The following is a 121896-nucleotide window of genomic DNA, read 5'->3' on the forward strand; positions in this document are numbered from 1 at the left end:
GGTGTAAAATATATATATGCAAAGGCTGTACACTGGCATTCTGCCCTACATGCGGTAATCGGTGAAGTCCTCGGGACGGCTTCAGCCACAGGACATGGGATTTATACGGACGGACTGAGGGCAACGGAAGGGTTAAATAACATGTTGAAGGCACTATGCCAGTTTAACTAGCACACTAGCCTTTTCTTACTGTAGTTATGATAACTGTTGACAGGACTATTATTTGGTCGAGCACCAAGATGATGTAGCCCTTAATTGGACACATTTTCAAAGCATCATAACAGGCTTAAAGGAATATTTCAACATTCTGGGAAATATGCCATGGGTTTAACAATCAACAGTTGAGTTCAGCCCACGCTTTTTCAGCCACAGTTTGGTTCATATCACTGTTTAAGTTTTCACTAAAGGTGCTACATTTGATATTCAGATCATTAATAAAGCAGCAAACAACTATTTGCTATAAAGGTGTGTGAGTGTGCCCCACTGGTTAGCTTATGGATGCCTTTCTGCACTGCTCTCATTACGGCGGTTACAGCTGAAACACCGATGACCCACCCTGTGCAGTGTGATGTGACAAGACAAAAGGAGACAGGAATATTTCATTCTAACGTCGCCTTTAGAAAGAAAAAGATGTCAGAAAAGGTTTGCAGCAGTTAGGAGTGCAGAGTGGACTCCAACAGTCAAAGGAAGGCCGTCGTCTCAGCTGGTCGGATTTTGTCTCATGGCCCCAACGGAATATAATGTAATGTAGTGAGCTAACTTTAACTAAACTAAGTGTTGGCTACCAGTGTACCAGACTTTGCAATCACTAAACTGTTCAGAGTCAGAGTGATCCACATTCATTGGATACGGTTTATAATTATGGCTACTAAAGCCACCGCGTTATTAAATTAAACCCGAGCGCTCCCGGTACGGGGGGCAGTTGTCAATCTCGCAACAAACCCCATGATAAGGACATGTAGCAACATATTCATCCTGCCCACCCACAAAACGGGAAGAAGCTTGGCTAAAACCTCACGGTAACCATTTTTAAACGAAAGTCAACACCAAGCAACTAAATGAGTACACAGCAGAAATACAGATTCAAACGGTATAAGTCTTATCGACGACCAACTCTCACTTTAACAGCAGCCGAAGAAGAGAAAAACTTCAATCCAAATTAAATGGCTGCCCCAATATCTCTGGATCGTTTGAGTCGATTCCAGCCGCCTGTATCCCTTCACGTGGCAAGGAGGAGCATTTGCACTCAGCCTTCCTCCAACATCGACCAGCATTTCCTCAGCCTGCCGGGAGAAAACACGCTCTATGTAACCATCTGTTTGATGAATCATACTGCACTCATCCTCATGCCTAATTTATACTTCTGCAGAAAAAGGTGGCGTAGACTAGAGCTTCCGCTGAGCTTTAGGATCAGTTGCATCACTACCTGGTATTGATCTTCAAATCTAACTCTCAGAAAGAAAGTGACAGATCCAGGGCAGAGTCGTAGGGCCACAGCTCTTCCTTGCGCTTTAGTCAACTCAACTAGTGTTTGTTTACACATTTGACGTGCCAACTTCACAGCCACAGGTCTTTCCTTGTTTATTGCACCACATGAGGATGAAACGTGCAGAAGATGCATTGATGGAGAACATAGTATATGTGGATCTTTAAAGGAAACACAAGGCAGTGGTTTTTACTCCACATGAAATGGTACACCAAAAGGAAACAATTATTTTCTGTACTGCTTTTGTTCAACCATCAGTCAGTTTTCACACAGACTATGCCATGTGTTAAACATTTCATTTTAAAATGCATAAAAGCCCAGACAGACCATTCTCCTGTGCAAACATGTTTGGCTGTCTATTAAACAATCACACTACTCTTCCCTTCTCACGTTGTAAAAATGTGTCCCACAATAACAACATACGGAGAAGGAGATGGAGAGAAGATAAAAGGGATAACGCTTGTTCAGATGGAGATTACGTCAGAGGAAAGATGCAGAGGCAGGAAGAGGCCCGCATTAAGGCCATACAGTCTTTCACACATGTTTTCATTTAACCCTTTACAATATGTACTGTTGTTGCAGAGGAATGGAGAGAGTTAGAGCAACCCTTGCTACAAAACGTTTGCCAAGTGGGCTGAAGAGGGTTTGGATATATTATTTTGTTATTATCAGTCACTCTAATTAATGTTTGAAAGCTAAGAAACTATTTTCTTTGCATAGTATTATTCTGATTGTAGTAGTTTTGTATTGTGTAGTATATTACTATATCCCCTTTAACCATGACATGGCCCTTTACAGACACTTTTCACACTGTCAGGCATGTTGGCATGGGAATAGATTGACTATTATTCATCAAAAATGCATAATGCACAGTAACATGTGTAAAACCAAATTACACATGCACACACACACACACACACTCATCTGTAACAAGAATAGACGGGGTTGCAAAGGTGCAAATGTTAACTATTGAAGAAATGGTGGGGTTCAGCTGAAAGAGACTGAATGTGCTCACATTAGTGGAGAAAGAGGCTCCAGAAAGGGGTGTGGGGTGTGTTGGGTCATGACTGAGCTAACAAAATGGGGTGCAGGCGGGTGGATGGGTGGGTGGAAGGAACCAGTAAAGGAACAGAGAGAGAGGGCTGGAGAGGGGGGCAGAACATAAAGGAGAGCAGGGAGGGGAGGAAAGTTTTTTTTTTTTACAAAGTGTTTGTCAGAGTCCCCTTCAGTCCTGAGCACACTGTGAGAGAGAGGGACAACGAGGGCGACCCTGTGTGATCAGGTAGGTGTGTGTGTGTTTGTTTGCCTTCGTGCATGTGTTTGAACATGTGTCTGTCTGTCTGGCTCTGTGGTATTTGCCTATGAAACCTTATAGGAGATGAATAAACATGTGATGATCGAGTAACATTTTAGTTTGAGCTGTTTTTAATTATCTGTAAATCAGAGGGTAATTATTGGATATTTTCCCACAATTTGGGGGCAGCAGTGAGAACCTTTAACAAAGCTGGCATTCATGGCTAGTTCTTTTTCTTTTTTTAATGCTTCCTCTCTGGATTCCCTGTGGATTAAGACCACCAGGAATGTACCTCTCTACAGCAGTTATATTTCTAAAACAAGTCTGCACGGTGCCTTTGGCTGGTCATCGAGCATCTTTATCTATAAAGTTATGATTTTAAACAACATTTTATTCATCTATTTATGCAAATCCACCTCTAGCCCATATTGTATAAGAGAGAAACTTTCCCTAAGAGGATACAAAGAGTTGGCAAAAGAACACAGTCAGTTTACTCTCAGCTGAGTCAACACTCTGAATCAATACAGCCCAATTAACAAAGTGTGAATAAATTTATTTCTATTTTGAATTGTGTTGCTTTGTCTCTCCGTCTTTGTCTCTGTTAGATTACAGTGAAAGTTTGTGTGACTGTGACCATGCGTGTGGTGGTTGTCTTCCTCTTGTCTGCCCTGCTGCCACTCTCTTGCTCCCATGGACGGGACCCATTCGCCTGGCTTTACGGCGCGCAGAGCCAAAGATATGGCTCCCTGCATGCAGACAGCACAGGAGGGGATTGTCCAGATGAGTGTGACTGCCCCCCCTCCTTCCCAGTCGCCATGTACTGTGATGGGCGGGGCCTGACAGCCATGCCAACCGTCCCCTCCCGCGTGAAATACCTGTACCTCCAAAACAATGCCATCACTGCTATACCCGACTCAGCTCTAGTAAATGCAATCAATCTGGTGTGGCTCATGATGCACTACAACCAGCTGACATCTGACGCCATTGGCGAGAAGGTAAACTTACATCTGGTCTCAGTCCAGCCTCACATGTAAGCTCACAGCATGAAACGGTAATGCTGGTCTAAATGGTTGTCAGATGGCTAATTAAGTGTAATGTTACAAAAGGTTTATGTGATGTAGCATAAGGTGGGCCTTTTCTGCATTTGGACATGTGGTTCTTAGTTTAAAGTCCATCTGAAATTAATTCAAATTGTATTTTTTTTCTCTGCTCAGCATACATATGTGTTGAGTAAATCACATTGCAAAAAAAAAACAGGAGACATTTTTGTTTCGGTTTTATGATGCCTTTGTATTAATCCATCATGATACCTTTAGTTTTCGTCCTCCATACAGCCAATCACATTTTTGAATTAAGCAAAACCACTCCCTATTACTTTATAATGCACTACATTTACTGTACGCCATTTTATTTGAGTGTCCGAATGTGTAAATTGATCCGCCATATAGTGCGAGGGCTCAACTCTTGGTCTTTGGTTACACTCAGTGGTAACCACTTTTTAACATATACAAATAGGGACAGCAAACCGCAAAAACCCCAAAATAAATACTACTTTAATATTTGCTGCATTAATTCTTTTTTAAATATTGCAGTTACAGTCAGAACTCGAACCAGACAACGCTGCATATGCATTGGTGAATTTACTCACAAGCGCACAGGCATCTGTTTTAGAGAATGGGGAAGCAAGTTTTTTGACTGTGGCCTGAAAAGTTCGACAAACCCGTCAACATCTCAAACAAACGTGAAAACTGATTATACTGACAAAGACCCGAACAAAAAACTTCAAAAAAATTTGTGAATTCTGTGAATGGAAAATCATACTGCAAAGAGTGCACAACACCTTGATAAGTGATACATCAAAATTCACTAGTTCAATGTAGCACATCCCACAGAACCACAGGGCGAGACGAGCACTGGAGCTCGAGGCAACAAGAGTGATCAGCTCAACGACATAATGAGGAAAAGGCTGCAAGAACTGGCACACAGGCCAATGAACACTTGCCAATCGCAATATTTTCATTAATAAGCTGAGGTATAACTGCACAGTATCTTGATTACTCAAAATGTAAGGTGTCTAAAAATAGCAACTATATTTTCAGTTTCAGCAACCAAAAGCTGCCGCCTGGTTCCACCCTGGCGACCTCTTTTGAGAGTTGGTGTTGAGCCCCGAGTGTCCTCAAAATTCCACAATGCAATGAAAAAAGTAGTGTCCATTGCATGTGAACTACTTTTTGCAGCAGCTAGCAGGCTGAGCAATCAAACACTGATTCTGATATTTCCACAAAGACCTTTTTTAAAAATATATCTTTTAATAATGAATACTACGTGGATGAGCTGTGCTCCCAGTAGACCACCAAACACAAAATAATCTGTGCACTATAAATACACCGTACAATACAACAATTATTCATCTGTATATATAATATGTTTAGTTTTTAGTTATAGTTATATTTGAGTTATTGTGGATTTTTACTTTTTTTACTTAGTTAATATTCTTTACTGTTTATTACATATTTATAACACTTGTTTTGATACATTTGTCTCTTGTTTGCACTATGCACTATGCTGCTGTAATCCTCTAATAAAAGATTATCTTATTTTATCTTCTGCTGGTGTTCATTCTCCAAATCCTTTTGTAGGCATTTCTACAGCTGAAGGGACTCGAGCGTTTATATCTGCAGCACAACAACTTGACCTCCTTTCCTTCAAACCTCCCTCGCACCCTGCAAGACCTGAGAATCGACCACAACAAGATTGAAAAGGTAATGTTTGGCATAGTTTGATATTGATGCGTCTCTGTTCTCTTCTGATGTTTTGGACGTACACGTCACAGACATTAGACTTCAGTGTTATTTCTACTGTTGCCTAGGTAACACCTGCAGACCTGGAGGGAATGGATAACCTCACCATCCTGTATCTCCACGACAACGCGGTCACAGACATGGGCACGTCACTGACGGCACTCAAATCCCTCACACTGCTGGAGATCAGTGGCAACAAGTTGACGAAGGTAATTGTGTGTATCTGTGTGTTTGCGAGTGTCCCATGAAGTGAATCTGCAATCCTATCACAGTGTTCCTATCCCAGGTCCCAGAGGCACTCCCCGAACATCTGCACCAGCTCTACCTGGAGTTCAACTCCATTGATTCTCTACCTGAGGGTTTCATGGGCCGGTTCACTCAGCTGCAGTACGTCAGGATGGCTCACAATCAGCTAACAGACAAGGGTATCCCTGCCAACACCTTCAATGTGACTGGGCTGGTGGAGCTGGACCTGAGTTACAATAAACTGGAGAGAATCCCTCCAGTGAGCACCACACTACAGCATCTCTATCTGCAAGCCAACCAGATCAAAGGTAAAGTGAATACAGGTGTTTTCTTAATCAGCTTCTATGAGCAATCGAGTTCTGCATAAAACTCACACTGGAATGTGGACGGGGCTCTTTTGTAAAATGCTTCTATGCACCAATAAGGATTTAGCAACAGTTGTAAATAAAAAACAAGACAGTTTAATGATTTTTCCAGGCCACTGTCAATCAAATCTGATCGAACCACACACACACACACACACACACACACACACACACACACACACACACACACACACGCACACACACACACACACACACAGTCCTGATGAAGCAGATTGTCAAAACATTCACTAAGGATGTTTTTTACGAAAACTCTATACAATTTTTGCATATTTATTCATGAATACTTAATATTATAGCAAAATAAGTTGGACCACTTGTAGCAGCAGTTTCATTTCTTACTGATATATTGTGGAGGTGCTGAGTTGTTGGATGTTTAGAATATTTTGGGAAGACTCAAATGCGTTCTTTACCACCTCCCCATCTGCCCCATTAGAGTTCACTCTGGGTAGTTTCTGCAGCGTTGTGGATGTGACCAACTTCTCCAAGCTCCGGACGCTGCGACTGGATGGGAATGAGATCAGTCGCCAGGACATCCCTACAGAGTCAACCCTCTGCTTGCGCCTGACTTCCAGCATTGAGATCTAACTGTGCTCACAAACGCAGCTATCTAATAATATATATAGCCAATATCAACAGCGGGTGGCAGCAATTCTTACAGCAAGATTTACTATTCACATCACAGTGAAGGCAAAGGTTGTCATGTGTGGTTGTTTACATGTTTTACAGCAATTGGAGAAGCTGTATAGCAGATATTTCACATTTCCCAGTTCAAACAAACAAGTTCAACTTTAAATGAGTTTCCTTCACACATCTGGACAAATGGCCAAGTCTTGTTTTACTTGATTAAAGCTACGACAATGACGTTTCATTTTGTGCTGATTTTGGCAGTCCTGTGGACTTAAGTTTCAGAGCACTTGAGTCCATTTAGAAAAAAATCTAATTTTACTGCAGCAGGGTCTGACAGTCTGCACCCCTCAAGAATCTGACCCGGGAGCACCGATGACACGCATTATATCTGCAAAATCTGAGACTGGGGACATTTCGATTGCCTCTCGACAGCTCTCAACATGCTGACGGCCAGCTAACGGTGCTAACAGAGCTAACAGTGCAAACTACGGCAAAATTGCTGACATAGCTAAAAGTGTTTATTTGAGGGAGAACCGGAGGGTAGGTGCTGTGCTTCTACGTTGACCGCTGTCGGTCAGGACGGCATTATCATAATAATACATAATACAGTGCATAATACGATAGCCGTAGAAGCCACATATGTTTCTTCTCTGCGTATTGAAAATGATCTGACCCTGATCCTCCTTATATGTTGCTGTGAGGATCAATTATCTTTTTAATCAATGTTTTTTGCTGTTTTTAATCTCTCTTCCTACAAAGCATGCCTTCCATTGTTTTGTTTGATAAGCTGAACATTATGTATCATGTATAATGTGAATTGTTTTATTTCAAATCATTAGCTGTCCTAGAAGCGTGACGATATCTTCACTTCTCCGACGACCATTTCCCAAATTGATACCTTATTGCAGTTGTGTACATTGTTTTTTCTTTGTGACAAAAATGCTGTGAGTGTTTGTTTCTGTAGAGGATCCTCTTGTTTCACAGAGAAATCAACTTTCCTTAGAAACATAGATTGGTATCTCTGTGCAAAATATACCCATACTGTAGTGAATCACACATACAGCACGATGGGCATCGGGTGAATGAATTAGGATTCTTGAGTTACTGTATGATTTACTTAGATGTTTATTATGCTGACAAATATTTTAGGTTTACAAGCCTATTGCAGAGTAAATAAAAGCTGTGATTAAAAACACAAAAACACACTGTACTTTGTCTTTTAACAGTACATCCGGTATTTGTAGTGCGCTGTGTTTTACTGTCTTTGTGTGTATGTGTGTGATGTGGGTTTGATTGAGTGATTTTATGGACTAAGGGTTGATTCAAGAAGAAGAAACAGAGGAGCACTGTAATATAGTTTGTTTCGGACAGAGTCAGCTTTTGTTCATACTGAACTGATGCAGCCATCTGTTGAATTAAGACTCATAGACGCTGTTAAATACACACAGGCACTTGTTATCTCAAAGTTTAATGTGAAGGATATGAGGAATTTTATACAACGTAACTTTAGAATACATTAACATGCCTACACTATGAGAATGTTCAAAGACTACAGGTCTTCTGCTCACTGGAGATGGTGACTTCCTGCTCCACATCTAAGTTGTTTGTGAGGTGGAATGTCAGGAAAGTAATTTTGGACTCTATAGAAGATTTAGAGGGTCAGTCCTCTCTAACCAAATTGATCTTTATGCACCAGCGGTGCAAATAAAGGCCAGTGCATCGGAAAAGAAAAAACCTTAAGGAGTCCAAACATTGTTTGGACTCTTATATCACAGTTGCAGGCAGAGCAGTTGGTTATCCCTAACTATGCATAACTTAAACTCAGATGTTTCAAATTTGAAGATTTAGTAAACATCAAGCTTGCCCAATTAATCTATGCAGACTGTGTGTCTATACACATGTTGTGTATATGTATCGTGAGTCAGTAAGATGAGTTGTGTATGGCTACAGAATAAGATAAGAAAAAATGCAAACAAACAGTTAAGAAAGTCAATTTGTGTATGGTTTACAAATACATTGAGTTTGTTACTCTGAGGTAGATTAAAAATATGAAATACAAAGAATTACTAAGACTATAGCATATCAAGTAAACATTTCTTTAAGTTGTTTATTACAATCAGATGCGTCTCTGCGTCCTCAGGAATGTGGATGTTCGTAAACCTGGAAAAATGGGGTCATAAACATGGAAGACTCAGCGTTAATGATTTGAGTGTCGAGTGTTATCAGTCTGTTCATACACATGGTAAATTGAGGGTTCAACCATTAATTGACCTATAGGTTACTGAGAGCCGTTCCTGAAATAAGTGTATTAGTTCAGATTGTAAAGACATTTCAGTTTTATCAAGAGAATTCTGTGGATGTCCGCTACAATCTGCTCTTAAGAGGATGTCGGCACAAATAGGATAATATAGGCAATGAACTGAAGAGAAAATGAAAAGCTTTTCAAACAATTCCACAAAAGCAAATCGTAATATTTGAAATGATTGCAAACTATGACTCTGTGGGGGGTCGATGCAGAAATGTTTCTAAAGGACAAGAATCTTTGTAGAGATCTAAATATATTTCAGTAACACCAAAAAAAAACACCTACAATCATGGCATGATATCTGTGAGAAGACTTATTTTATTTTGATTGTGAGGTGATTGCATGGTAATACATGAATCATCAGGTTGACCTGCAGGCCAGCTGCAGGAGGCAGAGTTGTCCTGTTCATCAGTGCTGCACCCTCTGTGTGTCAGCTGGTCAGAGGTGGGATCGTCACAGGACACAGGATGTCTATAATGTTTTCCTCCATCACTATGTTTTGTAATCTGTGGCCACATGCCACTAGATACCGTCATTAAAACTGACGTATATTACAGGTTTCCAGTGGTTTGTCTATGACTATTACCATAAGTCTAATAGGTGTTGTAATCCATTGATTATTGTGTGAAGCAGGACTTTTTCAGTCATGTGATCTGACATGGTTGTGGTCATTATCAGGTGGTGATTACGAGTGACACAGATGTGCTTATGGTAACAGCGCAGTGATTATGTATAGATGTCACCAACCAAAATGAGATCTATCCATCATCAGTCATAAGGCTTTAGGGAGCAGCTGTTAAGATGTGGTTAGAATCCCTCACCTGAGTCACACACACACACACACACACACACACACACACACACACACACACACACACACACACACACACACTCTTTTGTCTATTTATCAATTCAGAGGATATAATGTTTTTATCACTCCTAACACAATCTGAGGTGAGCAGTCACATTCAGATAGTTCTATTTTTGCAGAATGATAATAGAGCGTCATAGGATATATCAGGGTCAGAAATACTGACATAATGCAGAAAGCCACACTCACCAGCTCTATATCACATTGAATGGGGATAGTTTAGTCGCTAATGTCATCCAGAGGAGAACTTCATTTACTAATGTGCATTAATCAATGATTCCAGTTTAAAAAGACTATTTGCACAAACACAACCAGCTCAGCAGTGTTGTGGGGGGAGTATACGGGTCAGGTGATTGGTTAAAAACATCACTCCACTGTCTGTCAGGGGGGCTTTAAACCAGCGCAACCCGACTGATTTGAATTACTTAACAGACGACAAGCAGGTGAAAGGACATGAGGAAATACAGCTGGAACAGTTTCAAGGATTTATTTTTCAGAAATCCTGCTGCCGTCGACCAGGTAGGATTGCAAACCTGTTTGACCAGACTTTCAGTTACATTGAACAAGACTGAGGAATTTGGAAATTGTTTGTATTTCTGATTAATAAGACAAATGTCAGTCAACTCAGGAACACAAAAATATTTTTCACTTAATTTGGTATTTAGAAAAATACCATGTTTTCTGTTTTAGTTTAGAAAATGCCTCATAATGGGGGGTGATAGAGCCAATTTCACTTTTTGACTGAACTGCAGGTTTTTCGTGCTGAAACCACAACAATCCAATCTTAACATTTCACAATGAAAACAGATTATATATGACAAGCCAAGATGATCAACAGTGAAATGGGTTTCAGCACACAGCTGAGACACACTGTCCTATGATATCTGTATTGTTGTCAAACATTATCATATCGCATTGCAGAAATTTGTATTGCGTCATTCTAAAATGTACTTTTCTCACTGCAGGTGTTTTTCTTAAGATTTGGTACAACATACAATATCTGAGCCATTTTACAACTTTTACCGCTTTAATAACTTATTTAACTTTTCAATAGGATCCACATGTGGATGATGGCGATGAGAATACTGAGCGTGGGAACTGGGCCAGCAAGAAGGAGTATATCCTCTCTACGATCGGGTATGCTGTTGGACTTGGAAATATCTGGAGATTTCCATATTTGGCCTACAAGAATGGAGGGGGTAAGTATTTCTTGTCTAATGCATTAGTGTTGGAAATCCTGTTTGATAGAATTACTGTTGATATTGTTTTTAATGCGTCTCTTTGAGCAGGAGCCTTTCTTATCCCCTACTTTGTGATGTTGGTGGTTGCTGGAATTCCCCTTTTCTTCCTGGAAAGCGCCTTTGGACAGTTTTGCAGCCAAGGTCCAATTAATATATGGAGATCAGTGCCAATCCTGCAGGGTAAGACTAACATTCACATTTTGTGAAAGATCACTCGGGTACATCTGAGAACAAAGATGTCAAACATGAGGAATTTAATGAGGCTGTTGGTTAATGATTGACTGTGGAAGCAAAAATGTGTCTTTTTTATGACTCTTGACTTCAGAGAAGCTTTTGGTTGTTTGATTTTAAGGCTTTGACCCTTTAAGGCCAACGCATAATCATCCAACCTAAAGGAAAAATATTAATTACAGCTTTAAACGAGCTATGGACACAACAGCGCTTGAAACTGTCCACCTGCAGCTTCTTCTCTGATGCAGCTTGATTTATCTCACATCTTCTGTTCAGTTCAGTTCATCAGGACTCTTTATGTGACTTTTGTTTTTAATCTATAATGGATGCAACTTAAAATGTAGTGAAGTACAAAACGAAAAAGAAAAATCCCCAATTTTTGTTACAGTAACGAGAGTACATTTTATTTGTTATTTATAATCCCCCTTTCTTCCTCTCCAGGTGTTGGCGTTGCCATGGTCATGGTGACGATAATAGTCTCAATTTATTACAACGTCATCATCGCTTACAGCCTGTACTACATGTTCGCCTCCTTCCAGTCTCCTCTGCCGTGGTCCAGCTGCCTCAGTTGGGCTGACAGCAACTGTAGCAACACTCCTATAGGTTTCTTTTTCATCTCCAATTCTTTGGTTGTATTGTGTGGCTCAAATCTGCCGTTTGTTGGAAGCTGATGTGTCATTCTCCTGAGGTAGCGGTGACATAAAAAGAATAATGACAAGATGACATATTGTGACATAAATGAAAGATTTAAAAGCATGCTAAAATAGAAACTGTAGTTTGAGCACTAGGGCTCTATGCGCTACTTCAGGTCAAAGCAAAAATATAAAATCATTTATTCATTCTAGAAAATGAATGCATGGAAATACTCACTACATAGACCTTTTCTGGTTTTCTTTTCTAGTGTACTGCAATGTAAGTGGTGTTTTAGTGGCCAACTTGACTCAGGAAAACAGCACTTGTCCTTCATCCAATATGATCACAGTTCCAGTGCAGAGTCCGAGTGAGCAGTACTGGGAGTAAGAATCACACACTCGAGCAACCAAAGCACAAATACACACACTTGTCATACTGCTGTGGCTGTAAAGTGAGACGTCTCTCCTCCTCAGTCACGTGGCTCTGCAGAGATCCAGTGGTCTGGATGAAACAGGACCAGTAGTTTGGCACTTGGCCCTCTGTCTGCTGCTGAGCTCCATGATTGTTGCAGCAGCGCTCATCAGAGGCATCAAGTCATCAGGCAAAGTAAGACAACATCCACCTCATAGCAAGTCCTTATCCGCAGTTCAACAGAAGGGCCAATGCATAGAGCCAATCAACCCACTGCAAAACTCAACCCAAATGTCCTTTATATATTTATCATTTGGGTTTCCTGCTATACAAAGCAAGGAAGCCTCTCACTCAGCTACATGCCAAAAAAAAGACTTGATCCATGCTCAGCTGTCATGTAGGCCTACATGAAGTATATTGTTTCAACCACTATCTGAATTTCCTATGTTGATGGACCAGTACCATATTTTAGGATATGTGCTTACTAGCTTTCATGTTGAGAGTTAAAGAATAAGATTGATACCACTTTCACGTCTGTGCGGTAACAATACATCAGTCAACCACCCGGCTAGCAGCTCTGTGGGGCTGTATAGACAAAGCAGTGCTTTGAGCTAAATGTTGGCATCAGCATGCTAATATGTTCACAATGCTAACATGCAGATGTTTGCAGGAATAATGTTTGCTATGTTTACAGTTCTAGTTTAGTGTGTTAGCATGCTAACATCTTCCAATCCACACTGAACACAAAGTACAGCTGAGGCTGATGGGAATGTTGTTGGATTTGTCATAAACCAACACGTGTTGGGCAAACTGAAATTTTGACTTGCTGGTGGCATTAGAGGAAATGATACACCGTTAGATCATTTAAAACAGGTACTGATAGCCAAGCTAGCTGTATCCTCCTTTAAGCCAGTCTTTATGCTAAGCTAAGCAGCTGCTGGTTGCAGCTATTCTTCATACAAACATGAGTTGATCCAATCCTCTCATCTTTACTTTCAACTACAAAGTGTTTTGCCCAAAATGTCAATCTATTCTGTAAACATGTACACATTTGTATGCAGGCTTTCGATAAAACTTGCTTGAGATAACAAGTGTAAGTGAAAGCTAGATGCAGAGAAGAAAAGACACAACATGGCAAACACCTTTACAATTTTAAGCCCTTATAAGTTTTACACTTTATCATTGAAACTCCCAGCAACAATGCAAGACAATATAAATTAATTATTTACTTTTTTGCAATTTTAACTGTTGGCTTTTGTCTCACCAGGTTGTGTATTTCACTGCTACTTTTCCTTATGTGGTGATACTGATCCTACTGATCAGAGGTGTGACACTAGAGGGAGCCAGAGATGGGATTGAGTTCTACATTGGTTCCCAATCCAATTTGACTAAACTGACAGAAGCACAGGTAGGGACGTAGGGACCCAACTATCCATACTTATCTGCAACGCAGTAGAGCAATCTAAGTATATTGATTTAAAGCATGACTGTGTGTTTTTAGGTCTGGAAAGATGCAGCAACTCAGACCTTCTACTCCCTCTCGATTGGCTGGGGTGGAGTCATGACTCTTGCTTCTTATAACAACTTCCACAATAATGTCTTCAAGGACGCATTTGTTGTAACCCTTACTAATGCTGGTAGGAGCACAGCTACTGTAACTACATTATTTAAGTTAAATTTATATAATTTCTATATTTATCTCATCTATTTAGCTATTTTCATGTTTTCCTAGGTACCAGTGTGCTTGCAGGCTTTGCCATATTTTCAATCTTGGGTCACATGGCTCACATCTACAAAATGCCTGTTGGAGAAGTGGTGAAGGAAGGTCAGACAGACACAAAATGTGGGCATCAGTTAATATAAAATTTGCAAGACTTTCAGGCAGCCTGTGATGTTATGTTTCTTTGTCTTTGTGCAGGATTTGGTCTGGCATTCATTGCATATCCAGATGCTCTGTCTAAGCTTCCTATTTCCCCTCTGTGGTCCATTTTGTTCTTCTTCATGCTTTTGACGGTGGGTCTGGACTCCCAGTTTGCAGGAATAGGTGAGATATTCAGTTGTCATTCACACTTAACATTAAGACCTTTGCTGTTGAATTAATACCATTGATAGAATGCTGGATCCTGAAATCTCTCTGTCATTTATTAGAGGTGATCACCACCTGCCTACTCGATTCCTTCCCTAAAATATTCAAATCCAAACGAGCTTTATTGACTATTACGACGTCTTCCATCCTCTACCTGCTGGGACTGCCATGTGTCACAAGGGTAAGTCTGCCTTAGTGTAACTTAATGTAACTGTTGTCTGACATAGGCCTAGTTAACTCAGCTTGTGTGTGTGTGTGCGTGTGCGTGTGTGTCTGAGACAGGCTGGAATATACTGGGTGACTCTAATCGACCAGTTTGCTGCCAGCTGGGTGCTGCTATGTTTGGTTCTCTTGGAGATCATTGGTGTCTGCTACATATATGGTAAATATGATAACTGAAGATATGTGCACATAAAACTGACAGAGAGCCTTAAAGTCCAGCTGTGTACATTCAGGCCAATGTATTCTTCCGATGCATTACAGGAGGGAACCGTTTTATCAAAGACATTGAGATGATGATTGGAAAAAAGAGCTTCACTTTCTGGCTATGGTGGAGAGCATGTTGGTTCTTCATCTGTCCCTGCGTCATAGTGGTGAGTCACACAATGCCCCTGATGCAGAAGATGGCGATCAATCACACGTTTGCTTCAATCCTCATCATATGTTTAAGGAATGTCATCAAATCGAGAATTATTATTGCTTCAACAGCTACTTAAAGATATTTTTTTTAAAAGGTGGTATAATTACGGCCAGCAGCCACTAAACTTGTGTTTCAAGATCTGAATTTCAGTTCATTTCAATTCATTTTAGATTTCATCTTTTTGTGTAAAAGAGTGAATAAATAAAACTGACCCTTGTCTAAAGTGGTTCCATAAATTCACATTCAAAGTTAGTTTTGATGAATGAAATCGTCTGCCTTTGTTGTGTAGGTGATCCTGATCTGGTCTCTGATGACCTTTACGCCACCGTCCTATGGAGGAGTCCCTTTCCCAGTCTGGGGTTTGGTTCTGGGCTGGTGCATTGCTGTATTTATGCTCCTCTGGGTCCCCGTCATCGCTGTGTATAAGTTCATAAGAGCCGAGGGAAGCCCCTGGAAGGTGCGTGTGTGTGTGTTACGATGTGATTTTTCTATGTTTTTCAAAGCATTGCATGTTGCACAGCTTGAAATTCTTTCCACGAATTCAAAGATATTATGCCAATCCCTCACTTTCCACAGCGTCTGAAGTCGTTGTGCTCCCCAGCTGAAGAATGGCATCCCTATCTGGACATCCATCGAGGAGAACGCTACTCACAAGACCGCTGCCGCCTGAGGATGAGCCTTAGAACCAAACCAGAAGTAAATGTGAATATAATCTCGAGCTCATGGCTCTGATGTGTGTTTTTATGTGTTTATGTTTTCTTCTCTTCAGTAAAGCAGTTTAATATGTGTATTGATGACATTCAGCTGCTAGATGTCGCACTCTAGCAGCCTCCCCCATTCCAGTGAATTCACTTCGCAACAAGTGGTTTCCAGTTCTGTCAATTTATATTGAAAGTTACATTAATTGATTGAGGCAGAGAGTGACTCAAATACAGAAAATTCGGTATATACAAACAAAATCAACAACTACAACCAACAGCCATAGTCCTTATAGCTTGTGTCCAGTTACCTAGCGTTACAGTTCCCTCAAACAATGTAGGCTACAACGAAGATCCGCATCAGAATGGAAAATAAGTAGAAATAAGCAAAACAACACCGCTTAGATGACATGCTAAACTTTACTAAGATTACCATTACGTTACATGAATGTTAAAACACCACCACACAAAGTAACTTAAATCTATATCTACTGAATCTCTGCAAATCATGTCAAACCCCAAATACACAACATATCTGTACTATAAGTAAAGATGCACACATTGACAGAACTGGAAACCACTTGTTGTGAAGTGAATTCACTGGAGCGGGGGAGGGAGAGTGCGACATCTAGCGGCTGAATGTTATCAATGTTATCAATAGCACATTTCATTGTATGCATCTATCAACAATATCGCTTACAGCGGCTTTGAAATCAGCCAATTGTTTTATTTAGTCAATGATCCATTCATTTGTATTCATCCCACTTTCTTTCATACAAAATGTTTAATGTTCTGTCAGTAGTGACTGTCTATGTCATGTACAGTTTCTTGTCAGTTAACTACGTATTTTTTGCTCCTCACCTGTGATATTCAACAATAAACAACTTCTCTTTCCATCTCTGATGTCAAGCTGTTTTAAAGGGACAAGAAAACATAATTTAACTAATTTCATAAATAAGATCTGTTATAAAAATAATTCAAGGTTTAGTCTCTTGGATTTTGCTAGATGGTCACCAGATGGCGCTCTTGACAGAATAACAAGAGGAGTCCTCTGGCACACAAAGGTTTGTACTATCAGCAGAAGAGTTTAAAAGGAAACGACAATGAACAATGTTAACTTACAGTCTACAAACAATGAAAGATATTTGATGAAGGTACATTGTCCAAATATATTTAACAGCATTCAGGTCTACGTGGCTGACTTTTAAGCTTTAATCTTCAAGCCACAAACAGTTAGTGCCTAAAAGCTGAAATTAGCCATTAGGTATGATAATGATGAGGTAGATGCCCTGAAACCCATCGAAAAATAAACACAAGAAACTTAACACAAACCTACACAGCAGTGGTTAAAAATAGTAAGTGAACCTTAAATTCACTGATGGCAGCAAAACTGTGAGGAGGCAGCTCCAAATTAAAGTAATGTGTCAGTCTGTCTACTTTTTCATGTGCACATGATTGAACTGTATGTGGGAGCTAAGCTTTGACTTAAGATGACTGGTTGAACAGACATACGTGTGAGCACATTCAAAGCACATGTAAGCCAGAAGCTGTATGTGTTCCCTCTAAATCACTGACATAATGGGTGTCGCGTATGTAACGTATCAGTATATCCATCAGAACTGAATACACATTTACATTTGCTTATCGTTTGTTGACACTGCTCTTACTCTGTCACAGCGTTCTTGTGAGTAGCGTTCACCTCCATGGATGTCCAGGTAGGGATGCCATTCCTCAGAGGGAGAACACAATGACTTCAGACGCTGTAGAAAGTATATTGTACTATTAGGAATAATGGGTGCACACTACTGCCTGAAATGTACAGAAGAAAATCTCAGCCTGCCTTAAATGCTTCCTGTATTATACAAGACAACATGCACACCGTCCAGGGGCTTTCCTGTGTCATTTTATACACAGCGACGACAGGGATCCAGATTAGGATGAACCCAATCATACACCAGTCCAGAGCCAAGCCCCAGTCTGGGTACTGGATCATTCCATAGGTGGGGGGCATTAAGGTTATGATAGACCAAACCAGGATCACCTCACAGCAGAGGTCTTCAACAGGGGTTCCGCGACCCCTAGGGGGTCCGCGGAGGTACTGCAGGGGGGCCGCGAAATTTGTGGTTGATTAGACAATTACATTTCTTTTTTTTTTTTTCTAAACATGAATCTGCCCATTATTTTAATAGATCAGTATTGTATGCAAGATAACAGGTATGTTTATGCATGGCAGTGGCACTAATAGGCCATCACTCATTTTCGTTTCCACATTTATGTTTAAAATGAAAACATAAATTTGAATAGCTTGTTTGCATGATTATCATGCAATTGACAGACAATGTTGATATTGGCATTGGTATCAGTTGACAAGGTATGTTTATGAATGGCAGTGGCACGGCCTCCCTACTCACTGTACCTTGCACATGTTTAAAGTAAAAACATGAATATATGAACCTGTGTATTATTTGAATAGCTTAGTATTGAATGCACAATAAAGAGATATTCATGGTACTAGGCCCAGTTTAATATAAAACACAATGTTATGCAATATATACTGTATAGTGGGGGGTTTGGGGGTCCTTGGCCTGAAAAAACGTTGAAGACCAAAAGAAGAAACAAAGAACAAAAGAGAGGTTGTACTCATAGGATGCAGGGGATGATCAAGAGCCAACATGCTCTCCACCACAGCCAGAAGTACAAGCTCTTCTTTCCACTCATCATCTCAATGTCTTTAATGAAACGGTTCCCTCCTGTAATGCATGAAAATAAAATGTCCAGACGGAAATAGCTCAACAACTCCTGGAAGGATTGCCAATAAATGTTGTGCAGACATTCATGCTATATGTTCTTGGTTCTTAGATGATGAATTTTATTGATTTTGATGATACTTCGTTAGGCACCAGCAGCAAGTCAAGGTTTGCACTTATTCAATGAAATATATCAACATCTACTTGAAGGATTGGCAGATAACTTTGTAGAGACATTCATGGTTTCATTCATCATTATCCAACACTTTGGTTTATGACCAAATTCCTTCAAAACTACTGACCTCAGCCTCAGTTGTACTATGTGTTTAGTGCTAATTAGCTAATGTTAGCACACTAGCATGCTAAACTAAATTGGTGAACATGGAAAGCATTATCTTTGTGACCATGTTAGCGTGCTGATGTGAGCATGTCTAAAGCTGATACGGCATGTAGCAAAGTACTTAAGGACAACTGAGTAAACATCAGTATCAAACAATTTATGTAAACGGAAAATGGAACACAAGTTATGCTGTCTAGTGTCTAATAACTATTTTGGTCATTTATAGATACTAGAAATACTCATAAACCATTGATGTATTCACAATACTGAAAAGCTTGGAGGAAATATGAAGCAAAGTGTAAACTTAAAAAACTGAAATTAAAATGCTTTTGGAGTGTCTTGCGCTTTTTGGCCAACAAAAATAACCTTGAACATGTTTAATTTAGTCGCATCATATCATTATCAAAAGGCACTTGAAGGTTATCAGTGCTTTCCACTCTGCTCTTGGCCGAAACGAATGAATGGGTTTGACTTTTGTATTTTGGTTAATAGGCAAACCATATCAAACAAATGTTACAGATAATGCTGATATGTGGAGGAACCCAGGAGTATAAAAGAGTCTGCTGGTCCTCAGTTCGTTGTACAGAAGCAACATGGGCAAGCTACTCATCTGCGTCGGTAAGCTGAGCTTCTTGCTCATAGAAACTTTGAAAACTTTCCACATTTTAACTTAGTTTCATCTTGTGCATAATGCAGATTGTTTCTCATTAATACTGAACCTGCCTCCTCCTTAACTTCTCTAATTCTGTCTCCTCGCTCTGCAGGACTGGCTCTCCTGCTGCATGTGCAGCTAGGTAACTATATCCTTCATGCATTCAGTGTTGGTGTGATATGTGTAGACGTATCTAAGTTTGTGACATAACGTAAGAGCAATTGTTCTATATGTTGCAGGATCATCCTACATCCTCTCCTGTTATTTCACTAACTGGGCACAGTACCGTCCTGGAGCAGGCAAGTATTTCCCCACCGACGTTGACCCATGTCTCTGTGACCACCTCATCTATGCCTTTGCTGGAATGGATGGCAACATGATCAAGACCTACGAGTGGAACGATGAGAAACACTACGGACAGTTCCAGGCCCTGAAGAACCAGTCAGTACACACATATTCATAGTGTGACTCCGGCACACATGAAAACACACATTAATACATCATTTATGCACACACACAGATTAAGTGTGAGAGGTTAAAGTAGATGTTGTTGCTGCTTGCAGGAACAGCAACCTGAAGACTCTGCTGGCCATCGGGGGATGGAACTTTGGTACTCAGAAGTAAGTCGTAATGACATGAGGATCAATACTCTCACCAACAGGAACTCGTTGCACACATAGAAGCTCTCTGACTGTCTTCCTGTATCCAGGTTCACAACTATGGTTTCCTCTGCTGCCAACCGTCAGACCTTCATCACCAGCGTGATCACGTTCCTGCGTCAGTACCAGTTTGATGGTCTGGATCTCGACTGGGAGTACCCTAGCACTCGTGGCTCCCCACCTCAGGATAAGGAGCGCTTCACCGTCTTGGTCCAGGTCGGTCATATTGCTATTCAATTTCTGGCTATAGACAAAGTCATGTTGTAGGTGGTCGTATATAAGCCAGCATTACTGTGGTTAAACACTGTATATAGGTTTCAACTTGTTAGGGGTTTGGCCACAAAATCTATCCAGAAGATTTCATCACTTTCTATTCAGTTATATGTTGAAAATATAGTAATCAAATGCAATTGAAATGTAAGTGAAATCTACAAAACCTTCTCAGTTTTAGAAAAAATGCAATCGTACAGCAACTGTAACTGTTTCTCTCCTTGTAGGAGTTGATGAGCGCCTTTGAGGCTGAGGGCAAGAAGACCGGCCGTCCCCGTCTGATGCTGACTGCTGCAGTCGCTGCTGGAAAGGGAACCATCGACTCTGGATACCAGATTGCCCAGATTGGAGCGTAAGTACATGAGCAGACACGTTGTGTAGAAGACAGCCATGACTAAACATTCAACCCTCATCATGTCTTGTTCACCAGTGTGCTTGACTACATCCACGTCATGTCCTACGACTTCCACGGTTCTTCGGAGCACAATGTCGGACAGAACAGCCCTCTGTACAAGAGCCCCGCTGACCAGGGCTCCATGATCTACTTCAATGTGGTGAGTGAGGGCTCCTGCTGTAAATGAATAACGATTAAACAACGTAACCGATGCTCACACTGGCCTGTACTCTCTCATATGTAGGACTATGCTATGAACTACTGGAAGAGCAATGGTGCCCCAGCTGAGAAACTGCTGGTTGGTTTCGCCACCTACGGCCACACCTTCCTCCTGGCTTCCTCTAACACTGCTGTGGGAGCTCCTGCTAGTGGACCCGGAGCTGCTGGACCTTTCACCCGTCAGACTGGCTTCTGGGCCTACTATGAGGTTTGTCCTTTTTTTCTGAATCAGTGTGTGCATGCATACATTATAAAACAGTATAACATATTATGTATGAATGTATTGTGTAGATCTCTAACTTTAAATCCCCCCCCCTCTATCAGATCTGCACTTTCCTGAAGCAAGGAGCCACTCAGGCTTGGGACGCTGCACAGTATGTGCCATATGCCTACAATCAGGGAACCTGGGTCGGATATGACAATGTTAAGAGCTTCCAGGCTAAGGTATGAAGTTGTATACAGTATTATTATTCCTGTCAAAAACAATTATGTGTTAAGGTTATTTAACACTCGATTTCACCTCTTTTTCGCTCTACAGATTCAGTGGTTGAAGCAGAGCGGTTTCGGTGGAGCCATGGTGTGGACTTTGGATCTGGACGACTTCAGTGGCACTTTCTGTGGCCAGGGAAAATACCCCCTGATCAACACCATCAAGAGCGGACTGGGAACTGGAGCTTGTACGCATAACACACATAACCTCTGGTAATAAACAGAAATAATGCTGTTTCTATCTTTTAAATGATTTAATGTCTCTCCCCAGCCTGCACTTCTCGTTCAGTCATACCCTCTGCGCCCTAGCCTGACGGTGGCGGCGGCAGCGGCGGTGGCAGCACAGGATCTGACTTCTGCGCTGGCAAGTCTAACGGACTCTTCCCTGATCCAACCAACAAGAACAACTTCTATGAGTGCAACCAGGGAGAAACCTACATCAAGCACTGTGCTGTCTCTGTTCCTACCTAAATAAATATCACATTTAAAGCAATTTCAGATCTCCAATGGTTTTGTGTCTTGTGCATGTTTCTCAACAGTAAAATCATAAAACCTCAAAACCTTTTGAGGCAGAATGAAGTTATTCAATGTAGAACAACTTTGATCATCAAATGAAATATGTTAATTCATCTATTCACTCCTTAATAGCACAGAGCACTACAGAAAAGAAGTGGACTGTGTATATAACAAGTAAAGGCAAACATTAATTGTCGCTGCAGATAAAACCAGACAGTTCAGCATAAAAGCAGTAAAAAATATAGCAGAAAGACAAAGCCAACAACAGAGGTTAGAACAAGTGCAGATTCCCTTTAAAACACACACACACACCAATAAGTTTGCTATAATTTGTAAACAGAAATACTGTCTCAATATATCGTCCTTACTTTATTACCCTGTGGAATTAATAGAAATAACATCAATTAAAATGGAAGAAAAATAAAAAATAAAAAACAACAGGAAATAGCACCTTCTTTTAAAACTCAAAAACCCTGGGTCGTATGAATACATACTTGCAACTAATGTCTGTAATATATTCTTAATTCCTACCAACCATATCAGTTTTCACCATAGAAATGGAATAGGAGTTTATCTCCAGCCATACACTCATATAGAGATATATGCTCAGTATTTTGTAAAGCACTTTGTAAACTCTGTTTTTAAAGGTGTTATATAAATAAAGTTATTGTTATTATTATTAGCTCAAATGCTAAAGGGTAGCATGTTTGTGCTAGTCAACAAAAAGTGACTATATACACGCGAGGCCACGTGGACAGGTTGTACTGGGACAGAGAGGCTGAGTGGACCAGTTATGTAATGCTTTAAGAGTAAAGTTGAACCTGAACCAGGATGTGGAGGACTTCGCCATGCCGTTCAGATAGGTGAGTACAACAACCGACAACAACACGCTGCTGAAGCCTCTAGATGAGAACATCAACAACCACTTAGTTGCTCAGTAACTTACTTGCGTGTGCAAGAACTGTGCAGTCTCTACTTTTCTGTAATATGTGTGCTAAGTGTCTGCAGCCGCCCTGGAGTTTCTATTGTGCACATGTCCACGTTGTCTGCTTTGGTGATGTTTTATTTTAAATAATTTCCAGCCAGCAGTGATCACAGCTCCTTTTATTTGCTATCGATGATTTTTGTTTAATTGTCCGAGTTTTGTCTCTTTCTTCGTTAATCCTCGTGAAGCTACACTGCAGTAGTTGTATATTTTTAATTGATAATCAGTTGTTTGCACAAACTGCAGAGCGCCCGTTTGGACATAAGGGGTCTTTGTTGCTGATGCTGTTCCTCCTATAAGTTGACATTCAATGCAAACAGTTATCAGTTCACAAACTGCAGATAAGGACTTGCTATGAGGTGGATGTTGTCTTACTTTGCCTGATGACTTGATGCCTCTGATGAGCTCAGCAGCAACAATCATGGAGCTCAGCAGCAGACAGAGGGCCAAGTGCCAAACTACATGGTCCTATTTCATCCAGACCACTGGATCTCTGCAGAGCCACGTGAGCCACTGAAAAGTGAAGCCAATGTGTAAGTGTCTTAAACTTGCATTCTTGCCAAGAATGGCAAACAGGGGGCAACTCCTCTGGTTGCAAAAGAAGACGGTACAGAAGTCCTTGAGGAAATGACCCTGATTCTTACTTTATTCATTACATCAGTAAACATTGTAAACATGAGTTTATGGCCTCAGTTGCTAGTTTCAAGTCTTCAATACAGCATCGTGTTCATTTAGTAAGTTATGGTCCCATTTAGATTGAAATAGGTGATAAAGCAGTGTATGATTTCGGGCGTGGCTATCATGTGATTGACATGTTGCGACCACGGCATTGTCTGGGTGTGATGTGACTACGTCTACTTCTTATAGTCTATGGGCAGACGTTCATAATAGCTAAGTTGTAATGCTAGAGCGATGTGAGAACAGCTTTACCACATTTAGCTATATCTGATCGATATGGCATTTAAATATACATTTCTTATTCCCTAGCTTATTATGTTTATCTCTGAAACTCTGAAACTAATTTGGCTTTGCCTTGTAAAACATGATGGCAATTTAATGCCCCTAAAAATCTGATGTATTACTGTTTTATCCCTGCAAACAAAAACAGATACATCTTGCATCACTAAGAAAATCATAATTTAGCAGAAGTTCTGCAAAAAAATGTAAACTCTTAAAATTCTAGAAGACCAAAATGTCCCTGTGTCTGCAGAATTCCTTCATTTGTGATCAAGATAGAAAATCAAGCAAGTGAATTATATCATTTCCCAAACAAATAATCTACATCATTGATGACCTATTCCTTATTGCATGCTGCTTGCATAATTGTAAACCTGGTTTTGTGTCCTTTGTTTTGGAATAAGTTACAGAAAGCTGAATGAAGCTGCTGGTGCTTACACTGTTTTGATAACGGTCACTGTGATAATGACCTCCAGTATGTGAGAGTATGAAAAAACATTCCTCCTACTTTTAAACTGTAATCATCTGCTAACGTGTAACAAACTCATCAACAGTTGTTTTTGTTTTTTACTTCTACAATACCAACTCAGAATTATTCAGAGTAAAGTAAATGCATGTGTTACTGAAATGCCAGTTATCATATCTGTGTAATTTGAGTTTGATAGAAGTAAAACCAGAATCTAAAATATTTCTAAATGTTGCTCAAAAAATAGCTTATTTGATTATCTATGAGTGTATGGATGGAGATAAATTCATTGTTTTTCACATTTTTTAGGTTTACTTATGTGTTGACATATGTGAAAAAAATAGAATAGAAGTAGAACAGACATTCCCATTCAAATGAACACAGCAGGATGTTCAGAGCGGCGGCCATTTTATGTGTACCATTGCCATTTCAACCGTTGCAAGCCAACTTCCATACAAACTGACTTACAGCAAGTCACAGACCCACTGAAGACACAAAACCATTGGAGATCTGAAATTGCTTTAAATGTGATATTTATTTAGGTAGGAACAGAGACAGGTGTTACAGAGCTGTTCTTGAATGGGCCTTAGTTGGATGGTCTTATGTTACATGATAGTTGACCCAGCTCCGAACTTAAGAACTTGTTTAAGGCCAGTTGCAGCACTTGCAGCTATCATCGAACACCAGGCCGACAGCACAGTGCTTGATGTAGGTTTTTCCCTGGTTGCACTCATAGAAGTTGTTCTTGTTGGTTGGATCAGGGAAGAGTCCGTCAGACTTGTCAGCGCAGAAGCCAGATCCTGTGCTGCCACCGCCGCTGCCGCCACCGTCAGGCTGGGGCACAGAGGGTATGACTGGAGGCAGGGGGCCAGGACCAGAAGTGCAGCCTGGGGAGAGACATTGAATCATTTAAAAGATAGAAACAGCATTATTTCTGTTTATTACCAGAGGTTATGTGTGTTATGCGTACAACCTCCAGTTCCCAGTCCGCTCTTGATGGTGTTGATCAGGGGGTATTTTCCCTGGCCACAGAAAGTGCCACTGAAGTCGTCCAGATCCAAAGTCCACACCATGGCTCCACCGAAACCGCTCTGCTTCAACCACTGAATCTGTAGAGCGAAAAAGAGGTGAAATCGAGTGTTAAATAACCTTAACACATAATTGTTTTTTGACAGGAATAATAATACTGTATACAACTTCATACCTTAGCCTGGAAGCTCTTAACATTGTCATATCCGACCCAGGTTCCCTGATTGTAGGCATATGGCACATACTGTGCGGCGTCCCAAGCCTGAGTGGCTCCTTGCTTCAGGAAAGTGCAGATCTGATAGAGGGGGGGGATTTAAAGTTAGAGATCTACACAATACATTCATACATAATATGTTATATTGTTTTATAATGTATGCATGCACACACTGATTCAGAAAAAAAGGACAAACCTCATAGTAGGCCCAGAAGCCAGTCTGACGGGTGAAAGGTCCAGCAGCTCCGGGTCCACTAGCAGGAGCTCCCACAGCAGTGTTAGAGGAAGCCAGGAGGAAGGTGTGGCCGTAGGTGGCGAAACCAACCAGCAGTTTCTCAGCTGGGGCACCATTGCTCTTCCAGTAGTTCATAGCATAGTCCTACATATGAGAGAGTACAGGCCAGTGTGAGCATCGGTTACGTTGTTTAATCGTTATTCATTTACAGCAGGAGCCCTCACTCACCACATTGAAGTAGATCATGGAGCCCTGGTCAGCGGGGCTCTTGTACAGAGGGCTGTTCTGTCCGACATTGTGCTCCCAAGAACCGTGGAAGTCGTAGGACATGACGTGGATGTAGTCAAGCACACTGGTGAACAAGACATGATGAGGGTTGAATGTTTAGTCATGGCTGTCTTCTACACAACGTGTCTGCTCATGTACTTACGCTCCAATCTGGGCAATCTGGTATCCAGAGTCGATGGTTCCCTTTCCAGCAGCGACTGCAGCAGTCAGCATCAGACGGGGACGGCCGGTCTTCTTGCCCTCAGCCTCAAAGGCGCTCATCAACTCCTACAAGGAGAGAAACAGTTACAGTTGCTGTACGATTGCATTTTTTCGAAAACTGAGAAGGTTTTGTAGATTTCACTTACATTTCAATTGCATCTGATTACTATATTTTCAACATATAACTTAATAGAAAGTGATGAAATCTTCTGGATAGATTTTGTGGCCAAACCCCTAACAAGTTGAAACCTATATACAGTGTTTAACCACAGTAATGCTGGCTTATATACGACCACCTACAACATGACTTTGTCTATAGCCAGAAATTGAATAGCAATATGACCGACCTGGACCAAGACGGTGAAGCGCTCCTTATCCTGAGGTGGGGAGCCACGAGTGCTAGGGTACTCCCAGTCGAGATCCAGACCATCAAACTGGTACTGACGCAGGAACGTGATCACGCTGGTGATGAAGGTCCGACGGTTGGCAGCAGAGGAAACCATAGTTGTGAACCTGGAGACAGGAAGACAGTCAGAGAGCTTCTATGTGTGCAACGAGTTCCTGTTGGTGAGAGTATTGATCCTCATGTCATTACGACTTACTTCTGAGTACCAAAGTTCCATCCCCCGATGGCCAGCAGAGTCTTCAGGTTGCTGTTCCTGCAAGCAGCAACAACATCTACTTTAACCTCTCACACTTAATCTGTGTGTGTGCATAAATGATGTATTAATGTGTGTTTTCATGTGTGCCGGAGTCACACTATGAATATGTGTGTACTGACTGGTTCTTCAGGGCCTGGAACTGTCCGTAGTGTTTCTCATCGTTCCACTCGTAGGTCTTGATCATGTTGCCATCCATTCCAGAAAAGGCATAGATGAGGTGGTCACAGAGACATGGGTCAACGTCGGTGGGGAAATACTTGCCTGCTCCAGGACGGTACTGTGCCCAGTTAGTGAAATAACAGGAGAGGATGTAGGATGATCCTGCAACATATAGAACAATTGCTCTTACGTTATGTCACAAACTTAGATACGTCTACACATATCACACCAACACTGAATGCATGAAGGATATAGTTACCTAGCTGCACATGCAGCAGGAGAGCCAGTCCTGCAGAGCGAGGAGACAGAATTAGAGAAGTTAAGGAGGAGGCAGGTTCAGTATTAATGAGAAACAATCTGCATTATGCACAAGATGAAACTAACTTAAAATGTGCAAAGTTTTCAAAGTTTCTATGAGCAAGAAGCTCAGCTTACCGACGCAGATGAGTAGCTTGCCCATGTTGCTTCTGTACAACGAACTGAGGACCAGCAGACTCTTTTATACTCCTGGGTTCCTCCACATATCAGCATTATCTGTAACATTTGTTTGATATGGTTTGCCTATTAACCAAAATACAAAAGTCAAACCCATTCATTCGTTTCGGCCAAGAGCAGAGTGGAAAGCACTGATAACCTTCAAGTGCCTTTTGATAATGATATGATGCGACTAAATTAAACATGTTCAAGGTTATTTTTGTTGGCCAAAAAGCGCAGGACACTCCAAAAGCATTTTAATTTAAGTTTTTTAAGTTTACACTTTGCTTCATATTTCCTCCAAGCTTTTCAGTATTGTGAATACATCAATGGTTTATGAGTAGTTATAGTATCTATAAATGACCAAAATAGTTATTAGACACTAGACAGCATAACTTGTGTTCCATTTTCCGTTTACATAAATTGTTTGATACTGATGTTTACTCAGTTGTCCTTAAGTACTTTGCTACATGCCGTATCAGCTTTAGACATGCTCACATCAGCACGCTAACATGGTCAAAAAGACGACGCTTTCCATGTTCACCAATTTAGTTTAGCATGCTCGTGTGCTAACATTTGCTAATTAGCACTAAACACATAGTACAACTGAGGCTGAGGTCAGTAGTTTTGAAGGAATTTGGTCATAAACCAAAGTGTTGGATAATGATGAATGAAACCATGAATGTCTCTACAAAGTGATCTGCCAATCCTTCAAGTAGATGTTGATATATTTCATTGAATAAGTGCAAACCTTGACTTGCTGCTGGTGCCTAACGAAAAGTTAGAGTATCATCAAAATCAATACAATTCATCATCTAAGAACCAAGAACATATAGCATGAATGTCTGCACAACATTTATTGGCAATCCTTCCAGGAGTTGTTGAGCTATTTCCGTCTGGACATTTTATTTTCATGCATTACAGGAGGGAACCGTTTCATTAAAGACATTGAGATGATGAGTGGAAAGAAGAGCTTGTACTTCTGGCTGTGGTGGAGAGCATGTTGGCTCTTGATCATCCCCTGCATCCTATGAGTACAACCTCTCTTTTGTTCTTTATCCTTTATATTGTACTTTAGACTTTAACAGACACCTATTGTTACTTTAAACTCCCACATCACAAGGTACCTTTTGTAGGATCTACTGTATACCGATGTAGGCCTGTATGTTTTAGTTTGTTTTGTAGTACCGGTAATCTGGAACTTTATTTTAAGTAGAAGTACAAGATTTACTTTGAAAATGTAGTGTAATACAATAACTGCCATTGCTGCAGTGGGAATAACAGAGGAAGACAGAACAGCGCACTCTAGAATCCTGTCGTGGAACTGGTGACATGCTTCACATGCATCTTTAAATAGACTATCTGGTTTATACTGTAACGGTCTGTGCTATCGTTTTTTCTCTCTTTTGTCTCTCTTTGTAAAACAAGTTGTAACTATTGTTTTGCAAAGTGCTCCATAAAATGATTTTATTTACTTAATAACGTCTGTCGTCAATTGGAGAAATATGCTGTAATCAGAGACATGGGCAGAGATTCAGATGCTCATCACTAACATTACACACATGGGATCTTAGCAAATTCAGCAAAACCAATTGCTGAATGCAAATTACATGGACTATTTTGTAATTAGTAACGTAATCCAGTTGATTACAAATTTCTTTGTCTAACCTGAATACTTTTGGCTTCAAAAACAAACAGTGAAAATATTGCAACTGATACTAAAGACAATAGACGCAGCCACAACAAATTGAGTTCTACACATTTTCTCTTTAAATATCTCAAAACATTTTCAATGCAAATAAAATACATTTTGCATATTCAGTATTTACAATTGGTCAAATCAAATTACCCTTATAACAACAACACTGGCACAAACTACAGGTATACTGTGTAATGTAGTCTATGTTGCTGTTGTCTTTTAATCAATGTCCACATTGAGGACTTTGCTCTTGTAACACTTACTCAAAATGTTCATCTTCCATTTTCAATGTAAATAAAAAGGAATAAAACTCCATTATCCATAAATCATCATTAAAAAGCTAATAAGTCACCATTAACAAAACTGGCAACCTGAGAGGAGTAACTTACTTTGATGTGCAGTAAAATATATTTGCTTTAGAATTGGTCAAATCAAACTACCCTTACAAAAACATGCTGACAGAAACGTATATTTTAAAGATGAAAGGAAAATGTAATAAATGAATCCTTGACAGTGTAATTATGAATCGATTGCACATTTTTTCAAATGTAATCTGGGCTGATTACAGTTACTTATTCTTTTGTAATCTGATTAAGTAATCTTGATTACATGTAATCTGTTACTATCCAACCCTGAATAGATGTTATGTTCACCAATACTATGATATAATATGTTCTTTGATGTTAAGGTGATGCTGGTTTGGTCTTTCATAACCTTAATGCCCCCCACCTATGGAATGATCCAGTACCCAGACTGGGGCTTGGCTCTGGACTGGTGTATGATTGGGTTCATCCTAATCTGGATCCCTGTCGTCGCTGTGTATAAAATGACACAGGAAAGCCCCTGGACGGTGTGCATGTTGTCTTGTATAATACAGGAAGCATTTAAGGCAGGCTGAGATTTTCTTCTGTTCATTTCAGGCAGTAGTGTGCACCCATTATTCCTAATAGTACAATATACTTTCTACAGCGTCTGAAGTCATTGTGTTCTCCCTCTGAGGAATGGCATCCCTACCTGGACATCCATGGAGGTGAACGCTACTCACAAGAACGCTGTGACAGAGTAAGAGCAGTGTCAACAAACGATAAGCAAATGTAAATGTGTATTCAGTTCTGAAGGATATACTGATACGTTACATACGCGACACCCATTATGTCAGTGATTTAGAGGGAACACATACAGCTTCTGGCTTACATGTGCTTTGAATGTGCTCACACGTATGTCTGTTCAACCAGTCATCTTAAGTCAAAGCTTAGCTCCCACATACAGTTCAATCATGTGCACATGAAAAAACAGACAGACTGACACATTACTTTAATTTGGAGCTGCCTCCTCACAGTTTTGCTGCCATCGGTGAATTTAAGGTTCACTTACTATTTTTAACCACTGCTGTGTAGGTTTGTGTTTAGTTTCTTGTCTTTCTTTTTCTATGGGTTTCAGGGCATCTACCTCATCATTATCATACCTAATGGCTAATTTCAGCTTTTAGGCACTAACTGTTTATGGCTTGAAGATTGAAATGCTTAAAAGTCAGCCACGTAGACCTGAATGCTGTTAAATATATTTCAATCAGGAGAGACTTGTTTTATAATTTAACAATGATTTATTATACAAGCGTCAAATATGAAAAGTGCAAAGTCTTTGGCGATTGGACTCCATCCTGAAGTATTATCACCGAGGGTAGGGATACTGAGGTCCAACAGGCCTAATCCCCCCTGGAGTCCAGACACTGGTGGTGGTGGTGAAAGGAGTTGTTGCCATCTGATGATGAATCAGGAGCCTGACTGTGATGCTGACTGGAGGCGACTGGGGTGGAGGCGGGTCGCATCTGCTTAATGCTGAAATGATAACTGGCAGCAGCAGAGAGGAGAACGCTTTAATGTTTGACAGCAACGATCTGATTGGCTGAAGGAAACTGTGTGACGAATCTGGTTGGTTACTTAAAAGTGCACACCCCCAATCAGCTGATAGAGTAATTACAAGGAGAGGAGAGACAGAGATTACGAGTGAATGTCTTCCTGACTGAACTTGCGCTTGAGCTACATTTGGCCAATGTACCTTCATCAAATGTCTTTCATTGTTTGTAGACTGTAAGTTAACATTGTTCATTGTCGTTTGCTTTTAAACTCTTCTGCTGATAGTACAAACCTTTGTGTGCCAAAGGACTCCTCTTGTTATTCTGTCAAGAGCGCCATCTGGTGACCATCTAGCAAAATTCAAGAGCCTAAACCTTGAATTATTTTCATAACAGATCTTATTCATGAAATTAGTTTAATTATGTTTCCTTGTCCCTTTAAATATACATTTCTTATTCCTTAGCTTATCATGTTTATCTGTGAATCTCTGAAACTAATTTGGCTTTGCCTTGTAAAACATGATGGCAATTTCATGCCCCTAAAAATCAGATGTATTACTGTTTTAACCCTGCAAACAAAAACAGATACATCTTGCATCACTAAGAAAATCATAATTTAGCAGAAGTTCTGTAAAAAAAAATGTAAACTCTTACAATTCTAGAAGACCAAAATGTCCCTGTGTCTGCAGAATTCCTTCATTTGTGATCAAGATAGAAAATCAAGCAAGTGAATTATATCATTTCCCAAACAAATAATCTACATCATTGATGACCTATTCCTTATTGCATGCTGCTTGCATAATTGTAAACCTGGTTTTGTGTCCTTTGTTTTGGAATAAGTTACAGAAAGCTGAATGAAGCTGCTGGTGCTTACACTGTTTTGATAACTGTCACTGTGATAATGACCTCCAGTATGTGAGAGTATGAAAAAACATTCCTCCTACTTTTAAACTGTAATCATCTGCTAACGTGTAACAAACTCATCAACAGTTGTTTTTGTTTTTTACTTCTATGAAACAATACCAACTCAGAATTATTCAGAGTAAAGTAAATGCATGTGTTACTGAAATGCCAGTTATCATATCTGTGTAATTTGAGTTTGATAGAAGTAAAACCAGAATCTAAAATATTTCTAAATGTTGCTCAAAAAATAGCTTATTTGATTATCTATGAGTGTATGGATGGAGATAAATTCATTGTTTTTCACATTTTTTATGTTTAGTTATGTGTTGACATATGTGAAAAAAATAGAATAGAAGTAGAACAGACATTCCCATTCAAATGAACACAGCAGGATGTTCAGAGCGGCGGCCATTTTATGTGTACCATTGCCATTTCAACCGTTGCAAGCCAACTTCCATACAAACTGACTTACAGCAAGTCACAGACCCACTGAAGACACAAAACCATTGGAGATCTGAAATTGCTTTAAATGTGATATTTATTTAGGTAGGAACAGAGACAGGTGTTACAGAGCTGTTCTTGAATGGGCCTTAGTTGGATGGTCTTATGTTACATGATAGTTGACCCAGCTCCGAACTTAAGAACTTGTTTAAGGCCAGTTGCAGCACTTGCAGCTATCATCGAACACCAGGCCGACAGCACAGTGCTTGATGTAGGTTTTTCCCTGGTTGCACTCATAGAAGTTGTTCTTGTTGGTTGGATCAGGGAAGAGTCCGTCAGACTTGTCAGCGCAGAAGCCAGATCCTGTGCTGCCACCGCCGCTGCCGCCACCGTCAGGCTGGGGCACAGAGGGTATGACTGGAGGCAGGGGGCCAGGACCAGAAGTGCAGGCTGGGGAGAGACATTGAATCATTTAATAGATAGAAACAGCATTATTTCTGTTTATTACCAGAGGTTATGTGTGTTATGCGTACAACCTCCAGTTCCCAGTCCGCTCTTGATGGTGTTGATCAGGGGGTATTTTCCCTGGCCACAGAAAGTGCCACTGAAGTCGTCCAGATCCAAAGTCCACACCATGGCTCCACCGAAACCGCTCTGCTTCAACCACTGAATCTGTAGAGCGAAAAAGAGGTGAAATCGAGTGTTAAATAACCTTAACACATAATTGTTTTTTGACAGGAATAATAATACTGTATACAACTTCATACCTTAGCCTGGAAGCTCTTAACATTGTCATATCCGACCCAGGTTCCCTGATTGTAGGCATATGGCACATACTGTGCAGCGTCCCAAGCCTGAGTGGCTCCTTGCTTCAGGAAAGTGCAGATCTGATAGAGGGGGGGGATTTAAAGTTAGAGATCTACACAATACATTCATACATAATATGTTATACTGTTTTATAATGTATGCATGCACACACTGATTCAGAAAAAAAGGACAAACCTCATAGTAGGCCCAGAAGCCAGTCTGACGGGTGATAGGTCCAGCAGCTCCGGGTCCACTAGCAGGAGCTCCCACAGCAGTGTTAGAGGAAGCCAAGAGGAAGGTGTGGCCGTAGGTGGCGAAACCAACCAGCAGTTTCTCAGCTGGGGCACCATTGCTCTTCCAGTAGTTCATAGCATAGTCCTACATATGAGAGAGTACAGGCCAGTGTGAGCATCGGTTACGTTGTTTAATCGTTATTCATTTACAGCAGGAGCCCTCACTCACCACATTGAAGTAGATCATGGAGCCCTGGTCAGCGGGGCTCTTGTACAGAGGGCTGTTCTGTCCGACATTGTGCTCCCAAGAACCGTGGAAGTCGTAGGACATGACGTGGATGTAGTCAAGCACACTGGTGAACAAGACATGATGAGGGTTGAATGTTTAGTCATGGCTGTCTTCTACACAACGTGTCTGCTCATGTACTTACGCTCCAATCTGGGCAATCTGGTATCCAGAGTCGATGGTTCCCTTTCCAGCAGCGACTGCAGCAGTCAGCATCAGACGGGGACGGCCGGTCTTCTTGCCCTCAGCCTCAAAGGCGCTCATCAACTCCTACAAGGAGAGAAACAGTTACAGTTGCTGTACGATTGCATTTTTTCGAAAACTGAGAAGGTTTTGTAGATTTCACTTACATTTCAATTGCATCTGATTACTATATTTTCAACATATAACTTAATAGAAAGTGATGAAATCTTCTGGATAGATTTTGTGGCCAAACCCCTAACAAGTTGAAACCTATATACAGTGTTTAACCACAGTAATGCTGGCTTATATACGACCACCTACAACATGACTTTGTCTATAGCCAGAAATTGAATAGCAATATGACCGACCTGGACCAAGACGGTGAAGCGCTCCTTATCCTGAGGTGGGGAGCCACGAGTGCTAGGGTACTCCCAGTCGAGATCCAGACCATCAAACTGGTACTGACGCAGGAACGTGATCACGCTGGTGATGAAGGTCCGACGGTTGGCAGCAGAGGAAACCATAGTTGTGAACCTGGAGACAGGAAGACAGTCAGAGAGCTTCTATGTGTGCAACGAGTTCCTGTTGGTGAGAGTATTGATCCTCATGTCATTACGACTTACTTCTGAGTACCAAAGTTCCATCCCCCGATGGCCAGCAGAGTCTTCAGGTTGCTGTTCCTGCAAGCAGCAACAACATCTACTTTAACCTCTCACACTTAATCTGTGTGTGTGCATAAATGATGTATTAATGTGTGTTTTCATGTGTGCCGGAGTCACACTATGAATATGTGTGTACTGACTGGTTCTTCAGGGCCTGGAACTGTCCGTAGTGTTTCTCATCGTTCCACTCGTAGGTCTTGATCATGTTGCCATCCATTCCAGCAAAGGCATAGATGAGGTGGTCACAGAGACATGGGTCAACGTCGGTGGGGAAATACTTGCCTGCTCCAGGACGGTACTGTGCCCAGTTAGTGAAATAACAGGAGAGGATGTAGGATGATCCTGCAACATATAGAACAATTGCTCTTACGTTATGTCACAAACTTAGATACGTCTACACATATCACACCAACACTGAATGCATGAAGGATATAGTTACCTAGCTGCACATGCAGCAGGAGAGCCAGTCCTGCAGAGCGAGGAGACAGAATTAGAGAAGTTAAGGAGGAGGCAGGTTCAGTATTAATGAGAAACAATCTGCATTATGCACAAGATGAAACTAACTTAAAATGTGCAAAGTTTTCAAAGTTTCTATGAGCAAGAAGCTCAGCTTACCGACGCAGATGAGTAGCTTGCCCATGTTGCTTCTGTACAACGAACTGAGGACCAGCAGACTCTTTTATACTCCTGGGTTCCTCCACATATCAGCATTATCTGTAACATTTGTTTGATATGGTTTGCCTATTAACCAAAATACAAAAGTCAAACCCATTCATTCGTTTCGGCCAAGAGCAGAGTGGAAAGCACTGATAACCTTCAAGTGCCTTTTGATAATGATATGATGCGACTAAATTAAACATGTTCAAGGTTATTTTTGTTGGCCAAAAAGCGCAGGACACTCCAAAAGCATTTTAATTTAAGTTTTTTAAGTTTACACTTTGCTTCATATTTCCTCCAAGCTTTTCAGTATTGTGAATACATCAATGGTTTATGAGTAGTTATAGTATCTATAAATGACCAAAATAGTTATTAGACACTAGACAGCATAACTTGTGTTCCATTTTCCGTTTACATAAATTGTTTGATACTGATGTTTACTCAGTTGTCCTTAAGTACTTTGCTACATGCCGTATCAGCTTTAGACATGCTCACATCAGCACGCTAACATGGTCAAAAAGACGACGCTTTCCATGTTCACCAATTTAGTTTAGCATGCTCGTGTGCTAACATTTGCTAATTAGCACTAAACACATAGTACAACTGAGGCTGAGGTCAGTAGTTTTGAAGGAATTTGGTCATAAACCAAAGTGTTGGATAATGATGAATGAAACCATGAATGTCTCTACAAAGTGATCTGCCAATCCTTCAAGTAGATGTTGATATATTTCATTGAATAAGTGCAAACCTTGACTTGCTGCTGGTGCCTAACGAAAAGTTAGAGTATCATCAAAATCAATACAATTCATCATCTAAGAACCAAGAACATATAGCATGAATGTCTGCACAACATTTATTGGCAATCCTTCCAGGAGTTGTTAAGCTATTTCCGTCTGGACATTTTATTTTCATGCATTACAGGAGGGAACCGTTTCATTAAAGACATTGAGATGATGAGTGGAAAGAAGAGCTTGTACTTCTGGCTGTGGTGGAGAGCATGTTGGCTCTTGATCATCCCCTGCATCCTATGAGTACAACCTCTCTTTTGTTCTTTATCCTTTATATTGTACTTTAGACTTTAACAGACACCTATTGTTACTTTAAACTCCCACATCACAAGGTACCTTTTGTAGGATCTACTGTATACCGATGTAGGCCTGTATGTTTTAGTTTGTTTTGTAGTACCGGTAATCTGGAACTTTATTTTAAGTAGAAGTACAAGATTTACTTTGAAAATGTAGTGTAATACAATAACTGCCATTGCTGCAGTGGGAATAACAGAGGAAGACAGAACAGCGCACTCTAGAATCCTGTAGTGGAACTGGTGACATGCTTCACATGCATCTTTAAATAGACTATCTGGTTTATACTGTAACGGTCTGTGCTATCGTTTTTTCTCTCTTTTGTCTCTCTTTGTAAAACAAGTTGTAACTATTGTTTTGCAAAGTGCTCCATAAAATGATTTTATTTACTTAATAACGTCTGTCGTCAATTGGAGAAATATGCTGTAATCAGAGACATGGGCAGAGATTCAGATGCTCATCACTAACATAACACACATGGGATCTTAGCAAATTCAGCAAAACCAATTGCTGAATGCAAATTACATGGACTATTTTGTAATTAGTAACGTAATCCAGTTGATTACAAATTTCTTTGTCTAACCTGAATACTTTTGGCTTCAAAAACAAACAGTGAAAATATTGCAACTGATACTAAAGACAATAGACGCAGCCACAACAAATTGAGTTCTACACATTTTCTCTTTAAATATCTCAAAACATTTTCAATGCAAATAAAATACATTTTGCATATTCAGTATTTACAATTGGTCAAATCAAATTACCCTTATAACAACAACACTGGCACAAACTACAGGTATACTGTGTAATGTAGTCTATGTTGCTGTTGTCTTTTAATCAATGTCCACATTGAGGACTTTGCTCTTGTAACACTTACTCAAAATGTTCATCTTCCATTTTCAATGTAAATAAAAAGGAATAAAACTCCATTATCCATAAATCATCATTAAAAAGCTAATAAGTCACCATTAACAAAACTGGCAACCTGAGAGGAGTAACTTACTTTGATGTGCAGTAAAATATATTTGCTTTAGAATTGGTCAAATCAAACTACCCTTACAAAAACATGCTGACAGAAACGTATATTTTAAAGATGAAAGGAAAATGTAATAAATGAATCCTTGACAGTGTAATTATGAATCGATTGCACATTTTTTCAAATGTAATCTGGGCTGATTACAGTTACTTATTCTTTTGTAATCTGATTAAGTAATCTTGATTACATGTAATCTGTTACTATCCAACCCTGAATAGATGTTATGTTCACCAATACTATGATATAATATGTTCTTTGATGTTAAGGTGATGCTGGTTTGGTCTTTCATAACCTTAATGCCCCCCACCTATGGAATGATCCAGTACCCAGACTGGGGCTTGGCTCTGGACTGGTGTATGATTGGGTTCATCCTAATCTGGATCCCTGTCGTCGCTGTGTATAAAATGACACAGGAAAGCCCCTGGACGGTGTGCATGTTGTCTTGTATAATACAGGAAGCATTTAAGGCAGGCTGAGATTTTCTTCTGTTCATTTCAGGCAGTAGTGTGCACCCATTATTCCTAATAGTACAATATACTTTCTACAGCGTCTGAAGTCATTGTGTTCTCCCTCTGAGGAATGGCATCCCTACCTGGACATCCATGGAGGTGAACGCTACTCACAAGAACGCTGTGACAGAGTAAGAGCAGTGTCAACAAACGATAAGCAAATGTAAATGTGTATTCAGTTCTGAAGGATATACTGATACGTTACATACGCGACACCCATTATGTCAGTGATTTAGAGGGAACACATACAGCTTCTGGCTTACATGTGCTTTGAATGTGCTCACACGTATGTCTGTTCAACCAGTCATCTTAAGTCAAAGCTTAGCTCCCACATACAGTTCAATCATGTGCACATGAAAAAACAGACAGACTGACACATTACTTTAATTTGGAGCTGCCTCCTCACAGTTTTGCTGCCATCGGTGAATTTAAGGTTCACTTACTATTTTTAACCACTGCTGTGTAGGTTTGTGTTTAGTTTCTTGTCTTTCTTTTTCTATGGGTTTCAGGGCATCTACCTCATCATTATCATACCTAATGGCTAATTTCAGCTTTTAGGCACTAACTGTTTATGGCTTGAAGATTGAAATGCTTAAAAGTCAGCCACGTAGACCTGAATGCTGTTAAATATATTTCAATCAGGAGAGACTTGTTTTATAATTTAACAATGATTTATTATACAAGCGTCAAATATGAAAAGTGCAAAGTCTTTGGCGATTGGACTCCATCCTGAAGTACTATCACCGAGGGTAGGGATACTGAGGTCCAACAGGCCTAATCCCCCCTGGAGTCCAGACACTGGTGGTGGTGGTGAAAGGAGTTGTTGCCATCTGATGATGAATCAGGAGCCTGACTGTGATGCTGACTGGAGGCGACTGGGGTGGAGGCGGGTCGCATCTGCTTAATGCTGAAATGATAACTGGCAGCAGCAGAGAGGAGAACGCTTTAATGTTTGACAGCAACGATCTGATTGGCTGAAGGAAACTGTGTGACGAATCTGGTTGGTTACTTAAAAGTGCACACCCCCAATCAGCTGATAGAGTAATTACAAGGAGAGGAGAGACAGAGATTACGAGTGAATGTCTTCCTGACTGAACTTGCGCTTGAGCTACATTTGGCCAATGTACCTTCATCAAATGTCTTTCATTGTTTGTAGACTGTAAGTTAACATTGTTCATTGTCGTTTGCTTTTAAACTCTTCTGCTGATAGTACAAACCTTTGTGTGCCAAAGGACTCCTCTTGTTATTCTGTCAAGAGCGCCATCTGGTGACCATCTAGCAAAATTCAAGAGCCTAAACCTTGAATTATTTTCATAACAGATCTTATTCATGAAATTAGTTTAATTATGTTTCCTTGTCCCTTTAAATATACATTTCTTATTCCTTAGCTTATCATGTTTATCTGTGAATCTCTGAAACTAATTTGGCTTTGCCTTGTAAAACATGATGGCAATTTCATGCCCCTAAAAATCAGATGTATTACTGTTTTAACCCTGCAAACAAAAACAGATACATCTTGCATCACTAAGAAAATCATAATTTAGCAGAAGTTCTGTAAAAAAAAATGTAAACTCTTAAAATTCTAGAAGACCAAAATGTCCCTGTGTCTGCAGAATTCCTTCATTTGTGATCAAGATAGAAAATCAAGCAAGTGAATTATATCATTTCCCAAACAAATAATCTACATCATTGATGACCTATTCCTTATTGCATGCTGCTTGCATAATTGTAAACCTGGTTTTGTGTCCTTTGTTTTGGAATAAGTTACAGAAAGCTGAATGAAGCTGCTGGTGCTTACACTGTTTTGATAACTGTCACTGTGATAATGACCTCCAGTATGTGAGAGTATGAAAAAACATTCCTCCTACTTTTAAACTGTAATCATCTGCTAACGTGTAACAAACTCATCAACAGTTGTTTTTGTTTTTTACTTCTATGAAACAATACCAACTCAGAATTATTCAGAGTAAAGTAAATGCATGTGTTACTGAAATGCCAGTTATCATATCTGTGTAATTTGAGTTTGATAGAAGTAAAACCAGAATCTAAAATATTTCTAAATGTTGCTCAAAAAATAGCTTATTTGATTATCTATGAGTGTATGGATGGAGATAAATTCATTGTTTTTCACATTTTTTATGTTTAGTTATGTGTTGACATATGTGAAAAAAATAGAATAGAAGTAGAACAGACATTCCCATTCAAATGAACACAGCAGGATGTTCAGAGCGGCGGCCATTTTATGTGTACCATTGCCATTTCAACCGTTGCAAGCCAACTTCCATACAAACTGACTTACAGCAAGTCACAGACCCACTGAAGACACAAAACCATTGGAGATCTGAAATTGCTTTAAATGTGATATTTATTTAGGTAGGAACAGAGACAGGTGTTACAGAGCTGTTCTTGAATGGGCCTTAGTTGGATGGTCTTATGTTACATGATAGTTGACCCAGCTCCGAACTTAAGAACTTGTTTAAGGCCAGTTGCAGCACTTGCAGCTATCATCGAACACCAGGCCGACAGCACAGTGCTTGATGTAGGTTTTTCCCTGGTTGCACTCATAGAAGTTGTTCTTGTTGGTTGGATCAGGGAAGAGTCCGTCAGACTTGTCAGCGCAGAAGCCAGATCCTGTGCTGCCACCGCCGCTGCCGCCACCGTCAGGCTGGGGCACAGAGGGTATGACTGGAGGCAGGGGGCCAGGACCAGAAGTGCAGGCTGGGGAGAGACATTGAATCATTTAATAGATAGAAACAGCATTATTTCTGTTTATTACCAGAGGTTATGTGTGTTATGCGTACAACCTCCAGTTCCCAGTCCGCTCTTGATGGTGTTGATCAGGGGGTATTTTCCCTGGCCACAGAAAGTGCCACTGAAGTCGTCCAGATCCAAAGTCCACACCATGGCTCCACCGAAACCGCTCTGCTTCAACCACTGAATCTGTAGAGCGAAAAAGAGGTGAAATCGAGTGTTAAATAACCTTAACACATAATTGTTTTTTGACAGGAATAATAATACTGTATACAACTTCATACCTTAGCCTGGAAGCTCTTAACATTGTCATATCCGACCCAGGTTCCCTGATTGTAGGCATATGGCACATACTGTGCAGCGTCCCAAGCCTGAGTGGCTCCTTGCTTCAGGAAAGTGCAGATCTGATTGAGGGGGGGGATTTAAAGTTAGAGATCTACACAATACATTCATACATAATATGTTATACTGTTTTATAATGTATGCATGCACACACTGATTCAGAAAAAAAGGACAAACCTCATAGTAGGCCCAGAAGCCAGTCTGACGGGTGATAGGTCCAGCAGCTCCGGGTCCACTAGCAGGAGCTCCCACAGCAGTGTTAGAGGAAGCCAGGAGGAAGGTGTGGCCGTAGGTGGCGAAACCAACCAGCAGTTTCTCAGCTGGGGCACCATTGCTCTTCCAGTAGTTCATAGCATAGTCCTACATATGAGAGAGTACAGGCCAGTGTGAGCATCGGTTACGTTGTTTAATCGTTATTCATTTACAGCAGGAGCCCTCACTCACCACATTGAAGTAGATCATGGAGCCCTGGTCAGCGGGGCTCTTGTACAGAGGGCTGTTCTGTCCGACATTGTGCTCCCAAGAACCGTGGAAGTCGTAGGACATGACGTGGATGTAGTCAAGCACACTGGTGAACAAGACATGATGAGGGTTGAATGTTTAGTCATGGCTGTCTTCTACACAACGTGTCTGCTCATGTACTTACGCTCCAATCTGGGCAATCTGGTATCCAGAGTCGATGGTTCCCTTTCCAGCAGCGACTGCAGCAGTCAGCATCAGACGGGGACGGCCGGTCTTCTTGCCCTCAGCCTCAAAGGCGCTCATCAACTCCTACAAGGAGAGAAACAGTTACAGTTGCTGTACGATTGCATTTTTTCGAAAACTGAGAAGGTTTTGTAGATTTCACTTACATTTCAATTGCATCTGATTACTATATTTTCAACATATAACTTAATAGAAAGTGATGAAATCTTCTGGATAGATTTTGTGGCCAAACCCCTAACAAGTTGAAACCTATATACAGTGTTTAACCACAGTAATGCTGGCTTATATACGACCACCTACAACATGACTTTGTCTATAGCCAGAAATTGAATAGCAATATGACCGACCTGGACCAAGACGGTGAAGCGCTCCTTATCCTGAGGTGGGGAGCCACGAGTGCTAGGGTACTCCCAGTCGAGATCCAGACCATCAAACTGGTACTGACGCAGGAACGTGATCACGCTGGTGATGAAGGTCCGACGGTTGGCAGCAGAGGAAACCATAGTTGTGAACCTGGAGACAGGAAGACAGTCAGAGAGCTTCTATGTGTGCAACGAGTTCCTGTTGGTGAGAGTATTGATCCTCATGTCATTACGACTTACTTCTGAGTACCAAAGTTCCATCCCCCGATGGCCAGCAGAGTCTTCAGGTTGCTGTTCCTGCAAGCAGCAACAACATCTACTTTAACCTCTCACACTTAATCTGTGTGTGTGCATAAATGATGTATTAATGTGTGTTTTCATGTGTGCCGGAGTCACACTATGAATATGTGTGTACTGACTGGTTCTTCAGGGCCTGGAACTGTCCGTAGTGTTTCTCATCGTTCCACTCGTAGGTCTTGATCATGTTGCCATCCATTCCAGCAAAGGCATAGATGAGGTGGTCACAGAGACATGGGTCAACGTCGGTGGGGAAATACTTGCCTGCTCCAGGACGGTACTGTGCCCAGTTAGTGAAATAACAGGAGAGGATGTAGGATGATCCTGCAACATATAGAACAATTGCTCTTACGTTATGTCACAAACTTAGATACGTCTACACATATCACACCAACACTGAATGCATGAAGGATATAGTTACCTAGCTGCACATGCAGCAGGAGAGCCAGTCCTGCAGAGCGAGGAGACAGAATTAGAGAAGTTAAGGAGGAGGCAGGTTCAGTATTAATGAGAAACAATCTGCATTATGCACAAGATGAAACTAACTTAAAATGTGCAAAGTTTTCAAAGTTTCTATGAGCAAGAAGCTCAGCTTACCGACGCAGATGAGTAGCTTGCCCATGTTGCTTCTGTACAACGAACTGAGGACCAGCAGACTCTTTTATACTCCTGGGTTCCTCCACATATCAGCATTATCTGTAACATTTGTTTGATATGGTTTGCCTATTAACCAAAATACAAAAGTCAAACCCATTCATTCGTTTCGGCCAAGAGCAGAGTGGAAAGCACTGATAACCTTCAAGTGCCTTTTGATAATGATATGATGCGACTAAATTAAACATGTTCAAGGTTATTTTTGTTGGCCAAAAAGCGCAGGACACTCCAAAAGCATTTTAATTTAAGTTTTTTAAGTTTACACTTTGCTTCATATTTCCTCCAAGCTTTTCAGTATTGTGAATACATCAATGGTTTATGAGTAGTTATAGTATCTATAAATGACCAAAATAGTTATTAGACACTAGACAGCATAACTTGTGTTCCATTTTCCGTTTACATAAATTGTTTGATACTGATGTTTACTCAGTTGTCCTTAAGTACTTTGCTACATGCCGTATCAGCTTTAGACATGCTCACATCAGCACGCTAACATGGTCAAAAAGACGACGCTTTCCATGTTCACCAATTTAGTTTAGCATGCTCGTGTGCTAACATTTGCTAATTAGCACTAAACACATAGTACAACTGAGGCTGAGGTCAGTAGTTTTGAAGGAATTTGGTCATAAACCAAAGTGTTGGATAATGATGAATGAAACCATGAATGTCTCTACAAAGTGATCTGCCAATCCTTCAAGTAGATGTTGATATATTTCATTGAATAAGTGCAAACCTTGACTTGCTGCTGGTGCCTAACGAAAAGTTAGAGTATCATCAAAATCAATACAATTCATCATCTAAGAACCAAGAACATATAGCATGAATGTCTGCACAACATTTATTGGCAATCCTTCCAGGAGTTGTTAAGCTATTTCCGTCTGGACATTTTATTTTCATGCATTACAGGAGGGAACCGTTTCATTAAAGACATTGAGATGATGAGTGGAAAGAAGAGCTTGTACTTCTGGCTGTGGTGGAGAGCATGTTGGCTCTTGATCATCCCCTGCATCCTATGAGTACAACCTCTCTTTTGTTCTTTATCCTTTATATTGTACTTTAGACTTTAACAGACACCTATTGTTACTTTAAACTCCCACATCACAAGGTACCTTTTGTAGGATCTACTGTATACCGATGTAGGCCTGTATGTTTTAGTTTGTTTTGTAGTACCGGTAATCTGGAACTTTATTTTAAGTAGAAGTACAAGATTTACTTTGAAAATGTAGTGTAATACAATAACTGCCATTGCTGCAGTGGGAATAACAGAGGAAGACAGAACAGCGCACTCTAGAATCCTGTAGTGGAACTGGTGACATGCTTCACATGCATCTTTAAATAGACTATCTGGTTTATACTGTAACGGTCTGTGCTATCGTTTTTTCTCTCTTTTGTCTCTCTTTGTAAAACAAGTTGTAACTATTGTTTTGCAAAGTGCTCCATAAAATGATTTTATTTACTTAATAACGTCTGTCGTCAATTGGAGAAATATGCTGTAATCAGAGACATGGGCAGAGATTCAGATGCTCATCACTAACATAACACACATGGGATCTTAGCAAATTCAGCAAAACCAATTGCTGAATGCAAATTACATGGACTATTTTGTAATTAGTAACGTAATCCAGTTGATTACAAATTTCTTTGTCTAACCTGAATACTTTTGGCTTCAAAAACAAACAGTGAAAATATTGCAACTGATACTAAAGACAATAGACGCAGCCACAACAAATTGAGTTCTACACATTTTCTCTTTAAATATCTCAAAACATTTTCAATGCAAATAAAATACATTTTGCATATTCAGTATTTACAATTGGTCAAATCAAATTACCCTTATAACAACAACACTGGCACAAACTACAGGTATACTGTGTAATGTAGTCTATGTTGCTGTTGTCTTTTAATCAATGTCCACATTGAGGACTTTGCTCTTGTAACACTTACTCAAAATGTTCATCTTCCATTTTCAATGTAAATAAAAAGGAATAAAACTCCATTATCCATAAATCATCATTAAAAAGCTAATAAGTCACCATTAACAAAACTGGCAACCTGAGAGGAGTAACTTACTTTGATGTGCAGTAAAATATATTTGCTTTAGAATTGGTCAAATCAAACTACCCTTACAAAAACATGCTGACAGAAACGTATATTTTAAAGATGAAAGGAAAATGTAATAAATGAATCCTTGACAGTGTAATTATGAATCGATTGCACATTTTTTCAAATGTAATCTGGGCTGATTACAGTTACTTATTCTTTTGTAATCTGATTAAGTAATCTTGATTACATGTAATCTGTTACTATCCAACCCTGAATAGATGTTATGTTCACCAATACTATGATATAATATGTTCTTTGATGTTAAGGTGATGCTGGTTTGGTCTTTCATAACCTTAATGCCCCCCACCTATGGAATGATCCAGTACCCAGACTGGGGCTTGGCTCTGGACTGGTGTATGATTGGGTTCATCCTAATCTGGATCCCTGTCGTCGCTGTGTATAAAATGACACAGGAAAGCCCCTGGACGGTGTGCATGTTGTCTTGTATAATACAGGAAGCATTTAAGGCAGGCTGAGATTTTCTTCTGTTCATTTCAGGCAGTAGTGTGCACCCATTATTCCTAATAGTACAATATACTTTCTACAGCGTCTGAAGTCATTGTGTTCTCCCTCTGAGGAATGGCATCCCTACCTGGACATCCATGGAGGTGAACGCTACTCACAAGAACGCTGTGACAGAGTAAGAGCAGTGTCAACAAACGATAAGCAAATGTAAATGTGTATTCAGTTCTGAAGGATATACTGATACGTTACATACGCGACACCCATTATGTCAGTGATTTAGAGGGAACACATACAGCTTCTGGCTTACATGTGCTTTGAATGTGCTCACACGTATGTCTGTTCAACCAGTCATCTTAAGTCAAAGCTTAGCTCCCACATACAGTTCAATCATGTGCACATGAAAAAACAGACAGACTGACACATTACTTTAATTTGGAGCTGCCTCCTCACAGTTTTGCTGCCATCGGTGAATTTAAGGTTCACTTACTATTTTTAACCACTGCTGTGTAGGTTTGTGTTTAGTTTCTTGTCTTTCTTTTTCTATGGGTTTCAGGGCATCTACCTCATCATTATCATACCTAATGGCTAATTTCAGCTTTTAGGCACTAACTGTTTATGGCTTGAAGATTGAAATGCTTAAAAGTCAGCCACGTAGACCTGAATGCTGTTAAATATATTTCAATCAGGAGAGACTTGTTTTATAATTTAACAATGATTTATTATACAAGCGTCAAATATGAAAAGTGCAAAGTCTTTGGCGATTGGACTCCATCCTGAAGTACTATCACCGAGGGTAGGGATACTGAGGTCCAACAGGCCTAATCCCCCCTGGAGTCCAGACACTGGTGGTGGTGGTGAAAGGAGTTGTTGCCATCTGATGATGAATCAGGAGCCTGACTGTGATGCTGACTGGAGGCGACTGGGGTGGAGGCGGGTCGCATCTGCTTAATGCTGAAATGATAACTGGCAGCAGCAGAGAGGAGAACGCTTTAATGTTTGACAGCAACGATCTGATTGGCTGAAGGAAACTGTGTGACGAATCTGGTTGGTTACTTAAAAGTGCACACCCCCAATCAGCTGATAGAGTAATTACAAGGAGAGGAGAGACAGAGATTACGAGTGAATGTCTTCCTGACTGAACTTGCGCTTGAGCTACATTTGGCCAATGTACCTTCATCAAATGTCTTTCATTGTTTGTAGACTGTAAGTTAACATTGTTCATTGTCGTTTGCTTTTAAACTCTTCTGCTGATAGTACAAACCTTTGTGTGCCAAAGGACTCCTCTTGTTATTCTGTCAAGAGCGCCATCTGGTGACCATCTAGCAAAATTCAAGAGCCTAAACCTTGAATTATTTTCATAACAGATCTTATTCATGAAATTAGTTTAATTATGTTTCCTTGTCCCTTTAAATATACATTTCTTATTCCTTAGCTTATCATGTTTATCTGTGAATCTCTGAAACTAATTTGGCTTTGCCTTGTAAAACATGATGGCAATTTCATGCCCCTAAAAATCAGATGTATTACTGTTTTAACCCTGCAAACAAAAACAGATACATCTTGCATCACTAAGAAAATCATAATTTAGCAGAAGTTCTGTAAAAAAAAATGTAAACTCTTAAAATTCTAGAAGACCAAAATGTCCCTGTGTCTGCAGAATTCCTTCATTTGTGATCAAGATAGAAAATCAAGCAAGTGAATTATATCATTTCCCAAACAAATAATCTACATCATTGATGACCTATTCCTTATTGCATGCTGCTTGCATAATTGTAAACCTGGTTTTGTGTCCTTTGTTTTGGAATAAGTTACAGAAAGCTGAATGAAGCTGCTGGTGCTTACACTGTTTTGATAACTGTCACTGTGATAATGACCTCCAGTATGTGAGAGTATGAAAAAACATTCCTCCTACTTTTAAACTGTAATCATCTGCTAACGTGTAACAAACTCATCAACAGTTGTTTTTGTTTTTTACTTCTATGAAACAATACCAACTCAGAATTATTCAGAGTAAAGTAAATGCATGTGTTACTGAAATGCCAGTTATCATATCTGTGTAATTTGAGTTTGATAGAAGTAAAACCAGAATCTAAAATATTTCTAAATGTTGCTCAAAAAATAGCTTATTTGATTATCTATGAGTGTATGGATGGAGATAAATTCATTGTTTTTCACATTTTTTATGTTTAGTTATGTGTTGACATATGTGAAAAAAATAGAATAGAAGTAGAACAGACATTCCCATTCAAATGAACACAGCAGGATGTTCAGAGCGGCGGCCATTTTATGTGTACCATTGCCATTTCAACCGTTGCAAGCCAACTTCCATACAAACTGACTTACAGCAAGTCACAGACCCACTGAAGACACAAAACCATTGGAGATCTGAAATTGCTTTAAATGTGATATTTATTTAGGTAGGAACAGAGACAGGTGTTACAGAGCTGTTCTTGAATGGGCCTTAGTTGGATGGTCTTATGTTACATGATAGTTGACCCAGCTCCGAACTTAAGAACTTGTTTAAGGCCAGTTGCAGCACTTGCAGCTATCATCGAACACCAGGCCGACAGCACAGTGCTTGATGTAGGTTTTTCCCTGGTTGCACTCATAGAAGTTGTTCTTGTTGGTTGGATCAGGGAAGAGTCCGTCAGACTTGTCAGCGCAGAAGCCAGATCCTGTGCTGCCACCGCCGCTGCCGCCACCGTCAGGCTGGGGCACAGAGGGTATGACTGGAGGCAGGGGGCCAGGACCAGAAGTGCAGGCTGGGGAGAGACATTGAATCATTTAATAGATAGAAACAGCATTATTTCTGTTTATTACCAGAGGTTATGTGTGTTATGCGTACAACCTCCAGTTCCCAGTCCGCTCTTGATGGTGTTGATCAGGGGGTATTTTCCCTGGCCACAGAAAGTGCCACTGAAGTCGTCCAGATCCAAAGTCCACACCATGGCTCCACCGAAACCGCTCTGCTTCAACCACTGAATCTGTAGAGCGAAAAAGAGGTGAAATCGAGTGTTAAATAACCTTAACACATAATTGTTTTTTGACAGGAATAATAATACTGTATACAACTTCATACCTTAGCCTGGAAGCTCTTAACATTGTCATATCCGACCCAGGTTCCCTGATTGTAGGCATATGGCACATACTGTGCGGCGTCCCAAGCCTGAGTGGCTCCTTGCTTCAGGAAAGTGCAGATCTGATAGAGGGGGGGGGGATTTAAAGTTAGAGATCTACACAATACATTCATACATAATATGTTATACTGTTTTATAATGTATGCATGCACACACTGATTCAGAAAAAAAGGACAAACCTCATAGTAGGCCCAGAAGCCAGTCTGACGGGTGAAAGGTCCAGCAGCTCCGGGTCCACTAGCAGGAGCTCCCACAGCAGTGTTAGAGGAAGCCAGGAGGAAGGTGTGGCCGTAGGTGGCGAAACCAACCAGCAGTTTCTCAGCTGGGGCACCATTGCTCTTCCAGTAGTTCATAGCATAGTCCTACATATGAGAGAGTACAGGCCAGTGTGAGCATCGGTTACGTTGTTTAATCGTTATTCATTTACAGCAGGAGCCCTCACTCACCACATTGAAGTAGATCATGGAGCCCTGGTCAGCGGGGCTCTTGTACAGAGGGCTGTTCTGTCCGACATTGTGCTCCCAAGAACCGTGGAAGTCGTAGGACATGACGTGGATGTAGTCAAGCACACTGGTGAACAAGACATGATGAGGGTTGAATGTTTAGTCATGGCTGTCTTCTACACAACGTGTCTGCTCATGTACTTACGCTCCAATCTGGGCAATCTGGTATCCAGAGTCGATGGTTCCCTTTCCAGCAGCGACTGCAGCAGTCAGCATCAGACGGGGACGGCCGGTCTTCTTGCCCTCAGCCTCAAAGGCGCTCATCAACTCCTACAAGGAGAGAAACAGTTACAGTTGCTGTACGATTGCATTTTTTCTAAAACTGAGAAGGTTTTGTAGATTTCACTTACATTTCAATTGCATTTGATTACTATATTTTCAACATATAACTTAATAGAAAGTGATGAAATCTTCTGGATAGATTTTGTGGCCAAACCCCTAACAAGTTGAAACCTATATACAGTGTTTAACCACAGTAATGCTGGCTTATATACGACCACCTACAACATGACTTTGTCTATAGCCAGAAATTGAATAGCAATATGACCGACCTGGACCAAGACGGTGAAGCGCTCCTTATCCTGAGGTGGGGAGCCACGAGTGCTAGGGTACTCCCAGTCGAGATCCAGACCATCAAACTGGTACTGACGCAGGAACGTGATCACGCTGGTGATGAAGGTCCGACGGTTGGCAGCAGAGGAAACCATAGTTGTGAACCTGGAGACAGGAAGACAGTCAGAGAGCTTCTATGTGTGCAACGAGTTCCTGTTGGTGAGAGTATTGATCCTCATGTCATTACGACTTACTTCTGAGTACCAAAGTTCCATCCCCCGATGGCCAGCAGAGTCTTCAGGTTGCTGTTCCTGCAAGCAGCAACAACATCTACTTTAACCTCTCACACTTAATCTGTGTGTGTGCATAAATGATGTATTATTGTGTGTTTTCATGTGTGCCGGAGTCACACTATGAATATGTGTGTACTGACTGGTTCTTCAGGGCCTGGAACTGTCCGTAGTGTTTCTCATCGTTCCACTCGTAGGTCTTGATCATGTTGCCATCCATTCCAGCAAAGGCATAGATGAGGTGGTCACAGAGACATGGGTCAACGTCGGTGGGGAAATACTTGCCTGCTCCAGGACGGTACTGTGCCCAGTTAGTGAAATAACAGGAGAGGATGTAGGATGATCCTGCAACATATAGAACAATTGCTCTTACGTTATGTCACAAACTTAGATACGTCTACACATATCACACCAACACTGAATGCATGAAGGATATAGTTACCTAGCTGCACATGCAGCAGGAGAGCCAGTCCTGCAGAGCGAGGAGACAGAATTAGAGAAGTTAAGGAGGAGGCAGGTTCAGTATTAATGAGAAACAATCTGCATTATGCACAAGATGAAACTAACTTAAAATGTGCAAAGTTTTCAAAGTTTCTATGAGCAAGAAGCTCAGCTTACCGACGCAGATGAGTAGCTTGCCCATGTTGCTTCTGTACAACGAACTGAGGACCAGCAGACTCTTTTATACTCCTGGGTTCCTCCACATATCAGCATTATCTGTAACATTTGTTTGATATGGTTTGCCTATTAACCAAAATTCAAAAGTCAAACCCATTCATTCGTTTTGGCCAAGAGCAGAGTGGAAAGCACTGATAACCTTCAAGTGCCTTTTGATAATGATATGATGCGATTAAATTAAACATGTTCAAGGTTATTTTTGTTGGCCAAAAAGCGCAGGACACTCCAAAAGCATTTTAATTTCAGTTTTTTAAGTTTACACTTTGCTTCATATTTCCTCCAAGCTTTTCAGTATTGTGAATACATCAATGGTTTATGAATATTTCTAGTATCTAAAAATGACCAAAATAGTTATTAGACACTAGACAGCATAACTTGTGTTCCATTTTCTGTTTACATAAATTGTTTGATACTGATGTTTACTCAGTTGTCCTTAAGTACTTTGCTACATGCCATATCAGCTTTAGATATGATTTAATAACAGTTAACACTGTTAGTTCATCACTTGAAATGAACTGTGCTGTTTGTCATACTGAAATGAGGCTTTTTGTCATTTGCTGTCCTTCAATGTGGATCAGCAGTTTAGTGATTGTAATGCATTCATTCATTAACGGTGACACATTTGCTCCAAAAGGGTTGATACATTTAAAAAACAAATTATTGTCTCCAATAATTAGAAGTTTATCTGTATTTTGTAGCACTAAGTAGTTTGGACGGGAGCAGTCACATTTTAAAAAGGTTAAATTAAAACATGAGAGCAGAAAAAGTGTTTTATAAATAAAGTTAATAACAAAGAAAATCTATGTAGTATTTCAATAATGATAGAATGGGGCCAGACACAAATAGCAATGAATCATCTGCAGAAAGTAAAACATGGAGGTTAATGATTTAAGACTGGGGGGAGGTTGAAAAGTCAAGTTAAAACAGTGAGGGGCTCATGGGCACCCTGACAATCATAATTTCCAAAACTGATGAATTAATGACTATAAAAGGACTTAAATATACGATCATCCCAATTATTTAGATACAGTAGTATACCGTTTATAGTTGATATAGAAAATTTGTTCCTTTATATTTTCTATTGCAATTTTTACTGGGAACTGCGCAATACTTTATTAGTGAGACAAAAACAGATATTGATTTTGTAAATATGGATGATGTACAAAGCTGTTCACATATGCTGTTCACATATGAAACATTTAGATGAGCTATAGTTAAAAGCTCTTCATCAGGATGAACTGTAGGTATGTAGTAGTTATTTTCAGTGTACAGTTCATTTGAAATGTGTTGTTACAAATATGTTATTTGATTAGCAGTACTTTATAATGTGGATTTTCATTTAACTTTTAATTATTTTGTATGTGTCTAAACGGAAGATTAATATTATGTAAAATAGTGGTGTCTTGGAGTCCCATGTGGGATGGGACAAATTTTTTTCCATGACACAGAAATAAAAATTAACTAACAAAATGTATCACTACTTGTCAGGAAATAACTTTAGATTAAGCCTTTATAGCTGCTTTTTATTGGTGTGAATGAGATTGTAATACAGTATATAATTAAATTGGTACTTATTGAGGCAACGTTGACACGGTCCAGCAGCAATCTGCTTCACATTCATGGTTACATCACACCTGGGTGCTGCCCAATACAACCACATCTGTTACTGGTGACCATAGTTGGACTGGAATTGAAGGTTGACTGTACTTCTGATGAACACCACCTCTTTTAGTGTGAATAGCGAGAGTGTTACTCATTCATCACATTTTCTAAGCAGGGCACAGATTGAAAGTAGCAACCTTCCAGTCACATTCACACTTGTATTATCCTAGATACCAGGTGCAGTATTTGTTGTGCGATAGATTAAACCTGAATGTTTATTTCCACCATCTTAGTTTAGAGTGTTTGATGTTTTAATATTTGCTAATTAGCACAAAACACAAATTAAAGCTGTCAGATAGTTTTGCAAGTATTCGGTTACAAACTAACGTTGTGGGCAAAGATTTGAACTGCTGGTGGAACTACATAGATGGAAAGTTAGGGGGTCATTAAGACTCATTCTCTGGGGATCATGAAAGTCTGTGCAAACACTTTGCCAATCTATTTCATAGGCTATATGTCAACTAATTTCACTATAAACCAAAAATGTCAACTGTCAACAATTGTGGTGCTTGAGAAAAAGCTACAGGATGATTTCACTGGATAAGTGAGCCGCTGGTAACACTAAAAAGGCACAGGGTCACAAAAGTCATTCATCTCCTCTGGAGACCTTGGATATCGGTACTTCATTTCTTGGTAATCCGTTCAATAGTTGTCGAGATATTTCAGTCTTGACCAAAGTGTTGGACCAACCAATGTTGTCAACCCCAGACCCCCACACACTGGTGTGATTAGTTAAATAAACACACAACATACCATCAACACTAACAGCTATATGTGGATTACTATATTACAGGTTTCCACACAATGTAATGAAATGCCATTTCCAATGAATATATAATCACATATGAAGCAGCTCAGCCAGTACTTGCTTTCAATTGGTTTTCCCTCCAAGTAAAATTTGAGTGTCAGACGCAACGTATTTTCCCTGTCAACAGCAGCTCAATGCTAAACTACTTGTTAAACACAGTGTGAAAAAATACCGACCTGTTGTACGTGACTTTACGCATATGCTGTTCATTAAACCCATACTGAAGTAGATACATTATGGCCAAAGTGTTAGATACACTACCAAATCTCACCACCAGAGAGAGACAATAAGCTGTGTAGAGTCCATTGTGGTCCATTTTGTACAAGATGGTCAAGAATGAAAGATCATTTATTCTTGGATCAGTTTAGTTCCACCTCCAGTGATGTCATCTGCTCTTTGAAATGGTCAAAACGTTCATGTACGCTGCAAGCAAGACAGGTTCTAACCTCTGAAATAAAATAACAGATCTTTTTTTACTGCAGAGATACATTACATTGAAGCACAAACCAAACTCTTTCACCATGGCAACTCTGCACAGAGAGCCGGCTGATAAACACAAACATGTTGCCATCTCCCACGCATTAAACACACACACACACACACACACACACACACACACACACACACACACTGTGCTAGCTAATTGAAACACTTTGAAACGAGGATTAATCGTCATCAATTACGTTGTCTTTGGAGAAACACAGGAAGAAGCCACTGAACAGCACCCATCTGCTCTTGTGTATAAAACAACATATTACAGAATCACGGTGAAGCTCTGTATTTATAACATATCTAATTTTCTACATTCAGGTCTATCTGAGCAGGGCAGCACGTTTAATTAAGTTGTGCAATTAGCTGCTCTCTTCAGTGTGCGATTATTCTTGAGCCTGTGATCTTCCTCAGAGATGTAGGAGTGCATATTTAATAAAAAAACAGTTGTGTTTTTTGTCTGGAAGAATGTCAAACAACAACTGTATGTCGAGTGTGATCTGCAAAACACAAAATAAAAATGTGAATACTGTTCAAACTGTGAGTAGCACTGTGTTCAGTTCCCTCTATCTATCTCTGTCCCTCTGCTCCCTCCACCTCCACCCTCACCCGCCTGTCCTCCCACAGTGGGCATGCTTCTCAACAGCCCTTTGCTATTAGATAATGCTGGGCTTGTCACCATGGCAGCAAATTCTCGATCATTTTCTATCTGACATGTTTCTGTGGACGCACACACACACACACACACACACACACACACACACACACACACACACACACACATGCATGTTTAGCTGTTGTGCTGTGGGAGGGTTGTCCGTAAGTCCTTGAGTGTTCCCAGGTCCAGCTGGTTCACTCCACATGTGAACAAAATGCATACAGCATGCTGTGACATGCATATAGCATATCACATTTTCAACATGTCCACGTGCAACCTGTTATGGGATATCATGTGCCATTATGTGCTATTGTGCATTGTGTGCATTCTGCATCTAACTGCATGTGTGTCTGCGTGCAAGCTTGATAAATGTCACATTCCTAAACTTGACAGATATGCTTGCTTCTGTTCAGATGTACTGGGAACAAAGTGTCAATTTACTTATTTAGGATTTAGGACCTTGACTCACTAAAAGCTTAAAACACACTCACATGGTTTCAGAACACTATCATTGTCTGTATCACCATTGCTGCATTGATGAGTACTTCTGCGTTGTATTCTTATAATATGAGACAGACTCTTAGTTAGTCTTTTGTGCAGCATCATACATGATACTATATCTTTAGCCATGTTGTGAAATTAAAGTGCTAACAATCCGCTGTAGATGTCCCAGGCAGTTGACGTCAAAAAGGAAATGAACACAGAGAAAGACGAGAGGTGATACATAGAAAAGGGGAATTGAGAGAGTGAGATGGAAGGATAAGGCAGAGCTGATTTTCTTTTTCCAATAAAAGCCTCAACCCCCCCGTGTTGCTATGGCGACCTCCTCTCTCTCCCTTCCTTTCAGCGAGCTACCACTTATCCATGCTGCCTTTCAGTCAGCAGGGCACGTGGGTGTGTGTGCGTTTGTGTGTCGGCTCCTGAATGAATCAAGCAAACGAAGGAGAAAGCCATTAAAGAGCCAAGTCAAACTGTTCTCCACACAGACGTGTAGACATATCCACAATAATATGCATTAATACATGATAATAATATAAGCTAACAAGCTGGAAAAATTCTCTATTTACTTGCTCTTCCGTCTCAAAGTATATTCCTCTAGTAGCGGTTCTCGATACTCTTATTCGCTCTTTCACAACCACTCCTACCTGATTTTCAGTTACCACACACCCACTTAAATACACACATAACCTCACCACCACTACTCTCTGTATGTGTGAAATACAATGAAAAGAGAGATGAGCATAAGCAGGGAGCTGTATGAGTGTGTCTGTTATGTTTTCCCATTAGCAACAGGTCAATGATCATGAATGCTTAAGATGAATCGTACACCACAAAACGGAACCACTTCAAAACCGTCACAGGATCCAGGACATCACAGGTATAAAGTCTGCAATGTCTCAAAATGACACTGTAGTTTGCTGGATGTAAAAATATCAAGAGCACTTATAGTCCAAGTATTACACATCACGAAGAAAGATGGATTTGCCGTAGTTATACTTGTCTCAACATTGTTACACTGTCTTAAACTAAACTACACAAGCACACAAACATGGTCACACACAAACTCATTTTTTTCTAGTTTTCGTACTGAGGAGAAACTGCTCAAAGTCTGTGTGATTCAACATCAGCATGGGTGTATTTTGTATCACTGACCAGAGGCTGTGTTTCTATACACCTCCCTTTTCCCTTCACAAGCACCTCATTTAATAATCTCTCTTCGTGCTAAAATAAAAAATGAATCTCCTCATGTTGCATGCAAGTTGCTGGCAGCTGCCAGTATTATTTGACCCATAAAGACTCTGAATGTCTTGTCCCTTCGGACTGACTAAATATTTAATAATGTTTAACGCACACATCAAATAAAACTTTCATTGAATTTTGTCTTTTATTTAACAATTTGTGAATACTTTTGCAGCAATCAATATAGTAAGGTTGGTAAAATAAAAGGTCGGTGGTTGAAGTAATACAATTATTTAGTATTTATGCACATTTTGGGGATTATTGAGCACCTCATTTACCTTCTGGTAAGGATGAATCCATAACATTTGTAATATTATTGCTGCTAAAAGCTTAAGATTATACTGCACTGTGGTAGTTACCTGTAATAAATGGTTCTGACTGGCAAAATGTTCCCCAGCTACTCATTGACTTTGTCTGTTGGCAGTTTGGTGCAGATCAGGTAACATAAAGTGTTTTTTAAAATCTTTTTGCTGATTTAGCTGCCTGCTGTGGCAGGAAACAACGCTCTCGCATGTGCTTCTCTGCTTTAACTGCAGATGCTATTTGCAAAAACCTCCACTTCAGTCTCAACCTGCCAAAAAACATTTGTATGAGTTGTACTGCCAAGTTAATTTCAATGACGGGGTATTACCTACTATGCTTCATGCATGCTATTCATCATATACTAACTAGTGTATTGCTGCAGCCTGGAGCAATCCACAGAGTTAGAGTTATATCTATCTTCAATATATAACCAAAATAATGGCATAACTTATTCCTTACAGAGCATTAGTTGTTTTGAAAAAATTGAAAATATATGCATGCAGCAGTAAGTCTGAGATTTTCTCAACGTCGGCACACAAACTGGACTAAATACCTTTTCTTTAAATTACCATCTCCTGTTAATGCGGCATTATATATAAGCTGTTATCCAATAAAGGGCAATGAAACAGTCTCCCGCTGGAGGGAAGGGAGGCACAGGAGAAATCAGAACCAGGACTGAGTGGGGCCGACTGTCACACCCTGTTGCAGTAAAAAGAGAGATTTTCCAAAGGGACTCTGGTGCTCGGAAACGCTACCACTTTTGTCCACAGGAACCGCCAAAATCAACACAAAATTAAAGTTCCTTTTAATATAAACACACATTTGAGTGCTGAAGGAATGAGTCCTAAAACCCGTAAATGAGACAGCAGTTTTGTACTTCCTGTTCCCTCGTCCTGAAGTCAATGAGGTTTTTTGAATGGGTTTTTGGTTAGACGCCTGAAAGAAGGTCTGTGGTCAACAGACGCTAAATATGTTGTACTGTTTCTGTTCTACAACATAAAATATCTCAGTAAATACCCCACTCATTTTGAAGTTTTAACGTGTCTTTAAAAAGGCGGCTCCTAACAGGTGGCTAAATGAGACAACAAAACGTCATCACTCCAAACACTAGTCCACCTTTAGCTTCGTGGTGGTGACATGAAGTCATATGACCGTGATGTGGTTCATTTATAGCCTAACGTTAGCTTTTTATTTCTGTAATTGCATATACACTTAAAAAAATCATGAAATTAGTGTTCATTTGTGAAGGAGAACAAAACGCGTACGTATCATAAACCTTTGTTTGCCACAGAGCTTATTTTCTGCAATTAGCCAAAATACAATGTACGAATTCAATTGGGTTTTCGTCGAGGGAACCAGTGTGATGCTAACTTCCGGGTTGTCCTACAAAAATATGTCATCCCTGTAGCACTCTCTGAAGTGCTATGCAATATGCACTGTAGGCTTGTATCACTTTGGAGACCATTCCACATTGAAACCTGACAAAAATGAAATGGCTAAACAGTATGTTATAGAATTGTTCATGAAGAGATGAGACACAACTTTAGCTCTGAAAAAAGTTTCACACAATCAGCAATTTACAGGTACTGTAATGAGGACACAGAAATAACGACTTTCATCATTTAAACTGTCTGTCCTGCTGCTTTGCCACCTTTGTAATCTATGACCTGGCATTGTAAGCAGGTCTTTAATTCACAGACCACGGCAAAAAACTAAAATGCCAGCAGGAGCCAAAGAAAACTTCCCATCCAGAAAAATCACACACTGTAACTAATGCAAGTGTTGTTTCTTCGGCTTGTGAAACAGGAAAGGAGTACGAGGGAGAGAGTGAGAGTGAGAGTGAGAGTGAGGCAGGCAATGAGAGGAGGAGAGATGAGAGGGACAGAAGCTCTGCTGCAGAACACACCTCATCTCCATTTTAGCTGGAGGAAGAGAGAGAGAGTGAGAGAGAGAGAGGGATTCAGTCTGTGCCACTTTACTCTTCGGCTCCAGTGACAGAGAGGAGAGCTGGGGAAGTGATATTTCAACAACCGTGTGACTGAGAGGGAGAAGAAGAAAAAAACAAAACATCCTGGCACGTGAGGCATTTGCAAAGAAAGACTGAGCAAATGAAGGAAGGAAGAATCGGCGGAGAGAGATGTAGTCGGTGCTTCAGTTGCGGTAAAAGAAACTAAAATATGTTGATGTCATTTTTTTAAGCAAACAGGTCATTGCAGCACTCACACAGCCATGCAGCTGGGGATGCATGCACATTCACTCTGAAACCAGTATTGAGTCAAAGGTTTTGGTAGCAGGTGTGTGTGTTGGAAATGGAGAAGCTCGAGGGTCTCTTGTGCTAAACATCATAAGTTTGTGCATATGTGTGTGTTAGTGTGCATGCTGGAATAGATTCAGCTGAAGGGCATTCAGGGCATTTTTACATTATTATTAATGTTAGGATCTGCATCCAGCACCTCTATCTCTGTCTTACATCTCTCTATCTCTCTCTCTCTATTCCGCCCTGTTGCAGTGTCTCTCTGTGTCGTAGCTGCACAGCACAAACAAACCCTTTTATATGAATGGTTCAGTTCATATAAGCATGACTTGTATTTCTACTCCACACTTATATTCTCCCTTTATCTGTTAGAAAATGTAGGTAGAAAAGCTTTTCTCTGTCTCTCTCTTATCGATAGGAGAGGCATGTTCAACTTCTGCAGAAGCATTTATGTGACTAGTCTGAAATAACACAGACCTTTAATTGATGTTTTTTTCCCACATCCCATAGGGGTTCTGAAAAACTTCAAGCCATTGACTTCCTGATATTTGCCCATTATAGGATTGAGACAAATCAATTATCCCACACCTAACTGTTTCAATTCAATCTAGAATTGCAGAGCACAAGCTATACTGCCAGAATTGCTATTGGAAAGTAAAAAAGCTCTTTAGTGTAGCATAAAAGAACAGATCTTAGTTGTATGGTTTTAATGTATGCCTTTAAATCATTGCATAATATCATGCTCCTCTCTTCAAATGTTAAGTGTTGAAGGCTCTACTATAAACAGGAGTTTGCATATTTCAAGTGAAGTGAGGTGCTCAAACAAATGAAAAACTGCTAAGAGGGTCCTGCAAAGGTAATCAGATGGACAATCCTCTTTGATGTATTTGATTATTCTTTGTTTGCTTGGTTGCCATCTGTGGTACAGGTAGATACAGTTGGAGGTTTAGCTGATTTGTTCAGGTATTAGCTGTGTGGGTGAGTGTGTGGGAGGGAAACAGCCATTTATATGTATGAGAGAATGTTCAAAATTGGTTAAAAAGAAAGAAGCAAAACCTGTCCAATGGTAACGTGGTAAGGTATTGATCCACAAACTTTAATTGCATCTGTTGCGTTCATCATGGATATGAAAGTCAAAAAAAATCCAGAAAAATGCACATACGTCTAGTATGCTGAGTGGAACAACTCAGTGGAGAGACTGCTTCGTTAAAAGCCCACAATTATGCACAAATACACATCTGCGTAAGGGCTTCAGCAAGGCCTGAGTAGTTGTTTTTGGACGGTCAGTGTTCGGTGCAGAATTTATAAGATAAGCAACCACCTGAAGTAACGGTAATGACATTAAACTAATGGTGCAGCCAGTGAATTCGAGACATTGGTTTCTGACACCGGTTTCTTCTCATATAGTTTCATTTAAATAATTAGGGGCCTGAAATATTCCAGTATTTAACAAGAACAAAGCACAAAAAAAGAAAAGAATCTGACAAACAATTAATCAAAAAATAGTTTAAAAAAATATATATTTTAATAATTGTGTAATGCCTTGGGGATTGGGAACCACTGATATAAGGTATTCTTAGATTTGGCAGTGAGAATTTAACACATCAAAGTCTGTTAACAGGTCTTGGAGAGTAATATGGCATAATGTGAAAACATGTTTTATGAAGCCTTTGTGGCTGCAGAGGGAGCTGCTCGTCTGTAATTGATGTCAATTGAGTCAGCGTCGGTTGGGTCCCAATACTCTGGGGGTGTGGAGTTAGAAAGAAGTGAGCTGACCAGTGCTTTGTCGCCCTGTAACCGATTTTCATCCTTTTTTTGTTTTTTAAACTATCTTTTGTGAGTCCGACAATGTTCTAGGAGTGCAATGCAAAATCGCTGGAGTACTCTTTTAAAAGGCTTCACAAAATGGATGGACCGGTTGGATAAGATGAGCTTTATGTTAATGTTAGTGCAGAAATATATAAACCAATACACATAAAACTGATTGATTGGTTGAAAATGTATGAGAAATGGGGTCAAAAGACAACATAGTTTCAGTAGAATTAGATGCAGTCACTATTTCTATTTAGGTTACTACTTTCCCGCTGCAACTATTTATGAAGTGTTTAAGAAAACAGCTGTCGACAGGAGAGTCACTTCAGATTTTGGAGTTAGTGCAGCTTTGTCTTGTTTTTGTTATTATTACTCATCCTTGTATGGCCGGGGTGTTAATATGTTAGCTACTGTGCAGTTATACTAAACTTTCTAAAAGATCTGAGTCAGAAGAGTCAGGGGAGTAATAAGGGCTGCTACCAGCAAACATATTCATCCTGTTTATCCAAAGGGGAAAAGACTGTGGAGAGCTGGGAGGAGACAGAGTTATGAAAGTAGCCGCTGAGTCATGCAGATCTATTTCACACCCCTTTTAGGGGTGTGAAATAGTTCAAGTTATAAATCAGCACAAATCCTTTGTATACACACATCTACACACAGTGCTGGTTTCCTGAAAACACCGAAAACACCAAGAGCTTTGGAGAGCAAATGACAAAAACAGGGGGGGGGGGGGGGGGGCATCAAAATGAAATGATGAATCCATTATTGAGCAGGTTGCTTATGAAAAGATGAGCGAGAGGAGATGAAAGTGAATGGGTGATAGAAGAGTAAGAGGAGCCCCAGGAGGTAACTGCTCTTGTGTGTTTGCTGTTACAGCTCAGAGCTTGATAACATGCAGCACTTACACACAAAGTCCCTCTCTTTGTGCTTCTCATACAAATGAATGTCTGAATGCTAATCACTTTTCTCTCCATTTCAATAACTGTGCTGAATGTAATCTGTTGATTATTTCTACTTCTTGTTTGGGGAAAAAAACTTGACAAGCATCTCTCCGCACTTTCTCCTCATCCGCTAACAGACGCTACAGCCTGCGGAGCTGTACAGTACTTCCTGTTAGTCATGTTTTATCGCACCAGCTGCCAGGATGGAAAGACTTTGCAACCAAGGTTAAAAGTTAATCTGATGAAAACTTCATTTACAATCATACAGAACTGATTCGTAGAACACATGGAGGCTGATGAAAAAGAAAATACAGTTTTTTGATGCTGGTTTTCTTCGGTCCAGTCAGTCTTGCTTAATCTGTGTTCTTATCAATCTCTAAACACGGAGGCACAGTGAGGCTGGGAGATGTGTTTCCATAGCAACTATGCAGTAAGCCTTCTCGGCCTGTGTGATAGTGTGTGTTTGTCACTCACGATACCAATATCGCATAATATATCTCTAGTGTGTTCCACAGAAAAAAAGCACTTTCAGAGGACAAAGAACAGCAAAATGTCACACTCCCAACGTCTGCTCAATTACAAGTAAACTTAAATTAAAAATGTAAAAAACTAGTCGGTGGCACAAGCAGGAGTCACAGTGTGGGTGGGCAGAAAATCAGGCCGTCTAAGACTAATCAGGTTGTGAAACATACAGTATATGTTGACATAAATAAGCCATTTGAACTATACTTACCTGAATGCATCATAGTTTAATCATACAAGGCTTATACTTCAACATCAGCGGTAGTATTACAGGCACCAACAAAACAAACATTAACAGCATCTCATATCCTGGCACGTGGGTCACATATTCACACACACAGCTGATGGACGCAACAGCATCAATAATCAAACGTATGGATGGAGGTACAACGGCACCAACATGGCCAGTAAGTTTAAACACTTTAGTCTGGCACGGCGTCCACGTAAACCAATTGTGCACCCAATGAAAACTATACCCAATAAACAATCATATTGAAATAGGTCTAAATGTCCACTAATGTCCAAAATAGCTAACTTCTGATGATCACAGCAAGAGACAACGGGGCTTGGTGTTGAACCCTGAATGATTTCATTATAGTCTCTTTCAAAGGAGAGCAGGGACAAAGAGTTCGGTCTGTATGATGCCCCGATTCCAGTTTCCATCCAAATGACATCTGAAAGGAGTCTCCTGCTCCTCACAGCGTCTATTTGGGACAAAATTAAACAAACTGCTTTGTTTTGCCATGATGTTTTATCTTAACTTACATTAAAAGCAGCTAGCAGAAAGTAGGCCTCTGTTCCTCTGTGCAATGCACCAGTGTTGTGGTGTAATGAGTGACTGTGTCATCTGGTGACTTTCACCCGATTACATTGGTGTGCTTGTACTAATTTATGTAAATGGTTAGCGTAGATGATAAACACAGAGGAGTATTTATTTAAAATTGATAAAGTACGAGCAACCAAGATGGATTTGGCTGAGAGACAAAAGTTAGCATGGTGAAGTGGCTGTACACAGTGAAAGAGGAGGGGCTGCAAAAAACAACAAATGTTTTATTTTTATTGGTCACAATTGTGCACAAGCCGGATATGACAAAATAAAAATAAAAAATAGAAAATAGTTTATCTTCCGTTTCAATAGTCTTGAACCTTCTCAAAGTGAAAGCCTCTCTGTGACGGATTCACCCTCTTATCAGCATAGTTTCTCTGTTTTCAGCGAAGACCCTCCAAACACTACCTATCCAGCACCAAACAGCAGACAATCAAAATGAGCAACTAGCTATTAAACATAGTAGAGCATTTAGGAGCTACAGTGCCAGATGTTCTTCTCAGAAGTAGTTATAGAGCTGAAAGCAGAGTGAACACTGGACAGAAAAATTACTCCATATGAATGATGTTGCTCTATGTCTGCTGGAACAACATAACAACGTGACAAGGTGTTTACATGTTCTCGCTGCCCCCAAAGATGTCCAATAAACAATTAATGTAGATTTAATGAAATAAAAAATACTGCTGTTTATTGGATGTTACTTAATGCACAATAACAAACACGTAACCTTTTAGCCTGTACATACTTTATTGTGTAAAGTATATCCTGACTTCCATGTAGTCTGTAAATTAACCTGCTGTCAAGAACAGGTTGATAGCTGTTACTCTGACACAGACGCTGTCTCTTTTTTTGCTCTTTTTTCCTTTGGGCTGAAAGAAACCCTGGGGTCATCCATCTTCTTTCCTTCACTTCTCACTTGCTCTTCTCGGCTGCACAGCATTTCTGCAAACTACATCCTTGAAAACGTCATGTGACCTTGCCAAGACATCTATTGCATTTCGATTGCAGACAGATTTAGTTTACAGTAGGAACTGATGAGGTATACTGCTTAGAAATGTGTTTTGTATTTAATAGCAAACTATACTATAGCAAACAGCTGATTTTGGTTTGATCATTTTCATTTCTCTCTTTTTCTCTTCTTGTGTTTCTGACAAAACAGTGAGCCACCGCGCTGGGAGCCATGAGTCCTCCACCTGTGGCCAGGATGTGAGATCGATGGTGTGAGAACAAAGGCCGTCATCCAGCTACATCCATTGTGCAGTCCCTGTTCTACCACACAGAAACTAAAGTCTGTGGCTACAAAGTCAACATGCACATTTCAGCTTTTTGGTTGTGTCTGACTCTGTTGTAGAATGTTAACAATTGTATCGCTCTTCAATCGGTTTAGATTGTATGAATGACGACACTGACCCTTCTGGTCTACCTTTTACAGTTGCCACACACATCTTGAAACTGTTAATAACAAGACTTCACATACATTTCTTGTCCAAATGATTCCTCTCGCATCCTAACAACAAACTCTTCCCCACCTTGTCTGAATCAGCTCCTGTGACCTGCAAGGATTATGAGGCCGACTTTAGTGTTTCTACAGTCGCAGTGTCTCCTCTGTGTGTTGGTTGGTGTATGTGTGCCAGGCGTTGTGGGCTCGCTCCCTCATGCGCTACCATGGCACGTCACCTGCCCGGTGCGGTGTGTGTGTCAGATCAAGCCGTGGTTCTCCCCTGATTCTGTCTACCATGAAGCTCCCACTGTGGACTGCAACGACCTGCTCTTGACCAAGCTCCCCTTACCCATACCCCCGAACACACACACCCTGCGCCTGCAAAGTAACCTTCTGTCTGAGCTCAACACTGCGGTGCTGCACGGACTCGCCAACCTCACCGATCTTGACCTTTCCCAGAATCGCTTCAGTCGTGTCAAGACAATAGCTCAGAGCTCCTCCCTGCCCTCTCTACTGTCTTTACACCTGGAGGAAAACCATCTCAGTCGGCTCCCTGAGGCCTCCTTCTCCTCACTTCCAGCTTTGCAGGAGCTCTTCCTCAGTCACAACAACTTACACTCGATAGCACCTGGAGCCTTCACCGGTCTGGACTCTCTACTGCGTCTGCATATCAACAACAACAGACTCACCACTGTTGACCCTCGGTGGTTCAGGGCTTTGCCCCGCTTGGAAGTTCTCATGCTTGGGGGAAACCCTGTGGAGGCCCTGCCTGAGCGGGGCTTCCTGGCCCTGAAATCCCTCCGGAGTCTTGTTCTTGGTGGTATGGGTCTGAGAGGCTTGGCTGAAAAAGCACTGGAAGGGTTGGATGGCCTAGAAAGCCTCTCCTTCTACGATAACCTGCTGACAAAGGTTCCCACTCAGGCCCTGATGAGAGTGCCAGGATTGAAGTTCCTCGACCTCAACAAGAACCGCATCAAACTCATCGAGACAGGGGACTTCCGAGATATGGTCCACCTGAAGGAGCTCGGCCTGAACAACATGGAGGAGCTGGTGTCCATTGAGAGAGCCGCCCTGGAAAACCTTCCGGAGCTAACGAAGCTCGAGATCACCAACAACCCGCGACTGTCCTACATTCATCCTCAGGCTTTCCTCCAGCTGAGCAGGCTGGAGAGTCTAATGCTCAACTCCAACTCTCTGAGCGCACTGCACCAGCACATCATGCTCTCCCTGCCGAGTCTTCAGGAGGTCAGCTTACACTCCAACCCACTGCGCTGTGACTGTCTGTTTCACTGGGCCGCTCAGGAGGCCTCTCCCCATCACAGTGAAGACGCACAAACAGAGAGACATACACCTCGAATGGTGCGTTTCATCCAGCCCCAGGCCACGCTGTGCTCCGAACCTGCAGAGCTGAGAGCTCGCAGAGTGAGAGAGGTGTCCTCCAGGGAGATGTCGGCCTCATGTCTCCCCATGATCCCTACCAGCTCCCTCCCTTCCTACGTTGGGGTGAGAGAAGGAGGAAAACTGGTCTTGCACTGCCGAGCTCTTGCGGATCCACAGCCTGAACTGTACTGGGTGACTCCCTCTGGGCTGAGACTTGGTCCTGCACCGAGCCATGCATCCAAAGGTGTACCAGCTCCGGCTCCCTGCCACAGCCTGGCAGCCTCTGAGGGATTCAACCACACATCCGGCGTCTCTCACAGCCAGCCTCAAGATGATACTCCCTGTAATCCCTCTAAACACTACAGGCTATTGCCTGAGGGAACTCTGGAAATGAACAAGGTCACCTCCAGCGAGGCAGGGTTGTATACCTGTGTAGCTGAGAATGCACTGGGAGCAGATACACGCAGCGTTACCGTGGGTGTGCATGGCAGAGAGAAGAAAAGAAAGAGGGGGGTGGCTGCTAATAAGAAGGGATATCAGTTATTCAGCGAAGATGCCAGGTTGGAGGTGAGGGACGTTGGACAACACAATGCTATCCTGTCCTGGCAGAGCGTGCGCAACCTCCCTTCAACTCGTCTATCCTGGCAAGCCATATACTCAAACGCACACACGCCCACATACACCACACGCATCCTGGCTGGTACTCAGAGCTTCAACCTGACCCACCTGCAGGCAGAGACATTTTATAGAGTGTGTCTACATTTAGGGATTAGTGAGGGCACCACGCATGACAGCAGGAGATCAGGAAAGAGCAGAAAGCCTCAGTGCGTTTCATTCAGGACGAAGGATGTCCCAGAGCCTCAGCTCAGCCTGCAGCTAAGCCCAGAGCTGACCTCCACAGTAGTCACACTACTTTTGCTCGCAATCATACTGCTGCTGCTGGCAGGCCAGGGCTGGGACAATGAGCAAGGAAAACACCACAGTACCATCCTCCAGGAAATCGAAAGTCCTGACACTCCGATCATCAATCAAAAGACAGAAGGAAACAAGGCACCTTAGACCAAGCAAAGTGAGGAACTGCTTTAACATCAGGACTGCTGAGATAATTATGTTTTTGCACATTCAAATCCAGACAACAAACACTGACACAAAATGTCAAATATAGCCTACACTTTGTGAATAACAGCTAGAAAAGATCATCAGTCACAGATCAGAGCGGTGGTGCAGAAAGAGATTTGTATTTATTTTATATGCAGTATAAAGTATATATTGACATTGTTTGTGTGTTATTATGTGTTGTAAAGAACGCCTGAACCCTAACCAGGAAAAATAAAGTTGGACAATCATACTCCTGCAGCACAGTGAGTGAACACAGGAGAAACAAATGAGTCTGAGCTGCCGATGACCACTGGACCGAAACTAAAGACAACCTGATTCAATCCAGGGACAGAGACCTGCAGAGGAGAGCGGCTCAGACCTGCAGGGTATTTGTCATGTTTCCTGTCTACATGTTCCACAGACTGAACCATTCTTTCTCCGAGTAGATGAAACTCTGTCTCGAGTCTGATACTGAATGAAATTCTTGCATCGATGTAAACAACCCTTTTGCTTAGCTTTCAGTACCTTGGACTGGGTTGTACATCTCGCAGTACATAATACAGTATGCTCATCCTGATTCCGCGCCTAACAACCCACGCCTTCTTTAAGCATAAAAGTGATCTAAAAGTAATTGTGTTAAATTCTATTTTGAGCTATTATTCAATAAAATCTTTTTCATTTATACAATGTTACTGTTTATGTCTGTTTTCTTGCGTGTAAACCAAACTCAAAGTCACATATTAGAGATTCATCTGCAGCGACAACTCCCTGCATATCAGTATGCAGCTGCTGCTGCTCCACAGTAGGAATAAGCTCATCTGACACCCGTGTTCCCTACTGAGTAAGACCTGGAACTGAGTGAAGGCTTCAGACAGGTGAAAGTATAGTCAAATCAAGTGTTTCCTTGATGAGCAGTAACACAGGGAATTTTGTTCCCAAAAGATTATAATAATACAAATATCAATTGATTTGTCTCAGTCAGACTGCTCCTAATAACGTGAGTTTAACTTGATTAACACAATTACAGCAAACAAAACTCTTTCCAGTGCAGTAGGTAAAAGTGTCCTGATTTGCACAACTGATACAATTGAATTGTAATTGTTGGTGTATTCGTCCTTTAGCTTTATACCCCTGCCTAAAACATACAGTAAGTCATAACAATCACATGTTATACTAAGTGGTTGAAAGTAACTCAGTACATTTAATCAAGTACTGAACATAACATACATGTTTGTTCTTCCATTTTATGCTACTTTATACTTTGACTCCACTAAATTTCAGAGGCTAATATGTAGGCTACTTTTACTGCACTACATGTATTAGACAGCTTAAATTATACAAGTAAGCTTATAAATGTGAGATACTGCTTTAGCCTACAGAAAACAAATTCCAAATGTAGATAAAAAAATAGCTCCAACTACAACACTAAAATATTTTTTTTACTTATAATTCATCAGTCAAATAATCCCCTTATATGAAGTGCATCTAACAATGACAGGGCCCCTTCTGTCTCCATAACGAGGGCTTACATTGTTTTGATACCTTTGATATCTGCTAATACTTCTGAAGTAACATAAACCTTTATTTGCAATGAGGTATTGACACCCATATTCAAAAGGGTCCTGTTGAGTTTTCTTCTAAATAAAAAAGTAATGTTTACATTTAGAGTTACTCACCAACATGCACTGTGAGTTTCTTTGAGCTCTGACGAATATGTTGTTGCATTTCCGTCCTAATAACACATTTGCAAAGTCGATTTTGAAGTATTTTAAATCCTGCACTGTTTACATCCATGCTGACGGGCTTGCAGTTTTCTTCTTCTCTGCCGTTGATGGCGCTTCGTTGCATATCTTGGCGTATTACCTCCACCTGCAGACCAAGGGAATAGAGGCACACCATGCGAGTATTGGGTCACTGCAGCGCGCGTGCCATCGCTCGCGTGCACGAGACGAGCAAAACGGGGACCTGGATAATGAAAAACGCGCTACTGGAGGTCTGAAACGACACAGGGAAAACTTAAAGTAAAATATCTGAATAATTCTTATACTACTTTTTTTTTTTACAACACACTGTCAAAGGCTTCTTCTTTATATAATATAAATATATATGAATATATCTTAATTGATGTGGTTGAATAATTCCAGGTTTAGCTAAAAAGGTAGAAGAAAATATTGTCAGTAAAAAAGTAATTTTGAACCTTAGACAAAGTTCCATGTGAGTGGACAATAAAGATGTCTCATCTAATCTAGTTAGACTCTGTATTTATTCACACAAAACATGATACATTTTCTTCAATAAGGCAACACAATACTGTATATACATACAACGATCTATATGTAAACCATATTTTGACTTTATGTTGTCATTTCTTAACAAACATGTCATTCTTTACGATCACTAGCAAGTGGAAATAAATAGTTTAGCAAGTCATGTAAAAGAGTACCAATTCATACTGTTAGTACATCCAATGCAACAATCCTTTACTCACTGCAGTACTTTGTCATTATTGATATATTTTAGCTGCAGTTCGACAACTTACTGGAATATAAAATAACCCTTTTTGAGCAGTAAAAGGGGCCCTGTGGAGTTTTGTTTTGTTTACATTCAGTGTTGCTCACCAACACTAGTGTGTGTCCTTGAGGTCTAATAAGCGTGCCATAAAACATTTGCAAAATGATTGTTTGAGTATTTTTACATCTAGTATTGTTAACATCCATCTTTAATAGCGTGCAGAATTCATCTACACTGCCTTTTCTGGAGCATTGCAGAATTTCTTGGTGAATTACCGCCACCTGTTGATCAGTGTAGTAGTGTGACGTAAAACCATTGGCAGGAATTTGTACCACAAGTGCGTCCTCGTTTGCGTGCGTTAGACATACAGAACAGGGACCCACTCAGAGAAAGAGCGCTCCACAGCACTACTAGAAGTCTAAAACTCCACAGGGAACCTTTACAACCTCCAACATTGGTTAAAAACCAAACAACAGAAACATTATTTGAAAACAACTAACATAAAATATATTCCTTTTCACGAACATCATCAACAGTAATGGCATTTTTCATTATTTCGATTAGCATTATAAGATACATGAACACTGACATCATCATTGGGTGCTGGAGTGGGTGTCATTCCTAAACAATATGAGGTGCTTGTAGTTTGAAAACGTGGTTGTGACTTTGTATTTGTTTTAGTGTGACTGTCCTTCCACAGTTATGGGCATGTTGGATGTGTTGTACAGAGCGATGCTGTTGGTTCGATACCCATTCTCTTCACAGCTGACAAGATTGTACAATCATTTACAAAAATATAATTCTATTCTGCATCAACAAGTGACAGTAGTGATTAGTACTGGTTTAGACAGGACATTAAGTGACTAAAGTGAATCAAATACACAAACCGAAATAAGAAAACAACATCAAGCGACAGCACTATCATTTATATCACCGCATACAAAGCACAGAATACGGTCTGCTCATACGATACATGAGCAGCACTAGATGTTCCTGATGCCCACAGCCATCTCACTCAGCTGGCTTTGACCTGCTTCCATTCATGGCAGGGTCGTGTTTCTAAAACAGGCCAACAGAGCTGCTCTTTAGTCCCGCTTGCCTGTGCAGCGTGCCAAAAAAAGTCCGGAATCAAGCCTCAAAACTGCTGATTAATTCAAACACAAGGGGCATCAAACACTGTTGGTATGTCAGGCAGGTTTTTTTTAACTGGAAAGAAACACCAACTTGTCACTATAATCTTACCAAACATGGTAACACAAACCTAACTTAGCATTTATAAGCAGTGTATAAACAATGAATTAGTGGTTTATAAAAACAACTGTCACTCCTCCTATGAAGCATCTATAACTAGTGTATTAGCAGTTAATCAGTGTTTAATAACACAGTATAACATAGTTGTAAAAACACTGTAAAATTGTTATACTGTAACAATCTACTATATGTTAACATATATTGAAGATATATGATTATAATTTATTTCAACTGTTTTAAAGTTATCAAACATTAATTTAATGTTTACTCATCTGTAGTGAATGCTTCATAGGAGAAGTCATAATAACAAAAACATGAACTAACACACATTATAGTATAAAGTGTTATATTCATGTACTGCTTATAAATGCTACTTTTACCAAAAATATAAGGTAACTTTGACTGATAAGGCAATGCAGTGACTATAACTCAACAAAAAAAGGGTCATTCATGTTTTTTAAAGCGTTGGATTTGAATGAAATATTGAGATTATACCTTCCATCTCTCAACATAAACAATTTACACTACACTTCAAATCTGCACACACAAATACACACTCACAGACGCATAAAGCCGGCAATGGTGTCTTCACACAACATGCTTAAACAGTTTCCATTCAACGGGATACGTATATCTAACTCGCACTGTTTAACCGGCTATGAAAAGATGTCTGAGGAGAGAAGTGAGTCAAACGATCTGAAGCAGCATGAGTGTTGAGTGAACAGAAGCTGAAAGCAATTCATATGCTGTCAGGAACACTTTTGTGCATTTTTTGTTAAACGATTAGTGCATTAATTGATTAGTTGATGGACAGGCAATTCATCTGCAAAGATTCTGACAAACACTTATTGGTTTACACGTTTTTTTAAGAAAAAGGCAAAAATTAACAGGATCCACCTTCTCATGTATAATTATTTGCTAGTTATATTTTGCAAACTGATTTAGTTGGGTTTTTGGAACATTAGTCAGACAAAACAACATTTATATTACCTTGAGAACTGAATTTCTAGGGAATTGTGATTATTATTTTCCACTAATTTATGTTATTTCATGGATCAAATGATCAATTCATGAACATAATTGTTAGTTGCAGCCCTAGGCTTTTGCGTCCCAGCATGATAAACATAATAAAAGTAACAAACAGTTATTACCCTTCGACCTTATCTGTTGTATAAGTAGATTTTTCAAATTGTGCTTCTAGTTCTCTTTAGAACTGAATTTTAGCACATTTTCTTTTTAATACTGAACTGCTGGTCAAATATCTTCACGATGACAGAAGGATGGTGTTCTGATTAGGGAGACCGTCCTTTCACCAGAAACGTCATGTTCAATACCTCCTGACATCAACTAACCCTCCCGCTAAAGTGACTTTGAGCGAGACACTGGCTGAATGTCATTTCAGGAGTGTGTGTGTGAGTGTGCGTGTGTGTAAACTCTCGGCCCACTCACTCTACTCTGTGTGACGTTACATCATACGTCCGTCATATGGAGGGATAGACCGAATCGAAGGTATTACCACTGGAATGGTAGTCACTTCAAGTGCACTATTTGATTGACCAGTTAAACCACAATCTGACTTAAATCTACTCCATTAAAGACTAATTTGCAGATCTGTACTCCCCATCAGGCACACTTTTTAGGCAGCTTTATACCTTTAAATAGCAAAGAAGGGGGATGCGTTGCCTGGAGACTGCACTGATAAATGAGATTCACTCACAGGAGTCACTGCTCTGTAGTGGACCCTGACCTTGGACCTCCCTGTGAAGCTATAAACACATTTCCTCTATTAGACGAACCATACAGCATCACAAACATGGACAGAGAAAAGTCTCCAGGGTTCTGAAATGTAAAAAAATAAAATAAGTGTTCAAAGTAACCTCTCCAGGTGCAAACATCTGCAGCTAAATTCATCAAAAGATAATCATCCTTGACAAACACACACATGCACCGCAAACTCACACACACACACACACATCTCAGCTGTAGTTGTAGGTGAAGTTATAAGAGCTAGGCTCCTTCGGCACGGGGGGCGGGGCTTCTGGGATGGTGATGTTCTCAAGGTCGAGGAGGCGGAGCTTCATCTCCATACTGATGAGAGTATCGAGGTCACTGCGAGTCAGGTCGCTGCCCATCTCTCTGCCCAGCAACGCGCACAGCCCGTCAGTCCAGATGCAGTACTGCCCCGAAAACACCACACAGAGGAACATGCATGAGAACAGTGCGTCAGTCGGTTCACGCTGCTGTGCACGTCAACAAGTTGTAGGTTAGTTTGTTGATTTGGACATCCAGATTTAATGCGAATATGGTACACGTTTGAAATTAAAGTTGCATGGTTTTGACTGATATACCGATATTGATGATAACCGCAATATTTAAAAATTACACAAATAATGCCAGGTCTAAGCTATATAGTGAAAGCAGCAGTATTGATATTATTTTTGGCCACACAGACATATTATAACCAGGTAAACTGGTAATAGCAATAATGTTAGCAGTTGCCTTTTACATTAAAACATAATAATCTATTTGGAGTTGTGTTTCTGGCCGCCTGATTAATGTTTCTCCAATATTTACTCTGTCCTCCGGCTCCTTTTTAACTCTGTTTTGATCTCCACCAACTCCTAAGGAAAATATATGGCTCGTCAACTGCTAAATGCTCCTGTTAAAACACATTCGACCCATTGCTAAAATGAATATTGAATCATGTAGCTTTAAGCCTCACTGTTGCTGAGCTCACCTCATACTTGTTCGGTGCAACAAAATTGAGCGTCTCATCGGGATCATAGAGGACGGAGAAGGCTAACTCCAGCACCTCCTGAGAGACGCAAACATGAGGACAAACAACACACTCAGTGACGGCAAGGAATGAAAGAACAGCCATGTGACTAGAATGACAGTGAAAAACAAACTAAACTAATACCTTGTTTTGTTTCAGAGCACTTTTCTCTTTCATATGAGGGCAGTCCTTCCCGGTCACCACAGATTTGATGTCAGAGACTGGGACTGAGAGGAACATGAAGAGACGTTTATTAAGGTCAGCCTACTGACAGACACAGTGTGGTCTGCTCGTGAATGTGTCATCATGTGTGTAATAAAAAGTTCACGAGATGGGAGACGGAGCCACGCGAAGAAATAAATGGATCTCACTCTTGTCGCTGAGTAGCTCAAAAGGCACTTCACCCTGAGGTGACTCATCGAGGTCTCCGTAGTGCAGCACTTTGTGATTCAGTGAGAGTCTGCAGAACCAAAACTTCTCTACAAAAGAGGCAGAGACACACAACAACACAGTGCTTAGCTGCTAATCAACAGCAGCAGTACTGCTACTTCAGCAGAAAGAAAGCAAAGGGATTGTATTGATACTGTGCGTACCTTGCCTTCGGCGGTTCCCCAGCTTGCGGAAACAGCTCCCCTCACACAGCCGGTTGAGTCTCTGCTGCTTGATGAGCTCTAAGATCTCTGGCTGAATTCTCTCCCGCAGCTCACTGGAGGACAAATACGGCGTGAGCAACAAAAGGAAAAACGCGCATAAATGTGCACAATACTAGACAATTATTTATCTTTACTACACACTGACATGATGGGAGGAGACTGGAAGTCGTCCTGGCTCATTCTCTCTGACTGCCGCAGACGCAGAATCTCTGAATAGTTGAGGCCTCGCAGTTTATTCTTCAGCTGGTCTAAAGACGACGGCTTCATTGCCAGAGCCCTGGTGATCTGCTCACGGACCACCTGCATCACCTGCTCAGGGTTGAAGCACATATGCACGGAATGAGTGAGGAAAGGTGGAATAAAAACATATCAGACTTCCTAAATATTAAGAGGTGATGGGATAAACGTTATCAGATCTAGCTGCATTGTGTTTAGTGATTGTAAATATTGTTTAACTTGTAATAGAGTGAACTATGGGGACTAGATGTCCCGAAAAATTTGGGACAGTCGAGAATTATGAGCAAATTCTGTCCTGGGTCTCCTCATAATTAGACTAAAACTGAGTTTTGATTAGTTGTAGCCAAATAAAACACGAAATACTGATAATTGTAAAACATTATTTTGGGGACAGGGACTGTTACGTCCGCAGCCCACATGAATTATGGCTGCTGCAGTTTTTGTTTTAGTTGTGTACAGTAGTGCCGCAAATTGACAAACAACTACACACAGCGGCGACGCATGACATTGTTGAATTTAAACATTTACAGAGGGATGTTAAGCCACCCATCACTGACATGTGGCCTGGTGTACTGGGACCTGCTGACCATCTAGCCAAAAAAGCAAAAACCACGGCTGCCTTATGAGACACAGACAGAATGTAATGTACTGGAGGCCACGCCCACCGTGGCCATTTAACCACTCCCACCCCCAACTACCCTATCCTGAATTTCACCCATGCTCATCTGGGCCCCCTACAGAGGTCCCAGGTATTCTGTAACAAGAGATTCCATGTCCATTTGAATAGATGTCTGTATGAGTAGGAATTGATTTAAATGCGATAATCTGGAAAAAGTACTTGGAATCAAACCAGACAGCATTAAGAATACAATTGTCGTGTATTATATAAACCTACAGCTGTCTGTGTCAGTGGGAAGCTGACTTTACACACAGCAGAAGAATAAAGCTGCTACTGAAGTTTCTAAATGAGCTTAAATATGAAGCCCGACATACTCAGATTCATACTGAGCAAACCACAGTATGAATCCCTCCTCCAGGGTTCTTAGTTATGCAGCTCATCCATTCATTACTTTCGTTTGGGTCCTTCAACTTTTTTTAAATTCTAAAAGTTCTTGGCAGAACAATTTCCAAGTAGAGAGGATTTTATTCTATTACATGTTCAGTTCTATAAAAATCGAATAAACAGTATATCTGTGCGCTCTGAGTTAGGAGGCAATGACACAATGACAGTTGGGTCAAAGCAGGGAATGTAAACATATATACATATACGAATAGGACTGTGTTATTGATGACTGTGAGAGCGCTTTAGTCTCAGACCTTATTGAAGTCCTCAGCTGTGGCTCTCATCTCCTTCCAGGTTTTATTAAGTAGTTGGATGCAGACACAGAAGAACTCCTCCCATGCCCGGTCATGAGTGAAGAACATGGGGTGGTAGTCGTTGCAGCCCTCATTAGCTACACAAAATAAAATATTAGAGAATAAAAAGTTAGTATGAGAGGCATTTTCCTCTCTCTCACACACACACACACACACACACACAAACACACACTGGCCTGGAGTAACGAGTGTCACACCACAATTTCTGAGCCATTTTAAGATTGTAGATTTATAGAACAACATATTCCCCTCGTGTCAAACACAGATCTACTTACGCAATTCTCCAACCTGGAGAATCTCGCACAACATTCGAGTGAGTTCGATGGCACACCGGCCGAAGGGACATTCGTGCTTGTCCTCTCGGCTGCTGTTCTCCAGCACAATCTGCCGTGAGTGAGAAGACATGTTAGATGTGGCACCTCTGTGAGATGAGCAAAGTCCTGCACGAGGCCCAAACCCACCCTGATGTAGGTGTCCTGGTGAACCTTTGCGAGGTACAGCATGTTGTCCAAAGCCAGCATTCCCGGGGGAGTCTGGGTGAAGTCCATGGCCGGATTCACATGGTTCTGCATTTAAAACAGAAATGTTAAAGCAGTTTTAAAACACGTAACTAAAAAGATGTAACTGATGTTTATAGTGGAGACTCACAGTGAAGCCCAGCATCTTATAGTCCTTGGTGTACATGGCCTTTCTCTTCTCTGTACCAGTGGGGTCATTTTCTCCATCGAAGGCAATCCTTCGCAGCTCAAATATGATGTCTCTCTGAGCCTGAACCACAGCAAGCCAACATTATTCACATTTTTATGAACAATTAGCAATTTTTAACATTATAGCAGCCACATAATAATAATTTTTGACTTTTTTTTGGAATTAAAAATGTAATCTCAGGGAAAATAGACCGGAAATTACATTTCCGTGTGTGGCGCATGTACACAGTGCACTTTGTGCATGCAGGTTCAAAGGACAGGTTAATTATGTTAATTATCTAGTCCCCTTTTTACACTTAATTTCAGTGTAAACCCAACTGAGATTATTAAAACCTTTAAAGACACCGATCAAAGTTTGATTAACCATGTTGTTGTTGATAGATCGATTTGTTATATTCTTTTACATCTAAAAGGCATTTGTTGTACCTCACTTAACGTGTTGTATTGTAACAGAATAAATGGCATTATCGAAACACACAAGCCAATGATCTGCCAAACAGAAAGTTCCCCATCTACATTTTTACCTGGTCATTGGGATCCATTTTGGTCATCATTCGTTCTTCCAAAAGGTTGAAGGTCAACACCTGCAGCACATACAGCTGATGTGCCATTTCTGCTTTGATTGGTCGATTGCCTCTGATAACATGCTGATGAAAGAAGAGCATTTAGTTAAGAGCAAAGCCTCTATATTTTGCTCCAATTTATGCACAAACGGGTCTCCTTAACAGACAGACTGGTTTTGGGTCTGAAAGCTTAATAACCTCTGAAGCAGAGCGTTAACTGCAGAAAAATACTTTCAAACTTTCACTTCAGATTTGATACTCACATTGAGGATGATGGATCGCAGGTGTTTCTGAGCCAAAGTGCTTGCCATTTCCTGAGGGTAAAGAGACACGTTATTCCAACACAGAGCGCTGATGAGGGAAGATGCTTTATTACACAGCAAAGTAGTGCACAGCAGTAACTTTACCAAAGTCTACCTACAGCAAATGGGAATTTTAAACAACTACTGAAATGCAGAAACACTCTGAAGCTATGTTTCCATCACTGGTTATAACTATTTGCCCTTCACACCTTCTGTAAAACATTTTTTAATCTGTCAACACAGTCTGTCTGCTGCTGCATGGATTATATAGCGGCTTTCAATGACACAGAAAGAGATGGAGAGTGAGGCAGGAGAAGGGCAGTGGGATGGAGAGGACGGTAGGAGATGCTGAGGGATGTGTACTCACAGTGAGGTGCTGCTCCAGCGGGTTAGTATACTCCTCCTACAGATTGAAGGGAGGGAGGAGGGACGTGGGTGTAACAGTGATGGAAACAAAGAGCGCACACACATGGACAATGAGATACAGAGATACATCACCGGCACAGCATGCAACGAAATAAGAACATAAAACAACAAAACGTCAAAAAAGAAGTAGTCACGACATTTAGCTGTTTGAAAAAACCTCACATGGCCTACATGCCGAATCAGACGACCACGCATTTATTGGTTCATCCAACTGGCTTTGAAAGGGTTTTACAAGCTAAAGAGCAGTGAAATTCTATCAACCCACAGAGGAAAATGTGATCTTTAAACCCCCGTTTATGCATGAAAATCACTGTGGTGTCCTGGTAGCTCCCTTAGCGGAGATGTTAGTCATGTAACCTTAATCTGTCAAGGATTTTCTTCACCGTAAAAATAAACTGGAGAGACAACTCATCAGATCATGACATATTAGAACGGTGTTGTACTGCTACACTGCTGCATGATTTTAGAAGGATTTTCAACAAGTCTCCTTTTAATTTAAAAACTATAAAACAAATCTATATTTTAAAGAGTAGCTTCACTGTAATGTACTTGGTTTTAGTACTGTTAGTGATCAGCTCAACAGTGCCAGCCACATTCAATAAGTACTGCGTGTCCCTCTGATGCATTTATCTCAAAGAACTGACTCAGATTGCCCTCCAGTGGTCAACAGCAGCAGTAGGAGATGACTGCATGTTCTAGGAAAAAATGTCCGGACATACTGTGCGTCCTCATGCAACCCACGATGAAATTAAGTAAAACATAATCCCCCTCCTCTTCTCACAATGTCATTGAACCCTCCGCCTTCAAACCAACTCTGCATTTTTCATCAGCACTTTCAAAACCGAGTGAAGATTTTGTTTTTTGAAGACTCAGGATTTGAGGACCTTTTTGGAGTTTGGGAATATAAATATTCCACTATATACATATCTTCAGTGTCAATTTGCCCTAAATTCAATGTAAAGTGCTGATTTATAATTAGGCTACTAAAACAAACACATCTCTCACAGTCAGTCAAAGTTGTGTTTCTGAAGCACACAACGTCTCACTGCCTCGTCCACTTGATGTTACTATTGTGTGACATTTGTGTGAAATTAAAGTGATTGATCGAAGTGTTTAGACTTATTATTAAAGACAGAGAATCCAGCATGAGCAGCATTAACGTAGCTGTTTGTCAAACATTTTACTTGTAGACATTTGTCATCTCCTTTTAACAGGCCCATGTCCTTTTCTTCCTGCATATCTTCAGCTCTCACTTCATGAACTATTATTACTAATTTATACATTAATTGCAATTCACTGTAAAATAGTTGCATTTAGTTGGATACTGAAATCTGATACGGAAAAGTCTAAGATTGGGATTGATAAACAGATGATTGGAAAGATCTTGCCAACAAAAAACGATGTCTGCCACAATGTTTTGTTTATTTTGTTGATCAAATGAAAGTAAATCTTGTGAGTTAGTTGTAAATGTATGGTATTTAAATTTACTTATAAAAGTAAAACAATATATATTATTGAAGTGATATTGTATTGTGATGTAGGATGTATTCTCTTCAATTCTCACTCTCTGTGTTTTCTTCCAATTTAATTGCTGAGATTGTCTAGGATGTCTAGGATAGAAGCTTTAAAGTCTTGTTTTTCGATGGTAAAAAAAAATATATAAGTAATACATACAAATCAAATTCCAACATGGAGAACCATAATTATATACGAGACAGGGCAAGTGACAATGTGTGAAAAAGGATGAAACAATGCAGAATGCTCATGCACCGTGTGAGCTGTGACAGAAGATATCACTGCAGGGTGAGCGCAGCACAGACAAATGTTGTGACAGTGATGAGGAACATACCGGACAGACATCCAAAGAAGCACTCGCTCCTTCAGTCTTTGTCTATTTGGCTCTTTTCTGTCCGACTCTGTTTAATCAACCGGAACTTAATGTCATATTTTAGTATAGTTGGATGTCACGCGAATCATTTTTCATGCCACGTTTGTGAAATAGCGAACCACTGGCTGGCATTGAGTGCAATGCTTGAGTCAAATATAAATAAAGCATTTCTTTAAATGAATCTTAAATTACTGCATTCTGCTCGGATCCGATCAAAGCACTTTGTCGATTTGTCACAAGCAGTCAGTCATCCTTCAGTCGGTCTACCTCGCTGAGCTATTCTGGAATAACTGCAGCGTAACAAATGTGAAAACTTCAAAAAGGAAAGCGAGTACTATTTTGAGTGAGTGTGTCATTACAGCGATGACTGTCAGACAGAATCCTGACAGCTGGCAGACAGACGTCGTATTCATGGGATTAGCTTTAGTAACCAACGCACTGCTGCCACCATTAGCAGCCAGGGAGAGACAATATCTGCAGCTCTGACACCAAAAAAACATGCGACTCTTATGAATAAATGTCAGTCTTTTATGTATGGGTGGCTTTCTCAGAGCGCAGTGTGAGGCTGGAACATTATTAGTATTCTAGCTTTGTCTATCTATTATGCGTATTCAGTGCTTTTCTCTAATACAGGGAACTGACCTGCCGTCTGTCTTCTGGTGCCTTCAGGAAAAGAGCATTGATGAGGGCGATGGCGTACGTTTGGATCTCTTGGTTTGACCTGAAGGAATATCAAGTTTTGCAACAACCAGTTAGAAGCATCGTGCTCCACAAATGTCCATACAGAGTTTTAACTAAAGAACAACTATGCTCTCACTTTTATCACTATCACTACAAATACTTGGGATGGTTGCAGGATGTTTAGAGAACCCTCTTTCACACCGTTTTCAATAATTGTATGATATTATTTACAAGCAGTAAAATTAAGAGTATCTTGAACATATTTAAGTCCATGGAAATATATTTACTACCATAAAAAGACCAAAACTAACAATGAATGGATCCTACTAACGTAGCAGGTATTGTCTAATATAGCTTTTTCCTATGTGCCATTGAGCTCCATCGTTATCCAGAAACTATTACAAAAAGCATTTAAGAGCCACAATGTTGCACTGCGTGAAATGTTCCATCAATACAATTAACAAGGGATTTTTTTTATGGTATGTTTAGCAATCTCACATACACTTTCCTCCCACAAACCAAGCTCGGGCCCTCATCGCAGTTGCTTATGTCAGAGCATAAAGTTAACTGATGTTGGGGTGAGGAGAGGAGACGCTGAGCGCAGTACATAAATCCGCTGCTGAAAGTAGTCCTCAACAAGTGCACTACTTGCTTCTGATCGAGTAAGGTTTGCTAAAAACTACAGTGCCCAGCTGTTTTAGGAAAGTATGTACATGTGACCTGTTTTCTAAGGATTATGTCTTCAATAGAAACCAATGGGCTCGGGTGAGAGAATTTTTTTTTTTTTTTTTAAATGGGATTTGTTTACAACAAGAACAATATAGAATAACCTCAGCCTTGGTGTTTGATAGGGGTCATCTACGCATCCTCAACTCACACTTTAAAAAGTGCCACGGGCCAAATATCGTAGCAAATTTCTAATATTTAATTTCCTAAGTTACCCCACAATGCTACACTCACACATCTGCCCCCCCCATATCAGAGTGCACGAAGCCCCTGTGCGTGTGTGTGTGCTCACACTTGCAGATGCCCGATGAGCTGTCCAACGGTGATCTCTTGTGCCACCCGATGGTAGAGGCTGTGGCTGTTGAGTACCATGCTCTCCAGGATGGCTAGAGAGCGCTGCAGGATGGACACGTCCACCATCGGCTGGTTCACATAGCCCGCGATCTGAGTGAGGACGGAGACGACCGAGCAACACGAAGACGACTCTGAATCGTTAACGTCACCAACTGAGTCACTTCACAGGAGTTTGTAATCCTTAAGAGATTAAAATCACCACGTTCCCTTTCCTCATTAAAACGTAAATCTATCCGTAAAATAAAATCAGAGTTCAGAAAGTTTTCAGGAGACAAAGAGTCACGTACTCGACACACTGAAGGAGCTTGGAATAATGTGAGGAGTTGCTAGGCAACTGCAGCCATACTTTTCCGGCATGTAGGACGAAAGGTTTATGAAGTAATTAAATAAAAGTCTACGAATAAAAAAGGGATTTAAAACCGTGTCGATTTGTTCAGTTCACTTTCTGTGAAACTAAAATGTCAGATGAAATGCTCTTTTGTTGGAGGAGGTACCTGTTTGATGAAGGAGAGGGAGATGAGGTCCCAGGACACAATGCCATGATCCATTAGCTCCAGGAAGGCCGTGAGAGTGAAGGCCAGCATCTCACCAAAGCTGAAGGAAGCAAAGAACAGTTAGTAGAAGCCTTTTCACATCATCTGACCTGGTCCAACTACCAAGGACTAATAGCACACGTATAAAGAAGTAAAAACAAAATATCGTTGCTGTCAGAAAAACACAATTTGTGCTCACTGGGTGCCACTCTCAACAAGACGTGCCAGCGTCCCAATGCCCTCCATATTGATGAACTCCGCGGCAAAGGTTGGGTCTGCGGACAGCTTGGCGAGCTCTTTCAGAGCCTCCAGCCGAGCGTCGATACCGTGGGATTGGATCCTCTCCAGGAGCTGACGAGCAGCGCGAGCCTGTCAGACACAAAGAAAAACTCACTTTCAGTTTACCTCACCCACTCATTCACGGAATTACTTGAGTGTGATTTTAAAGCTTTGCATCAGGTCATTCTTAACCAGACCTACATAAAGGTACATGCAAATGATGTTGGTTTCACGTATTTGATGCATTGTCTCCATATGCTATGAGTGTTAAATAACTATGATATATATATATATATATATATATATATATATATATATATATATATATATATATATATATATATATATATATATATATATATATATATATATATATATATATATATATATATATATATATATATTACATGCCTTTGTCTGAATAGTTGTTTTATGTTTACATGACTATAAAAAGCAAGCAAGGAACTGATGACTAAAGCATTAAACGCTCTATTGATAGAAAATTTAGGCACAAAGCATGAATCAAACTACTTTGAATACGACAGGTCAAAGTTGAATCAGGAAGTCGGCCAAGAAAAAGACCCAAGTTGTTATAAATCCGAATTAGTGCACAGCGCATTGGGGCAGCACTTTGTTGTGTGTGTTTTGGTGGTGGAGACTGTGGGTGCACCTCACAGTGCATTTGGGAGGAAGGGTGGGATTAGGAAGAATATATTATCATACATTATTATTGAGGTTGGTATCCACCATGGCAAATCACATCAACCCTTTTCATCCTTTTAAAAGCAGCGCTCTGTCAGCTTATGGAGTAAAGACAAGCGTAACTTGCGAGACACAAAAAGTTTGCCTGCACCGAAGTAGAGTTTGCTGATGCTCATGTATAAAGACCTTTTTATGTCCCTACAAAATAAGAGCCAGAATACACACCAGTTACTCATTGTACAAATAGCGGACTGTATCTCACTTTAAAACTTAAAACTACTTTAAAACACAACTGAACAGGAATAAACAAAGCTGACTCACGGGTGAAATGGCTAATCGAAGGATGGTCCCGTTCTTGATTTCACCACGGCTCTATGAGATAATAAAGGAAGAATTTTTCAACACATTCAACACTAATTTGAAATGCCATCAACTCAAGCTTAGGAAGAAAACAGTGCAGCTCACCTGCTCAGTGATGTAAAGCTGAGGCCCGTCAGCATAACGCAGAGCAAACTGCTCGGAGCCGGATAAAGACCAGCTGAGGATGAGGACAGGGGAGAGAGGGAAGGTGACTTCATCAGTTCAAGTGTTAGATACCAACTAAAGAAGCAGTGTAACTTGTTTTAATGCAGCATACTCCGAGTATGCATGAACAAAATGTTGTTGAAAGGCAGATCGCTCCCTCCAGCATTTGTATTTTACACAAATGGCAAAAACTGAGAGATTGTGGAGGAGAATTATTCAGTGGGTGTTCACAGTAACGTGAAAAGAGTTCTCAGTTTGAAATGGAAAAGGGAGGCAGTGGGTAGATACAGCTAAGAGGTGGATGGGTGAGATTAAAAAAAAAAGTGCAATATTCATCACTAGAGGACACAACAAAAGAGCAGGAAAAAAGACAACAGTAAGGCACAACATCATGTGTTATGATACAAGCAGACATGATGAGAGATAAAAGAAAGACGTAATGGGTAAGAATGGTTCATAAGGTATCAGTTGGATCGTATCTCTGGGACACAACTGGTGTCTACACAACTGTGACCGGACCGGACATCACAGGTTTAACAGCTGCCATTCTCTGACTCCTTTTTAGTCTGACATCCTAAGCCTGCAAACATTTTATTAATATATGCCATCATTGGGTAATTAAACAGCAAGTCAGATTACAAATCAATACAAGGACAATATTCAAATGTGTGGGAGTAATGCTCACCCATCACATACTTCCCGTATTATTGAGGACAATGGTCTTTTCTGCAAACAGAAAAAAAAAAAACATTTCAATGACAGCACGTACTTTTAAAAAGCAAGATTACGTATCCTAAATGTATTACTCATGAAGGGTTATTTATTCTATGTATTCGTTATGTATTCTGAATCACTAAAACACATCTCATTATTACTCGTGGCTTTCAAATTCCAAACAAATTAAATTTACAAAGACATTAAATTGAAATGACTTTGTAAAGGTTTAGCCACTAACAGCTAGTTAGAAGTTGGAAGAAGAAGAGTTACTAGAGACCAACTGAAGATGTGTTTAATGTCGCGTTTTACACAAACACAGACCTGGTCCATCTCTATAAGCTGAGCATTGGCACCGGGCCATTCAATAGCAACTTTCACGATGTCAGCTGGGGGCGGCATGGCTGTCTTATCACAGCGCCCTACAGAAGAAAGAAGAAATTAGATTTATCTCTTGTACATCTTCGTTGTTGGATTATTTGGATCGATAACACCTGTTTTTAAATCACTTCTAAAACACTGTTTACTTCACTGTGACATATTGTGTTGGACAACAAACCTGTTCAGAATGTAAAACAAGTATAATTTCATTGTTATAAATCAGTGTTTTTCTTACTCTGCACTCCAACAGTAGGTCAAAATATTTAGAAGAGGAAAACATGTTTTGGGTTTTCAGTCTGTTGATTGATTAACTTCAGAATAATATGAACTAAAGGTTGTACATCACCTAATGGAGACGTGTCGAGGGGGTCGGTCACTCTCACAGCTCGGCTGTATAAACCACCGAGTCAGCTTCCCTGTGAACACAGAAACCCACACAGCGGTCGTGTCAGAGTAAAACCGTGCTTTCCTTTAAAAAGCACAAAGTCTCAGTTCGGTCCATCTCTGCATTTTCTCTCCTCTGAACTGAATCTGTCAGTGAACGGATCAATAAGCTGTAAGACTGTTTTACAAAACCACCCACACACACACACACACACACACACACACACACACACAATCACACAGACCTTGACTGGGTCGAGCGCTCTGCTTACTGGGCTCTGGGTTTGCTGTGCTTTGTTGCCCTCGGTATGCTTTTATTATTTCCAGTAAATATGCCAAATATATTTACATCCCATTTGTTTCTTCAACAACCTTTTTTGACAATTTACTTTTTGGTTTTGTTCCAATTATTCATCTCACTCGCAATTCTCAATTTTGCTTGCAGACAAATGTAATGTACAACACCATATCAGGTGATATATTGCTGTCAGGTTTGTTAAACTCTCCTTCTGTGCGTTTTATATAGCCTGGATGGAGCTCTAGAAGTATATGTGAAAGACAACACAATGGTTATATATCACTACTTATCACAGTGCTTGACAAAGCAGGGTTCACAGATGTATTACAGTGTCCCTTGACTTTCTTCATATTTTGCATTTGATCAATGAATAATTTAATTCAGAAATAAATCATTATGTACTGCATGAAACACAAGCTGTGGAGCGACAGCTACAATTTAGGATTATAAATGTCTGGCCGTCGGCTCTGAAATTACATTTTAATGCCAACGCTGATGTAGATCACATATTCACTCTGTTGTTTAATTTAACTCATTGCAAGAGCACACTATTATTTACCCACAGACATGTCCTGCTTATTATAACAGCCACATTACCGTGGCTACGTTCGCTGGTGCACCAACGCTTATTAAACTTGTTTCATTATTTGCTCTGAAATACAAGAGGAAGAGGAACGCAGCAGCGGCCGGTCTTTGACAACAGAATGAGCTCTCTCTCTCTCTGCTCTGACTTACAATGAGACTCGGCTGGTGATTGGAAGTCGTTGGTAAAAGAAGAAGAAGACTTTGCTGGTCTCTTTGCATTCAGGATACAGAACACTTTGTGCGGCTCAAAGCTGCTCATTTTGAAAAGAAATCTGAAACATCACCAAACAACCTGAACCAGCCTGAATGAATGATTATCTTCCAGAGAGGTTTACCAGCGTTGTAGTACATCTAAACACTGCAGCACCGTCTTCCTGAGCTTTTGTCTGATTCTATAAATATGTTCACCTGCCAGCTTACGTCAGCAATGGCCCCGACGTCTGACACCGTTGTCCTTTGATCATTCATAAAACAAGGATGGTTTTGCTCCGACAGACTCGGCTGTCAGAGCATCGTTACACTACAGCTGCTGGCTCCTCGTGATGAAGACATCCTACAGTTGGAACAAAGATCGTACGATAAATACTAAGCACGACCTGAATCCTTTCATCTCAATAGCTTTGAACCACAGGATCCTCGCATTGCATTCTCCACATAATTTGTCACAAATTAGAGAGATTAACAGACTGATACAGAGTGATGGATGTGTGATCAACAACAACAAATTAAGTTGGATTCTGCAAATGACACGCAGTGAAAACTGCCAATTCAATTCAGAGTCCAACCAGCCATCTGATGGAGCGACTGCACCGCCTCCGCACCGTCAAGCAGACGGCCCACCACGTCACACGTGACCTCTCAGCCCTCTCTGAAGTTTGTTCTTGTATTAAAGAACATGGGGAGATGTTTCTCTCTGTTGCTAGTCTGCACTTTCAGCACTGACATTCGGTTAAAGATATGCAGCGTTAAGCAGTGTTATAGCCATGTTGTTATCTATGTTTTCCTTTGTAGCATAGGACTATTGATATTTATGATTTATCAAGCTCTCAATAACATCATATTACATTTTTCATACTACAAATAATGGGAAATAATTGTCAAAAACACTACAAAAAGTAATTTGATTTCACCATTAATTATTACATTATCAAACAAGGTGGGGCTCAATCTATAAGTGTCTTTTCAATTCAACCTCCAGCTGTGTTATTAAATACAACTCTTTTAAAGGCTCTTGAACTAAAACCATTCATATCAACTAGATCGAGCTTTCTGCTGTGACTGTCACATCCGTGCTGTCAGATCACTCTCTTGTCATATTTGAGGCGACACTAGCCTGTACGTGGACCGTTGGCCACTGGTCCGTCAACTTCAACTGTACTTGGTGAGCGATTGCCTGCAGTCCTGAATCCTTTCACTGCAGCGACAGGACCTGTCAAAACTGTGTGCCCGCGACTTAAAGACAGACCTTCCTAATGTTTTGGATATGGATCTTTGTCCTCCAGGAGATTCAGTCTCTCCTCTCCTCTCCTCTCTCTCTCTCTCTGCCTTGTGTACATGTCCTTGTCTCCTTCTCCTTCAGTGTGAATGATGTGTTGAGCTTCTCGCCTCTAGTGTGTTCTGTCCTCTCCATGGTGGAGGAGAGGGTTGTGTAGTTCAGGATCTCTTTGGCGTTGCTTGACATCCTCCCTGATATATGCTCCATTATGTTTACACTCTATCCATATGTTTGTTTATTCCTGATTGACCACACTGTAATTCTACTGCGTTGGTCTATTCTGTACACATATCTGTTGCAGGTCTGTCTGTCCTGGCAGATGGATCCCTCCTCAGATGAAGGACAGTGCGTCATATCCTGTACAGATTGTAAAGGCCCTGGAGGCTAATTTGTGATATTGGGCTATATAAAATAAAATTGACTTCCCCTTGAACTGTCACACCTGCAATTATTGCTATAATTTATACCCGTGTGGTTATGACATATGTTGGTGGCTCAGTGCAGGATAGAAGATGCATGCAAAGTTCCGTGATTAAAACAGTTGTATATCCTTAACAATGCTGTCATCTGACTGGTATATAGGTGGACTGGGTTCTACTGGGCTGCTGTACTGTGAGGCTTTAACGGAGACCACTTAGCAACTGTTCTGCACGCGCTGCAGTGGTAGCATAGCAACAACTGCAAAGAAATCCCCCCGGTGTGGTCTGAGCTCCGTCTCTAAAGACTCGCAACTTCTTTCTGTCCCCCAACTGCTACTTTTTACCGCGACCCGGATGTTTCTGACGCCATTTTACTATTCTTATAATGTGGTGAGGGAGCTTTCTGTCCAGGCTGGTTCAAATAAAAACATTCACACATGTAGCTTAGCCTGTGAGGCGCCTAACTTTTATGATAGCTAGTTATAGTTAGCCTACGTTAGTTGAATACGCGGAGTGGCGCCCCCTCTGGTTATATACGGTGTTTATCAAGAGATGACTGCTCCGTTCGTGGGGGGGGGGGGGGGGGGGGACGGCTTCGGCAATTTTCCTTTAGACACAATTATTAAATTAAGACAAATATAGTCTTTTTTGCATGAAACGCGATAACAATCCGCTTGCATGCTGGAAGATTGGCCGTTTGTTGGCACGGTCCGTGCTGGCTCGTCTCACAGACGTTTGAAGTCACTGTTCACGCCGTTCAATACACGCTTCTTTTATCATGAACTAATACAAAAACAAAAGGTTGAAGGCTCGGTTGGCTGGTTATCGATCAGGCTGGACTAAAGCGGTGGTAAACCACGGGGAGCTCACACACACTGATGCAGCAACGGCTGCAATGTTGCAACCTTATGGTTATTTCACGTTGGCGAAATCAATCACAACTCGCGATAACGTCGGTAACGTTATATTAGACATTAGCACGGACTACATCGTGCTGTATTCTAAAGTAGCAGCGAACTCACGCGCTCTCACAGTCGGTACCAGCGGTGTTCCTCAAAAGGCGGCCGATGTTATTCAGTCATCCAGCAAGTCTCTGCCTGCTCCTCCATTGCAGTCATGATGCAGCCCGTCTCCCGGCGCCTGTTCCGAGGATGTCCTGATGCTTTCTGGCTCTACTTTGAAACGGATGCGTGTTTTTTACTGAAGCCTACTTCGCTGCTAATGTCGATGCTCAGTGTTACTCATGCAGTGGTGATGCTCCCTCTCTCTCTCTCTCTCTCCCATAAAATACTTTTGGAAAGGAGACACAATTCCACGCCTTGTAGGCGGGACACAATGTAAATGTCACCGTCTGCTGATGAGGCAGACCCTTGATCTAATTTGATTTGTGCACAATTAAACTGACATCTTCCTCAAATGCAGTAGGTGGTATGGCAAAGACGTGCACTGTTTCCGACTCATGTCGCTGCAGTAATCTTTGATAGGGTTATTATATTATTGAGTCTTAGACATCTTACTTTACACAGGGTGTGGGTATCCATGTATTATATAAAAGGGACACTTTTCTCTCATTTAATTAAATCGTATTTTTCTAAGCTCAAACTAACCTAAACCTGAGATTATAACTAAATAAAATGCCATATCTAGAATAGTAAGTCTTAATGTTTTTCATATCTTGGCCTGGTTAAATTTGCTCAATATGTAATTCCATAAATGCAAACATTTGAGTTATGACACAAGATAAGATAAGAGTCGTAAACTACATCCATAAATACTGTTTGGTGCAAATCCTGCAAACATTGTAGAGATGCACCTTCATTGAACGTCAGCACCAAAGCTATAACTGATAATTGTGCTTATGTCCAATACCAGTATGAAATCGATAACATTACCCTTGCAAAAATGTTAAAGGACAAATAAGGCTATTTTTTTTTTTTTAATTGTAATGTAATTTTTAGGACTAGTGTATTTTCTCACGGTCAACATCGTTCATCTTGCTTTAAGTTCTTTGTAGAATGATACATGATTCAACTCCAACATAGTGACATTATTCTTGTGCAGGGTTCATTCCCAGGCACAAAAGAACCGAAGCTGTTGTAATTATCGATCAATACTTCCTTATCGGAGCTATAACAACAATTTTCTCATTAATTGGTGAATTAAATGACCACCACCATATTGAGCGTCTCTAAAGACTTAATAAGCTTGTGTAAAAGGTTCCCAAACAAACTACCCCATCATTTTACATCCCTTTAACATAACAACTCTAACCAACATAACCACACTGTGTATCAAGTTTCTCTGTCCAAGAGGATCAACAAATGACTCTAGATTCTGCACCACACAGGCAGCAAATGGCATTCACGGCACAATTCACTTTTATTCAACACAGAAACCATGTGTACAGGTAAAATATATCCTCAGCCTCAACTGAGTAGATAACACTGGCTCACGTCATGGGATGGCTGCTGGTGAAACTGTTAGGGGGGGGGCAAAGCAGACGACTGCACTGAAACTCACTGAGGAGACGACTTTTGAAAAATCAAACAGCTGAATGTATTTAGCTCCACATTACATCTCATGCATGACATCAAAAATAGTATTTCTGATATAATAGTTTCATCAACACACACGGACATACCCGATCTCAAATGTTCGACAGGCACAGACACTGAGCCAAACTATAGCTCTGGAAAGTTAAAGTTTAGAATTGGCTTCAGATTACATCGGGTGTATAAAAAAAAAAAAAATAAATAAAAAAAAAATCACCTTATATCAAGACCTTATGGATGCATTTCAGTCACTAACACATTCTGCAGTTTATAAGTGTTTCATGTGTACCAGTAACCCCAAACATTCACCATAAAAAGAAGTATTTCAGAACTATAAGCTCCGATACAGATTTCAGACTGTTAAAATATTCCTCTTTTTGAAAACAGATATCACAGAACAAAGTCTTCTATTCATTTTCTGGCAGTTTATATGTTTTAAGTCATGCCATCATAAAATGAAAATAAATCAAAATGACTGACACAAAGCTTTAGTAGGGAAGGCTGGGGGTTAACGATATATATATATATATATATTTGATGGTGATTTACGGACGTGTACACCTCACTGCATCAGAGACACACGAGCAAACTGACACCAGTCATCAAGAGAAAGCAGTCACAGCTGTTTAAGGTTTTTCAACACATGACATGAACACGACTACAGAGGTTCAGTGACACAAATGTTCCAGGAGTGATCGTCGTTGTTTTTTTTGTTTACATCATTGTAATGTTACAGATACACACTAATGCTATAGACCCATCTTTGTTGCTTTGCTGTAACACACTTCATTCAGCAAAGACAAGATGAGCCACAGCAAAGTCTGCTGCAATACCGTCGACATCGAAACAACGCTGAAAGTTTCAGAACAAACTAAAAGTTCCCCGACTAAAAAAACTCCGCTGTAAACTGAAGACTTCTTAGAGGTAGGAAATGAGGAAATGGACATGGAATAAAGTTCCCAGGAAATGGCCTTCCACGTTAAAACCTGCGATAATAAAATATCATCTTTACTAATTATGAGTACTGCCTACAGAGGTACAGCAAAGTGTTAGAACACCCTAATATAACAAACAATCCAGCAGCTTAATTGCATTGGTAGACTGCGCTATGAGCAGTTAATAATTAACTGGCCAATTATTACAGACACCAAGCCTCAAAGAATCAGGTGCAAACCAAAGATGTTAAGATGTCTTCTCATATAAGTCATTAACTTTATCTTCTGTTGTAAACTAATTCAGAAAAATCAAACCCAGACCTGGAGTTGGTTCAAGTGTATTTAACTTGAGTTCAGTTTGAGGGGTTTGCATCTTCTATGAGCATCTGTAGGTTATTACATGAACAGGCAAATTAAACTTTTACAGTATGATTAAGTTGCAACTCCTTATGTTATAGGGAATTAAAGGCAACGTGGGAAAGTCAGGTTCTGCTAAATTGTCCTAGTTCTAAACCTCGATGGCTCGTTTGAATTTTACTACAGGCTTGTCAAATACCCAACTTCACACCGATCACATTTCCAATTGTTAAAACAATGAGCTGCAGCTGGCGAATAACTTCATAACAAGTGTTTGACAGCTATGACCGTCTTAACATCCAGCGTATAATGGGCCTCATGAACAAGTGTGAAGATTTGAGACATCAAATCCTCACGACACATAAGGACTAAGGTGCAATAACCCAGATGTGGAGAACACAGAGGTGCTTCATACGAGATGAAAAGTAGAATTACCAGTGAGTTCAGCTGAGGTCACAAGTTACAGGCTCACAGACAACACCGTGCAGCAAACATCTGTTACTGAAACAACCTCCACACTCGCATACAGTACATATATACACATGTATATTAACCTGAAATGAGACGATTGTGTGGCATCATCGACAATAAACTATGCATATTTATTCTGTAGACACAAATTATCAGAAAATACCAAATGTTGAATCTCTACTTTGAAAGCTTTAATTCGAAAAGTATCAGCCGGCTTCAAAGTCAGGTAAACCCACAAGTAGAGCAATAATTATTGGCCGTTATTGTGACATTTTATTGTAATTCAATGCTTCAGAATATGATTTTGTGATTGGTTTCTGGGATATTTTTGCTTGATAATTCTCCACCCTAATATATTAAACTGTAAAGTAAAAAACAATGTTGTAACATAACTTAATGTTGAAGTATAAAGTAACATTACTTGAAGAGTTGCATAACAAAAAAAAATCCTAAAATGATGTTGAGGATGTGCCAAAAAAAAAAAAAAAGTTAACTTTGCAATGAATATTTGAGTGGGAGTCGCAGACGGGTCTCGAGCTGTTGATGGCGAGGATGAAAAAGAGTTCACAGCTCATTGATGACACCAACGTGAACACCAACTTCACTGTTTTACAAGTTAAACGGGGCAATTATTGATCAACTTTATTTGTTTGGGACACAACGAATTAAACTTTAAAACATCCAGTCCATTTTCTGCTCTTCAAAACATGATAATGTATCCACAGCGTTGTTTTCAAACCCACCGACTATTTGCACATTTTAAACAAATAAAAAACGAAAACAAAAACCCCCAACATGAAACAATACTACAAAAGGTAATTTACTGTAGCTCCAACTCATTACACATTAGATTATTGAATTTAAATTCTACGTATTCACACAGACTTGATTCATGAAAGCCAACTTGTTCCAGCGGTTGTTTGTTTCTCTGATTTCATCAAACATGCTTTTCAAAATACATTTATGAGAACAAAATGTGCAAAAGGTCCAGGGGCAAAACAAATCCATTTGATTGAACAAACAGAAAATCATGTCATTAGTGTTTAGTCAATCATACTGTATTTACAAGAATTGATATTTACAGTGTCAGATTTTCTCCGTCATGCATCGGTGTTGTATTTGAATTGAGAACCAGTATCATTAAACCCATACGGTATGAACACTGTTCTTCACCGTTAAGAGGAATATATTTGGGGAGCCCAGGCAGAGAGTTATGACCATATCTACACTGACTTCTTACTTCCTGCCGATGAAGGCAATTTACAGTAAAATACATGACTGCAAGTCAGTATGGTTATACATTTTAGGAATATTCCTTTAACAATGAGCAAAACCTAACCCCGGGCTTCATTTATCGTTTCTTGGGTTTATAATAAATATATTTTTGAATGGATTGATGGGAACTAAGCTGACACAGCTCTTTCCCTAAAAGTGCCAGTGAGATGAGCAGAGAGAGAGAGAAACAGAGGGAGAAGGGTGAGGAGATGTATTGGTTGTGAGGTCACTACCAGTCTGCATTATCCCAGGTTTCCTCAGCAGGTTTCGTGGGACTCTTCTTCGTCTTACCCTCTGCGTTCTCCCAGTTGTTGTCCCAGGCCTCCCAGCTCTCCTCTGTGCTGTGTTTGTTGTTGGACGCTGCTTCGGAGCCCCAATTGTCCCAACTGTCAGAGCTCTTCTTTGCAGAATTATCCGCGATGGTCCAGCTGTCACTGCTGGGTGATTGCTTGGCCTTTAAGGAGTTGTTGCTGCCAAAGGTTTCCCAGAAGTCCTTTGAGACCGGCTGGGTAGAACTGCCCTGATATCCCTCAGTGGCATCCATGTTCTGGTAGCTCTCTCCGGTACACCTGAACACAGTCAAAACACCATCTTCATGTTGCCTTGCATTCATTCACACAGTACAACAGATTTGTTTGTGGGATATAAAAAATAAAATAAAAAACATGTATGAAGTTGTTATTACCCATCCTCCGGTTTTCCCGAGAAGAGATTTGTCAATTTTGAACCAGCTCCCTGAACCTAAAGAACAGACGAGACTTTTAAGCAGCTGCTGCTGTACGTGTTAAAACATTGTGACTTTGTAAGAAACAAATGGTATTTTACTTAATCTGAAAATTAAATCCAATGGTAAACACTAATGGTGGTTGAAAGAATAACTGAAGGAATTTAAATCTCCAAATTGTCCATAAACAATCAATATTAGCTTCACAACAAATTAAACTATTATTCTGCATTTCTAGTTTTAGCAACAGTTAGAGGCAGTAATAATAAAACTGAAAACACACGTTTGTTTTCTAACACCAAGTACTCACCACCAGATTAAAAATGGCAGCAAGAAAAACGAGAGATGACATTAAATTAGAATTGTTCAAACATTCATCATCACAGCGAAACCAGTCTCCTTTGAGGGGTCTGCTGCAGGGGGCCGAGGCTGGCTCTGCAGTTTCAGCTTAAATTAAAAGTGTTGGATCAGCGTTTCTCAGGAGACTGGTTTAGCGTCTGTACAGCGTGGCAGAGGTCTGCCCGTCCTACCTTGGTTGCCAGCTCATTGATGCCGACTGCCATTTCATCTAGAAATTTGCCATCTTTTACCTGAATGAGCCAAATTATTAAAAACTTTTAAAAACAACAATATCCATCCATTGTTTAACTCACATGTTATAAGCAGCAGTTTGCGATGCGTTTTGTTAATGGCACTGATAATCAACATGAGAAAACAATAACCTTTTGTTTGAATCCAACAAAAGGTTATTCTTCAAGAGAAAATAAGTTCAAAGTAAAGGAGCTATAACCGCTCAGCAAGAGAGCAAGAAGAGCGTTACAAAAGCGCTTACTATAGAGAGCGTAAATCACAAACGCCAACTGTACATTAGAAGACAAAAACGTTTAGTTTAGAACTAGTTTCTCTCAGTCATTGGCCTTTCCAAAATACATCAAGTTCACGTATAGCTAAACAGGACTCATTTGATCTCATTAAAGACACTTCCAGGAGCGGTTCACTTGACAGTAAAGAGTTAGAGCAGTTATGTGGAAACAACTCACCAGGACCTCAGGGATTTAGCTTAAAAACAAAGCTTATTCTGATGCAAACGCTTAAACACGCTGAATCTGCAAAGCCAGTGAGCAACTAACTGTCAATTGAGGAGCTAGAGGTTGTGTCATTTCATGGCATTTTAACTTTTAACATTGTTTCGTGAAGCTTGACTTTAATTACAAAAGTTAAACTAAAAACTGAAAGCCTTGATATGAGGCATGATATCTGTTTAAATGTACATTTAAGCCTTATCCAGTGACCGACAGTTCAATCTGACTCACATCCGTTCCCAAATAAACAGTTCACAGCTGTGTGCTTCTTCAAATCCCATTGCTGAGTCACTGGAGAAATCAAAGGTTTGATTTTTATTTTTTTTTGCAGCCATAAAACTGCAGCTTTTGTCGTTTAATGTAAGCTGGCATGAAGCAGATAAACTGACGCAGACAAGCAGTGCAGAAAATAGCACATTCACATCTGAAGCTGTTTGTTTTCTCTAAAGGAGTCTAACCCACCACCAAATCTACAACTTCAAACATCAATGTTACCTTTTCCTGGGTGGGTTTGATAACGTTCTCATTTAATGTCTGTCCTAACTCTGCAGCCTGGTTGGAAGTCACAGGGGAGAATTCACTTGAATGAGAAACAGTTAAACATTCACAGTAGAGCAAGACACTGAGCTGCTTGTTCTGAAGTTGCATGAAGCGACAGTCATTCCCATTCACCATGACACTGAGCAAGCACTAGAGGGTGTAATGGTTATAAAAACTTCTCTTATGAGGCAACACTGCATACAATTTCTTACTGAGAGTTTGGTGAAACACTAGAAGCCTTTTAAGTCTTTGTTTATATTCAAAATATTAAAAGACAACATCTTTGCTTTTCTACTCTGCCTCCTAAGATAATCAAAGAAACATGCTACATATAGGATTTATGTCTTAACTCACACAGGACTCTGTGGGTAATACTCTCCTCCAATCGTGAGCACGTATTTGCCCACCGAAACACACAGCCGGCCAATCAGGATGAGCCTACCCGAATTGTGTGGGCCCTACAGTATATAAGGCAACACACACACAGCTGTCTGCCTTTCTCTCTTCAGTGTACAGCAGTTTGCCCGCTGACTGCTCATCTGCACAGATGGAGTCACCTCTTGAAGAATGCCGTCAGTAGCCGTCATGTCCCGGCCTCGTCACTGGGACGGATCTTCACGACGCCTGCTTCAAGTGCCCCGACGCACGCCGAGAGCGCTGCCCCCTGCCTGCCCAACCATGCACTAGATTCAATGCCAGCAGCAGTGGGATCACTTTCGACGCTTCCATGGGAAGGATGGCAGACAGCTGTGTTATGTGTGCTGCCTTATCTACAGTGGGTTCCGCATGTATTCGGGTAGGCCCGTCCTGATTGAATGGCTACACCATTATGTCCAGTAGAGGGTGCCACCTGAGCTACAACTACGATTACAATATTGTAAATTTAAATTTTTAGGCCTTAGGATTTTTTTTGTTGTTGCCGTATTTATAGAAAATAACAGAACAGATGAAGAGCAAACACCTGTACATAAAAAAAATACCAAATGTTGCTCTGCATTGATGTTGAATAATGCCAAACTTAATTGTCTTTAAATACCATTACACTTCTACGGCATGGTTAGCAGTCAACACAAAACCTGTCATGCATAAATGGATAACTATCAATGGATGCGAGTGAACAGTTCCGGGAACAACATTTCTATATTGGGGGTAGGAATTAAAGTCAATCCCCATCTCACAATACAGTTACAAACTGTCTTCCACAGGTTATCCATAAACTCAAAGAATAAGCCCCAAGAAAAGCACAGTATCCAAGCAAAAGCGCGTGAAGATGGCGCTCACCATTTTGCAAAATATTTGTAGTGTGACAAAAAACAACTCACAAGCTAACAAAAATGTAAAAAAACGGGTAATGTGTAAAGAAAAAAAAACGATGCAGAAAAAGCGCCATGCACTTATTATCTGCTTTACCGGTTCTGGGGGTGCGTTATAGCCCTTTAACTACATCCAGAGAAGGCAAAGAGATATTAAAGTAGTCACACAGTTATTGCAGCTGGACATTTGCATTATATGGTAAGAGATTTACCAAAATGTCACATTGTTTGAACACTACTAATTCCCTTTAGTTACAGGGGTCCTATTCAACAAAACAGAGCTGTCAGAAGAAAACTTCAAACGCAATCTCGACAGACAAAAAGTCGTAGTTCTAGTAACAGGTTACCCGTTATTACATCAGTCTTACCTTTAAGGTTGCTTGGTTTGCAAGTTTAGATGTCTAGAGGAGAGGGAAAAGACAAAACAAATATGAATGACCTCTTTATTTTTTATGAGGGTTGTTTTTTGGATTGTCTGGATTGTTTTTTTTCATGCAGAAAAATCAAATTCCGTACAGCACAAAAACAATAAAGTGTTCATCACGTAAATACACTTACATTATCTTTAGCGATAGTCGCAAACTTGCTAGCTCCAACAGCGAAAGTGCTCCAGCCCTGCAAAAATAAAATTTAAACATTTTAAAAATTGCCCCGGGGGAAGAAAAATACAATAAAAAGTACAACTCGAACAACTCGATATACATGGTGACCTACTGAATAAATAGAAGACATGGCATTGTTGATGAAGTCGTCCTCTTTCTTCTCCGGGGTCACTGTGTTGCCAAAGCCAACATACCGATTCTCTTGATTCCCACTATAGCCCCCTCCACTAACGAAGCATGAAGACATAATGTAGAAATAAAACACTTAGGACAAAGAAACCAACAGACAAGTGCCTAATTAAAGAAATGTAGAGAATGTGAGGCTCTCACCTCTGATACGAGTTAACATCATCACTCAACCAGTCTTCAAAAGCTTTGTCTCCAGGTTTTGCTGAGCTTTGTCCCGGTCCTCCAGAGCTGTTTGACAGAAGCATGAATTCACCGCTTTAATGCCCGTCCTGTAATCTGCCATTGCCCATAGTGCTAGTGTGTTAGAAATCACTTTTACCGATGAGAGGATGAAAGTCTGGTCTTGGGTTGAGGAGATGTCCAGTTTCTGGCAGGGGATGTCTCAATGGACCACTCCTTACCCTCGGCTAAAGTTACAACCTGTCATATACAGAATGATCAAAATAAGACACCTTCACAAGCTAGTCATCTCAAAGAGGCCTCAGCAAAAACTAGATCGTTCTGCCAATAGACAAATTGACCAAAGAGCTTTCCACCTGCACACCTCACCTTGTCTCTAAAGAGTGCAGCAGCTTTGCTGTTGTATTTCTCCTGTAACGTCCAGGTCGCATCATAATCATCTTGGACTTCAAGAAATAGACGGAATATTCCATTTCCTCCCGCTTTCATCTTTTCAAGCTCAATATCTTTCCACTTGTCCATGGTGACAGAACGCACAAAACTGTGGACGGGGCAGAAAAGATACATTATTATCAGGCTGTCCAGCATTTTCAAATGCATCAACACCACCATAATACGGTCCACTATTCTCACCTGAGATGTACTCCCAGGCCCCTGTGCTTGCCGGAGCACTCAAGACAAATCCAGATCCCATAGGTCACACTGACCCATTGAGGGTTAAAAGCACCACACTCAAAACATAGCTGAAAAACAACAAGGCGCGTTGGACAGTTAACATATTTACACATCTTTGATCCCTGATCCTGCATTTATAAGGAAAATATCTACGGTATACAAAAAGTCCACTAACCCCATGTGTTTTAACATTGTACACAATCATTTCACACCGCAGTGTCCGTTAAATAAATAGAACAATACTACATGTATTCATATTGTGCTTTTATTTTTAGTTTAGGACACATATCTGTCAAATATTAGCACCAAAGATGCTGGCCAACAAGATGTCCACTGGCAGTGAAATTCAGACCTAAAATTACTGCCACCATTTTATTTGATCCCTGATGAAAGCGGGGAAACTTTGTGAAGGAGAGTGAACTTGTGCTACTTTGCAGGCATCCCAAAACACCTGCTACCACCAGCTATGTGGATTATACGGGTCCAGTGAGGGGACACTATTTTGACTAAGAAGTGACGGTTGCTGTCAAGGCTTACATTATTCTCGTCTTGGGTTCTCACTTCCTTCAGAACTTTTCTGGTCCTTGGACTCGCCATGTTGACCCACACTGAAAGACAACGGTAGAGGACCTTCTTAAGTAAAACATTTAGTTACCAAAGCAGAGTATGGAATCATCTGTATAGATATATTCAAAAGACACAAATACTTCTGGGAACAAATACTCTACTACTTTATATCACCATACGACTTCTTGAAAGAAGTGCCTATAATTGAATGAAATCATATCACGAAAGCACTATTTCACATACTGAAGTTATACATTCCTATTGTACCGTCTCTTCAAGATAAAAAGCCACCCTAAAATAGAAGTGACACACTTTGTGTTATATAACAGAGGTCAGATTTAACTTGTGAATTTTATCCAGTCTCTGGTTCAAAGTGAGAACTGTTTTGATATCGTCATCTAAAACAAACCTGGACCTGCTCCACAGACAGCAGGATTGTTACAGATGAACTGGGCCTTGCCTTGAAAGTGGATGAAAGCAGCAGGCAGGCTGCTGCCAAGGGAAGCGACAAAAAGCTGCAGTAACACCTTCCCAGGATGATACAGGAGGTCAGCTTAATATCCATCAGACCGCAAGCTCTTAAAACTAGGGCTCCAACTAATACTAATACATTTTTGGATTATATTTTTGATTACTCCATTATTAGCATGGCTCTTTTTGTTCAGTATCGCCAATGATTGTTATTGCAAAGACAAACTTGGTGATTAATGAAGTACCAGGACACTATGACAGCAGAGATTGTTTGGGTACACATTCACTCATTACACTGATGTAACCCCTACACGGTGGTACAATTAAATTAATGTTCTCTTTTGAACATATCTATACAGATGACTTAATACTCTGCGTTGATAATCCCGTGAAAAGACTAAAACCAACAATGAATTGATCCTAATAAGAAGTCTATGTAGCCAAAGCCTAATGTATATTATTCCTCCTTGTCATAGACTTCTAATGACATCCAAAAACTATGAAAACACACCAGGAAGCCACATGTTACACTGGATGACATGTCTTCAATGTACATGGACCCTTTAGCTTCTTTAGAGCCTATCCTACACCGACTGCCACAAAGCACTACATATGTATTAATGCATGCCCCGACTCTTAACTCCTGTTTAAATAACGATAGCTAAACTCTACAGTGTCCAGCGGTTTTAGAAACAGACTTGGCGTTTTTTCTTTTAAGAAACTTTATCATTGATATCATAAAGATTTACATATTCTATAAGAATGAATGGGTCTGGGACAGAGAACCACAGACAGGGCAAGAAATTCATAAATGTATTAGAATAATGCGTGGTTGGTATTTGGTCTTTTCACAATGACGATAAAAAAAAATATGGAAAAAGCCAGCTCTACCCTTTAAACTCAGGTATTGAACTGAACAACAACAACAACAGAACGATAGCCTAATTTATTTACCATCTAATCATGACAGCAGTCGTCTAAAGATACCGATGTTACTATAAAAATAAAAGTAAATCACAGAAACAGTACAATACACAGTGCAGCATCTGTATTAGGGTGGATTGGAGCTATTCTCAGATAGGTGTGATGTTTTCACAGAGAGGCACTTCTTCATAAGTCCATACAGACATTCAGGTGAATATGAGGGTGAACGTCAGCAAAGAAAACTCTCACTCGACTGGTGAGTTTACATTCCTTAAACCAGCTTCATTATGAGACAATACAACAGGAGGAAACGTGTCTAGTCTCTGCCAAGCTTTGGCTCTTTTGAGGATTCCTAGGAGCAAATTGACAGACAACTTTACAGACTTTATGGGTATTTTCTATGAAAACACAGTCCGCTTTCATTTGTCCACAAGAGCGAGGATGTGGGTTAAGCTAATCAGATTTTTCTTTAGTTAGACTCCCTTGAAGCAAGGCCTAAATGTAAATAACTATAATTATAAGACAGAAGTCGTGGTGACGTCTGTCTCTTCATGAAATGAAACCACAAATGTTGAAACTATTCGTGGTTTCCACACAGAAGTGCAGTCGTGTCAACGCTCCACGTAACAAACACTAACGTTACAGATGTCCGTGGACATTTAAAGGACACACTAGTAAACCGGTAAGACGCCGTTGTCGTGTTTTACTTCGCCTTATCATGAAACACATTTCACCAACATTTTAAAATGTAAGTGAATTGATGTGGCGACTAACGACAATGCTAACGTTAGCCGTCGACCGAGCTAACTGAACCGTTACCTGTCTGTGATTGATGAACAACGAAGACGTTGTTTTTTAGAAGGTCTGCTGCTCCGCCGATACACTCGAAGAAGGCTTTTCTTCTGTGGCGGAGGCACAGCAAATATTATACTGTCACAGACTGTGTCGGGTCAACAGAAGTGTATTGAAACGATAGGCTGCTGATGTTAAGCACCGGTAGCCATGTTCCTGTTTGCATACGTTGGCAGTGCAATGCATCATGGGAGTCCGGATTCCTCTTCCTCGTCTATATTTTGTATCGTCCTCTCTCTCTCTCTCTTTTCTCTCTCTGCCGCCTCTGCTGCTCCGGAGCGTGAATGTACACGAGAACCGGACCGTGATACGATCACAAGATACACAATCTAAATTTGGCATCACCTGTCATTATCACATCTTAAAAGTAATGTCTTTCTCTGGGCAGAATTAGCAGACATTTACACATTTACACAAAACTGAGATATCTTTCTCCAAATTGGTTACTCCAAATAGACTCAAAAGACACATGTTGTCATAAAAGGAGATAGATAGAGATAGATAGATAGATATTTACTTTATACATTTTTTTCCGCTACAGCAGCATTTATAGATACAAAGATGGTGTTACTAAGCCATGACAGTGTGACTGTGAACCAGCAGGATGGTCAATACCAGGACCCTGAAACTGAAGCAACTAAATTTCACTTAAAGCCATTAATCCAAACAATCTTGAAAACAACAAAAATGGAGCGTCTTGATTTGATGACCAGCAGTTTACAGTCTGCACATATCATGTAGCTGAACTACAATGTCCCTTGTCTCTGTAGCTCAGCACCCACAGTTGTTTTATGTGACTTTTTAGTTGCTAGCACCCAATAAATGTAAACAGCCAGAAATGAAATCTTAAAATTATTTGAGTCAAACTACAACAAAAAAAAACACAGCTGAGAATAGTGGGATCATTTTGAGCTAGCCAAGATGGCCAACAGCCTCTAAAGTGGCTCATTTTAAACTCAAGCACTTTCCCAGGAACGATTTTAGGAACTCAAAGTCGGGTGTACAGTGATGTATTTTTTCATATACACACAAATCAAATGATCAAGTTCTTTATAAAGGAAATATTTATATGACTAACTATACTATACACAGAAAATTAATAAATAAACGATCAAATAAACAAAATGAATGTAATTAATGAAGAATATCATGAACAGTACAATGAATAACGTTTATGTGGCAGGAAACTACAAGAAATATAAACAGAGTTGGCTGTCAGGAAATTAACTATACATAACTTTATAAAATCAGAAGTTTTCCTCTATGACCTGATCGTAATCCAAAAGTTGGAGTTATAAAACATTCAGCTGTAACGGTTTGTGTGCCATGGTTGATCCAAAGTCCTATCTTGAGCCTGTCCAGGCATATGATTACCACTTAGTGTCCTTTGGGTCATGAGACCAGTTCCTGAAAGAAGTTTATTAGTTCAGATTGTGACACTTCAGTGTAATAATCTACTACACTAATATCACGTTTAGTTGTTAAACTGTAATTTAACAACTGCTATGTGGCGCAGCATTTACTGCCTGAATGCAGCCTTCATTTTGCTTTTGTTGTGTCAAATGAATGCAAACCTCCGTTTTACAGCATCCTTATTAGTCTTTAATTTACCCTAAATTATGCTCTTGAAATCTGCCTTCAGAGATTTAACTTTAAACATGACCGATGTGTGTAATTTTGAGGAATCTATGAAGGATTAAAGTACAGTCTGCGCTGATTGGGCCGATGCTCCTCACACAAAGCCATTAGCTCTTATCTGATAAAAAATAGAGGTATAAAGTGTTGTGTTCCTGCTGCTGGAGTAGCAACTGTGAGCTGTCCTTCATCATGAATGTGTCTACAAGTTTGAAGGTGCGCCTGCCGGCGTTCGTGCTACTGTCAGAGGTTGTCATGTTAGTACTTTATGCTTTTTTTGTCACTTATGATGATAATGCCAATGCTAAGCTGCAAAACAATGAGACCAACCCGATGGAGAACTCCGTTTATCAAGACTATCCCTACTTTGCCGACGTGCAGATGATGATCTTCATAGGCTTCGGGTGCCTGCTGGCCTTCTTCCGATTCTATGGCTTCAGTGGAATGGTCTTCAACTTTCTTACGGCTACATTTTCGATCCAGTGGGCGATCCTGATTCAAGGTTTCTTCCAGTTTTACTATGCTGGTAAAATTCACCTGGGAGTGATCAACCTGCTGAATGCAGAGTTTGCCTGTGCTGTGGTGCTCATCTCTTTCGGAGCTGTGCTTGGGAAAACCAGTCCTATTCAGCTCCTGGTCATGGCTTTACTGGAGATCCCTTTCTTCGCTGTGACAGAGTGGGCTGTATTGAAATACATTAGAATCAATGATGCAGGTGGCTCTATTCTTATTCACCTGTTTGCTTGCTACTTTGGTCTAGGGGTGACGTTTGTGCTGTACCGCCCGAGCCTGAATGAGGGACACTCTAAAGAGATCACTAGTTATCACTCTGACATCCTCTCTTTAATGGGAACCTTGTTTCTCTGGGTGTTCTGGCCTTCATTTAACTCTGCTCTGACCTTTAAGGGTGACGATCAACACAGAGCAATAATCCACACTTTTTTAGGGCTAAGCTCATCCACTATCACCGCCTTTGCACTCTCAGCAGTGTTCAATAAGAGAGGCAAGCTCACAATGGCTGATATTCAGAACGTGACTCTGGCAGGTGGCGTGACTGTTGGGGCTTCTGTGGACATGATGATTTCCCCTGTAGCCGCGTACGCCCTGGGCATCATGGGCTGCACTGCCTGTTTCTTTGGATACAGGTACCTGACCCCCTTTATGGCCCGGCACATGAGGATCCAAGACCAGTGTGGTATTCACAACCTGCACGGACTCACTGGCCTCATATCATCCACAGCAGGGATCTGTGCCATCCTCCTAGCCACTGAAGAAACCTACGGGCCCAGCATGTACCAGATCTTTGCCCATCGTGCTCCACCTGAGGGAGATCCGAAGCTCCTGGAACTGCAAAGGCTGATTCCTGGACTGAAGCCGGGCTTGGGTCGTACTGCGCAGGAACAAGCTCTCTACCAGGTGGCAGCTATCTTCTCCACCATCGCAGCATCTGCAGTTGGTGGGCTGCTCACTGGTTGGGTCATAAAGCTGCCCTTCATGGCATCCCCATCTGACGAGGACTGCTTTGATGATGATCTTTTCTTTGACATGCCCTCTGACTTTGACACTGTAAAAGGGCCCAAGACCTCCATAAGCTATGAAGAAAAGGTACAAATGAGCTCTATGAACACAAACGTCGACACAGGGAGGCAGTCATTGTGAGTCATTCCATTTTTGAATTATAGCCATTTCTATTGTTTCAAAATGTATGATTTATTATCACTCCTGATGGAGGGGTGAAATGTATTTGGAATTTGAGCTAAAACATTCACTGAACCTAAACATCAGCCCCTCACCAAAAGCTGTTTACTGTTGAAGTTGGAGTACTGTATGCAAAATGGCAAAGGGCAATTAATAGTATAAAATGTATTTGCTTTCACATTATGTCAAGAAATTGTGAAATAAATTATTTTGCATGTTTTCCTTCAGGTTACATATTAAAGCCATGGTCGAAATAAATCATTGGCTTCACTCGACATGCATCATATAATTTGTGTTGTATATCTGATTACAGGGCTAGACTCCACAGAATCCAACAAAACGAGTTGAAATGAGCATCCCTTAAAAGATAGTAATTACACTGAATATCTTGTGCTGCTCAAATGGGAGCAGAAGAAAAGTATAAAACATGACATATTTAGAGACGTTTTTGATATGGTAATATCAAGCACTAAGACTTAAGACAACAGTTACAGTCAGGTAATCATCCCATTGAATTAGATTTCAAATTCTGAACAAAAGCGTCTCCTTTTCAATTAAGAGTGTACTGAATAATGAGCATTGGACCATTTGATTAAATGTAGAGAGAATCATGTCTCATATGATGTCTACTCATCCCCATGGTTATGTTTAACTCACTAGGAACCAACTTACTGTCACTGCAGTTAAACATACATTTGTGATGTATAAATTATGGATTTGAAACTAATGTAAGTACATTTGAATCCATTGAATCAATGTCATTGCAAAACCATTTCAGATACAGCATTTCCTTTTCTTTTTTCTCAACGTCACATCTGGAGTTGGTTTCTTTCTTACTATAATACTTACAATCCTGTTATTCTGTTTCACTGCTATTCGGCACCATTTGATGCCAACTTCTCTGGAAATATAAGCAGAGTGAACTATTCTGTATTTGATTCCTCAATGATAAAGTTGTTTGAATTACACTGTAAGGCCTTGCATCTTATTCATTAGTTTGTTTATCTATATTATTGGGCCACTTAAGCTCTTCGTGTTTAAGTCCACAACAAGTTTATTGTGTCCTTAAGAAAAAAGATAACACCAGATACCAGATAACATATAATGTTAAGTGATTGCCTGCATTAAAACACGTGCCATTAGTTACAAAGGTTGAGGAATTACATCACCACACTGTCTTTTATTAAATATTAAGGTCAACAATGGGCCTTATCTAATCATGGACAACGGGAAAAGTTCTACTCAGGATCCATGTATATTGCATTTGATATGAGGTTTATAACACTCGCAGATTGCTGACAAACACTTTGATCATCTTCTTCATGGAAAAGGATAAAGCATAAAGAAAAATGCATTCAACATTCTGATTTAGTTTCATCAGCTTTATTAAGAACATCACACCACTGCGACCATGACTTGAAATTTGACCTCTAAGTGAAAATGATGGACCATCACAGTAGCCTCTGTACTGTGTGGTTGAAAACAAAGATTTCAGTTCAGTTTGATGGTGTCAATTTACCCACCTCATTATCTGCATTGCTCTATTTCTTAACATTCAACATCTTATTTTGCAAAGTTCAAGGTGAAAGTGTAAAACGGACACATGGTCTTCCGCTCTGTAAGCTAAAGAAAAGAAACCATTTTTATTGTCATATACAATAAATTTGACCTCTGCATTTGACCCATCCCTGTATATAGGGAGCAGTGGGCTGCCAATGATCTTGCTCAGGGACACTCGAACCATTGACCCTGCTGTTACCAGACAACCCTCTTAACCCAGTGAGCCACGGTCACCCAGCTAACATACCTGTGTTTTGTTTTTGTCACAATTCTACATAACTCACCACTGACACACTAAAACAAGGCCTACTTTAAACAAAGTTGACTTTTTACAATCTGTTAGAGTTGCTTATTATTGCAGTAACCCTTTTTATCAGGTCAGATATGACAGGTTGAAACATTAACCAAGTAAGTGACATTAATTCAACCCCAGGAAAGATTACATGAGCTGGCATTTACAATATGAATTGCTTTTTATGACAAGTCAGATATTGATTAGTGGGAATGTAATTTGAAGTCCCTTTCTACTCAAAACACACCAACAGGATATTGTCACAAGCGTTGAAGCCAAATGTGATGAGAAAACCTGGAAAAAGCAAACAAACTTTTTGGTGGAACACATCAGAAACAAATTATTGTTCAAAGCAGAGTATTTGTCTTCAAACACATCAGGAGGGGATCTTAAATAATCAATGGGTATAATTTCAGTAAAGACACACAATTAATACATCCCAGTGTGATTTAGCAGAGAAACAACAGTCAAAGATATATTTTAAATAATTAATCAAATGCTTTGCAGAAACACCAAACAAGGCAAGTCAAAAAGAAATTATGAACATTCTCTCATACAACTAATACAATTCAGTTAGTGTGCATGAGTGGTATGACATGCATTACTTAGCTACACAGAGGGGTTGACATTTTTGATGACAAACAACAAATGCCATCCTGTGGCGGCAGGTCAAGATGCACAAAGGCCATGTAAGGCATCTCAGAGATGGTTGGCGTAGCCCTCTCCGCTGTCTGCAGTGTTGATGGTTTTGGTGCGCTGATTTTGCACAGAAGCATACAGATCAGACATGGTGGAGACGCCATCAGCGTTGCCTTCATCCTCCTTCTCTGACTCCGGCGCCTCCTCTAAATGAACTACGTCTGAGTACTGTATCTGTGGAGAGACACGGCCAGACTGCGGCCTGGGAGCCTTCAGGTTCAGGTTGGCATAGCAGTCCTGAGTTTTGGACTGGAGAGAGGAACAAAAAAACAATAATGCAATGTCTTCACACAACATTATATGTACAGGACAGGTTTAAAGAGAATTATAGCAAAGTTGTCAAATATGATCCAACACAATCCTCTCCTTTCCTTACAAAGGCCCTCTGAACCACATGTTCAACAGATGAGACCTCAATCTTTGAAAAGGAGTTTAAAGACTCTACCTGTGACTCCGGATTGACTCTATGTTGATCCCTCAAAGATGAAGAGTGTTGAGGCTCAACTTCTATGAACAAAGCCGTGCCTGTGGAAAACAGGTTTATCACATTGTAAACAGACACAGATGAAGGCATTGAAAGAGACACACATGTACAATGCACTTACTTGACTGCAAGCCTATGTTTCCATAAATAGGATTATCTTCCATCTGCCTTGGGCTCCGTCTTAAATTGGACATACAAAGAGGATATGTGTTTTATTTTTTTCAGTTTGGTAATGACTTCTGAAAAAGCAGACCGTTAAAGAGGAGATAAAGCTGCCTTTTCTTTTGAACAGTGAATATATGATACATACCTTTGTCTTGTCCTTGGTTTACATAGCCCTTTTCCTGTCGCAGTATAAAGAAAAATACTCTCAGCATCAGATACAGAATGTGAATTTGTGTTCACTGGATTTTTCAAAAGCAAATAACTTATTTACCTGAGGAACATTTTGATACGCAGCAAAAAATATTCCAACACAGTGAGAGGACCAGCACTATGGTGATGATGCCGAATATCACCTGTAGATTCAATGGAACACACGAAAGACTCCAACCTGGAGAGACAAAGAAAAAATAAGGATCATTTATGATAATTGAATACTCTTTCAATATAATATGTGTTGAATATGTTTTTTCCACAAGAAAGGTAAGCTATAAAAATTCATAAGATCTTATTGACACGTCCTGCATTGAAAAATCCAGAACCTATGAATGCAAATATTCTCATTTCAAGAAGTTTAAATGCAAAACAGGAGAAGTCCATTCTTAGTGTCTGGAGGCTTTAAGTTTATATGTCACACCCAACCACATGTATATGAGTTTTGAGAAAACCTTTGCACACACAGAGACAAAAACCACCTGCACAGTGAGGTGACAGTGCTAACCACTGAACCACAGTATCTGCCAACTCAAAATATATTTTAGAAACTACGGGAAATGTCAAGTTTATTTATGGAGCACATTTCACACACAGAGAGACAGCCAAAATAGCACAATAATAGTACAATAATAGTACACATAAGTCATTGAAAAAGCTTAACAGATTTTTAAAAGGAAAAAACATTTAGACAACACTGTAAATTTAAGAACACTGAAATTGATTTGTGTCCACTGTCACAGTTTGTATGGTATATGGTATCAGTTTTTTTTGGAAAAATGTCATTTAGTTTTTTGTTCACCTATTTTCCAGCACAATCCATGTCTGAACCAATACCCATCCTCATTATAAGGGCAGGTAAGTTGTAATACTCTGATTTGTGTTTGTCAAACCTGGGCCATGTTTTGGTTGGGTTTGTCACATGGACTGCAATGCTAGCTAAAACAAGGTTAGACAAAAATATAACTTAATGCGCAACATTTAAAGGAATACGTGTCAGCAGACTGTTTCATTCCCTGCTTGGAAAACAAGGCAATAAAACAAATCATGAAAGCAGATTTACACCTACAGAATGTCAGTGGATCTGCTCAGTGGAGCTGCTCAGTGGATCTGCTCAGTCGTCTGCAGCAGAAGATGAGGTTTTAACTGAGACGTTATTGCACACGTGAATGTGTGCAATGTGTGATTGCACAGTGCAGCAGGTTTGTGTTGCAAGAATACATGCTCAGCAAACAATGTTGGATGCATTTCCTATCTCCAAAAACATTTGCAAAGCCTTGTTTCAGTGCAACTCACTGCAGTACTCTGAGTTTCACTGAGCCTGTCTCATAAAGTGAGAAAGTATTCAATCTCCGTTTCTTCATCTTCACCACAACATTAATGTAAAATGCTTTTTAAAATCTCATTTTTGTCCCTGTCACTTTTATTGTTTCAGGCTATGTCTCACTGCACTCTCAAACTGTTCAAACACCATTACACACAAAATCTAACAAATTAATAGATACATAAATGTATTGAATTGTTATTTATTATTAAAATAATTCATATTTAATCATACATTAGCAACTAGGTAAAATGATCAGGAATTACTTAATTAATTAAATTGTGAACCAATTAAATGCAAAAACAAAATGTTCAAAACAGAAATTAAAATTCCATAATGTATAATAGAATTTAACTGAATAGAAATTGAAAGTGCCAATACAACATTGTAAAAATACTCTGTGACAGGTAAAAGTCTAAAGTAAAAAATCAGGAAAACGTACTTATCATTTCCTGGGAAAAGACTCAGCTCTTCAAAAATAAACGGAGTGAGACCTCTCTAGTTTCTACACTAGCAAATGTTACCATGTTACCTAACTAGTCGCGGTAGAATCAATGTTTTCTAAGCTGTACTTAATGTGGCTGAATGCGGCATATGCCATTGATGACCTTTCAATCACACATCAACCCTTACATCAAGAATGATCATGGTAACATCTCACACTGGATGACATTTTCTAAATCTTTAATCAAGACTTACCACCTTGTGTCCCATTGCAACTGCTGTCCATGGTAATGAAGCTTTAATCAAGGACAATTCCCTCTGTCTCTGTCTCTCTGTCTCTCTGTCTGTCTGTCTCTCTGTGTCTCTCTTACTATACTGCAAATGTGACAAACAAGACGACGGCATCTGTTGCATGTTTATCGTCACACGGTGTGATGCATACTCGAGAGAAGAAACTGTTTTTTCAAAGAACTGTTAACACGTAGCAGGATGTGTGCTTTTGCAGAAAACCACAAACTTTATGTAGACTGAAAATAACATCAAAGCAACACGAAGTGAGGCAGTGAACCTCTTTTGACAATATTAGGGAATATTATAGGTAAAACAACCAATTTTCACATAAATTACTCTGAAAATTCCTTTTGGTATCTTTGAGAAAGTAAATTGTCACTTTCATTGGCTTGTCTATGCATTCTATGTATCATTCTGTCATGTTTAAATATCTTATCAGAGGACAAATTTCCCCCTCAACATTCAAGGAAACAGGATAGATTTAAATAAAATGGTGCATTGAGTCATCAGCTTAGTGCTGTTATCGCATATCTTGTTATAAAGCTGTCAAGTCACCTGTGAGTTGCTTGGACAAAAATACACCAGTGACAATGACTAAGACTAAGTGTGAAGAAAAACTCCATTATCAGCATCGTAAAACGGAAGTAAACCTCTCTCTGTAGCTGGACCTGCTAAACCTGGTTGCAGCCGGCCAAACACACTTTAAATTAGTGAAAACAACTGAGATCTTATAGGAGATCGCCAAGATTATAGATCCATTAATGGCTGTGTTTACGTGCAAACTAGTGTCCTGGTTTTAAGTCTCGTCCTAGTTCTGATCATATTGGGACGTGGACCACAGTTAAACCTGGTTAAGCAGCTCTCTGTACGCCTGATTGAGGATAAACCAAAATGTTCTATTCTCTAGACTTCACCGTCACCTGATGACCACTGCAAGGTGACTTGAGATGCACACACGGCAGAGAATGATCAGAGAGACGACGGGGTGAAAGGTCACAAAGGGCGTAGCCACAAACACACAAGCCACCGCTGATTTACACCAATAAAGACTGCTCGTCTTTGAAGATTGAAATGTTGTAGTTTGAATAATGAATGAAAACAGCAAAGCCTTCGCTGTTTAAATCACATAAAGTTTCTTAATTATAACATTTTTCTTACATGAACACTTTTCCACATTTGATTTGAATGTCAATTCAGTGAAGCGGTGACGCAGACCTGACACATCCTCCAGCTGGTCCCCAGGTCTGTTTTTACTCATCCCACCCACCAACACTGGATGACTGGTTTCCTGCAAGGTGTGTGGGCAACTTTAGGTCAAGCCATGTCCATCTTCACAATATGATACACGCAGTTATTTTAAGAGATGGATGTGCAGAAGGAGGGTATGTGTGAGTTTTTAAGGATTTTTCAAAGGAAGCAGTGGACACACAAGAGTGTAATTATTATATGTTGGACATGAAGGGTTCAACAGAGGTTCTGGTGACGTGATGTGTTCTGTGTTGTGACTCCACGATCGCTAATCTCTGCCCATTAAATGGGTTTATGGCACTGTGTGAAATCAAAGGAATAGTTAGAGAAATACAATATGTACGTCTCAATGGAGGATTCATCCTCCTGAAAGACTTCACTTTGTTTTTCTTAACCGAGCACATTTTCTCTTTAGATTTCAGTATGCTATTGGTGTGACTGTGCTACAGTGACATCTTGAGGTCTTTGGGTTGTTCCACACCTTACACTATATAAATTGTTCTCCTCGTGGTTCCAGACACTCTTTGAACCCTGATACGAAGTTCACACAAACTCAGAGACTAAACATTAGTTCTGAAGCAGACTGGAAAAGTGGTTTATTGTAGCCTATCCAGGAATGCCTAATGCCATAGTGATCTGACAATTACTGAGGCTCATGGTCTATTTTTTTTAACTGTACATATTGTTCATATTTGTACATAAATGTTATAGCAATCAAAATGTTAAGTAAAAGTATGGAAGTATTATCAGCAAAATGCATTTAAAGTGCAGTAAAAGTAGTAAAAAGCAGAGTAAACCCGGAGTATGTAATTGTATTGCATTATATTACTGATGCACTAACATGTACAAAGCACTGCATTTCTGTGTCTATTGAAGAGACCTAACATACTCATGGGAACTTTATTCTAGAACAATTCATCTTTTTTTCAAATACTTACATTGTTTGGATGAAATACGTTAAGTAGAAGTATAATGGAAGTACTCAAGGATTTATATTTATCACATAAACACCACAGGACATAAAGTGACACAAAGAAATGTGCAAAATAAAGACAACAAAAACCCATTTTGCTATATAAAAGGGCAGTTTCTTTTTCATTAAGAGAATATAATGCTGCACTACAAGCTTACCCCTTTCTAAAACTGTTGAAATTAATTTGAATATATTGTGCTGACAAGTGCAGAATCCATCTGTACAAGAAATCAAAATGTGCAAAAGTCAACTATCATCATGATTTGGCAGGGGCGTCGTTAGGCCTATTTTCTTCAGCCCCCCCAAATAATTTGGCATTATTGGATTTAAAAAAAAAATAAAAAATTAAACTATTGTTTCTCACATGGACAAGTTATTTATAACTCTAACATGCTACATATGTGCGTGCGTTCTGGTTTGTATGTTTTCTCCCCCTTCAAATTACAATCCAATAGCCTATCATCATACTTAACGATGTAAAGTTGACACTGTCAGGTCCATTCTCCATCCATTGTGTGCGGTCCCTTTAAGAATTAGGATTTGGGAGTGACGCGGATATCAAAGCTAGTTTATCCGTCTTTCCTTTACAAGCAGGAAAATTATTTCTCTCTTTATTTGAGAAAAGTTCATATTTGTGTTGTCAAATTTCACTATGACCCTGAAATTCTGTCTCTTGTGTTATCATATACTGAATGCAAGCAAAACTACAGAGCAAAATCACACTCTTTCTGATTGAACCAATCTATGAACTGTCTGAAACAATGGATATTACACGGCCCCAAATGGGCCCCAAAAACAATTGCTGTGCATGCCACTCCCCTTGGGGCTAAGCCCCCCCTTTCTTTGTATCCTAGAAACGCCCCTGTGATTTGGTAAGAATTAAAGCCTATGAACGAGTTACTTGAAGGACAAACAGCAGGATGTCTCTTTTTAAGTTTGCACAATATTGTTTGAAAGCCACAATATGAGAGAGTTGTCCCATGTTAGACACTGTCTCCATGAGTAAAACGGAAGTAAAACACAACCCGCTGGAGCTACTGTAAAAAACAAAACGAACCAGTCGTCGCTCCCAGACCTCACACCGACCTAGAAGGCGGGTCTACGGCCTCTTTATCCCGCCTCCTGCTCTCCTCTCCTCTCCTGAACGCTGATGTGTTACTAACTTCAGCCTCTATCTCTGACAAAATGGTCAATTTCGGATCCAAACTGCTGCTGCTGCTTCTCCTGGCCTTCCCCTGTGGATTGATATCCTTCGGTAAGTCGTATTGTTCGTTTGAAGCCGACGGTTCGTCTCGTGTCCTCAGTTTAAAAGTTTTTTTAGACAGCCTCACACATACATTGACGTGGCACAGTCACGTAGCTGTTCACGAGCAGCTTTGAGTCTCCGCCGCCGCTTCACTAACCTCAATGTACAGACAGTTGTATCCGCAAGTTTAAATCCATTGTAATAAAGTTGTATCTCGTCTCTTTTACTCTGAAAACGATCGTCTCCAAACAGCTGCTGCGGTGGCAGCGTAAAAAAAAAAACAATGTCTGCCGTGAAAAGCGAAGTTTCACTTTGTGAGCTTTAGAGGTGATTTTAAGAAAAACGAGTGTAGAAGTCTTTGTGGATGCAGCAACAGTTAACGGCTCGCTCCTGCTGGGACACGTCACCATAGATAAGATGGTAACTCACCATATGTTTGTTGGTGTCTCTCAGCTTTCTTCTCCCGCTGACTTACGTTTAAATGGTGACTTTTATTGTCCTGCTGTTTATTTGAAACTGGCAACAAAGTGGTTTGTCTGTAGACACTAATCACAATGTATCAACAGTTAGAGAGTAGACCCAGCCATTCATTTTGCATTGCATTCGAATGACTGTGAACTAGCAGATCAATCCATGCAGCTAAGGCATCGCTTTAAAACGTAGTGCGTATTGATTGGTTTGCAGAATGGCCTTACTGGTGGTGTGTCGTAGTTCATAATGTTTTCACACATTTTTTTTTTTTTCACAGCCACGCTTTTGTTTCTCCACAAAGAAATAGGGCTGGCTGATGTATTCAAACAAAAAAAAGTGATATGAAAGAAAACCTATCAGTAAATGTGGATATGTGTTCATTATCCATGTCGCCCACTAAAAACTGTCAAAAGATTACTGAGAAAATAAAACTACCAAAACGGTTTTAAAACACCAGAAAAACACAATTCATCAGTATTGAGATGGGACACTGCTCCTGGACAATATAATATGGATCAACATTATTTCCTGTGACGGTTAAACCACAACTCTTATATATCGTTGGTGTGTTCTGCAGGCCACGTCTCCGCAGACTCAGACTCTGCTGAGGACATTGCTGAGGACCCAGAAGCTGCAGTAGATGAGGAGGAGGAGGAAGAAGAAGAAGAAGAAGAAGAAGAAGAAGAGGTGCTTGTTGAAGAAGATCAGATGCAACCTGCGGTATGTATGTTTTCATCATGCAGCAGTATAGCCCACCATAGATTTACATGCTGGCTGATCAAGAGATGATGTCATGCGATGTTCCTCCTCAGGAAGGAGACGAAGAAGAGTCTGATGAAGCAGCTGATAAACTGACATCGGCTCACCCTGATGCCGACACAACCATCATCTTCGTGACAGGAGAAGGTGAGCTTTTACAGCATTTACACTAAGTGAATACATCATCCTAGACTTGACAGACGTATACGGCAATTATCTGACTCTTCATCTTATAACTATTTATGCCTTTTACATTATATTTATTTGTATTTATAATTCATTTAGAGTTTACTGCCAATGAAATTGTGAGGTTCCTGGTGGGTTTCACCAACAAGGGAAGTCAGGATTTCACCGTTCAGTCGTTGGAGGCCTCCTTCCGTTACCCACAAGACTTCCAGTTCTACATCCAGAACGTGAGTCTGATCTAAAATAAGAAATTAAATAAAAAACACAGGCAGACATGTGCTACAACTTTTTTTACTTCATGTGAAATCTGATACAAGAAGATGATCATTTGCCGATTTGTTTTCATTATGAGATGTTCAAAAAGTCCTCAATACGTGTCTCAAGGTTTTTGGGGTGTGATTATATGAGTTAAAATATGATTCTGAACAATATAGAGGTTAATAACATAATGCATGTGGTAAATAAAACCCTTACACTTGCACACATGCTCTTTTTATTTTGATGCCAATACATTGATTTCTAGCATTTTTTTTTTACTTGACGTAGAAGATAAGACAAAATGTAAACCATTGAATTTTTACTTGTGTATCTGATGTGTTTGTATTGCAACAAAGTCGGTCTATTAATAATGTGTGTTTTGTGTAGTTCACAGCGTTGCCTCTGAGCACCGTGGTGCAGCCCCAGTCTCAGGCCTCCTTCGAGTACTCCTTCATCCCAGCTCAGCCCATGGCAGGTCGCCCATTTGGTCTTGTTATCCTCCTCAATTATCTTGACACTGAGGTAAAAAGGTTTTTCATTATTTATTTATACAGAAATAGATTTGTGGTGGTGGTGCTTGAGGTCTGTTCAGGTTGAGATGTGGTGCGATGATGTCAGACGCAGGAAGGTTTATCGCATCCCGCCTCAAATTTGATGATTCATGAAAACTAATACCTGAATAAGTCATTGTCAGCAAAGCAGTTTGTCTTTTCATATTCATAAAACAGCTATATTGTCTTTGTATAGTTGGGGTGACTGGTGGCTCCTTACTGTCATTACTTTCTGCCTGCTGAGCTTTGACTCTTGTTTCCATGCTATCAACCAATGATGTGACAGATGCTGAGTCATATTGACATTTTGATTTTATTTTATTTTAAATGCAGCTCTAAAAAAGAAAGTTCTTGAAAGTTCACTTGGAGTTTACGCTTACTAGTTTTATTTATTTTTCTCCAGGGCAACATGTTTCAGACTGCCATCTACAACCAGACTGTCAACATCGTCGAGCTAGACGAGGGACTGGACGGAGAAACGTAAGGCTTTCTATCGCGTGCATACTTGTATGTAAAGGTTGTATGTAATGAAGACGGCACGCTATAAAGTAGCACCAGAATGACTGAATCAGTAGGTTGACATATTAAACCAATTTCTGCATCTCAGTTTGATGTAACTGATGTTTAAATCTAGTTATTTTTGCCCACCTATCACTTGTTTGAAATGTCCCTTAGATGCAGTTATCTAAGGCTTCACAATACCAGCGTTCCCAGACTATTGCAGCACATGCACGAACCTGTAAAAAGGAGGTGTGAAATTGGCACAAAGAGATTAGTTGTCAAAATTGTGCTGCTGGTGCAAGAGGCAGAAACTGTCACCAGCAAATTATTCAAGCAAAGCAAAGTGTTTTGCATCCTAAAATCTCAAAACCACAAATGTTTCAGATACCGGTCATTTCAGGGCACAAAGGGGCCGATTTTGTTAGACTCAGTTGCTGACAAAGGGAGCTGTTTGCTTGAATATTGCTATTTTCTGATGGCTTGTTTGTGCTTCTATATAATATCCATACAGTATTCAATAAGTCGACCGCAGAATATTTAGGAAAGGTGATAGAAATGTTTTCATACATCCATCTTCAACTTGCTTGGTTGCTACAGATATTTAAATATATTGCATCGCCAATATATGGGTATGTAAGTAAAGTAAACTATATTTCAGTCAGTAGCCATGCATCACTTACAGAGTATAGGGTATGCAAAAACACCATGTAGCCGAGGAACTCTTTCATTCATTGCTTTCATTCTGATTCTGTTTTCTTTCTGCAGAATGTCCTTGTACATCTTCCTGGTTGGACTGGGAGCCCTGGTGGTCTTTGGGATGTACCAGGTGCTGGAGACGAGGACGGTATGTGTTTGTCTTCTATCGGCTGCTTTTATTCTTCATGTTAAGATATGTATGTTTGGTCTACGTGATGTAGATGGGATGAGTCATTTCCTCCGTTTTACCACTGCAAATGTAATAGAACGTTTCCCGTGGATAAAGTCAATGGCAGCAAATGGATTAGAGTGCACATTAACAAGTGATTTTGTTTTTCCTTCGACAGGGAGACGTTGATATTGAAGCAGGCTCTTGGATAAAATGTGTGTTTTTTTTTTTTTTTAATTAAACGTGTTGTCTTTCAACTTGTCTTTTGCAGAAAAAGAGAATCTCTGTGAAAATAGAGAAGGGCACTGGTGGGATGAACGATGTGGACATCAGCTGGATTCCTCAGGAGACTCTCAATGTCATGAGTATGTTCAGTTTTATCCCCAACTGTTTCAAGTGATTTGTTCGCTCACATTAGTGTTACACAAATCTGATCTTTGCATCCTGTCTTACAGACAAGGCTTCCCCTAAAGCATCTCCACGGAAAAGAACCAATAGGGCAGCTGGAGCCGATCAATAAAACTCTCCGTTCCCATCCATCATCATCATCATCATACTGTCCATCAGGCTTTCAAAGCTCATTTCCTCGCCGTTGTAACCCGATTCCCATTTACAATGGATCAACATTTCCAACCCGAGCAGCGTGTTCCAGATGTTTGTGTGGATCTCATCCTGCCGGAACGACGACCAGAGAGCATCCTGGACTCTACTGCTCTGATCAGAGCAAGGCCATTTAGACACTAACAGGACCGAACTACAGTCCACTTTGAAAGGGATGTTTTTTTATCAGTACGTGTGTGAAAGGTGATAAAAGATAAACCAATAAGTCATTAAAGTTTTTGTGGGGAAAAAAAAAAACGATTGTGGTACAAACTGCCCCGAAAAGAAAGCAGAATAAATCAACCTGCTGGCTTTATGAATGCTGTCAAGTCATAATTTCATGACTTCTCTATCATGTAAACACCATTGTGCCTTTCTGTGCTGTATTTGCGGTGCCCTGCAAAGATTTAATGTTAAGAAAAAAGTAGATTAAAAGGTTTCCCACTGATACCCCTCTGCTTTTACCATCCAGTCACATACAGCAGGAGGTTTCTAAAAGTAAATGTTTTTCAGTGGAGCAATGGCAGCTGCAATTACAACGTATACTAAACCGTGTTCTCTTGAGGTTTCTGCAGGTTAGGTTACCTGTTGTTTTTCACCGTGTTGTAATGTAACTTCTCCTTGGTTGAGCATTGCAAACTCTTTACTAAGTGCCGTCGAATTGCAAGCAATTTCTTTTGGGAGAAAAATATGTTTTCAAAGACAATAAAAGGGTGAACAAAGTGTATTTTGTCCCATTAGTTGCTTACTTAAAAACTCTATTTCCTAATTATTATACTGTTGTCTTCTGCATTCTCTGACAGTTTGTGGTTCGTGCAATCAACAGCACGCAGTTTCAGTAAATTGTGGATGGTGCCACTTTAGGAATTTTGAAAGGAAATGACATGTAGGGTTGCAACGAACGATTATTTTCATAATCAAATAAATGTTTGGGTCAAAAACAAACAAACATCCGAAACAATAAATAATAGAAAATAATGCAACTTTTAAAATGCACCCGACCTTTGCATTGTGGAGTGGACAGGACTGCATCCGATTTAAACTTGAAACACATGGACTATAATACACTTGTACTATAAGACAGCTATGTGTAGCCTACTATAATAACAAAGAGGAGCTTCGACATTGAGATAACATCAGATATTATCTATAAAATGCGAGATATGTCAGATAACCAGCAGGGGCATCCTGAGAGTCCTCCCTGTGCTACAGGAGTGTTGTTCGGTGGTTCTTCCTCGGGGAGGTGAGAGCTGTCCGGTGCTGAGGGGGGAAGATGAGCTCAGCGCGCGCCGGGGGGGCATGTAACGTCAGCAGTCGGCCGGAGCAGGGAAAGACTGTATACACACCCACTAAGTGTTTATCGCCGCTTAATCACTGATACACGCCGACACACATTAATAATGGGCAGTTAATCGGTTCCGTGTGACTAAGCTCCGCTTTTTTTTCTTACACGATTCACGAGTGCCTCGGCAGCATCCCGCGCCCTCCGCTTGGCTTAAAATGGGATGATATGGGATTTTTCATGTCGACGAAGATCGCAGGGATTCTTGCCTTGGGTAAGATATCACAAGCTGCTCCTCCGGTTGTATTTAGACTGCAAGCCACTTTGGATTGTTTGACACAGATAACTGCCTTACACCTTTTGTTTCCCTGCATCAGAAATGTCACGCCATGATTGCAATCTTTATTTATCTCCATCTGTGTTGCGTGATGGGGATGAGACCTGCACCATGGCTTGTAGTAGCCTACACCCATCGACAATAGAAACTGGGTGTCTGTAGGTGATAGTCTGCTTTTGGCCATGCAAGATCGAAAAATAAAAAAACACCAAACTGATTTCTTTTTTTTTAAACGCCACTTTTACTAATATTTACTGCTTGAATTGTGCTTATTTTGCATTGTCCTCTTGCACAATAGTGCATTATCGACACGTTTTAGCATTTTGTGGAAGAAATGTATGAGATGCAATGTTCGTGATTATTATCAGTGGTAGCATCTGCTTCACAGCCCACTGACATTTGCCTAAAATAAATTTCAGATTACACAGGATTGCAAAAAGGAATGTTAAAAACCCAATCAAAATCAAACATAAATTGAATGAAATACTGTGTTTCTGTGGAAAAAAAGTTGCATGATCATAGTAATCGATGTGGGGAGATGGTAGAGAAAGATAAACCAGACTGTTCCACACACAATAAATTACCAAATTAGAAATAAATTACTTATTTTGCTTGTGCCTATAAACTCAACTAAACCATCATTTCTGTGTGTTTTGCAGTATTCTTGTCCCTGATGGATTCAGGAGACTCCGATGTAGATGTGAAGTGTGAGAACATTTATAAGGACTTTTCTGATTGTGTCCTGGAGCTGGGAGATAGCATGGACAACTATCAGGAGAACGTGACCAGCGAGAGGGGAGTGGAAGCCGTGTGCAGGTGATGATAACTTTATGATTGAGTGAGTGTGTGAACAGCATGCCGCACTCACTTGTGCACATGGGACATCCCCAAAAGGAATCGGTATGTTTTTTACCTAAACAGATAAAGTCGCTTTTAAAAAGAGAAAGCGAGAACTGAAAGACAAAGCAGCTGCGATGGACTGTAATAAAAACAACTTCAGTAAAAGACGACTATCTACAGCACTGTGCAGACAACTGTATTTCAGTTCAAAAAGTATGAAATAGTGCATGATTCAGTGAATGAATACAGACAGGTACAGTATGACGTGTGCATCTCTTGATAAAATGCTGGAGAGAAAAAGAGCAGATGTCAAGATCTCAGAGGGAGAATAGAGAAGTGAATGGTGCTGAGACACTGAGCCATTGTACTAAATAATTTATGACTTTGCTGCAGCAGTAATGAAATTCCGATGACGTTTTTTTGTCATTGTTACGGCATGCACCCTACAACCCCTGCACAGTATGCTTAAGACAAAGATTTACACATAAGCCTTCTGTTGAAAATGGCCCTCTTGCAATATCATCTGCGATATTGTTTCACTCTCTGATGCAGTTGCCATGGTAATTAAAGCTCAGTTTGACTTACTTGAAGCCACCATAACCATCATCACGTCTGACTGATAGATTACTGGCAAGCATCTTAATCCATGACACGTCTGCATGCTGTAGCCAGGATGAATTCTTGCGTGAAATGGCAGATGCAGCGTTGATCTGATGATGCTTTTTGTTTTGTTTTGTCACAGCCACTGGGAAGCCTTCCACACATGTGCCCTCACAGCGCTGTCCGACTGTCAGGAGGAAGTCAGCTCCATCTGGGAGACTCTGAGGCAGGACTCCCTGAAGATGCACTTCCAGGGTAGTCTGTTCGAACTGTGCAACCCCAGCTCCTCGCCCAGCATAAGTTCACCTCTTGCTGCCCTTACCCTGCCCCTGATAGGCGTGCTGATCATGACTGGGCCCAACTGGTTCCCCGTATAAATCGGGGGCGGGGGTGGGGGTGCAGGAGATGAGAGGGGTGATGACGAGGGCCTCAAATTCCTCTGGGTTCGGTCCTCCTGAGTTCAAACTTAAAGCCAAGGATTTAAGAGGGATGAGTGATTAAATAATGAGGATTATTTTGACTCAGAGCCACGCGGGTCTGTGGCTAGCCAATCAATATTTGCTGTAATGAATAATGTTTGAAATCTCCTCAAATACTTCAGCTTGATCCTCCCTGACGTCTAGAAATAGTACTGTATTTGAGAAAACTACATTTCAGCCAACTAATCAGTCCAGGCAGACTAAAGCAAACAAGCCAAGTATTCAAGGGATTTCAGATACAAACAGCCAGACACCTGTGGCTCTGGGTTACCGATATACAAGGAGTGGACACAATATCATGATCACCTTTACAATCTAATGCAATACATACTGTATTTATGAACATTACCATGTTCAGTTTTTGCGGAATCAACTCTGAGGTAA

At 40.3% G+C, this 121896-nt stretch overlaps 13 protein-coding genes and 1 pseudogene across 19 annotated transcripts; 7 read left to right on the forward strand and 7 right to left on the reverse strand.

Moving 5' to 3' along the window:
- The first annotated feature begins 3403 nt into the window (after window positions 1-3403).
- fmoda (fibromodulin a) lies at window positions 3404-6798 on the forward strand. Its single transcript, XM_076110831.1, has 5 exons — window positions 3404-3775; window positions 5420-5542; window positions 5650-5790; window positions 5868-6135; window positions 6647-6798. Exons 1-5 carry the CDS (start codon window positions 3416-3418, stop codon window positions 6796-6798), a joined length of 1044 nt encoding a protein of 347 aa, XP_075966946.1. The 5' UTR covers window positions 3404-3415.
- A 3671-nt stretch (window positions 6799-10469) lies between these two features.
- slc6a14 (solute carrier family 6 member 14) lies at window positions 10470-15990 on the forward strand. 2 transcript variants are annotated; one of them, XM_076110671.1, is made up of 15 exons: window positions 10470-10535; window positions 11071-11215; window positions 11306-11437; window positions 11930-12091; window positions 12366-12504; window positions 12595-12727; window positions 13800-13940; window positions 14034-14169; window positions 14265-14357; window positions 14451-14576; window positions 14681-14799; window positions 14901-15000; window positions 15102-15211; window positions 15548-15715; window positions 15835-15990. In XM_076110671.1, exons 1-15 carry the CDS (start codon window positions 10470-10472, stop codon window positions 15988-15990), a joined length of 1926 nt encoding a protein of 641 aa, XP_075966786.1. The 2 variants fall into 2 exon arrangements, with proteins under 2 accessions (XP_075966786.1, XP_075966787.1); XM_076110672.1 differs by having other exon boundaries at window positions 12390-12504.
- A 3646-nt stretch (window positions 15991-19636) lies between these two features.
- LOC142970371 (acidic mammalian chitinase-like) lies at window positions 19637-22352 on the forward strand. The gene is made up of 11 exons (XM_076110555.1): window positions 19637-19661; window positions 19808-19837; window positions 19935-20136; window positions 20259-20315; window positions 20405-20570; window positions 20852-20976; window positions 21055-21178; window positions 21263-21445; window positions 21562-21681; window positions 21776-21939; window positions 22056-22352. The coding sequence occupies exons 1-11, from the start codon at window positions 19637-19639 to the stop codon at window positions 22195-22197; spliced, it is 1338 nt and encodes a 445-aa protein (XP_075966670.1). The 3' UTR covers window positions 22198-22352.
- Window positions 22353-25295: 2943 nt separating this feature from the next.
- Window positions 25296-27922, reverse strand: LOC142970386 (acidic mammalian chitinase-like). Of its 2 annotated transcripts, none has more exons than XM_076110583.1 (11): window positions 27874-27922; window positions 27698-27727; window positions 27399-27600; window positions 27220-27276; window positions 26965-27130; window positions 26559-26683; window positions 26357-26480; window positions 26090-26272; window positions 25855-25974; window positions 25621-25759; window positions 25296-25537 (listed from the first exon to the last, which is right to left on the reverse strand). In XM_076110583.1, the coding sequence occupies exons 1-11, from the start codon at window positions 27896-27898 to the stop codon at window positions 25296-25298; spliced, it is 1413 nt and encodes a 470-aa protein (XP_075966698.1). In that variant the 5' UTR covers window positions 27899-27922. The 2 variants fall into 2 exon arrangements, with proteins under 2 accessions (XP_075966698.1, XP_075966697.1); XM_076110582.1 differs by having other exon boundaries at window positions 25624-25759; window positions 27874-27898.
- Window positions 27923-33018: 5096 nt separating this feature from the next.
- LOC142970384 (acidic mammalian chitinase-like) lies at window positions 33019-35645 on the reverse strand. 2 transcript variants are annotated; one of them, XM_076110579.1, is made up of 11 exons: window positions 35597-35645; window positions 35421-35450; window positions 35122-35323; window positions 34943-34999; window positions 34688-34853; window positions 34282-34406; window positions 34080-34203; window positions 33813-33995; window positions 33578-33697; window positions 33344-33482; window positions 33019-33260 (listed from the first exon to the last, which is right to left on the reverse strand). In XM_076110579.1, exons 1-11 carry the CDS (start codon window positions 35619-35621, stop codon window positions 33019-33021), a joined length of 1413 nt encoding a protein of 470 aa, XP_075966694.1. In that variant the 5' UTR covers window positions 35622-35645. The 2 variants fall into 2 exon arrangements, with proteins under 2 accessions (XP_075966694.1, XP_075966693.1); XM_076110578.1 differs by having other exon boundaries at window positions 33019-33266; window positions 33338-33482; window positions 35597-35621.
- Window positions 35646-40741: 5096 nt separating this feature from the next.
- On the reverse strand, window positions 40742-43368 carry LOC142970385 (acidic mammalian chitinase-like). Of its 2 annotated transcripts, none has more exons than XM_076110581.1 (11): window positions 43320-43368; window positions 43144-43173; window positions 42845-43046; window positions 42666-42722; window positions 42411-42576; window positions 42005-42129; window positions 41803-41926; window positions 41536-41718; window positions 41301-41420; window positions 41067-41205; window positions 40742-40983 (listed from the first exon to the last, which is right to left on the reverse strand). In XM_076110581.1, the coding sequence occupies exons 1-11, from the start codon at window positions 43342-43344 to the stop codon at window positions 40742-40744; spliced, it is 1413 nt and encodes a 470-aa protein (XP_075966696.1). In that variant the 5' UTR covers window positions 43345-43368. The 2 variants fall into 2 exon arrangements, with proteins under 2 accessions (XP_075966696.1, XP_075966695.1); XM_076110580.1 differs by having other exon boundaries at window positions 40742-40989; window positions 41061-41205; window positions 43320-43344.
- Window positions 43369-48464: 5096 nt separating this feature from the next.
- Window positions 48465-51093, reverse strand: LOC142970383 (acidic mammalian chitinase-like). Of its 2 annotated transcripts, none has more exons than XM_076110577.1 (11): window positions 51045-51093; window positions 50869-50898; window positions 50570-50771; window positions 50391-50447; window positions 50136-50301; window positions 49730-49854; window positions 49528-49651; window positions 49261-49443; window positions 49024-49143; window positions 48790-48928; window positions 48465-48706 (listed from the first exon to the last, which is right to left on the reverse strand). In XM_076110577.1, the coding sequence occupies exons 1-11, from the start codon at window positions 51067-51069 to the stop codon at window positions 48465-48467; spliced, it is 1413 nt and encodes a 470-aa protein (XP_075966692.1). In that variant the 5' UTR covers window positions 51070-51093. The 2 variants fall into 2 exon arrangements, with proteins under 2 accessions (XP_075966692.1, XP_075966691.1); XM_076110576.1 differs by having other exon boundaries at window positions 48465-48712; window positions 48784-48928; window positions 51045-51069.
- A 13590-nt stretch (window positions 51094-64683) lies between these two features.
- Window positions 64684-66999, forward strand: LOC142970676 (leucine-rich repeat neuronal protein 2-like). Its single transcript, XM_076111071.1, has one exon. The coding sequence runs from the start codon at window positions 64684-64686 to the stop codon at window positions 66997-66999; it is 2316 nt and encodes a 771-aa protein (XP_075967186.1).
- A 2283-nt stretch (window positions 67000-69282) lies between these two features.
- On the reverse strand, window positions 69283-90021 carry LOC142970678 (engulfment and cell motility protein 2). Its single transcript, XM_076111073.1, has 23 exons — window positions 88828-90021; window positions 84971-85040; window positions 84568-84665; window positions 84215-84255; window positions 83470-83542; window positions 83326-83376; window positions 82223-82392; window positions 81985-82084; window positions 81429-81580; window positions 80372-80450; window positions 77783-77818; window positions 77377-77427; window positions 77075-77197; window positions 76492-76611; window positions 76305-76409; window positions 76119-76227; window positions 75784-75920; window positions 74375-74538; window positions 74170-74282; window positions 73948-74055; window positions 73721-73803; window positions 73538-73615; window positions 69283-72977 (listed from the first exon to the last, which is right to left on the reverse strand). The coding sequence occupies exons 3-23, from the start codon at window positions 84643-84645 to the stop codon at window positions 72777-72779; spliced, it is 2172 nt and encodes a 723-aa protein (XP_075967188.1). The 5' UTR covers window positions 84646-84665; window positions 84971-85040; window positions 88828-90021; the 3' UTR covers window positions 69283-72776.
- A 2726-nt stretch (window positions 90022-92747) lies between these two features.
- Window positions 92748-101696, reverse strand: arfgap1 (ADP-ribosylation factor GTPase activating protein 1). Of its 2 annotated transcripts, XM_076111074.1 has the most exons (13): window positions 101482-101696; window positions 99238-99308; window positions 98659-98768; window positions 98395-98566; window positions 98165-98265; window positions 97987-98073; window positions 97769-97883; window positions 97613-97669; window positions 97423-97455; window positions 95697-95753; window positions 94650-94709; window positions 94081-94136; window positions 92748-93964 (listed from the first exon to the last, which is right to left on the reverse strand). In XM_076111074.1, the coding sequence occupies exons 2-13, from the start codon at window positions 99295-99297 to the stop codon at window positions 93625-93627; spliced, it is 1248 nt and encodes a 415-aa protein (XP_075967189.1). In that variant the 5' UTR covers window positions 99298-99308; window positions 101482-101696; the 3' UTR covers window positions 92748-93624. The 2 variants fall into 2 exon arrangements, with proteins under 2 accessions (XP_075967189.1, XP_075967190.1); XM_076111075.1 differs by lacking the exon at window positions 95697-95753.
- A 1645-nt stretch (window positions 101697-103341) lies between these two features.
- On the forward strand, window positions 103342-104808 carry LOC142970719 (ammonium transporter Rh type B pseudogene; annotated as a pseudogene).
- Window positions 104809-106214: 1406 nt separating this feature from the next.
- Window positions 106215-111574, reverse strand: LOC142970720 (uncharacterized). The gene is made up of 6 exons (XM_076111139.1): window positions 111475-111574; window positions 108319-108435; window positions 108193-108226; window positions 108004-108062; window positions 107844-107923; window positions 106215-107647 (listed from the first exon to the last, which is right to left on the reverse strand). The coding sequence occupies exons 1-6, from the start codon at window positions 111572-111574 to the stop codon at window positions 107399-107401; spliced, it is 639 nt and encodes a 212-aa protein (XP_075967254.1). The 3' UTR covers window positions 106215-107398.
- Window positions 111575-113662: 2088 nt separating this feature from the next.
- Window positions 113663-118697, forward strand: LOC142970520 (translocon-associated protein subunit alpha-like). The gene is made up of 9 exons (XM_076110817.1): window positions 113663-113792; window positions 114832-114974; window positions 115067-115160; window positions 115299-115426; window positions 115845-115979; window positions 116412-116488; window positions 117275-117353; window positions 117646-117739; window positions 117830-118697. The coding sequence occupies exons 1-9, from the start codon at window positions 113723-113725 to the stop codon at window positions 117892-117894; spliced, it is 885 nt and encodes a 294-aa protein (XP_075966932.1). The 5' UTR covers window positions 113663-113722; the 3' UTR covers window positions 117895-118697.
- A 565-nt stretch (window positions 118698-119262) lies between these two features.
- On the forward strand, window positions 119263-121410 carry LOC142970701 (neuritin-like). Its single transcript, XM_076111105.1, has 3 exons — window positions 119263-119530; window positions 120253-120409; window positions 121176-121410. The coding sequence occupies exons 1-3, from the start codon at window positions 119485-119487 to the stop codon at window positions 121408-121410; spliced, it is 438 nt and encodes a 145-aa protein (XP_075967220.1). The 5' UTR covers window positions 119263-119484.
- The last annotated feature ends 486 nt before the right edge of the window (window positions 121411-121896 follow it).

The sequence above is a fragment of the Anarhichas minor genome, unplaced genomic scaffold, assembly GCF_050575085.1.
Source record: "Anarhichas minor isolate MPS153535 unplaced genomic scaffold, ASM5057508v1 ptg000043l, whole genome shotgun sequence".
Lineage (NCBI taxonomy): Eukaryota > Metazoa > Chordata > Actinopteri > Perciformes > Anarhichadidae > Anarhichas > Anarhichas minor.

What these genes read in the sequence shown, in the direction of transcription:
- LOC142970385 (XM_076110580.1), bottom strand. Translation starts at nt 43,344, where the DNA reads ATGGGCAAGCTACTCATCTGCGTCG. An exon ending in TGGAACTTTGGTACTCAGAA is followed by an intron (nt 42,577 to 42,665) that starts GTAAGTCGTAAT and finishes TCCTGTCTCCAG; the next exon opens with GTTCACAACTATGGTTTCCT. An exon ending in CCATGATCTACTTCAATGTG is followed by an intron (nt 41,719 to 41,802) that starts GTGAGTGAGGGC and finishes TCTCATATGTAG; the next exon opens with GACTATGCTATGAACTACTG.
- LOC142970678 (XM_076111073.1), bottom strand. Translation starts at nt 84,645, where the DNA reads ATGCCGCCCCCAGCTGACATCGTGAAAGTTGCTATTGAATGGCCCGGT. An exon ending in TTCGATTAGCCATTTCACCC is followed by an intron (nt 82,393 to 83,325) that starts GTGAGTCAGCTT and finishes TGTGTCTGACAG; the next exon opens with GCTCGCGCTGCTCGTCAGCT. An exon ending in TGAGCTACTCAGCGACAAGA is followed by an intron (nt 73,804 to 73,947) that starts GTGAGATCCATT and finishes TGTTCCTCTCAG; the next exon opens with TCCCAGTCTCTGACATCAAA.
- LOC142970384 (XM_076110578.1), bottom strand. Translation starts at nt 35,621, where the DNA reads ATGGGCAAGCTACTCATCTGCGTCG. An exon ending in CAAGCTACTCATCTGCGTCG is followed by an intron (nt 35,451 to 35,596) that starts GTAAGCTGAGCT and finishes CTCGCTCTGCAG; the next exon opens with GACTGGCTCTCCTGCTGCAT. An exon ending in CCATGATCTACTTCAATGTG is followed by an intron (nt 33,996 to 34,079) that starts GTGAGTGAGGGC and finishes TCTCATATGTAG; the next exon opens with GACTATGCTATGAACTACTG.
- fmoda (XM_076110831.1), top strand. Translation starts at nt 3,416, where the DNA reads ATGCGTGTGGTGGTTGTCTTCCTCTTGTCTGCCCTGCTGCCACTCTCT. An exon ending in GTGGCAACAAGTTGACGAAG is followed by an intron (nt 5,791 to 5,867) that starts GTAATTGTGTGT and finishes TTCCTATCCCAG; the next exon opens with GTCCCAGAGGCACTCCCCGA. An exon ending in GCAAGCCAACCAGATCAAAG is followed by an intron (nt 6,136 to 6,646) that starts GTAAAGTGAATA and finishes CTGCCCCATTAG; the next exon opens with AGTTCACTCTGGGTAGTTTC.
- LOC142970676 (XM_076111071.1), top strand. Translation starts at nt 64,684, where the DNA reads ATGAGGCCGACTTTAGTGTTTCTACAGTCGCAGTGTCTCCTCTGTGTG.
- arfgap1 (XM_076111074.1), bottom strand. Translation starts at nt 99,297, where the DNA reads ATGGCGAGTCCAAGGACCAGAAAAGTTCTGAAGGAAGTGAGAACCCAA. An exon ending in GGCCTGGGAGTACATCTCAG is followed by an intron (nt 98,567 to 98,658) that starts GTGAGAATAGTG and finishes CCCCGTCCACAG; the next exon opens with TTTTGTGCGTTCTGTCACCA. An exon ending in TCGGGAAAACCGGAGGATGG is followed by an intron (nt 93,965 to 94,080) that starts GTAATAACAACT and finishes GACTGTGTTCAG; the next exon opens with GTGTACCGGAGAGAGCTACC.
- LOC142970386 (XM_076110583.1), bottom strand. Translation starts at nt 27,898, where the DNA reads ATGGGCAAGCTACTCATCTGCGTCG. An exon ending in CCTGCTGCATGTGCAGCTAG is followed by an intron (nt 27,601 to 27,697) that starts GTAACTATATCC and finishes TATATGTTGCAG; the next exon opens with GATCATCCTACATCCTCTCC. An exon ending in TTCCAGGCCCTGAAGAACCA is followed by an intron (nt 27,277 to 27,398) that starts GTCAGTACACAC and finishes TGCTGCTTGCAG; the next exon opens with GAACAGCAACCTGAAGACTC.
- LOC142970701 (XM_076111105.1), top strand. Translation starts at nt 119,485, where the DNA reads ATGGGATTTTTCATGTCGACGAAGATCGCAGGGATTCTTGCCTTGG. An exon ending in CGCAGGGATTCTTGCCTTGG is followed by an intron (nt 119,531 to 120,252) that starts GTAAGATATCAC and finishes TGTGTTTTGCAG; the next exon opens with TATTCTTGTCCCTGATGGAT. An exon ending in GGAGTGGAAGCCGTGTGCAG is followed by an intron (nt 120,410 to 121,175) that starts GTGATGATAACT and finishes GTTTTGTCACAG; the next exon opens with CCACTGGGAAGCCTTCCACA.
- LOC142970383 (XM_076110576.1), bottom strand. Translation starts at nt 51,069, where the DNA reads ATGGGCAAGCTACTCATCTGCGTCG. An exon ending in GCTTCACCGTCTTGGTCCAG is followed by an intron (nt 49,855 to 50,135) that starts GTCGGTCATATT and finishes CTCTCCTTGTAG; the next exon opens with GAGTTGATGAGCGCCTTTGA. An exon ending in TTAAGAGCTTCCAGGCTAAG is followed by an intron (nt 48,929 to 49,023) that starts GTATGAAGTTGT and finishes TTCGCTCTACAG; the next exon opens with ATTCAGTGGTTGAAGCAGAG.
- LOC142970371 (XM_076110555.1), top strand. Translation starts at nt 19,637, where the DNA reads ATGGGCAAGCTACTCATCTGCGTCG. An exon ending in TGGAACTTTGGTACTCAGAA is followed by an intron (nt 20,316 to 20,404) that starts GTAAGTCGTAAT and finishes TCCTGTATCCAG; the next exon opens with GTTCACAACTATGGTTTCCT. An exon ending in TTAAGAGCTTCCAGGCTAAG is followed by an intron (nt 21,682 to 21,775) that starts GTATGAAGTTGT and finishes TTCGCTCTACAG; the next exon opens with ATTCAGTGGTTGAAGCAGAG.
- LOC142970720 (XM_076111139.1), bottom strand. Translation starts at nt 111,574, where the DNA reads ATGAGTAAAAACAGACCTGGGGACCAGCTGGAGGATGTGTCAGGTCTG. An exon ending in CGTATCAAAATGTTCCTCAG is followed by an intron (nt 108,227 to 108,318) that starts GTAAATAAGTTA and finishes ATACTGCGACAG; the next exon opens with GAAAAGGGCTATGTAAACCA. An exon ending in AAACCAAGGACAAGACAAAG is followed by an intron (nt 108,063 to 108,192) that starts GTATGTATCATA and finishes GTCCAATTTAAG; the next exon opens with ACGGAGCCCAAGGCAGATGG.
- slc6a14 (XM_076110671.1), top strand. Translation starts at nt 10,470, where the DNA reads ATGAGGAAATACAGCTGGAACAGTTTCAAGGATTTATTTTTCAGAAAT. An exon ending in CTCCCAGTTTGCAGGAATAG is followed by an intron (nt 14,577 to 14,680) that starts GTGAGATATTCA and finishes GTCATTTATTAG; the next exon opens with AGGTGATCACCACCTGCCTA. An exon ending in GACTGCCATGTGTCACAAGG is followed by an intron (nt 14,800 to 14,900) that starts GTAAGTCTGCCT and finishes TGTCTGAGACAG; the next exon opens with GCTGGAATATACTGGGTGAC.
- LOC142970520 (XM_076110817.1), top strand. Translation starts at nt 113,723, where the DNA reads ATGGTCAATTTCGGATCCAAACTGCTGCTGCTGCTTCTCCTGGCCTTC. An exon ending in CATCTTCGTGACAGGAGAAG is followed by an intron (nt 115,161 to 115,298) that starts GTGAGCTTTTAC and finishes TAATTCATTTAG; the next exon opens with AGTTTACTGCCAATGAAATT. An exon ending in GGAGACTCTCAATGTCATGA is followed by an intron (nt 117,740 to 117,829) that starts GTATGTTCAGTT and finishes CCTGTCTTACAG; the next exon opens with ACAAGGCTTCCCCTAAAGCA.